Source organism: Paramormyrops kingsleyae, chromosome 12 (assembly GCF_048594095.1).
Source record: "Paramormyrops kingsleyae isolate MSU_618 chromosome 12, PKINGS_0.4, whole genome shotgun sequence".
NCBI lineage: Eukaryota > Metazoa > Chordata > Actinopteri > Osteoglossiformes > Mormyridae > Paramormyrops > Paramormyrops kingsleyae.
Window position 1 is genome coordinate 17,064,697 of NC_132808.1, and position 144,179 is coordinate 17,208,875.

The window sequence follows — 144,179 nt, forward strand, 5'->3', positions numbered from 1 at the left end:
ACTAAATGCTAATACGGGCAGCAAATGCCCTCGCTGTCCTGCTAGTGAGCAGCTGATATTTGGACGTGCATCTTTTTCAAAAGCCTTGCATGTCTCACATATAGAGGCACTGGACTCGAAGAACACTTGCATTTTGAAGGAACTATTAAAGGATAATATACTGGGCTTATTCACACAGGGATCTTCCATTTCCCAGCATGCTCTACTAAAGAACAGACGGCAGAGGCAGTGGACCAGGGATTGCAGCTCGTCGTGAATTAATCATTCACATCAGCTTCACCTCCAGCTTTAGAATGTGTGCAGCCCTTCCATCCCAAGGAGAGAAGCAGGCACTTAATCCAATTAATCGTTACCACAGTGGTATAAAAACACGAGTTATAAAAAGACCCTCCAAACAACAAAGGAAAAAAAAACAAACTATTGTCCATTTGCCCCAACAATGGTCATTATTAAATTAATAGGTTTTAAGCTCCATATCAACATCTTTATAAAGGATTTAGGAACAAAAGAAATATATTTCAAGCATTTACAGTACAATCACAAATTTCTAAGACGGCAAGTAATGGAGAAGAAAATGAAGGAGAAGCACAAATTACTGGCAGTTACAGAAAACCAAATGTGCAACAGTAGCTTCTGCCAAGGCATCTTTGACACGCTCGCCTTAAACATGTCAGGAATAGCTATTTGCCTGTCATTACAACAAAAAATGAAAAGTAATGCAGTGGGCTTCAGTTCGGGCCTCTGTTAGTGCAGCCAGTGATGTTCCACGGGTCAGTCTGTGGCAGAGCTGAAGCGAGCTTGATTCTGCAGTTTGATGCTCACGAACAGTCGATATTTGCCCCAGGGACAAAAACACAAGGATAAGGTAGGAGAAAATAACAGAAATGCAGTGGGTGTAGGAAGAATTGGGCTTTTATTTCTATTTTGAAGAAATATTTCATGAAATAGAAGAAGCAAAAATACAGCTATTTTAGTGTTTAATATTTAGTTTGCTTGCCCAGTTTACATTCATTAGCATAATGTATTTCGCAGTTTTTAGTAGCTAGCTTTTTGCATATTTAGGGTTTAATTTACAGTCAGTCTTCCTTGCAAAATCCCTCCAGCTACTGAATTCCATGCCAATGCAGTGGGGAACAACCCTCAGTTTCTGCCTTGTATTGGACTTTAAATTAGCCACTCCAGGGCTTCTACTTTTTTAAGACATTCTTTTTAAGAATTACTTTGGCTTTATGTTTGCGATCAATGTCCTGTTGAAAGATGAACTGCAATACAGTCTCAGGTCTATTACAGAGGGTCTGTCCTCTAACATAAGTCCACAAACACCCACGTGTGCCATGATTCTGCAGCACCTGAGCTATTTTTTGACTCTTTCTTGAAGATTCTGTGTAGTGTGATGTGCCATCAACTTGATCATCGATTTAACAGTGAAATGCTCTGTGTTATTGATAACTTTTTACATCATCTCCTGTCTTGTGTCTATCTACAGCTCTTTTCATGTTAATGGGAGTTTTTCTTACAAAAAAAATTTCTGAGGGCAGAATGAAAAATGATTGGTTCAGAGAGACGACTAATAAGATTGTAAAGGAGGTGCACCCAAGCAACTGGAGGAGGCAGGACTGAGACATCTGATTGATTGGTCCCTCCTCCTCTGGTTGCTTGGACCCACCTCCTCCACAAGCTGATTGGTTATCTCTCTGAACCAATCATTTTTCCTTCTGCCCTCGTAACATTTTTGTGTAATACTCCCACAAGCTCTTTTCATGAGTTGTTCTCCTTTACCTTAATGATACTTTGTATTCAGCCCCTTGACAGATAGGTGTATAATCTATACAGATGTGCTCAGTCTGAATAGTTAATCATTTTAATTGAACACAGGTGGATTCCAATCAACATATTGCACAAATTATAAAGGCAGCTGTTTGCAGCAAAGTTGGTTTAGGCTTTCAGGTTAAAACAGAATAAAAACATTTGCTTTGGAGCCAGAGCATCAGCTATCACAAAGGTAGGCTGTACTAAAATAATGTTACTTTAGTCTGGATTTAAATACGAAGTGTGAGGGAATATCTATTACACTGGTTCAATTCACTGAATTTCTTGCAGACATTGAACGATAAGAAATCACACTATCTAGCCTCCCATCCTTTTTCCATACCACTTAACCAATACAGGTTCACGGTGAGTCAGGGGGCCGCCCAGAAAACACAAGGTGCTGGCAGGATGCCAGTTGAAATCACATTAGTTTAAAAAAGATCTATGCACTGAGGGTCACAGATGAGCCGAAATGGACATAAACTGATTTGTGTGGCATCAGCATTGGAATGAAACTGGATGTTATGGCTTTCTTTGAACTTTCTTAGCTGTACCGTGCCGATGATGAATGAGACTAATAATTTCCTTTGGAATATTTAACCATTAACAATGATTACAAGACTGCTATAACCGCAGGACCATAGAAGCAGACTGAAGATTTAGAAATATCAAATAAAGGTATTTTGTATGTTCAATCATCATAGCAAGACAGAAGACCGAACACTGGCAGGAATTTTGACAATGTCACAGCATCATTGTCTAAGTATGAATGTCAAATTACGTATTAGCTGTTTAATCATTTTCCAGAGTTTGGTTTGGTACAGCTATATGGCTCTTAACATCTGGATTTAGAAGTAATAATCAGATTAAGTTTTAAAAATATGGGTGGAGTACCGCCAGGAAGTCTTTAAGCTGGATAAAGTTAAAATAAAGTTATAACAAGTTCTTCTAGAAATCATATGTTTAATTTTCATTAATTATGTGGGAGTACCTGAGCTAGTCAATGGTTTCATGCAAAACATATCACTACTCCCATCGCATGTAGTAGCTGTCGGCTAAATCTGAAGTCAGATGTTATCCGTTTTATTAATAAAGAAGCTGGAAATTGACTTTTCCATTAATATTATATGGCATATTAACTGGAAAGTCAAAATCTTTTTTTTTTAGATTTAGTGATATTAGAAGGGACTCCCTTCTATGAGAGGAAAATATGTGAAGCTTGAGGTACGTAGGGCTTGCGGAAAATCCGCTGATGAGCCATCAGTCTTTGGTGCAAAAAGATATATCTTCAGGAGTATTCCTCTGAAAGTTCTGCTCTGGAAGAAGATGACAGTACTGCCGAGATAGCCTAGCACATGATTATATAAGGCCTTAGTCTTTACAGAATGAGTTTCTCCATGGGTCTGAAGAAATGTGCATAAATCATAGAGTTATCATCCTGTCTCCACCTGGAGCTTTTCTATCCACACTGGAGTGGTGTTGCTAAGCGACTTAAAGGAACAAACAGAGTATAATTCCTTGGCGGAAAGCCGATTCGAACCATGTACAATTACATTGCGGACCCATACTGTGAGATTCACTGAATATCTGTCAGTTTCCAATGCAGCGAAAGCATTGTAATTACTGTATAATATACTGAGATACCATATCAATGAAAATGTGCCGTTGATTCCATACTGAAAAATATGGTGTTCCGGATGTAAACAGTCAGTTGCAGACGGCCTTTTATTTTAGACTTTTAAATGCAGACACTAATAAATAGCTGTAATTTATTAAAATATGACATTTATATGCTACTGGATTACTTCTAATAATGTGAAGTGCCTGCCGCATTAATTCTGTCAGCCTCCATTCTAATAATGTGAATCTAATAATCGGAATTGAATAATCTACTTTCAGTAAATTTGGGTAATGCTTAGGACCTAGTCGACCTTCAAAAATACCTTTAGGAACTGACCTTGAATTTTTATATTTCCTTTGAATGCACCATCTTCGCAGCAGCCTTGTTAGTTTAAAGGGATTGCACTGGTACTTGTGCAGAATATTAATGTTAGTCAGCACTTAACTGTTGCAACAGAGCATAGTGTGGTATGTTGATAAATGCCCCCACTGGAATCATTATTTCTCTTTACAGAGAGAAAAGCAAAAACCCAAGCAATGCACATAGTCGAAACCACTTAAGAAGCAGACCAGTAACACAAGTAAATGGCTCGTAGATTAACTGGGCAGAAAAACAAGTCCCATTCTCATCTTTTGTTCGTCTCATTTCATTTTTCGGTTTATGTATGGTGGGAGACGTGAATGAACGTCATCAAAATCTTGAATAGCATGGAAATAATCACTATTTAAGACAACGCAATCCAAATCATTACTCGGAAGTCATGTAAGCATGGCGGTAAACAGTCTGCATATCCATGCTCTCACTTTCTATTCAGGCAGACACCTCTGAGTATTGATTCATCAGCCCATAGAGGCTATAAGGATTAGCGTTATTATTGACCTGCATAACAAATTACAGATAAAGTATATAAAGTTACAGTATATTTGTTTATCTTGGGTGCTGGTTTATTGCTGTCCGATCTATGTAAAGCTTACACAATATGTGGACTTCAACCTGCCTGAAATGAATACTCACCTACACTGCAAGTCAAAAGTTTGCTTGTAGTTCCTTATGTTTGATGACGTTAAATCAGTGCCAATACAAAAAGAATGTTAAAAAAAATCTATGGCAAAATAAATTATTAAATTAAACAATTTTTGTTATGTAAAAATATGCTAACTCTTTAATTAAAATTGCTTTTAAAGTGATTACAGCTGAAAAAAACTCTAGGCATTCTATTTTGTAATGTGTTGCAGTTGCCATATACTTCAGACGAAGTTGACGTTGTTTTGACACGACATCGCATATGGCAGTGATAACCGTTTCAGTGAACTGTCTGCGCAGGTTCCTCAATGCAAACCTTTTCATTTGTTCTTATCCCACCCACTTTCCATGACATAAATATGATGCCGGTGGATTGGTCAGCAAGATTAATTATGCAGTTAACGCACGGCACCTCACTTTAAATAGTGTACATTTAATATACGTATTCGTGTATTTCTGTTAGTAGAAAATATTGTAACTGTGTAATATGTCATAGAATGCGTTAGAGTGAAACTGTTAGTATTGTCAAATCGATATATTCCCTGTCAGTGCCGCTGCTAGTATTAAACCAGAAGTGGTTGGTAATAAAAGATCAGTCGTCTTCTTTACGAAAATAACTCGCATGCTCACCACATTACATTTATTTGCGCTGCGCATGCGGGTCTGCTGCATCAAAAACATTCTGCGCCCTCTAGGGTTGTGACATGACACAGGACTAACAAGGTGGCAGTGCTGTTTAAGTATGCAACAGGTTGTTCTGGCCAGCAGGTTCGATTTTGGCCAGAAGTCTTTTGAAGTGTGCAATCACATTTAAGGTATTTTTTTGACCTACAAATGATCTGATTGGCTGTGTAGCCAATTTGTCTTTGTGTCAACGAATTGCTTCATCTTCCTTCCATCCATCCATCCACCCATCCATCCATCCATTTTCTATACCCGCTTGTCCTGTGCAGGGTCATGGGGTCCGAAGTCTCCTTCATAGGGAAGTTTCTAACTGTTGAAAAGATCTGGGGCTAAGTCAAGTTTAACTGGGATTTGACTTTTTTAGAAGGAAGGAAGATTAGCGTCGTGACTAAAATAGTAAGGGTTAGGCTTAAAATACTTGGGGCTGTAGCCCCGGGTGATCAGACCTAACGACGCCCTTGTTCCTTCATCTTCCTTCTTCGTGAAATGCTTCTGTTAGCTTATTTTCAATTGACATTTCTCTTTAAGCAAAAACGTTACAATATGGAGTGCTCAAAAATTTCAGATCCGGCAGTGCATGTAACTGACAATTTCTTCAGTTCCAAGAGCTGGTCCTGTCGCTTCTTGTCATTCCTGCTGCTGCATATTAGGTATACGCACATTTTTGGGAAGGCAAAGTCCTTGAATAATGTACATGTTATCTAGGCGACATTTTCAGTGCCATATTTTTAAGTCCTAAAGGAGTACTTAATTATCCAGCCATATCCAGATGCCGTTATGAATTAGCCCCTATTTTTGTTCATATTCCAGGATAAAGAAAATGCAGGTCATTGGTTGGACTTCAATCAGAGAACGTCCTAGTTGCTGGATGTGAACAAAGCTCTGCTTTCTGGGGACATTTAGAGAGAAATACCTTGTCTGTTGAGGCCTGAAAAGAGCTTGAATCTCTTTTCAGATTATCTCATTATCTAATGGCACTATCTGATTGTTTTGCCATTCTGTTATGTAAGAATAAATAAGACTTTGAAATACTTCAGGACAAATGCTCACTTTGCTTTTTGCTTGGGCTGACAGTAGAATTTTTTATTTATGTCTTTTTAGTTGACAGACAAAGGTGACATTAAGAAAACAAGAAGCTCCTAGAAGAAGATTAAGTGTTTCAAGCACTTTTGTACTTATCAATATTATTAGGCTAATTAAGAGTGATAGCTCAGTTCACCTGCCGCTCTATAAATCTCAGTCAACAACATGTGTATAGTTTTCCTGCTTCTTCTTTTGTTCCTAAACAAAATGTATGTATAATGTCATATATAAATAAGGGTGACTTAATGGGCTGTTGGTCATTTATCTGAAACTTCTCATTTGGTCATAGTAGTAGAATTTTTAATATTAATCAAACGATGCTTGCACAGATAGGTATATGCATGGGGGTAAATTAAATAAATAATAATAAATCAAAATCAGATAATACAACCGCCAATAATCATGTCTCCTCCTAAAGCGGTGGAGACCTCAACCACTCCAATGTTCTAACCAAAGTTATGGCCTTGATTATATGTGAGAATTTTTGTGTTTTCCTTTTACGGCGATCACAGGTTTCAGGTGAGTTTGACTGAGAGGACTGAGTAGATGTTAAGTTTTATCTACCAGTCAATCTGCGAGTTCGGACCCAGCTCATTGATACATCTGGCCACATATGACGTGGCTGCCAATCAAACTAAGGTTTCCTACCTCATTCAATGAGTCTATTAATCAGGCATGTAATAGACTGAATGTTCTGTTATGGTCTGTGGGTGTTCCAGATGACACAAATGAAGAGGAGAACTCCATCATAACAAGGAAATAGAGTTCTCTTGAGGTAATTATATAGACCTCTATAGCTCTTTTTTAATGTCATACAACAGTCAGGCACTAGTATAGAAGAGCATTACGCACAACAGAATTGAGTTTGAAGGGTTCTATCTTACGCCAATTTTTACTTTCTTGTGCCCTCTGGGATTGTCTTCCATGTTTTCTTGTGCACATGTTCTGAACACAGGACTGGATAATGAGGTTAACATGAAACAAAAGAGTATATAGGGTCTAAAAACAATATCCAAAGTGCAAAGGGGAAATGATTATGTTTAATATCTTCCAGTTAAAAAGTAACAAAGCTGATTTGACTTTTAAGAACTTTGTGTTTGGAGACTACTTTATTTCAATTTTATTTCAATACTGCATGTGCAATTTTTAAAATAAAAGTCTTTCTAAAGGTTAAAGATTGCAGTTAAGAATGTGATCCCTCTTGTATTTGCAGAGGCATATTTTTGTTAAAGAACAATCATCACTGCAGATACATGTATAAGCATTTTTAGTGTTTGTGGTTTTTTGTGGGCTTGGTATGAAGCCCAAAAATAGCGAATGCACTTCTGTGTTGCCTAAACAGGGTGGACCTCTGAGAGCAGGTGTACGTAGCACATCGTATTGTAATTCATCAGCGAAACATCATCTGCTCCCAGGTCAACCTTAGCTTCCAGCTTTAGTGAAAGGCCTTGAAGTGGATTTCATCTGAAGAATATGTAAGTGCAATTTTTCAGATAACTCAAAATAAACGTTCTTCAGAAACAAAGTAATTAGTCTTTCATTTTTGACAAACCCAATGTACTGATTCAACTCAAAATGCTTGCTCTTATTTCTATAATATTGCACTTGGCTGACAAAGTAGCAAGGTCTGTTTTAATAAGTTTGTGCTTTTAAATATCTACTTGCAGTCTTGCACGTCAGTCTGTCATTTTTTGAAGTGTAGATTTTATAGAGATTATATATTTTTCATTACTTTTTTTTTAATCAGCAAAACTCAAGTTGAAATGCACTCTTTTGCAAGCTAGGCACCTTTATAATAATAAGAAAATGCTGATACACTGAATTCACTGCCATTTAAACCCTTCCAAACTTATTACATAAACTTTTCATCCCATACATCACAGAGCTTTGCCGTCTGAATAAGGGAGACATCAATACGTTACATTTTCTATTTGCTTTGATCAGGATTTAAACATTCTGTGGCAGGAGGAAGCTGGGAATTCTTCGTGAGGTACATTTTTAACAATTTTCACAATTCGCAGCATAATCCTCAGTCCTCATAGTCTCTTCTTCTCACCTTAGCTCCCCTGAATAGTGACACATGGAAGGATGGGCTTGCAGCTCATGTCTGTTCTGCAGTTTATGTGGAGATTAGGGAAACTTGTGCTAAATTTTGTGAGGATTTAAGTAGGACAGTACGAAAAGATGGAGACGGAGAGCTTGGCGATTAGCGCGAGGCATATGGGACATTGTTCTAAGACACTGTGTGCATGTGCATCCAGGTGCATGCTGGGTATAAACTGCAGGCTGAGCTTGTGGCTCAATTAGAAGGCAGCTCTGACACGAAGGCCACCACTGTCTTCAGCTGCTTATTCGGAGCATTCACCCACACCGTGCATATGGATATACATGTCATGTACAATATCTGCTGTAGGTTTGATTTCATTTACCAGCTTGGGACCTGGGAAACGCAGAGACACATGGACCTGTGAGGAATTGGAGGCCTTGTTTAAGCATTCAACCAGTACATACTGGATTCCGAGACAAGTGTAAAATGCACATTTCAATATTCGCTCTACAAGTATTTCAAGACTTTTTCCCCTCTTCAGTATTTCTTGTTATTTTCAAAAAGCATTAATTCATTATCAGACACGCTTCATGAGTGGTTTGGTATGGTGTGCCTGCTTTTGAGTCATATTTAATTATTGTGTAAGATATCAAGTAGCAATGCAAATAATATAAATAAGAAAATATATTTGTAAGCTAACGATGTGTCGTGACCAGTAGGAGGAAGCATGTGGGAGCAGACTTATGAACAAGCAAAAAGCACTTTATTAAGCTAAAAAGGGGAAAATGGCAAATCAACAGAATGACAAGGGATCCAAATAGGGAGAACAGGGAAAGGCAGGACACTGGGAACATGGGAGTACAACATTAATGGCAGATCCACAGGACTGGGAAGGACTTAAATACTAGACTAACGAGGGAACAAACAGGAGGCAGCTGGGATTGCTTAACAAAAGGGCTGGAACAAGTGGTAAGACAAACAAGCTCCAGGTGTGTTTTGTTAGAGCCACGCCAGGGAGGAGACAGGAGGGGCAGATAGGCAGAGTGTGACACAATGGCTATAAATATTGTAGTTGCAAAATAGCTATGAGAGAAATCTGGAGTTACAGGATATGGACGGCTATGAGAGGAAGCTGAAGGTTGACAGTGGCTATGAAAGATTAAGGTAAAGCAGTGTTTCCCAATAATCCGGTCCTCGGGGACCCACGTTGGTCCATGTTTTTGCTCCCACCAAGCTCCCTACCATTTTTGCTCCTTCCCAGCTCCCAGAAAAATGTGGACTGTCTGTGGGTGACCAAGGACTGGACTGGGAAACACTGACCTAAAGGAGCTGGATGGCTAGAAGGAGGAGACTGAAGCCACATGGTCAGAATAGTTATGGAAAAAGTGAAGCTGAAGCTGCAGGTCGGAATGGCTATGAGAGATGTTTCTGGGTTGGGGGGTCTGCAAGAGGATGATTACCAATAAACACTTGATGAACTGTAGTGAGATCATCCCAACAGACTGTTCATGCAAAATTTTTACCTGTACCTGAAATCATATGAACAGTACAAGAAGCATAAGTGACTAAACTATTAAACACAGTACTGAACATATGTGGAGCCTTATTACACTGCATTAATGCACATCGGTAATCATGACTAGAAATGATTTCTTAGTTGAGTATTTTAGTCATTTTGCGGCTAAAACCACAAAACCATCCTGAGCTCCAGCAGCTGGTTAGGAACCTTGGTTTAATATGCGTTGCATAATTTTCAAGCTCAAAATCACTTCTTTTTGAAAGATTTCTCCAATTTTTGATTTATAGATTGTGCTAATAAAAGGAAAAAGTGGAAAATTGCTTGTAATTTCAATTGAGTGGAAGAGTCATAAATGCATCAATGAGATGGATGTTAAGACTTGTGGAATATTTCATTGACTGTACATACATTATGCTCTGAAAAAGTGTGGGCTAGCTATGTAATGCAGTTTGAGTTATTTCTGTTGAAACAGTTTCTTAATTCCAACAAGTATATTTTTGTGATTTGATTAATTGACATCAGTCACTGTATAGTGATGGCAGATAATAATGATTCTCACTACCCTTGGAAAATTACAGCAATTTATCCTACTGTTCATACAGACGCTAATTTCGCTGGTATAAATTATTCCATGAATTATACAGTTGCTTGTTTGTGTTTACTTCTTAGGACTGACCCATAGCCACAGACAAATAATTCTCCATCATCAGTGAATTTTTCATCCTGTCTCAAATTTAGGTTTCATTTATAGCTTTGGCCTCTCTTGAGAACACAGATTTGTACCAACTTTTATAATTATGTACGATATACAGTTTGCTTCAAGTTAATATATAAAAAACCATAATGAAAGACTCATGTGAATTAATACTGACATACATCTGCATTCTTTGGTGGGAACAGGTTTTAAACAATGGCACCATTTCTTTCATGAGCTTTACTCTCCATAAAGGCTGACATAATTCTTATAAACCCATTGGTTTAATGGGCATCCTGATTGAATTTCTGCCAGCATTTCCATTACTCTCAGCGGTTTTATGTTAAAGGTATGGTTATCATGGTAGGATTATCACACACTATAGAGCTATGAATTGTTTAAGCCCAGTACCATTAAAATATGACACAAGTGTCCTTAAAAACTGTATGATATAGATGACTGGGGAAAAAATGTTAATCTTATTTTTCTAAGCAGGTTTTCTTTTATTGTTATTTTTTAATGTTTTAATACTGGATGGTATTTCCTGCAGCCTCATGAATTGCTGTTTAACTAAGCTTGGTTCTCTTTTGCAAAAAGTGTGATCCCCTGTGTGTGTGTGGGGGGGGGGGGGGGGGTGGTCATGTATATGTTATATTGTGGAGACCAAATAAAAACCTGTCATTTTGGCATTGTGGGTACCATTGTTTTGGTCCCCATGAGGGAAACTCAATTTTATAAACATCAAAAAAACTAAAAAGTCTTTTAATTTGTTTGGTAATTCATGGTTAAGGTTACGGCTGGGTAGGGGTTAAGGTTATCATTGTTGTGGTTAGGGTTTTGCCCAAAGAAATGAATGGATCGTCCCCAGAAAGATATGAATACAAATATGTGTGTGTGAGAGAGAGAGAGAGAGAGAGAGAGAGAGAGAGTTTGTCCATTTGGATCTCTTTGAGAGACTCTGTCTCTGTGGCTTGCTTGCAACATCCCAGTGGTGTTGGCATTGCCAGCTCAATTATGCCACACTGGTATCACTCTGCTCACTGAGGCTGGTTTGGTATCATTTGGCTCTTTAATGCTGTGTCCAGCTGCACAGTGAATTACTGTTGACTTCCCCAGCTCACTGAGGCTGCATTGGTATCATCAGCTCTCCAAATCAATGTTAAAGTTGTGCTGATTTACATGCTCACTGGAGATATGTTGACACCCCCCAATTGGATGTTAAAAAACAGATGTTAAAGCCGTGCTGATTCCCCAGTTCGATGAAGCTACATTGGAGTCACCTGCTCTCCAAACCAGTAATGAGGTTGTGTTGATTCCCCAACTCTCTGAAGCTGCGTTGGAATCGCCAGTTACCAACCCTGGGGTGAACATTCAGAGGGGGACACGTGTACCGCTCACAGTGCCGGGTGCATGGCAGCCTGACATTTCTATTATAACACCCAGCAGATTATTTATTTTCTCCTGCATTGTCTTCCATTTCTGTCTGTTCTTATCTGCTTTTATATTCCCACTCATTTGCCTTGACCTTGCGTACTTTCTGGAGTTGTTTTTCAACCATGCAGAATAAAATCTTGGATAAAAAAAGAAAAAAACACTGCAGTGTTTTTGCTCTTCATCTGCTGAATTGAGCAGATTTCATGGCAAGAGGTTAAAGACCATTTTATGTAAATAAGCTGACAAACAGATTTTGCATAACATATAAAACACTGCATGTGCATATTTATATTTGCATGAAGCAGAGAAAATGTCATGTAGTCGTCGGAGAATCAGCATTACTAGCATATAAGGTGCATCCTGTTTGTTATAACAAATTTGCCTTTATAATAATTGTGCCCAGTTGTGATGGCTTTGTATTGTAACTATATGTTCATAGACGTCACATGACCTTCACATTTCACTATGGGATTGTGGCACCATGGAAAGATTAACCGATGTCACCAGCAATGACATCATTTTCTTTACCACTGTATGTGTGTGTGTGTGTGCGTGTGCATGGTTATATATATATATATGTGTGTGTGTGTGTGTGTGTGTGTGCATACGGTTGCTAGAAAATCTTTTTTTCTGTCAACTTTTCAGTTAGTCCGATACCATCTCGGATAGAAGCTGAAAACCTCCATGTCATTTTGCTGACATGACAACTGCCAGTCTTTATGTTCTCCTTTGGATTTCAGAGATAATGTTTTTCATCAGTGGAGGTCTGCTTCACTGAAAGTCAAGACTTGATTACAATTTGCAGTTAGGTGCCTAGAATATTGGCTAGTCAATAAGAATGCAGGACCAGGACTGAGGTGCTTTATAATAAAAGCTTAATTGTGCCTTCAGGCATTAAACTGAAGGAGATGCTCAGCTAATGAGCGTTTACGACATGTCGCAGTTATCGACTTGCGGGTATTTCGGAAGTGTACAGCCGGAAATACCATTAGATATTTAGTAAAGTTTCTGAACTCGCATAGAAGTTAAGTTTAAAACGACAAATGTGAAAACTCAGGAATGTAATTACAACAGCCCCAAACAAGAGAATTAAAATTCAGCTTCTGTGTGTCAGGGGACCCATGATCTAGTTACACAGTGCTATAGAGCTGTGTTTACACTAAATTACAACATTTATAATTTTACCAGATGTATTAAAGGGCCCTGGATTTAACAGTCGGATTTCATTCATCCTTCTCAGGCCTAATATTTGCAAAAACTCATTTAAAAAGGTCCTCAGTGTTTTCTATAAAACGTCAGTTTTAATACACTTTGAATAGAAGATTAAATCACCATTTAAGCTCGCTGCTCCATCTCTAACCACATTCAATAAAATTTAATCTTCTCAATTATTTTATCCAAACTATATTATGTTCAGGAATTAGTGTGTACCCACATCATCTATAAAATAATAGCAAAAATGATGGTTAGCTTCTCTTCACCATACAGAGGAGACGAGGAGTGCCTTAAAAGTGTCACGCTCGCACTCGGGTGAGTACACAAGTGGCAGGTGCCTTCCGGGGTGCACGATGTAAATGCGTGTGACAGACGAGTGAAATGCAATGAAGCTTGCAGACAGTGTGTAATCGACCATCCCAAATCCAATGTGAATGTTTGTTAACCGTACAAACAAAATAAAACACCTTCTCCTGAATGAACAGGCGTATTTGTATTTAGTTAGCGACTATATTTAGTTTATTATTTAGTTTGTGCCGATTTTTTTAAAAATAGGCCAAGCCACAAAATGTGAATTATTCTTACCTACTCTGTCCTAATCTAAATGTCACCCTATTTCCATTATCCAAGCTTTTATACTGTGTGTGTGTGTGTGTGTGTGCGTGTGTGCAAGCGGGTTTACCTAACCTTATGGGGACACAATGTCCCCATAACGTGATAAATATGCATTTTTTTTCCCTTATGGGGACCGGTTTCCTGGTCCCCATAAGGGAAAACTCTATTTTATAAAAAACGGTGACTGCTATGAAAAAACTAAAAATGCAAAAACTCTTGTATTTTGTTAGGTTACTTATGGTTATGGTTAGGGCAGGGTAGGGGTTAAGGTTGTCATAGTTAGCGTTAGCATTTTTCCCATTGAAATGTCCCCATAAGGATATGTTTACCGTACATGTGCGTGCGTGTGTGTGTGTGTGTGGCTTCGGTTTATATTACTTTGTGGGGACCAAATGTCCCCCACAATTTAATAAAAACCTGTTTTTTTATGTTGTGGGGACCATTTTCAGGTCCCCACAAAGATCTGTGAATGCAATCAAAAAAGTAAAAATGCGTACATGTATACTGTATGTAAGTCTGTAATTCCCCACTTTATTTAAAAGCATAGTAATGGTTTAATTCATTTGCACTCCCTGATTCTCCTTCCTGAAACCATTGCTTCCCAGGGTTCAGTACAATAAGCAGAGAACCTCACTGTGGAACCAGGATGCTGATGGTATACCATCATCCTAAAATTAATTGTGTAAATGCCCGTTTGCACGTGCTTGTGTTTATGTGCGAGGCCAACAGGTCAAGGAAAATGACAAGGATACGCTGTCCCTCGCACTTAAACTTTAACCCAGCTATTAGACAGAAACACTGACCTGCTCAGTGTCAGATAATGGATCCCTTTCATTAAAAGAATGAAATTAACATAACTCAAACCTACTGTGTAGGGTAGCTATCAGAATAAGGCGTAACACCTTCTGTCTTCACTATTCATTTAAATTAAGCATTTGTTGGGGTTCAAGTTTCCTGCCCATAATAAATCCACAATGGCAGTGGGGTCACTAGTTCCTAAACGACTACAAGATCCAAATTAATTTAAGGCATAACATTAAATCTGAATAAAGAAGAAGCAGGGAAATCAAAGTTTTTACAGGATGCCCTTAGGATACAGCTAAAGGTAAAAATCCTCTGCTCTAATACAAGAGAGCAGGAAGATTAAGCAAAGGAAGAAAAAAAAGATTAAAGAAATTGTCTTCTGACTGATAATAATCTCGAAAGACAAGAAATTGAAGATGAAAAGACAGACGGGGTGTGAGGACTGTGAAGACGAAAAGAATGGTGAGCAGGGTCTGCCAGGACCAGCCTTTCAGAGGCCGTGCATTATCAGGAGGTCAAGAGGTGGATCTGTAGAAAGCATGGGATGGTGGGGCAGGGATGTGAGGGGCAGGGATGGAGGGGCAGGGATGTGAGGGGCAGGGATGGAGGGGCAGGGATGTGAGGGGCAGGGATGTGAGGGGCAGGGATGGAGGGGCAGGGATGTGAGGGGCAGGGATGGAGGGGCAGGGATGTGAGGGGCAGGGATGTGGCTGAGCCACGGAAACCCAGCATGTATTGAAAAAATACGGAGTGATGTGAGTGGGGTTCACATCCCATGTGTGTCCGTCCATCCCTCCGTCTGTCCATCTTCCATAACCGCTTCCCGTTGAATACAAGGTGGCATTGAGCCTGCAGCCCTACCCCAGGCAGTGCAAGGTTCCTGGCTGCGGACTTCCTGGATGGGATGTGCGACGTCCATCTAATCCCTTGAAACTCTTTGTTTCGTTTACAGAATCATATTTCACTGTTCAAAGCTGAAACTATTAGTCATCAATCACCCTGGAACATTTTTTCTCCCCTGTGTTAGAGATATTGAGATATGCCCGTCAAACCTACAGCCCGTTTCATTCTCACAAATCAACCATCAGTGATGTCATCTGATTTGTAGGCCGTCAGCGAGGAAAGTCAAAACGACAGACAGCGCACCTCTTGGACTTTCTCCTCCCCAAGTGTGCTCTCTCATGCTGCTTCATACAGACACGATTCTCCAAATATGTTCGTACGTCTAACCCTAATGTAGACCTGCAGTCAAATGATGGATTGTTACATCTTTAGCTGTTTACTACTGAGTCCCAGTCAAATGAAAGTAAAGGTTATTGATATGTTTAGTCTCAATTACCACACTTAGTTTCCTACTTGTGCAGAACAAAATATATGTGCAAATAAAATTTGCATCCAGAACTTTATCTAATGTTACATAGGGTCACCAGACCACCTCTTTTTCACATACTTGTCCTCCTTTTTGGGACCTAAAATGCCTGAAATGTCCTGGATTTCATTTTGTTTCATGTTGACATTTGCTCTTTACAGTCAATATACTTTCTGTATGCATATCTGCGTTGCTTTGACGCCTCTTTGCGTCCTACTCATGGTGTCCTCGTTTTTGCAAAGCAAAATATGGTCAGTCTAATGTTACAAATCCCTAAAGTCATTGGCATGCAGCACCCAAAGCTATTCCACACTCAGGAGATTGCGTCCATTACTGCAGTCTTGTCATATTCGTGCTGCCCCCTGCTGGTTGTTTTTACAAATAAAACACAAGAAATGTGTCACCTCTTGTACTACCACTAAAACTTTTCTAATGTCTTTTATTTTACCACAGTTAAAAATATTCAGTGTAAAATATAGTGATTTAATTTAGCCATCTTCTATAGACAAGTAGAGATGAAGGCTTTACACTGTGGAAATTGCATGCTTCCTGTATTGACGCTATGCACCATTAACTGAACTACAGAAACAGGAAATAGATTACAGAAGTGTTGACTTATCATGTATGTGTCATTATTGATTGCAGGTTGAATTGGCAATGCTATAAACCTTTCACTTTTAAAAGGCAGTTTTACAGCCTGACCACAAGATTATTCGTTTTTATATATCTTTTTTTCCATCTTATTTTACTACCGATAGTAATTTAATCTTCTCTTTGTGGGATTTTTTTTTTGTTTCTTTGCATTTTTGCTTATATCAAAAGAAGGAACAATTTTAAGAAACGGAAGCATGATATCCCAGCTATATAAATGCAATCCCCAGCCTCGGTGTACACCAGGCACAATTCTGCCGAAAGCCCTAATGAAAACAAGAACAGATTTATTGCTTTTTACTCAGGAAGCTCAGGAAGCAGAGTAATGTGTGCTTCAGGGTGTCATCCACAAATAAACAGCGCTGCAATTTTCCTAAGTGGCTGTACTAGTGGATCGGGATAAATCCGGGGCTTTTGGGAAAACCATTCCAAACGGCTATTTTAAGACCTGTCTCAGCAAATTGAAAATAATATATGAACTGATCTTTTTGTTAGTCCGTGTGTGCTTTCAAATGAAGGCAAACAAAATGGTAATCTCTCTCTGTGTATAGCAGATTTATCCTGACTGAAAAGGCCTATCATTCACAATATCTGCTTTTCAAGGATTGTATGGCTTTCAGGGGGATGATGTCATGCCACACAGCAGATGAAGTCGCAGTGCCATAGCTCAATCATTGCATAAATCATTCTCATAAAGGCTATGCACTCTTCTCTAATATGTGTGAGCTTCTGCTCTGGGTTTTCCCAAACTCTCCATGGAAAATTCACTAAGAAAAGAACCTTGAAACAGAATGTTTCATTTTCTGGATTATTATGGGATGGTCACATTGGTGTTTGAAAAAGAAATCCTAGCTATCAGTTTATTTGATGTTGACATTTAAAGTAGAAATCAAATCAAATCGAACATCATAAATGTATTCCTGCAATAGAACTCAAACAAGCTATCAAAAGAAATTCACAATAGCTGTTTATTCCGTGCCAATAAATATGTCAGACCAATCCCATTAAATAGGTTTTCCTGTCATTAGAATTAAAGATTAGCGTGTGAAAAGGCTATTTAGAAGGTCGTCTGTGGCCTCTCAGTGTCAAGTTCACTCTGTCGGGCTCTCGTGATGTTTGCCGTTAAATTGACGCTTCTGGCACATGACTTTTGATATCACTCCAGAATGCCAATAGATCACACCGGACACAAGATGTCCAGCATTGTTGCAGTCTACTGCCTCTGGAGGCTTTGAACAGCACTGGAGCTAATCACTTTATTGAACACAGAGACTGAAAAAGTATCCGCAAAGGACCCTGGAGCGCAGATAGGACACATAAATTAATTAGAATCAACTACAGGGCCATATTACAGTAATTTAATCTCTGTTTTTGTGTTCTTGTTGCTCATTCTAAGCCTTGTCTCAGGCATTTTTCAGTTTGCAAATAGTCCCTGAAGCTAAAGAGTGGCAGTTCATTTGGAATGAATTTGATGTTGCATTGTTTGAGATGTTTTTTTTTTTTTTTCCTGAAGGAGCATTCAAAGTAATACATGTAGAGTGTATGGAAGTGATATTACTGAGATGGGGCCTCTGTGTGTGTGTGTGTGTGTGGGGGGGGGGGGGGGGATGTATATCTTACATTGTGGGGACTAAGTGTCCCCATAATATGATAAAAACCTGTTATTTTGATGTTGTGGAGACCATTTTTTCAATCCCCACAAGGGGAAACTCAATTTTATTGAAAAGAAACTAAAATTGGAAATGCCAAAAGTCTCATATTTTGTTTGGTTGTCTATGGTTAAGGTTAGGGCTGGGTAGGGTTTAAGATTGTTATTGTTGGGATTAGGGATTTACCCACAGAAATGAATGGAGAGTCCCCACCAAGATGCAATTACAAACCTGTGTATGTGTGTGTGTGTGTGTGTGTGCGTGTGCGCGTGCTTGCATGACACTTGTACAGATGCTCTTCTACTTACATAATTTTTTTTTTCTGCGCGCCAATTCCTCCTAGTACGACTTCTGGCCGCTACTCCCGCCGCGCAGCAGCGTAGCGTGCATACTCCCAGCATCCTAGCTCTTTGTACTTGCGTATACCCTTAAAATGATGTTGAATAACGACTTACAAACATTTCAAGTTACGAACGGCTTTTCGGAACGTATCTTGTTCGTACGTAGAGGATCATCTGTATGTTTCCCCTGTGTGATGTGGGTTTTTCTCTTTGCCTAATGTAGTCCAGCGATGCGAACTCATTCGAGTTGGCGTCTCCTGCCTATAGTGTGTGCATGTGGCGTCCTGTCTACGGTGTTCTCATGCCTTGTGCCTTATGCTAGCTGGGAAGGATCAAAGTCCGTCTCTCTGACCCTATAGTGGGTACGTACATGGAGATGAATGGATTGTAGGATGGAGAAAGACAACTGGTCATTTTTTTGTTTGGAGAACCTTTGTACTGTTGGGATAGTTTTAACTAAGCACTTAATAAGCCAATCGTAACTATTTTCTGCCTTTTTAATTTGCTGTTTTTCAGGGTTTTTATTATAATTATAATTATAATTATTATTATTAATAATAATAAGAAGAAGAAGAAGAAGAAGAAGAATGTATATTAAGATGAGTATTTTTCATAGTAAACGATTAATTAGATTATATTATTATTCAACTTTGGTTTTCAGTAACAAAGTTAGGACAGATTAATTAGCTTGAATTGCTTAAACCTAATCAAATTAGTCTTTAGATCTTACTCTTATTTGGAAATACTGCCCCTTTCCTGCAGTTAATGGAACATTTGGTTCTGGACTTCAATGTGTGTGAAGGATAGGGCAGCAGGGATCTGAAGTAATTTATTCAGCTCTATCATGAGATGGCTGAGATCTTCTCTAATAGCATAAAAGCTCAGCAAAATGTAGGAGAAGGAGAAGGCTGGTGAATGATAAGCAGCCAAAAGGAATGGTTTGTATTTTTGCTCTGAACTCTGTAGAACACTCAAGTGTATATTTCCAGAACTTTAATGTGGCATTACAGAGGTCATTCTCTAGTATAATGCCATGAAAAGTTTTACTATTGATGATCCTTTTTTATTGTATATTTGAGGCCATGACAACAGAAGAACACGTGGATGACCTTATAATAGAATTTAAAAACAGTGTTAAAAATCAATTGTGTTACTGTTTAGTGGTTCAGTCTTAATAAAATAACAGTATAATTCAGTATAATTAGATTTGTCATTGATATCTGAGAATTAATTTTTCACTGAATAATCATAATTTAATAAATGTACAGCACTTAGCTGGCTGTTGCATACCTATAATTATGAATGTCATATGAAACACACCTGAATGCCTTTTGTTAGTGCTAGGCACTTGAACACTATGATTATATACCATAAATAAAGTAATCTGAAACAATGGCGAAGCTTGTCTGAGATCCTGATTTAAGTGGATTTTCTGGGTTTAGCCTCTTTTCTATCGACTGCAGTAATTACTAAATGAGGAGGAGCATTAACTGGCCAACATTTGGGTTTCTATTTGTCTTTAATGAACTCGGCTTCAACGTTTCTTCAATCTCAGCGCGATTGCGTGTCATTTATCTCTCAGGTAGTGTGTGCGGACTGTGATTTCAAACCCAGAAAGTCAAAACCAGCCATATAAACACCTCATGTCTCCTGGCTTTTTGTGTATTGGGCAGGAAGGAGAACCTCTGAGAGTTTCAGAGACACCTGAGGCTTTACATCTGAATGTGTCCTCCACAGACCGGGCCGACCTCAGCCCTGCTTCTGAATCAGAGCCACTCGTCTCCGCAAACTGCTGTCTCTGGAATTCAGGGAAATAATAAAATAAAGGCTGACACATTACCCTGGGGGGGCAGGTTGCATTTGAAAGAGGAGAGCTCTGTTTGTCATGATGAAATCACTGAGATAAATTGTCTGCTTCTACCTCTGATACAACACGTCTGTCTCTCAGATGGGGCCCTGCTCTTGTCCTCAGTGGTGACTTTGTTTCAATGAATTTATCAGATAACTGGAGGTCCTTCAGAGCATTTTGAGACCATGACAACAGAAGAGCACGTGAATGAGCAGAGAGGCAGCGTTAAGGAAGAGAGGGTCAGTGCTGAGGTGGAAGGTTCGTCTGCAATTCTTTATCCCTCCTTTACTGCATTTATGGCTAACTGTAAGTTTTCATTCAGTATATCACTGCTTCTGTGTTTTGTGAAACATTCTGGAACCTTTCTATCAAACAGATATACATGGCAAAACTGGCTTATAGGCCAATGGAACAGATTTGTAATGGTTATTCTGGTGTTCTGTAATTGTAATTTTTGTCTTGTTTAACTTCATATTATTAAGCATTTTCACTGCAATTTTGTATTAAGATTATTTTTAGTATTGTCCATGTTGGAAGAAAAAAAAAATACTATAGACCACACACATAATCATTCTATAGTCTCAAAGGTTCCTGGTGATAGGTTAAAACAAACAAAAATAATAATAATTATGTATACTTCAGAACTAGTCACTTATAGCTGGTTAGTTATTGGTTAAACTGGTTTATTGATGCAAGATGGTCATTGTGAATTTAAATAGTAATTTTTTTATTCAAATAGCATATCCTACATTATTTAATGGCATGCTTAACTGTAAAGTAGGCATAATTTAATGGTCATGAAAATCTGTGATAAACACATCACACATTCTGACTACAGCCTTGCCAGTAATAGTTTAGGTGAACTTTAAACCCAACTTGTGTGCTTCTGAGCATGAAAGGTAAAGCCAGACCTGACCCATAATGCCAGCCGTTGCTGTGGAAGCATGTTGTTTGTTAGTGTGAGCAACAGAATAAGCATTTGGACTGGCTGTTTCCAGGATGTTTTCTGCCACAGGGATACAGCACTGCAAATCCCCGATGGAGTTCTGTGGGGAATGTTGCTACACTCCAGCTGCAACAGCTTGGACTGGGATTCGGAAGCTGAACAGGGACTAATGTGTGTTCTTCTGGCTGAGCCTGAAAGTTTTCAGAACTTTGTTGCTGATGTCAGTCCACAGACCTGTCCAAGTATTCCTTACGAAGCAAGAATTACAGACAGGTTCTGTTACAGAACATGTTTTTTTAATTCAAGTCTGCATTTGCTGATGAATCGGCCTGTTAAGCATAACCCATAAATCAAGGTTTTAATTATATTCTCTCTGAGAATACCAGGAATGGTTTCCCACTTAGAATATGATGCGCAGTTATTGTATGCCTCAACTGACATCGTCAATACACAAGTGTATAATTAAGGCCAATATAGGAAACAGCTTTTATGAAGAAGAGTTTATGAGAAGTAGTTCAGTCTATTGTCTTTTATTAAGTATAAATGTCCCCATATCTACCATACTTGTGTGGTGAGCAAATTGTGTGTGTACTTATTTATATATAGATATACAACTACATAAATAATTAAAAAGTCCACTAGAATAAGCTCCTCAAGCTCCAAGCAGACAGGAAAACCATACATATTGCAAGACGTTACATCAGCACAGCCCTTACTGTGACATTATTTGTGAGCTTCCATAGAGGGAGACCGGAGAAAATGTCTCAAAATCTGTTTGAGAGAAAGACATCGGTGTCCGTATAAGCAAATCTAAATCTCACGGTCCTCCACCGTAAAGTGACTGGCATACATTAAGACCACTGGGCAGGCAAAGTGTGTCTGCTGTGAAAGGAGCTAAAATCCTAGCATGGTGTCACATGCAGGAAGGATCTGGAGACAGAGGAATCCGTTTAGTCCCCAGAGGGGGGTGTTTATTCACAGTGTGGCAGAGGTGGGCGGGGGGGGGGGGGGTGAAGTCTATGCAGGCCAGGGCTGCAACTGGTTTTGGCGAGAAGGTCCGTGCAGTCAGTCAAAGCAGAGCTTCTCTCTCATGTTGCCTTAGTTTGGGAAGATTCTATACCAGCGTTCCTCGGGGACCCCTAGACGGTCCACGTCTTTGCAGAAATGTAGACTGCCTGGCAGGGAGTAGGAAGGGGAGCGAAAACGTGGACCATCTGTGGGTGCCCAAGGAATGAGTAGAGAAACACTGCTCTGTACAGCTCCGCAGAGAGCCAGCTCGATCGTCTTCAGCGGGCTGTAATAATTGACTACCAGCTGAGTGTTGCCTGGGTGCTGTCTGGCCTCGTTCCTGCCCCCGTCCCAGAACGGTGAAGGACCTCCTGAGGTCATCATGCTGGCACTTAGCACTCTCCTGACGGACATACACCACTGCGCATGACCCAGCTGAGGCCTCAGTCTATGTTGGGTCCACGAAGAACCAGACAAAAAGACATTGTGCAATGCCACGTGTACGACAGACATAAAACAATGCAAATACATCTTCACCAGATCCACGGGGGAATGTTGTTTTGATGGACCAGCGAACACCCACAGTTGGCCCCAGACGGGAATATTTTTACCTTAGATTAATAGAAGGCTGATTGAATGCTAGGATTAATAATTAAAGTGACCTGAAATTTATGGTGTTGCTTATCTTACCTACTGGTATGCAAGACGGGTGTAGAAATTTCAGTTCCTCTTTTTTTTACCTAATAATTTCCTCCTATTTTGCTGCATGATTTTCTTTGCATTGAACTATATTTCTGATTAAATTAACGTTTTAATTTCTCTGTGCCTTCCTGACCAGTTAGATTTCTAAAATTCAACAGTGCCTCAGTATAAGCATGTACTGATCACACAGTGTTTCATTCAGAACTCTTTGCAATCACATCTCATACATCATCCATCCATGTTCCAGCTGCTTATTCTGGACAGGGTCACGGTGGAAATTACACCCTATATCGTATAAATCATTATTTTAATCAATGGCATTCATCTGTTCAATCTCTGATGTTTTTTTTTCTCTTTATAAATTCTTAATGATGGTTAAAGATCCTGTAAACATACAACACAGCAAAGCGTTTGAATGTGATGTCATGTGACTTGGTTTGATTCTAAATAATAGTACTGCAAAATATAAATGCTACTGGTTTTTCCGTTTTTGAATCTTCGTAAGTCACCCAAACTTGGCTGGGGGGGGTTACTCCTCCCTTGTGTATTTCCTTTTTTGCCCTCCCCTAATTCACACGAGCTCCTGGCTGAAATGATAAAGTGGGAAACAATGCCAAAGGAACTCAGTATTCAGGGTGACAAGGATGACAAGGAGTGAAATTAGGAGATAGAGAAAGGCATAATTCATTTTGTTAATTGTTGAGATTATCGCCAGTTTCACTCTGGTTGTTGGAGATGGTGGACGGCCTGTCCTTTTAGGCGGCACAATGCGGCCCCTCTTAAGCTTTCATTGCTCTCTTTAAAGGGCACTTTATGGTGATAAGGATCTGCAGCTTTTGTTCTTCGATGAAAATATGAAAATGGAAGAAAAAAAAAGGCTTTCACTTTTCTAGCTTTTCATCGTTTGTTTGGACACTGACAAGCAGAACAGCATGTTTATCAGCCTTGCAGGGAGACATGAGAACCATATTAAAAAGTTAAGCTGCATGCATTTCTTTTCATAATGCATTGGATGCTTTTCTACTGCATTATTTGCAGTATTTATATTGCACATATGTGTCTTAGGAAGACAAATTGAATGATGTTTAAATTGTCTTCACATTGGTGTAAAAGTAGGATTATGTCAGTGAAAGCGCATTAGCTAACCATTTCAAAACCTCTGCTAAAGTCACCCCAGGATTTGCAGCAAAAATATAATATACCCATGCGTTTCTTTCACTTGACCACTAGTACACCTCATATGGTTAATCAATACCTCATTGACTTTTTTTTAACTAATTAAATGAATTAATTGAACTGGCGGTGAAATGTAATGAATACATGGAAGGGCTGAGGCTTCCCTGAGGAGATGAAATACAGGAGTAGATTGGATGGTTACTGGAAAATGCTGGGGTGACGTTAGGGGAGGTTTTAAAATGGCCAAGCTAACACATTTTGACAAACATAAAATCATAGTTTACACCGACATAAAGATAATTTAAACAATTTTCTTTGGCAGCTTAAGACTTCTGCACAGTACTGTGTATATATAGTAAACCAATGCTAAAAATAGCAATAAGCTTATCCTACTTGTGTGTGGTACTTAAGGCTAATGCTAAGCTAAGGCGTCGCATAATTGAATCCAAACCAAATAATAATCAATCTGTTCTCACACGTGAGCCCAGCTATCGAACCTGAAAAAAACTCGACTCTGTCACGGTGCTTTCTGTAAGGATGAAGTGGTGAACTAGCGTTTCATGGGGCTATAAATTGTGAGTGTGCAGCATACAGTCCTCCTGGAAAAATTTCACTTGCATCCGAGGTATTTCCATATGGGGCAAAATATGGAGGGGACATATGGTTTGAATCTGTATTCTTTAGCCACTGGCAAAACAGAGCTTTGTCCTGAAAGCCCCAAATAAGCGTTATCATAACATCAAGATCCTTTGATTAACTGCCGTGGCAATGGGGGTTAATTGCAGCCTTATAGATGACCTACGCCTGGCAAATCTTTTCTAATTTAGCAGTTATTTATGATCCTTATAATAACCAATCTAGTGGTTATTTACGACCTTTACAATATCTAATCTAGTACTTCTTTAGTATAATGAACTTTAGGAGTTTCTGCACAGAGGACAGAGAGAAATCTATATTATGGGCATTAGAGACTATATCACTTAATGTAGTTTACTTAATGTAATTTTGTTTGTTCTGTTATAAATGTGAATTAATTTTTTGGGTCGATATGTTATTGCCAACCTTTTTATTGGTTTAAGCTGCATAGACAAAATAGCAAAAATTATGGCTGCAGCCCAGTAATAAGGCTAAAGAAACTACCGCTACGAAGAAAAGATGGCAAGTGATTTCTTCCTGTTCTGTGCTTTCAAAATATGCTTTCCAAAGATGTTGCAAAATGTTTGTAAATTTAATGTTGACCCCCAATTTTTAAGCATGTTTGTGCAAGACATTTTTTGAGATCCTAGTAGGATTAACATATACTCACTTGTTAAAATGTCATGCCCCATTCAGATCTATTTTCTTCAACATCACGTTGATCCATTTCAGCCGCATGACTTCCTGTTCCCACGACTGCCTCTCGCCATTGCTGTGGACTGTTGACTGTAACCTTGTGACCATGACTGTTTACATAGTTATTTGTGCTTGCTGTCAGCAGGACATGGGAGCTATCAGATACATGTGACTATTCAAAGGTCTCATGTGTCCGCTATTTACAGTGCATGTTCTGAAAAGGCCCAGCTTATTCCCATACTCCATGTTCAGTGCTCTGTAGTCATGACGATATGAACACTAGGGCAGCAAAGGGGTCACATAGGGTGATCTATGGCTGTAATGGAAAATAAAGCAAATGCCATGCTTTACACTTTTCTCATTTTGAACTGAACTGCATCTGGTCTGAGTCTTGAGTCTTCAGTGTCCAAGCAGTGACATATAAGGCTTGGTATGATACCCCAGAACATCCTGATTCCGGCATCATGTGGAAGAGCTAAGAATCAGCAGTTGAATTACATTTAACCTTTCGGTTTAGTCCATGACTGTACCATTGAGTTTGATAATGTTGTACAGTGTGCTGTGATAATTCAACGCTCATGGACTTGTTAGGGCAGCAAACTGATTCGTTTCATTCTGTTCATTTCCACCCATAGACCATTGTGACACTGCTTTCCGCTCGTCGCAGTTACCCTGTGCTGTAATTCATGGAAATTCATCCCATGAAACCGTAACAGTCCAAAAAGGACCGCTTTGCCAAAAGTGGACTCAAAATAAAAGTTTTATTCAGGAACCAACAGCATCCACCAAAGTTTCCTATGGGGGCAAGATATCATATCATTTCTCTTCACAATTCAGTCTGGAATTTTCCAATAATAAACTGTATCAGAGAGGAATCTGGGACCACTTCCTCTGAGCAGTCCCACTGCGACTCACAGACGCTAGGCCTAGAAAATCTAACAGAAGCAGCTTCTGAACACCCAGTGAATGGCTTATTCTTCACCAGCTCCGCCCCGCAGACTTCGGGGGGCGCCATTGCACATCAGGGGGCTATTTCGGTTTAGCGACCAATGAATCACTTGGATCTTCAAGAGATCCGTGGCCTTTCACTCTCATTCACCAGGTCACAGCCTTGTTCATATGCAATGTGTTTTTTTTTTTCTCACCTTCACATCAACAGCCGTTTACTCATGTTCATGTCAGCAAGTATGTGGTCTTGCCATAACGTCATAGTCAAGTCAGGACGGGACCACCTTCAGGTTGATATCTGATCGGGCCTGACCGTGAAAGGCAATCTCACTACACCAAAAGTTCCAAAAGCCAATAACAAACACAAAAACAACACAGGAAATATTTCCTGTGTCATTACTAACACTGTCCAGCGCTCAGAGTCGAAGGATTTAGTAGCAACTCACACATGTGACTCCCAAGCTGCAGGGGTCAAAGGTCACTGTCCTCCCAGGGCAGATCTTGCAGTTCCTAATCCTCAGTGCTTTTGGAGGCAATTCAAAGGGAATAACTAATAAGTGACTAATGAACCCATGAAACAGCTTTTTTTTTGTTTGTTTGTTTATGGAAAACATTTTACTGTCTTGCCAGAGGGTCTCGTCAACACAAAAAATGCATGACACATGCTTACTGGGCGTGTAATAAGATGCAGGAGGTAACCAGCTGGACAGCCCTGCATTGCATGTGTGGGGTCAGAGGCCTGGATTCAGTACTTGGAGTGTCAGAGACATGCCCTTACTCTGCCTTGTGATGGTGTGCTCTTGTGGACTTTGGATGTTCTTCCACACCTAACAGAAACAGGGGTCATGACATGATCCATCATCCACACACAAAAGTACTCTTAGCAATACTGATGTTAGGAATCAAAATACAAAACAAAAAGAAATTCCTTTATGCATTACTGTGAAAAAGTCTTAGGCAGTCCAAAGAATTGTTGAAAGCTATTTATCTGGGTAATAAGTGCATATTTGCTCAGAAAAAAAACACCAACATTAGAATAATAACAGTAAGAATTTCTTCTGTTCTCCAAAAAGTTACTGATATGTGGAAGAATAGTGCATTGTTCCCAAACCTCTCCTCAGGGGCACCTCAGCCATTCCATGTATTTGTTACATTTCACCACCAGCTAAATGAATTAAACAAAGCAGAAGTCAATGAGGTATTGATTAGCCATAGAAGGTGTGCTACTGGTCCAGTCGAAAAACACATAGATGTCTTGGATGGATGATGCAAATACCGGAGAGAGGTTTTGAAATGGCTAAGCTGATAAAATTGACAGACACAGTATCATAGTTTAGCATCAACAGGAAGATCTTTAAAATATCCTTTTCTTTGACTGCCCATGTCTCCATATTACTGTAGGCGATATTTCAACCAAGTAGTAAAAAAAACTTATAATCCTTATATACAAATAAAAAAAACTTATGATACTTGGAGTTAAGCTAATTTAATGCAGTTAATGTGATAATTAAAATAGCAAATAAGCTAAAACATTCAGTTATTTAATTAATTGTATGTTATTTCATATAAGATGACATTTTAGAAACAAGTACATTTATAAAAATAATTACAAAATTGTTAAATTGATTTTCTTAGCTGTCATTTCCATTTCATATTCGCAACATCAATATGGTAGACAAGTATTTAACTGAATCTTAAACTCAGCTAACTGAAGGGGGCTGAGTATGTTTCAGCACACGGCACATTCTTCCAGAAATGTCCATAAATGTGCCTCGATGTATTTTCTCTCACTCTGTTTATGCAAGGATGCTTGTACAGTTACAAGCGACCGTTAAACAGCTCGGAAAGTCACTGCCAAAACACTGCAATCTCTCTTGGATAGCATCCCGAGGATTACTAAGCTGCATGTCTGCTTTTAATCAAAACTAAACAGCCAGGCCGTTTCCCAAGCCCGAGAGATACTCTGTGCAATTTACAGGAAGTCGCGATGCAAGGGAAGAAAGCTAGGGAGATAAACAGATGAGACGGAGGAGCGGCAGCACAGCGGTGCTGAGCGTCGGGAGCGAGAGGTGGGCTGGGAGGCGGGGGGAGGGTCCCACGGCCGGGATCTGGGCGTCTTGACAGGCTGGACCCAGCGCTGCTCCTCCGAGGGCTCAGTGTCAGCAAAATCCTAATGTGATCAAGATGGAGACTGACTGTCTTTGGGCTTCTGCCGCTCTGCATTTGTGCGGATCTGGAGGCTTGTCAGGAAAGGTAAGAACAAAGATTGCTATCAACCTTGGACATGGATATGAAGTCACTTCATGGGAAGGCTCTTGTTTCATTCAGGATTTTGTACACTGTGCAGCCCAGCTAACTCACATATTACTTTTATTTCTCACAAGAGTCTGTGTCTGCTGCTGCACTGCTGTCTTGCCTATTTCATGCTGGCTATTCATCAGTTTTTCAGATCTCAGCTGATGAGCACTCAGGTCATAGTTTATAGGTGTAGAAGTTGACATGTACATGACATGTTTTGCTTAAACCTTTCGGTTAAAGTAGCTGTTTACTGCAGTTCTCATTCATTGGTTCAATATATAGAATTTACTGTAGTGTCAGTCCATAATATTTATTTAATCAGGTGCAGCTGTACCTTTCTGTCTGGTTTAGCTTTATGATCCTTTTATATGATGCTTAAGAATCTCTGTGGCTTGTCTCTCAGATTCAGCTCTCGGATGCAGCTGTGCAGTTGATCTTTCTGGCTTAATTTCTAGTGTATTACATATTCCCAAGACATGCCTTGCTCAGAAATGAGAGCAGCATGTCTCAGCTCTCCACTGTCCTCCCAACATCGAGTCTGTTGTCACCGCAGGCTGTCCCTTCTAGCGGTCAAGTCAGGGCCAGTCCAGCTAGGTAACCCATCATGGGCAGAGCAGAGTCCTGACAGCCTCTCCCCCTGTTCGTTCCCCGGAGCTCTAAGCCAGGATGCCCACCCCAAATTATTAAGGGCTATTAAGAGCTATAACTGCTCATCTTCATCCAAAGCTAGATCTGCTCCGGACTGCCGGCTTGAGCTGTCAGGGCGGACAGGATCATTGACTGCCCAGCTGAAAAAAAAGAGAGAGGACTTCCCCAACCTCATGTTTCGTTCTGTTTTCAGCTTTAATTTTAAATAGCCTAAAAGTGCTTGAAATCACTTGCACTGAGAAGAAACTAATTCCAAAGATCAGGAACACATCAAAAAAGAGAAAAATACTATTACTGTGTAAATGAACAATATAATATATTTTGTATGTTTATTATTTATCTCAGTTTTGACAGTAAATTTGCTCTTTCGTGGCAGTTTAATCCTAGATGCATTGTATTCATTTTTGAATTACTTCTATGACATTTGTAAAGTGCAGTGACCTGTTCAGTTATGCTGTATTTACCCATAATAAATATTGTTAATTAGATTTCTTTAAATCTTATTACATTCCCAGGTAGTAACTCAGTCCTGTCATCTCTTTTCCTGGGTACGAATGCATCAGTGCTATGCTCTCGCTCCTTCTTATTTAAGGACTTTGCTAAAATTATACTGTCAAACTCATTTTACAGGCTTCAGTGTCCCCCCCCCCCCCCCCCAACAAATCACTAATTGCTTTTAGAAGTATATTACTTAAGTGAACAAAATATTTTCTTGTGGAAAACATTTTTTTTTCTTGTCTTTATGATGGAATGACTAACTGAACTATTTTTTGAATGCATTTCTGAGGTTTTGATAATTTGCTTTTCATTTTATGACAGTCCATCTGTATTATCTAACATAGTAATTCCTGATTATTCTGTTACAGTCAGTTCCAGAGATAAAAGGCCAGTTTGACCAGTGTTGAGTTTGAACTGGACCTCATGAAGATTATATGACCTACCAGACAATGCCAGTCATTTGACCAAAGAAGTCAGCTGATCAGTACTGGATCCGAACTGGACCTCATGAAGTTTGTATGAAGTGCCGTTGGACGTCAGGTCAGACATGTCAGTTACCACAAGGAAGAGGAGCTGGGGAGAGCACGTGGCTGGGAGGGCTGGGCTGCAGTACAGCTTCGATGATCTGGATATCATTTGCTGCTATGGAATCACACATCAGGACATAAAGTCTGGCCGTGCCTTGTCCCACTCTGGCCACAGGGAGAGATGCGTCTCAATGCCGGAGTGCCGGAATGGAGTACGGGATCTGGCCCCAACTCTGGGTACAGATGAAAATGCCAACTACCCCGAAGAGGGCTGCTGCGCATCCGTGGAAAGCAGAGGGGAGATACCGGCCTGTGTTTTACACAACTTTTCCAGTGACCCCCACAAGGGCACTCAGCGGGGGGGCCTAGATAAAGATAAAGACAAGCCTCCCATAGTGAACCAGCATGAAGCTACAGGCCAAGACCACATTAGCGGCTCCCAGAGCGATGAGCAGAAAGGGAAAGAAAAGCTGAAGCAATCTGATAAAGGGGGTCTTATCCTGCTCCGGTTCTCCGTGGAGGCGTCTGGCCTGCAGGAGAAGGAAGAGGCGCGGAGCCACGTTGACGTGTCTTCAGAATGCGATGTCGGTCTTCTGGACCGTGTCGGTCTTCCAGGTCCTGGTAATTCTCCAGCTGATGCTGGTGTTCAGGGTGATGCAGGTCATCATAATGTGTGTCAAGACAATGTGTGTCCTTCTCAGAGTAACGGAGACACAGAGTCGCCTAATAAGCTCAAGGAAATTTCCACAGACGGGCCAAGTGAATTTCAGAATGGGGATTCTTCAGAGCGTGTGCTTCTTACCCAGAACACAGAGCTAGAGTCTAACAGGAATATATTGCAAGAATCCAGTATAAGTGAGGAAATCACAGATGCAGACTCAGCAGATGATATGATCAGTGATGTGATATGTTCTGCAAAGGAGTGTGGCCAAAGGCTAGAGGAATGTGACGCTGCAGGTTCCGGCAGTGAGACTGAGGAGTTCTCTGCTTCTCAGGAGGTAGATGGGAAAATCGCAAGCAGTCATAGTGAGGCATCGGGGATGGAGTTGATCAGACAGGCTCCGTCTTTTGGTGATGTGGACTTTCCGTGTATCCTGGGAGATGGCGTCATTACCCATGCCGTCATGGATGTGGATGGGGATACTGCCTGTGTTGAGGAATGTGAGAAAATTCAAATTCCAGATGTGAACAATGAGTCGGGCGCTCTTATGGCTGAAGATGTAAAACTACGTCAAAGGCAGGTAAGTTGTTCCCCGGTCTTACTAAAATAAGTCACTCTGTCAATGAACTTGCCCACCTTCTGTGTGTTTTAGCTTCGTACTGGATGTCGTCTGGAATTAAAATGTCATCCTTGAGAAATGTATTCCACAAAACTGACCACAATGCACAATTACTATCATGAGAGTCACTCAAAATACAGACATTTTTTTGGCACAGAAGAGATGTAATGGATGTGTTTAAATTAGTTTCTGTGAGACCTTTGGTGGTAATGTGTGATCTTTGGTGGCAAGTGAGACCTTTGGTGGTAATGATTCAGTGCTTTATCTGCCATCACTGATCCTGTCAGAATCATATGCTTAAAGGGTCTTATTAAGGAAGCAAAGATTACTCAGTCATATTTACACAAGTCCATATGGATTTCACAACAGCCAGGAATTTTAGGGCAATTCCTAAGATTTATTCACTATTGTCTACCCTAGCAGTCATGATGTTAGTAAAAGATAGGGTGGGGTTTCAGAATTTGGGACATTTAAAGTATTTAAAGCATTTAAAGCACTTAAGGCATACTTGTGGCATTTATGATAATGAATGTTCAGTTAAGAGATTAAGAGTTTGTTTTGTATACAGAGAGACAATGTCCACAAATGTGGTTTGTCGATGCAATTTATAAAATCAGATTTCCCCAGAAAAATTAAAGGCATCTGTTGTTTTCAAAATATATGGCAATAGCAACAAACCACAGTTGTCTAGGCGGAATCATTAAAACTGAGGAAATTATTTTGCTAAAGTAATTCTCATTAGAGATTTTTGGTTAAGGAAACGGGGAACCGCAGATTACAGGCAATCAGCAGGAAACCAGCAAGTATCTGAACAATAGTTCAATTGTACTTAATAAGGGTGTTTATTATTTTTTATTGCAGACAAGCGAGATGCTAGTTTTCTTGTGGACAAAAGAATAAGTAGTTACTAATTTCACATCTGTATTAAGAAACGTTCAAAGACAATAATTCCAGTTTCATTGTTGAAAGCATAAAGAAACAGGATTTTATGCTTGGCGGGAAGAGCATCTCACTCTAGATAAGATAATAAGCTGAAAGAAAACAGAATAAAGGCTGGCGTTGGCTCCCACAGGAAGCTACTGTTTTTAATGGCTTATGAGTGACTGTAATGATATAAGATATCTGCTTGTATTTGTGAATAAATTCCCCTTAGTCATCTTATTTGCTTCTGATTGCCCTTGTCCTGAATACCCTTTAACTTTAAGATCTTATTTTAAGAAATGTGAGTTAAGAAATTGTGAACAACATCAACAACAACAACAACAACAACAACAACAGCAATAATAATAATAATAATAATAATAATAATAATTCTGCGCAATTTTTGTGAGGAAAAACCACCCAGGGTGATTTTAAAGCTTTTTTTCTTGAGTACTGTACACATGGTACAGAACATGGTATGTAAATGTCTGCCATATGTGCTTTTGCAAATTGCAAACAGGTGAGCGTCCACCAGGGTAAAACACAACCCCCTTCCTCTGCATCAGTGATGCTACATTCAGGAAGTCTCTCTTGGCTGTGTTTATGGTTGCTCTCTGTGTCAGGAAAACAAGAGCTTAAAGAGAGAAAAATAAACTTAAGTTGTTTAACATAATTCTATTAGCAGACAGCTGACTGTTTAAATGACCACATGCAATGTCTCATAACATAGATGGGATCAGATAACATGTATGCTGTATGCAAAAGAGTTTCCCCCTGGGATCAATAAAGTGCATCTTACCGTATCTTAAACTTACACTTGAAGGTTAAGCTTGCCATGTAATTGCTAATAGCAGATAGTCAATAATGGTGAAACTACTATGATTTTTTGACATCTGTAGAATAAAATGCTGGTTTGAATAAGAATGTTTGTTATGTCGGGAAGATATGTGCATGTTTACAGTCATAACAGTTGCTAAGGCAACACAAATCCGGAACCTAATGAAGATGCATCTTGATGTTGTGTTTGCATTGCCAAAAGCTGTAGAAGACCAGCACACACAATAACAATCGACTAGGACACGCGGATGTCTGCCTGATTTTGGTCCTCATAGGCCGCTGTTGTTTTCTAACAAAATAATATGGGGACAGAGTGGGAGATTGAAGGGAAAAAAACGAGTCAATCCTTTCCATTACACCAAGTGGCATAAATGCATGATTCATTGGCTGGGGGAAACCTTAAAGGGGCTCCATTGATGGGATAAATTACTGCTAACTAGAAAGTAAGTGTAAGCAAAGTCACAAGAGTCACTCATTGTGGGAAATGAAGGCAAACAGAGTCCTGTTTCAGTGCTCCTTGTTTATAGAATTATAATGTTTGTTATTAATATATAATGTTTGTTATTAATGTATATTACAGCTGTTAAGGGATGTTAGGATGTAAAGGTATACATACATGATGTTTATGAATGCTTTATGAATACTTAATGAATACATTATGAAGGTGCACTGAACGTTTTATGAATGCAATATAAAAGCATTATGAAGGTGCTGTTAATGTAAAGCATTACCCTTAATTCATACACAGAGGGCTTAGACTGGGTGACATAGTGGCTCAGTGGTAAATGCTGTTGCTTCACACCTCCCGGGTTTGGGATTTGAGTCTTGTCTGTACTTTGTGTGTGTAGCTCCTTGGGTCCAAAGAAATCCAGTTAAATTCACTGGCCCCTAGTACATGTGCCCTATAATGGACATGCATCCCGCCCAGGGTCTCCAGCAGCCTTGTGCCCTGTGCTGCATGCCATAGGCTCCAGGCAAGCCTGCCCCAGATAAGCATTTGGAGGTTGGGTGGGCATGCATTCATTTCTGTTTTTGCTTTTTGAGGCAATCTGAAGGCAGATTTATATGCTACAAATATTTCATGAACTCAGTAGTAAAATTTTTCCAGTGCTCCAAGAGTTTTGGGAACTGTAGAAATTCATTTCATGAGTGCTCTTCAATTTCTTAGTTGAGTTCATGAGCCAGTGCAGTGAAAAGCCTCTGATACGCCACCAAAACAGTGCCAAAACAGCACTTCGATGCCTGTTAAACGGTGTTTGCCTCTATAAACACTTCTATTATGTTTTCAGCCAGTCCTTTACTTTGAACTGTTGATCAGAACCCTGTTAACTTGCCAGAAACCTTGACTAATACAATTTAGCAAAACCAGTTTTCTGTGATTGTAGCGTGACTGTCCAGCCGCTGTGCACTGGCCCAGAATGGCCTCAGTTATCAGCCTCAGTTATCAGCCGGTGCCTGTCAGCTAAAAGTACGTCAGTCAGGACTCCGCAGGGAGCCAGTGTCTGCTTTACTTTTTGCTGCTGTCCTTTGATCACCTCACCAGAGTGTTATGATGGCAAAGAGGGTCCAAAGTATGTATGCGGAGTGTACTTTAGAGAGGGAGGAGTTACAGATAAGGTACTAGACACTCTGGAGCATTCTGTAGGAGATATGCAAAGCATGATGTGGGGGGAGTCATAGAGCATGCTGTAGGGGAGTCATAGAGCATGCTGTGGGGGAGTCATAGAGCATGCTGTAAGGGAGTCATAGAGCATGCTCTAGGGGCGACAGAGCATGCTGTAGGGGAGTCATAGAACATGCTGTAGGAGAGACAGAGCATGCTGTAGGGGAGTCATAGAGCATGCTGTAGGAGAAACAGAGCATGCTGTAGGGGAGTCATAGAACATGCTGTAGGAGAGACAAAGCATGCTGTAGGGGAGTCATAGAGCATGCTGTAGGAGAAACAGAGCATGCTGTAGGGCAGTCATAGAGCATGCTCTAGGGGAGTCATAGAACATGCTGTAGGAGAGGCATAGAGCATGCTCTAGGGGAGCCATAGAGCATGCTGTAGGGGAGTCATAGAGCATGCTGTTGGGGAGTCATAGAGCATGCTCTAGGGGAGTCAGAACATGCTGTAGGAGAGGCATAGAGCATGCTCTAGGGGAGCCATAGAGCATGCTGTAGGGGAGTCATAGAGCATGCTATAGGGGAGTCAAAGAGCATGCTGTAGGGGAGTCATAGAGCATGCTGTTGGGGAGTCATAGAGAACAATGCCATCTGTAAAATGAGTGACAACTCATTTGACAACTCAGCAACATCCTGTTTTTGTCTGTGTGGGTTGATTTCACTGATGCTCATTGATGCATCACTGAACAAAAATGCAGCACCATGTAAACAGTCATTATGAAATGCAATTGTTTACTTTTTGTTAGCAGTAAGTATAGTCTGTTATAACTAAGCACTGGTTACATTTTTGACTGAAAGTCTGCTATGAAATCCAAACAATAAGTAAGCTTTCCTGCAGTGTGGAATAGGCTTTCCTCTTCAGTAAGAGGAGAGCATAGGTTCCATTGTAACCGCAGAAGAAACACCTGTCTTTATGCAGACAGACCACCTGAGGTCAGTGTAGACCTTGAAAAATCAGAAGGCCAGTCCAGTGAAGTTCAAAAAGAGCAGACCGTTGTTTTTCTGCAGGGACCTGAGAGCCGATGTGCATCATAAACAGAGTGAAAAAGGAGATGTCCACTGTGTCCACTCAGAAACCTGATAAAATGGATGTTTCACACACAAAACAGGGATGGGAAATGTACACGGGGAAGCGTGGTGAAATCAGTGGAAAAACAGGCCTAAATCTTTCCCCATCACATACATTTTTCACTAACGGTTTCAATTCAACATTAAGCTGCAGTACAAACCTTAAAGACTGGAAATTAGCAGTAACTTCTGATCAAGGGGCTTTTTAATAATATAATCAACTTGGTAACCGGTTATATCATGAATTAGACCAATAAAATAATATATAAAATTTATATGAATGTCAACATACAGTTGCTCACATGTCCCGATATTTAGCAACAGCTAATAGTGATATCCAACAACACAGTGGAAATACGTAAAAAGTTACTGCTTGGGCAACTCTGTAGTTAACTGGCAAGATATTGGGCGTGTCAGTGAATTTAAAATGGAATGACCATGACTTAGTACCACAGATGCAGTCTAAGGTAAGTATTGTATGTGAGATTAGAAACAGCTTAGATGTGAAGGGTTAACGACTAAACGGCATCCCATTCAGTGTGTGCCCTGCTTTGTGCTCTGCACTTCCTAGGGTACACTCCAAATTCACCATAAATAAGCATTAGTGCAAGATGAACAGATATGTACATATTTCATTTGAATATCAGAGAACATGTATTCCATATTTTACTCGGGTAATATTTTTACATCATTTACTCTATTTGTGATTCAAATGGGAATATTACAGTACAGCAGGAGGGAGCTGACAGTATTTTTCTTTTCTTTTTTTTCTTTTTGCCCTGGGCAAATGCTAGAACATTCTTTTCTTCTGATTTGCTTCTTTGACGCGATTAAGGTCCTTGTTTTACATAGGAATGTGTGTCTTGTCAGATTTCAGTGAATAATAACACCATGCAGTGGACAGGTATGTATTATATGAAATGCTCGTATTCCTCATTCCTCACACTAATCTTATATACCCCCCTCGCTCCCCCAGGGATCGAAAAGAGAGCGTGAGCGGTCCCGATTGGATTCTATGGTGCTGCTGATCATGAAACTGGACCAACTTGACCAAGATATTGACCGCGCCTTGAATACCACACCCATCCCCTCAAGAAGGACTGTCCCTGTAGGTATACGTCTGATCATCAGTATCACTGCCTTAACATTAACCTCAAATACCGCCTTCATACTTTTCATAGTTAAGTTCATCACGATATTCTGTTCACTGTGCAGGAGTTTGGTATGGAAGCAACAAGTGGAGAGGACTCTTTGCACTCCCCAGAGCTGTTACTTACCTCCCAGAACGCTGCTTATCCCACCGTACCAACACTAGCATCCATATCTGCTGGCAGAGCGAAACACAAGGCTGAGGTAGGTACCATTACTGGGTCGTTTGTTGTTCAACAGAGAAGTTCCTTCATCGACCTTGGCCTCAAGAGTGGTGCTTTTGTTTGTTATGTCTAATATTTTTTTAGCTATACATGACTAGTAATTCATTTTCAGCATAAGTACACGACCAAATGACCAAATACAATACATTTGTAGTAATTACTGAAATACTTTTGACCAAGAGCTGCTGTGTGATAACTAAGGCCATGCATTTGCAGACCAGCTGGACAGGGCAAACACTCCCATCCTGCCCCATGTCACGTCTCATCCTCTGTCCACCCAGAAATCCGGAATCTGAGTTCTCTGGGGCAGTGGAGTGGAACGTCAGCTCGGCACTTCGGCTGCAGCTGTAATTAGCACAGTTTTCCTTAGAAGCTCAACGTGCGTCAATGAGACGGTCTGGGTTTTACACGGCCATTCATGTTAAGCTCTGTTTACGCCTGAAAGTTAATGACTGCTACCTTCCTGACCTTTTTAAACAGGGCAGTGACTGAGTGTTTTAGTGGAGAAAGTAAACAGCCTGGTTCTGTGTACCATCCTCTCTAGTTATACTATGGATAATATATATACTACCTGTGTTATGTGTTTGGCCATTGACTGATTGCTTGTGTAATGTTAAGAAGAAATGTGCAGTAGTATGTTCCATAGAGATGTGAGATGCAGTGAAGGTGGGTATGAGAGAGGTGATGTGCATGCAGTTAAGAGCCTGGATAGCTCAGTCAGTAGAGCATCAGACTCCAGGGTCCAGGGTTCAAGTCCCTGTTCGTTCGCACCCTTTTGGAACCCCACGTGTGGCTGACGGGTGTTGGACTTGAAATCCAGGGCGGTTTCCCCAAGTGGGTTTGAACACAGCACACAGTGGCATGTGGCAGTTTGTGGGCAGTGCTGGCTTAATGGTTAGGGAAGCACACTTGTAATTGAAAGGTTGCTGGTTTGAATCATTCACCAGCAAGGTATCACCCCCAAGCACTGCTCCCCGGACACTGAATTAGCTGTCCCCTGCTATGTTATGGTGTGATGTATGGGTTGAATGCAGAGGACATGTTTTGTTGTTGTGTGCTGTGGTGTGTCAACAATGACCAAATTCTAATTAATGTGACACTGGATTGGGATCTTCTGAAAGGCCAAGAGGATATTTTACTGTGTGTCTGTATCTATCAGTCTCTCTGTGTTCCCCTTTATCTGTGTCTCACTCTATCCCCCTGCGTTACTGTGTCTCTCTATATAAACCTTTATCTGTGTGTCACTCTGTCCCCTGTGTTATTGTGTCTCTCAGTCTCCCTACATAAACCTTTATCTGTGTCTCACTCTGTCCCCTGCATTACTGTGTCTCTCTGTGTCTCAGTCCCTCTATGTGCCCCTTTATCTGTGTCTCACTCTGTCCCCCGATGTTACTGTGTCTCTCTGTGTCTCTCAGTCTCTCTATGTGCCCCTTTATCTGTGTCTCACTCTGTCCTCTGCATTACTGTGTCTCTCTGTGTCTCAGTCCCTCTATGTGCCCCTTTATCTGTGTCTCACTCTGTCCCCCGATGTTACTGTGTCTCTCTGTGTCTCTCAGTCTCTCTATGTGCCCCTTTATCTGTGTCTCACTCTGTCCTCTGAATTACTGTGTCTCTCTGTGTCTCAGTCCCTCTATGTGCCCCTTTATCTGTGTCTCACTCTGTCCCCCGATGTTACTGTGTCTCTCTGTGTCTCTCAGTCTCTCTATGTGCCCCTTTATCTGTGTCTCACTCTGTCCTCTGCATTACTGTGTCTCTCTGTGTCTCAGTCCCTCTATGTGCCCCTTTATCTGTGTCTCACTCTGTCCCCCGGTGTTAATGTGCTCCAGCAAGCTTCTCTCAGTCTGCGTGTCTCTGTGTTACTGCACCTCTCTCCATCCCTCTGACAGTAGCACAGTGGGACAGAGTAACACCTTTACCACATGTGCAAAGTTTGCGAATAGAGTGAATATGGTTCGCATATGGCCTGTGCATGTCTTCCAAATGGTTTGTGTTGCAACATCTGCACGTTGTTTTGTCTATGATCTCCACATGTTCCTCACATGATGTCTGAACACGATCTGCGCTTGTTTTGCACACAGCCCATCCACGAGAGCTCTTTATTCCATTGGCTGTGTTCTGAGCCTTATCTATGTCTCGCTGAGGGCTTCCCCTTCTGTGGAGTGAAAGTGGTCTAAGTCGTCTATGCTGGACATGTTCCCAGCACAGACCCTATCCAGAGCCATTTCCCATATGGCTGAGAATACCAGCGATGGATAAACAGTATTAGCTCATCCTTCTGGCACTGACATTCAGCTCAGGTCCAAGGCATCATTGTCTCAGCACAGAGCACCAATTTCACAAGGCCATGATTTAACAACAGAGAGAGCATTGTTGTAAAAAAAAAAAAAAAAAAAAAGGTCCGTTTTCATAACAAAACCGTCACATTTCGTGAATTATGTATAGCTGACATTTGTGCCAGTTGGACTGATAAGCTGTGTGGCAACACAAAAAAGAGATGCAAAAAAATTCACTTATTTGTTCCGATCCATGATCCAACAGATAGTCACAGTTTCACATGGGTTGTCCACAAAGCTGGAAAACTGTAGGCCTGCTAGATTTATGCAAGAAGGATTGTGAAAGGATGTGGAGAAATATTTAAGCCTCGGTAGGTATTTGTAAAACAAGTTTTGGGGATATTTCACAACCTCAATCCAGTTTTTTTTTTTTTTTGTAAGAGTCTTATTAAGATTCTCTCCTGCAGACAAATGTCGTATTTACACATCTAACCTCATAGCAATTCAGATGGCGTGATCCGGGCTGGGGTTGGCTTTCATTCCCTGCTCGTTCCTGTTTGGCTACGGTCACTGTTTGAGCCATAGGGACATCCTGAAGCCACACCTTTCCACTCCTTTGTGTTTGACAGGTTTCAGGCACCTCTTTCCTCAGGATGTCACACAGATCCTTGTTTTGGGTTCCTCTCCACGTGCTTCGTGGGGGAGCTGGTATCTGAGCCCTATCTCATTTCACCACTGCTTCTACTTCACTGTCGACTTCCTGTCCTTTTTAAATGTGTCGTCATAGTGACATTTCACTGTTAGTGAAGAACATGTATAGGGAAAACTTCCATCTAAAGCTTTGGTAACACTTTACTCGAGGGGAAACAAATAAAGTAGTAGTATACTCCTACTTAATGTATTAATTAACCAGAAAATAAGTGCTAGTTGCACATTGATCCCATGTTCATTCATCATAAATCATTCATAACAGTGCATGTAGGAGTTGCTACATTTGTTCATGATTTGTACTTGAGTTACTTGTGCCTCCTCACATGAAGTATTACCAAAGCTTTTAACAAATGTGAGGAGATCACTTTTTTTAAATGTATGTGTGATGTGAACATTACCTTACCTCACCTCTTCCCTGTGTAACCCAAGTAATGGATAAATCATTAGCTGTTCTAGGCCAGAAATCTGTCCTTTCAACTAAAAGGGAGAAAACAGGGTTGACTCATTTGAACTTCATCTCAGCTTAATCCATTCCTTACTTTTGCTTGTATAATAGAAAAGGCAAACTAAAATATTCACTTACTTGCTAAATTATATTTTTATACAAGTTCACATTGATATAAACATCTAGCCGTTGAGTAAAAGGTTTTCATGTCCTTCAAGATGTCTAAAATACTGAACTGTGTGTTACTACTGATGATCTCAATAGAACCAAAACGGCTAATTTAGTGCACAGTAATCGTTCTATTTTTTCCCAGTTTCCTGCAGATGTCTTTTCACTTTCCCTCCAAATGAGTTTTCCCTATCAGCTAATGTGAAAAGGCCATGGAGTTTACTGGGCTGTGCCTGAAAAGACTTTAGAAATGCTTTTTATAAGCAACACTTCTGCGTTCCTTCCAACAAACCTCCAACAAGTAAAAAACTGAAAAACAAGAACTTGCATCAATCCAATGTCTGTTTCTTAAATGTTCTTGCTGTGGAAAGATTAGAGTGGAAACGACATTCGTTGCAGTCAGCGATCTGCTGTTCTGGATCAAGGCTCCTCAGCTGGCTTCTCCATTCACTTTGGACCCTGTAGGTCCGTGGCGAAAATCCAATTTGATGCCGTCATTTCACAAACGGTACACCTTTGGCTGCGGCCTCGCTGCAGATGGAAGGCATTAAAGGTGGGCGGACTTGACCAGGTCTCAAGCTATAACAATACTTTCCCACATATTTCAGAAACTTTAGCACGGTGCCAACTTTGGTCACAGGGGAAGAAGCACTATATTCACATGGGCGACACTTATTCCCTTGCTTTTTCTCACTAGGAAGGACAGAGGAATCCTAGTTTTCAGACACGTCCTACTCACTCAAAACCAAAACTGCTGTTACTAGACTGATAGGGGAGCATGAGGCCTCATAATCTTATCCTCGTTATGTATATGTAGCTTGAAAGAAGATGTCGCATGTGGGAGGGAAGGTGGGGATTTGGTCATCTCAGGCAGGGGGGTTCAGGTGACGATATCTGTTTACTGTTTTGATGTCACATTCACTTTTATCCTCAGTTCTTCACTGATGATGATGATGATGATGAAAACCTTTATTGCTGTTGCAATACACCATGTCACTAGTCACAAGTACCAGCGAAAAACTGGCCATCAACCCGACTATACATGTACAAACATCACATTATAGGGGGTAGACAGGTCAGGAAGACGGGGATATAGGAAGAACAGAGAAAACAGAATTACATGAGGAGAGAGGAGGAGAATAAAGAAACAGCCCCCAGACTGTACTCCAGTACACGCTGGGGGTATGAAGCGGTGAATGCATGGGATGGGGGGAGGGTGCGGTGAGTGCGTATCTGTACGTATGTATATGTGTGTGTGTATCCAGGTGTCCTTGGGATTGGGGGAGAGGAATGCAAGAGAGTCTCACTGCCTTGTTCTTCCGGGGGAGTTGTTAATTCAGCAGCGGCCTTGTCACTGTGCTCAGTATTATTTTACTGCCCCGTAAGTAGCAGAAAACCCTCTTTCATTATTGACAGAATAGCTGCGTGCACATATTATTATTATTATTATTATTATTATTATTATTATTATTATTAAAATTATTATCAGTAGGAGTAGTAGTTGGAGGAGTAGTAGTAGTATTAGGAGTAGTTGTAGGAGTAGGAGTAGTAGTAGGAGTATTAGTGTAATTGCTATTAAATTCATTGTCTCAGATCTTTAAGTCCAGACTGAGACCTGACTTCAGGCCATTCCTTCTCTCTGAACATGTGTCTATGGAGGCTTATAGGGTTGAGATAAACCAGCAGAGGAATGTGGTCTCTGCCACGGAGTTGAGAAACAAAAGCGATGACCAGGCTGAGACAAAGACTGCATTTTATCATTCCATCACCCACAAATGGGATCAGGACATAGTCTGGAGCCTGTGTCACAACCACAGAGGTAGCTTTCAAACCCTCACCATCATAATTAAATGGACCCTTAATACATCGCAGCTGGGAAATCTTCGGTTTTCCTCCATTGTTGTAGTATTGTTATATTATAATAGATGGAATAGTCATTAAGGACATGCGAGTTCCTGGAGGTCGGGGGTGGGGGGGGGGGGGGTCATGCCGTAAGGGGTGGGGCCTATGCCAAGAAATATGGGTCACAAAGCTAGGATCCTGCACAATATGGGGAGGACATGCAAACTCCACAAACACAGAGAGATAAGGGAGGCGACACCCAAACCCTGGACATGTGAAACAAGGCGGCTACCGACTGAGTCACTGCGCCACTGTATAGCTTCAGCCAAAAAATAAAATGTGCTTTACAGTAAATAAATGCATTATATATGAATCTCAGTGAAGGTCAGCTTTATTTCTGGAGTCATGCATGTTAAAAGGCAAATTCTACTGACACTTTGCGGTGAGCTAAAATATCAATATGGTTCAAGAAATTATATATAAGAAATATATGCAATGTATTTGCATGTCACAAAATCATACCTTTGTCTCGTTTTCAGAATTCTCCTACATTATCTAAAATAAGATTTGTGTGTGTGTGTGTGTGCGTGTGTGAGAGAGAGAGAAAATATTGTCAGACTCTAAATCTTGATGTGGGTGAAGGAATGAAGGAACAAAGGTTGTTACTGGTCAAAAATGACAAAAATGTTAAAAAAAAAATGTAAATGCAAAAATGAAAAAAAAGAATGAAAATCATATTGAAAAGGACTTAAGGATGTTAAAACACTACTTAAAGTATGTGAAAAATCTAGTGAGCTATTTTCTTATCAGTGATGCAGAATGTGTTAGAGGTTCAGGAGTGGATACGTGTGTTTGTGCCTCCGTGAGACAGTTACTGCTTCCCTGTGAATGCCTCTGTTCTGCTCTTATGAAACACTCAGTTCAGAGATTATTTTTGTTCTGGCTTGTCTATGAGGACATGTGGTACCTGACTGTTAACACACGCTACTCTGCGGACAAATATTACCATTAATATCCGGATGCTACATGAACGAGGGTTGTGGGTGTCATCAGTAACAGTTAATTCTCTGCCTTTTCTTGTAGATGATGCCAGCTATTTCAGAAAAAGATAAAGCTGGTAAGTTTACATCAGTTTCTTCCTTGTGCACACTTACGTCTAATCAAAATAATCAGCAGTTTTGTGCTTAAGTTTGACGTGCTGTAATATGCTTGCACAGTTCATTGTGACCACACTGGGACCATACAATTGACTGTTTTTTCTTTTTTGGTTGTTTACCTATAAAATATTTCCTTGCTGGTATTCCAGTGGGTAAAATGTCGTTCGATCTGTTATCTGAGATGAATGAAGCCGCTGTATAGCTTTGATATGTCAGACAGCCGCTTCTGTGTATCCTTATCCTGAGACCTCATGAAGCGGAATTGCATAACATGCACAGCTAATCTTTGTCCACCTTACGTAATACCTATCGCCTGTTTATCAATCCGAAACAATGTAGCAATGTATTTATCCAGTCAGAATAGAATAGGCAAGGCAAAAAATGGGTGTAACTTAGGCTTGGTTTAAGGACACATCAGTATGACTACACCTTCCCTTCACAAGAATTGAATTGTAAGTATTCATAGGATCCCATTATACTGTTTATTGTGTGTGGGTCCAAATAGTGATGGTGATAAATTTGTTACATTGCTCGCATAAATAGCCCATTCCCTAGCCTCACCATTCTGAGGGAGCACGTCTTGGCATGGTAATATTTGCTGGAAATGTGTACGCCAAGGGGCAGCCTTGGATAGGGCTGATAAGCAGGTTGGATTGTGGTCCGGGTTCTTCTATACCGGTGCAGAAAGCCGTCATTCACATTTCCATCACAGAAGCTTTTCCCCGGAGCAGCTGATTGGTCATGTGACAGATTAACCCCTGTGACACCAGCCAGCACAGAGCAACGTTTAAACAAGGTACCATGGGAAGGCAGCACTGCTTGCTCAGCCTGACACTGCAGTATGTACTGTAGGACAATGCAGTAACACTGCCTGTGTTACAGTACATAGAAGTGTCTAACGATTCACAGAATCATTTATAAAACAAAGAGAAGCACCAAAATAAACTCCTGAATTTAGGGGTCCCCTTACGCCACCCAGATCATAAAAACTATTAAGAATTAATTTGATGCTATTTTATTCAAAAATATTACACAGAATCTCTTTCGTACAGAAGGAGATTCAAATGCACAAAATATTTTGGGTTGTTAGCACTTGACTTGTGACTTGGAATGGCTAGGAGCCGTAGTATTTGAGTTGTACTTCTAGTGATTTGCATTTTGTTTGACTTTAACGTTTATTCTTGGAAGTGGTAGAGCATTTCAAAAGTCCAGTCTGAGTATAGATCCGGCATGAGGTTCATTTGTGGAACATCTGCCCAATCTAAAAATACCACAGTGGGAATACATAAACATAGAAGAATGAGAGAATCTTTCCACTGGCTGACAGCGTGACCCTTTGCATGCTGGGAGGTCTCAAATAACATTAACTGCTGATGGATGAAAAGGAATATTACATGCTAGTTTTGTCTGCAAGCCAGGCGAAAACTCAAAAAGGAAAAGCTTCATTGTTCATTTGAAGCAAAACAAATCAATCGTTTGGAAGCATGTGCAAGTTGGAATCTTTGGTGCACTTAATCTGCTGACCTCTCATTTTTTTTCCCCTACAAAAAGTTTCGATCTAAACTTTTTTTAAACAAATTGTGTCAGCATTTTTTTCCCTCTAGATTTTAAGTTTGTGACCCTTTAAGTTATGCTGGTGGATGAAATCTCTCCCAGGTTTGATGTTTAGTCTGGGTTCGTTATTAATGCATTTAGTGCTCTGTTAAAGCTCGCTGTCCCCACAGACGGGAGGAATTTCATTTCCTTTCCATGTGATTTTTTTAGAAAACAATGGGAAATGTCATTTTTATATATTCAATTTATTCATAATTATTATTCTCTTATTTACCAAAAATAAACAGTGAAACTTTAATCAGAATTATTGCAGAGAAGCTTTTAGTGGTTCTCCTTTAGTAGAAAAGATGGAGCATCTTCTAGCAGCTCAGTACTGACCGGTTGATCCCGTTGTCTTGTGAGAGACAGTCGGGGCTCCAGCTTTCCATCCAGTCTGTTTACTTATCTAAGTCCCACTGACTTGTGTAGGACAGCTGGAGCAGCCAACGGCATAGTCTACAATGACTTGTCTCCTTGGCATCTGAGGGACAACATGGCTAATTCCTCAGTAATGCTTCAAACAAATACCCAGTTATTATTCATCTGAGAGCCTTTATTGCCATATTTCATTAAAAAAAATAAAAAAAACCACTTTCAATCAATGGGCTATTTTCAAGGCATCTGTGGAATTTGGGATGTCCGTGGTATTTAGTGAATTCACTGTGTTCAGGGCATTCTTAGAATTCAGGTTGTCCAGGGTTTTTACTATGTCCCGGCATTTTAGTACATTCAGTGTATATCCTGTGTTCAGGGTTTCAATATTCAGTGTGTATGCAGTGTTCAGGAGGTTCCAGTTGTGGTATTCATAGGTCATTCCAGGGGCAGTTCTAGTGTTAGAGGTTATCGGGGGCTTAGAACTGAAATTGTTGCACATCATAACAGTAAATATATTCATAGCCTGTGCTGTGTGTGGGCACCCCTGGTGCTGATCACGATTCATGCCATGGGCCTAAAACAGATATGCAAGCAAAAACTGCGCAAATCAAGCTAAATGCTCCATCCTAAGTGTCACCCTATTTGTGTTGCAAAGTGTAGTGCAAGACATAATAGTGAAGACTATAATAGAATAGTATTGTGTAAGCTATAGTATTTAAGTAAAACAGCTTTACTAAAGCTTCTCGATTGGGAATTCCTGCGATACAAATTGCATCAAAAGAATTCACGTACAGGGGATTCTTTTATCCTATGATGCTTCTTGTCCTCTCATTCATTCCGCAGCCCTCTGGAATATAAAAAATACCCGGCCTTAGATCATTAGTTCATTGTGTGACCAGAATATAAAACCACAGGCCGAATGTTTGACGCACAGCACTGGCAATGACATCACGGCCATCCAGTTATCGGCCCACTGGCGTTATTTCACTTTCACTTATCAGGGGGTGGGGATGATAAACAGCCATCCTACTGTCTTGCATTATAACACCTTGCCTGTCCTGTTAAGTCGATCATTATAGCATAAGCATGCAAGGAGGTGCATTGCTATAGATAGGAGGCTCAGGATTTCTGCATACCTGCATGTGTGTAGTGTTACCATTCTGTCATCCCTGTCAGAAACCACACTTTGACATATTGTACAGCATCACTGAACCCCAATACATACATTGTTCCCCAAGCTAAAAACTCCTCTATATCAAGTCAAATGTCACAGCAATGGAGCTGAAGTGTTGCGGCTGTAAATATTCAGCCCGGGTGTGCTGACGAACGTGAAGTCGCCGAGGGTATAGGCGACCTCCACCTAGGGAGTGTCCTCTCAGCCTGCACTGCTCAAAGGACGGCTCTCACACTGGCTGCATCATTTCAATGCACCCCCCCCCCCCACCACCACCCCACACTCACATACACACACGCACACCGGCACACACACAGACAGCTGTGAGTCAGAAGAGAGGATTCTGCAGAGGGATGGGCTGCATGTGTCGCATGTAGACCAATAGGGTACCTACACAGACACACAGACATACGGACGCGCGCAGACGCACGCGCGCAGACGCACGCGCTCCCCGCCCGGCTGCTCCCTGACATGGCTCAGTCTGCCCGGCTGCTGTTGCTAAGGCGATCCCTCAGCGAACATCTCCACCGCTCCACCAAGACCCTGCAGCTTCTTCACAAAAGCAGCAGGGAGGCGCGTCATGCAGGTGAGCGAAGTCAGAGGTGAGGGCACGGCCGCCCCTGCCCTGTCGGCATGGTAACGGGGCTGCTTCGTCGCCTTCTTGGGCGGGCTCAGCTTTACGGATATCTCGCAGTCTGGCCGTCCGCCTGATCTGCTGCGGCGTATGGAATGTTCTGCTGGTGTATTTGGAGTGACGTGAAACGCCGTGACTTAGGAGCACAGGAGAGTGCGAGACAAAGGCTTGCATGCTGAGAGACAGGGAGCAGTGCAGGAGCTGCTGAGTCATGTTGCAGGAGGCGACAGGGCTGCAGAACACATGCCATCTGTGCTGTAATTGCAGTGTTACTGTCTCTATTGTAAAGGCACTGTTACTGTATGTGAACAGGTAATACTACAGTAATGGCACATTTATTGTAATGGTCTTGTTAATATCTGTGGTATAATAGTAGTGTTACTATCTGTAATGTATGAGTAATGTTACTGCTTTCGATATAATGGTTGTGTTACTCTCTGTGGTATAATGGCAAGTTACTATCTGTGATCTTACAGTAGTACTACTATCTGAGATGTAATCGTAGGGCTACTATCAGTGATATAATAGTAGTGCTACTGAATGTGTTGTAATGGTAGTGTAACGTGTGACGTAGGACTTTCGTGGTCGTGTAATAGCAGGGTTATTCTCTGTGGGATAATGGCAATGTGTGTATCTGTAATGTTATGGTAGTGTTGCTCTCTGCAAAATAATTGTAGTGTTACGATATGTATTACACTTCCAGTGTTACTATCTGTCATGTAATAGTAGTGTTACTGTCTGTTATGTAATTGTAGTGCTATGTATCGTAATGGTAGTGTTATTATCATGAAGTAAGTGTATTGTTACAGTCTGACAGGTTGATGACAGGTTTGCTACAGGTTTTACTGTTTGTGATGTTATGTTACTGTTTGTCATGTAAGGAAAAATTACCATTCTGTGATATTTTAAGAAGCAACATAATGAATACAATTTTTTCACCAGAATTTATTTTTACATTATATACATTATATACATTATATGAATCCCTCTGCATGTGGCTGATATTTGTTAGCACTGGGAGAATCCATTTGGCTTTAATCCTAGCTAATCATGGTAAGGTTATCTTCTGAACACAAGAGTGCACACAGACTCATCCTGGTACAAGCCTCTGGTATGGGCAAGTTGCTTTTTTTAAAAAAAAAATGTTTATTAATTCTGTGACAAGAAAGTGTATTTCCTCTGCCATGACAATGGGTCTCAGGAGTTACTCAGTGTCACAGGAAAGAAACAGTGTTTCACTCAGACAAGGAAAGTACAAGAAAGGCTTTGCAGATAAAATTCCCCCAGTGTGGCACCACTCATGGATTTATGGCATTTATAAATATGGTCTAACATCTTGTTTTCTTCAGATAAGAATCAGTTTGTTATATAACTCATTGAGTCACAGGAGATAGGAAAGGGACACCTCAAAGTAAACTTACAGTAGCTTTAACAGGCTTCTGTTAATTCTGAGGGGCATCTAGCCTCCCAAATTTGTGAAATAGACAGTACAGATAGCCAGTGAAACAATAGCAAGATGCTCCAGTGATTATATGTAATATAGATAATACATTGTAACACATAGTAATACATTGTAAGCTATTAGAATGCAAGTCCAGCTTGACAGTAGAACACACAAACTCATGCATGTCACTATAGCAATTCTTTGATTATGGTAATTCGTTTTACGTTTTTTTCACAGTAAAAGGTTTCGAGTTTTCATACCAGAATCTTGATTTATGGACTGGTGTTCATGAAAAAGCACCATAAATTGGAAAAAGCATTGAAAACCAAATTATTATTTTAAATGTGAAAAATTATAATGTGATTCCAGCCCAACCAAAAACCCCAGTTTTCCAAAATATCACCATAACAATGGAAAAATAATGCTATTTAGTATAATGAACCTTTATTGTAGTCACTTATTGTGCCAAAGAAATTGAGGCATGATACATTGTTTTTCCCTTTTTGTTACACATTTGGCTATAATGATACTTTTGAAAAATCAATGCATTTAATGTTGTTTAGCATAGTCTATGGTTGGAAAACGTCACATGGAGGATACATTAGTAACAGAAATCGAGGGATGGCTGTAAATGTATAAATATGTATCTATGTGTGCATTACATGCCTCCAGAAAAAGGGCAGCATCTCCCAATCCTGTCAGTGTCAGACCATTTTTGGGATAATTTGTTAGTTTCCATCCATCCATCAATTAATCCATCCACCCACTTATATCCAGTACGGGGTCGTAGAGATTCTTAGCATGTCTAAGGAAGCACGGGATACAAAGCAGAGGACACACTGCACAGGATGCTGACCCAGGGCACACTGCACAGGATGCTGACCCAGGGCACAATGCACAGGATACTGATCCAGGGCGCACTGCACAGGATGCTGACCCAGGGCGCACTGCACAGGATACTGATCCAGGGCGCACTGCACAGGATGCTGACCCAGGGCGCACTGCACAGGATGCTGACCCAAGGCACACTGCACAGGATGCTGACCCAGGGCGCACTGCACAGGATGCTGACCCAGGGCACACACAATCACACCCTATCAGCGTTTTTTATAACGCCCAGTTAACCTAACTGCATATCCCCGGACTATGATAATCAGCCGGAATAATGATAATCGACTGGAATACCCAAAGGAAACCCGTCCAGCACAAAGAGGACATGAAACTCTAAGAATAGCTTAAGTATTGTGTAAGAATGCAATTGATGATTTACTGAAACTGCAAGCGCCTGTTATTCATTGCAAATATCAGTTTCAGCATCACAATCTGATAGAGTGGAATATAACTTTATTATAAAAAACATGCGTATGCATAGTTTATGTTTAATGAGAATCTCTCAAAATTCATTACAGCTGGAAATATTTCTAATTGAGGATTGTACTGCATTGCATGAACCAGATCATTGCAATATGGAAAGAGGATAATTGCCTGTGTTTTATATTTGTTCCTTATGGGCTGACATGAATGCCTGTGGCCAGTTTGTGATTGTGGTTTTAATGAATGCTGGTGATAATGGATACAGTTAACATTCCATTTAGCCTGTAATATGTTCCGCAGACCCCTCAAAGCCAGCTAACATGCATTTTCGTGAAATGCAGAGTGTTTTATTCTGTGAGTAATATATTTCAGCTTCTGTGTCTGGATCAAAGCAGATCTTATTGGACCCGCGGGTCACTGTTTGTTATTGTTCAGTTTCCCATCTCTCCCATGCTACTGGGCTCAAGTCTGTCTTCTTCAAGGCCACAGTGGGCTGAATCGCAGAGACAGGAACAAGCTGTTTCCCTGACATTTTGCAAATTATGAAAATACATGTTATATGTCACTTGTTTGATACTGTTCTGCTTTTGATCACAGACCACATGAAAGACCTTATTTATAAATATGTGACCCTCAATTTCAGTCTCACGTTTTCAGTCTCCTGGCCTTGAAAATCCCTGCTCCTCTCTTACAATCCCCGGCTTCAGTAATCAAATGGTATTTTCTTATGTATTGTTTCATTCTTTTTTCTATAGCATCATTTGGTTGTTCCCCTGTAAAACATTAACAAAATATTGAATAGGCTTACTATGTAAATTTGCTGCATGTTAAAGCATGTCTTTTTATGATCATTGAACACACAATTGTTTGTTGATTGAATACTATAGATATTTGTAGGATACCTGTAGGGGAAACATTCAGATAGTGAGATTGGGCATTTGCTTCTAATCCTAATAGGGAGTCATGAAATCAGCAGGATATGGATCTGCACTCATGTTTGCAAGATTGAAAGTGCAGTCCTATTACTGGTAGAGCTATCATATCACCATTGGGCCCTTGTGCAATGCACTTTGGACAAAACTGGCTGCTAAATAAATGTAATAAATATACAGTACCAATCTAAACTTTGGATACACCAAGTCACCTACAAAGGACAGTGATAGTGTCGCATCACATGACCTGACCACCTGACCTAAACATGGTTTTGGAGGAGTCTGACCAGAGCGTGAAGAAAAAGCAGCCAATGAGTGCTTATCATATATGTGGGACGTCCTACAGGACGCTGGAAAAGCATCCCAGGAGGCCACCTCATGGAACTGGCATAAAGGAGAAAGTAGGGTCAGATAGTCCCTGCAGCCATTGGAGTTAGGGGCCTCGCTCAAGGTCCCATTGGTGAGATCACTCTGCCGTCCAAGGGATTTGAACCAACAACCTTCTGAGTCCCAACCCGCAGATATTTTTGTTTTGTTTAATACTTTGTTGGTCAGTGAATAATCCATATGTGTTATTTTATAGTTTTTGTGTGTTCATATGTATTTTAAAATGTAGAAAATAGTACAGTATACCTTTTATAGGTAGATGTGTCCAAACTTTTGACTGATACTGTACATTTTGTACATCCCGTTGCTTTTGCAGATGTCACACCTTCAGAGCTCTAGATAGCCAATTAGCAATGAGTGCAGACATGATTTAAATGTAATAGCTGTTACTGCCTTAATGTCAGCTGTAAGCCTGAATTTCAGTCTGACAAACAGATGTGTGGAATCTCACCCAAAACTAACCACTCCATTTGTCAAAGGAAGGGCGAGCAGATTTACTAATACTTAATAACGTGTCACATACATATCAAAGGCTGTCAAGAATTTCCCATCTGCTCAGTATTCAAATGCCCTTCTCAGTTTTCGATGTGTGAAAATATAACAGCATTCATAAATATTCATTTTTTTGCCTAAAAGTACAGCAGTCTAATACTTTGATCTCAGGTTTTATGGAAACGAATTTCTGATCTGTTTCTCATCTAGGATTCAGTTTGATATTCTGGTGTATTCAGTTGTATTTTCAGTAGGTGTAAAGGTACAGTTGTGTCATCATAAGGCACCTTCAGGTAGGTCACATGCTTTTCAGCAAAAATACATAGAGCAAAGTTTGAAAGCAAAGTATAGCATTAGTCTACATCATCTGCTCTGTGATAGCCTCATTGTTTTGGTTTGTATCTCTGGAGAGAAAAATTTTGCACATGTAAATCATGCATAGTGATGACAGATGAGTACCAAATACGACAGAGGGTACCAAAGTTTATCTCAACATGTTGGGTCAGGCAGTGTGTTTTTGGTTCATATACAGAAGACTGTGGGTGAAGACATATTGCCTGCAAATACTTGCATGTATCTAGCTTGAATGGGCTTTTAAACTGCAGAGCAGTCGCAAAAAGTGCTGCTGAGTGGGAATAATTGGCGGCCGTTATGAACCTTATTTAAACATGGTCGGTGTCAATGTTTAGCAAGGATACTCAGATTTTCAATTACAGGACAACCATCAAGAGCAAAAGGTCAATGAAGTATAATTCTTTGTCACATTTAAGTTGATTTTAACTTGTGGTACTCAGCATGAACCTAATTTAACACACTACTGCCATTAGAATAATCTCAGGGCAATCCAGTCTACGTGAGATGCATTCCTCGGTGTTTATTTCAAACCCTGGCGACTTCTTGTGGCAATCGTGTTTGCAGAAACAAATCCCTCCGTGTCAGGTTTTGACAGCTGGAATGTATCTTCATAAGGTGTCTTCCCATGTACTGTAAACAGTCACCTGATTATGGTGTCCAGCGTCAAGTAACTGTGTGGGTCCCAAGCCTAATTAGTACCCACCCACTCTAAAACCATGTATCCTGTGCTCTTACAATGAAGATCTGAGTCATAATTGCAAAGGACTGCATGCTCTGGCTGGGATCTTTGTTTCTGTGTCTGTAGCAACGTAATGATGAGAAGCTGTTTTTCCTAACATTGACTAACAAAAAGGACCATGCGCTTAACAGGAGGAATGTGTGTTGAACAACAGGACTGTATGATGGACACAAGGAATGAAAAACAGGACCAGCAACTCGTGGAGAAGACAATGACATGTATTGAGTATGAGAACCAGGACAATGTGGTAAAAAGGAGAACCGTATAATGAACATGCAGTGTTACAGTATGTGAGCCAGGAACTTGCTGTTGCAGGGATTAAAAGAAATCATGTGTCTTAACTAGGGGAGATCAGGGACAATAGTTGAATCGAATCTGGTATATATTTACTCATTTATCTGTGTACTTTTAGCAGGATATGTTTACTAAGCACCAGAACTGTTGCTAGGAGCCTTAGGCTAGCAAAAGTGGAGGGACGTATAGGCGTTGAACAACTGACCCTATTGAACAAATGTCTCTGGTGTTCCTTAAATACCTATGGGGTCCACATATCCAGGACCTTATGTAACTCTGCTTTGCTCTATTTGCAAACGTTTTCCACTCTTGGGTGTCCAGCTTAGCTGTGGGTTGACATGTTTGTCTGCACAGTCGAACCACGAGCAGTTGTGATGCCCTGGCAAACCCAATGCTTTCTCTAAAATCAAATGCTGTTTCCAGAAAACACTGATGTGATTTTGTGACAAAACAGTACATAATGTCATAGTCGCACTGAGCCTTTTACCTGAAAGTGAATCTACTCTGTGACAAAGGGCAGGACAACGTGTGAGCGAGGGGCTCTTCTATACGTAACTTTTGGCCTGCTTCCTAAATTAAAATCCCATTTTCTGCAACAAAGTGACATTGTCTTGTCCTCTGAAGTGTCATATATAGCACTCAATAATCTCACAATGCCCATGGAAAAACTATTCTTGAATTATGGGGATTTACAACATTTTGAACATGGCTGTATCAAGTGTCATTTGGACATGGTGTTCAGTTGTTAACCTTTGCTTTTCATTCATTCATTTCATTATAATGATTAATGAATGATTGATGTGGCTTCTTACAAATGTCATTCCTTTTAGATCCATCAAACTTCTTGCCACATTTGATTGAGAACCTTGAGTGTAGATCCAATTGCTGAGTTTATTTCCAAGGACAATCAATCACTTACAGAGTTACAAGGGAGATCTGGGGGCTGTACTATGAAGTGGGGTTACTGGTTTATCGGGGTAACTTGTAGGATTTAAGGTAGTTTGGGCAAAATGTAAGTGAACGAATAAGAAGTCCATTTCAACTGTGGTACCCCGCTTCATAGTACAGGCCACTGGTCAGCATATAAAAGATAGATTTAAGTCCCGTTTCTGTTTTCCCTCAATAACATTCTTTTAAAAAAATACAAGCAAGAGTCATACATAGAGAAACCACGAACTGTACCTAGTTTTCAGATCGCACCTCACAGACAAGACTTCGCAACTTGGCTAATTTAGTAACGCAGCACAGGAAAAACAATCAGGTGCATGGAATAGACCATTCAGCATTTCGGGGGTGATTGCTGGTGATTCCATGTTGGTGAAACCAAAGTTTGGGGGGTGGGGGGTGTCACAGATCTTTTGTGTCTCAAACCCAGATCTCTAAAAACTAAAAGTACTCCACAAAATGATATTTTTTTCTAATAAGGTTTAAAGTTAGGACTGGAAAGCAAACATGACTGAATCTTTGATAGAGGGTATTTTTCAGCATCATACATTTAACTGGATTCCCTTTGATTAGCTCCTTAACAGCTTCTGCTAACATCCCTAGAAAACCATTTTTTTCCCGTCACTGCTTTTCATAATGACTAATAAATTATTCACAGCTGGTTTTAAGCTCTGATGAAAATGCACATAACGTTTTTGCAGTTCTGTTCTGCCAGTGCATCGGATTTCTCACACCCGGTTTGAATGTCACAGCACGCAAGTAGATCACATCCTCCACTAATCTTTTTGTCAGCTGATACGGCAGTTTTCTCCATTACTTATATCAGCCAATAGTAATTATTAATTATTGAGACTTTTTGACCTCCTGGTGTCAGAAGGACCTCTTTCTTCCACAAAAGGGGGGTTATTGTTTTCCTAGTATCTTGCCCACCCAGGCTGCTCAAAGGAAAGCTAGCATGAGTCAGAGGCTCATTGTGAATGTAACCTCTGTAAAACAGAAGATAACCGAAGCTTTTTAATTGGACGTGGATGTGGTTGAAAGAATCTGGGCAACCTTGTGTTAATCCTCAGAAAGAATATGAAAGACTATTGGCTGTCCGGCTCCTTACTGCTCTCAGTCGCTCTCATGGGCTTGTTTAAGAAGGTCAGTATTCGAAAAAATTATATATCGCTGCCGTTCACTGTCTTGAGAGTGTGCTCTTCCGCCACACTGCGGAAGCCTTGTTTCAAAAATCTAAGAAGAAATATGTTATAATTATATAATACCTCAAAGCTGTGGCAGTGTGATCAGTGACATTATCCAACATCAAAGACAATTCCACTCATATTTATTCATATGTTTGCTTTTCATTCATTATTGGAAACACAATTATTAATGACAATTACTCACTTTGATAGGCCGCTGTTATACCAAAAGCTAATAATGTGACTTTCCCACATTGCAAATACCTACCTTTGTTTTACTGCTGCTCTGCCCTGACACATTTCTCACCTGTGCTATATATATTTTATATATTTTGCCTTTGAACACGAGATGCCGGTCAGTCTTACCTTGTCAAGCAGCAGCCTTGTCTGTGAGGATGCGTATACAAAATATTTAATGTCAATGGGAATTCATGGTCAGAATTCAGCGATACAAGGATGCTCTTGTCCTATGCAACAAACATCTCTTTGGGCAAAACAAAAAGCTATTGTATAATAAATATAAAGATGCTCTAAAAATACATTAAAAAACTCCTTTTAATGCATTCCTTCCAGTTACTGAGAAGAAGGTGATCATGTTAATTCATTATGTCCATCTCCATAATATCCATTACTTATTTTCTGTATTACGTTCATATTTATCACCTAACGCCTCTCCTTCAGCCAAGAATTTCTGTGCGACCCCAGACGCCCAGTTAGTCCTGACCATTAAAACCCTGTTGTATCCAGTGTTCTCCCAGCCAGCGCTCCATTAAGAACCACAGTGTGTCTGTTTCTCTCACCTAGCGCTGTGTTTAAAAACCACAATGTGTCTGCTGTTGTCACCTAAGGCTCTGTTTTAATGTGTTTCTCAGCTTCACATGCATTCTGGGAATGCCTCCACATTCCTTGCACATCTCTATGGCTTGGAGTCCCTGGTGGGATTGTGCCAATTGTCGTTAGGCTCATGGTCAACCCCCTATGGGACATCAAAGGTCCCCAGAGTCTTTATACTTCTTAATACTCACAGCCCAGGCTCCAGTCGGACTGAACCTCAAAGCTGATCTTCGCTATAAATACTGAACTTTGTTTTGGGAATGTCTTGTGTTTTTTGTTACCTTTCCAAGGACAGAGAGATGTGACCATGGGTATAGGGCTTAGAGGGAAGACCTTTTCTGTCCCTGAGTGCTGAGTCCTCGACTAGCTGTGTCATCCTCTGCAGGGTGATGTGTTCTGATATTATATGTAATACTAACACTGAGGCTGTAAGTGCGATTTTTGTACAGGAAGTTGCATCAGCGTGACATGGTGTCATGATGCCTGTTTCATATCATTGTTTCTGTTAGATGGATTTGGGTATGAATACCAATATGCATTTTGCTTTTCTCATCTTTCTATTTTAATGGGATGTGGTGCATTAGTCGTTACTGTTGAAGAAAGAGCAGCAATTACCTGATATTCATTTAAAAATTACACCATATATATATGCGCAAGTGGAAGCAATGCATTGACGAATGTGCAGCATAATCAAAGCTAATGGCGGTCCAACGAAATATTAAAGTGTGTGCTTGTTTTTGGCCAGACAATGTATATCAGAGATATCCATGAAATTCCTGTATATTGAAGCCACCTTAGGCTTATAAAAAGGCTTTGTATTCAATAGCATTAGCTCCTCTCTAGCCAACATGAGCATATTTTGAAACTGTAGCCCCCTGGTCCACTCAGATTTCCCCTGTGGGTGGCACTAAACCTTGTGTCTTTGGCGGTAAAACTGCCATGTAGCTACTGCGTCCTAGCGACAGTATAAGTAAACAAATCAGAATAACAACATAACCTGTGACTCTTGTGAGCCCCCCCCCCCCCCCCAGGCAGCTAATTGGCAAACAAGACTGTAAGAATGCATGGGTATGAATCACTAGATGCCCACAGAGGCGCCAAGAGAACCAGACCCATAATCATTCATAGTCAGGTCATCATTAAAGTGATGCTTTTTAAGACTGGTGGAAAGATCAGAACGTTACTCTATTTAATTTTATTTGTTTAGCAGGCACTTCTATCCAAAGTAACATAGCAGAGTCAGACGGTCCCTGGAGTAATGGAGGTTAAGTTCCTAGTTCAGGGGCCCAATGTCAAAATCGCTCTGCTGACCCAGGGATTCGAACCTGCAATCTTCCTATTACAGGCAGACCATCCGAACTTGCTAAGCCATACACCATCATCCAAAAGCGACTCCGGTGGGACTCGAACCCACAACCTTTGAATCACCCCTCAGGCACTTGACTAGAAGTCCAATGCGCTATCCATTGCGCCACAGAGCCTCCTGTTTTTGTGTTTAATAATGCCTATCTATCCATTTGTCTTCCATAACTGCTTCTCCGTTCCTGAGCCTACACCCCCCCCCCCCCACCCCACCCCCCACACACAGGCAGCGCAAACCAAAGCACAAGGGGACACTATGGGTAGGATGCCAGTCCACTACAGGGCAATGGAATAATATGAGTAGTCTAATTGTCTAATTGCCTGTCTGCATGAATCCTTATACCCAGATCTGAAAATATACTTCAGGCAAACAGAAGTGAAGAAGATCCCATTAAGGTTTCCACTGGCCCATATGCTCAGGTGTTTAAAGTTCTTGCTCCAAATCTTAGATTACTGTCTTACTCTCTCCTTACTCCCTTGCCATCTTTCACTCTCTTTTCTTTTCATCCTCAAATCAATTTACCACATTTCTCCTCATCCATGCAGAACAAATTAAAAAAACATGACTTGGATGTTGGCCAGCGCTCTCTGTGGTTTATATTTCAAGTTTTTTTTGTCTTGCTCTTTTTATGCCAAAGAAAAGCTGCTTGGCTTCGCCTCTTACCGTTTCATGCCATGTCATAAATCCAATATCAAAAATCCGATTCTACGCTCCATTCATATGAAACATGAATCTAGTGGAGTTATTGCATGAAGATGCTGAAATACAAAGATTGACCTATTTCACTGTTCTCAACATACTATTTTTTTTACTGTTTTTACTGAACACAGATTTTTATTATATTGTTTTGTGTTTTCATATTGGATAGGTTACTTCACAAGTTCACTGAAATTTCAGGGAAAATACAGCTTTTAATGTCCGTAATATTCCTGAGGATTTATTTCTCATAGGCTTTGTGTTTGTCATGTACCTGATATGAGAGATAGCGTACCATTTTCAAAGGGGTGATTTTTTTCACCTGGTTTTCCATAGTTTGGTGCCATTGCCACAGCTTATCAGTGGAGCTCCTGAAAGATCCCTGACTGGTCTGTCAGGCTGTCATTAGCTCTGTTGTGCTGTATACTGAAGCAGACACATTAATTGGTGGGACTATTATCTGACCTGAAGAGAAAGTATCATGGCTACAGTGTCTATTCCTCCTTAATATACAGTGTCCACCCTTCAATTTTAAATCACATGTGATCCGAACTTTCACCCATGACCATCCAAATAGTTTTCAGTTCAAGAATTTTTTTTCCCTTCGTTTTCTGTTGTTTTTTTTTTTTTAAATTTGCCAGGAAAATCTGATAATAATCAGCATCTGAAACGCCACAAAAAAGCATCACGCCAAAGAGCAGTATAATGAGCTGCTAGCGTATAAATTAAAGTCCTTTATTAAAACGGGAACCCCCCGATCCCCCGGTTCCACAACGCTGATAGCGTGAGTCTCCACCACAGTCAGCGAGCAAGTGACAGGTCTCAGATGAAGCTCAGGAGATGCACACTGTCTCTGACCCCAACTCATTCATGCCAGTGCGATGAATTATGTAAAACTCATGCAGTCATGCTGTTGACTAGCAAAGTCATTATACTTCAGGAAACGAACTACAGCATAGATGCAGACAGAGGTAAAAAAATAAAAGTTAAAACCACACTGCATTTCGCAATGCACACCAGTATAAAGAGTATCAAGATTCAGGCAGAGAACATGGTCAGAACTATTAACTGATTTGATACAGAGCAGTTTTCAAATGTGCAAACTGCATTTAGCTACTCATTAGCTACGATAATTATTATTATACAATTTATCACAACATAAATGCGACTGGTAAGGAGGGAAGATCTAGCTAGTCATTATTTCCAGGAGAAAGGTGACGGAGCTTGCGTGCAGTGCTTACAAATCCATCAGGAAGGAGATCGTCCCAGCGTCCACGCTCTCACCCAACCCTTGACAGGAACAATGGAAATAGCATCGCTTTGTTTGGCTCTGCAGAAGATATTAAGGCCACGCCCAGGTCCCGTAGGATGCGTCCCTACAATAAGGCAGAGGAAACGGGGGCTGGAGCCCGCAAGGCCGCGGCCTGGGCTTTAATTAGCGTCAGCGTGAACACAGAGCCGTCCTGTCTGTGTCCTGTCTGTGTCCTGTCTCTGTCCTGCTGCATGGCCGCATGCAAACAAGTCTTCAGTGGCAGTGAAAACATCCCCCATCCTTTGGATGGGATGGCCCCTCATGTTAACCCCAAGTAAAGGTCATACTCCAGCTTGAACAGAGATATTTAGCCTCATGATTATAATTAGACAGGAGCTGAACTGGAGCTAGAGTAATTCCGTGATTATGACCTGCACCAAGCTGACTCCAGGGATGAACTCTGGATTTCTTATTTCCGCGGTGTCATGAGCATTATTGCCACCGCATTAGTGGAAAGGGGGGGGGGGGCTTAGGAGCTGCTAGCCTTTTAGTACCTCAACTAGTACACAGAGATACGCTAAAGCTAGACTAACCTGGTGCTGCTCCAGTGCACAGCTGGAATGCATGCACGACAATGGATGCAAAAACGGCACAGGGATGGATGCTGTCAAGGTGTATCATTCGTATCATACTATGTATGTCCAGTCTAGTGAAATAAAGACAATCTGCAGACATGTTTTATCTGGATCAGGATGGATTTCGTCACCTCAGATTTTGGTCACTGCATTTCACACGAGCCTGGAAGCCGTTTGAGTCTTGTGGTCGTCTGAAATGACTAGCCCTGTTGCTGTCTTTGCTGGCTTTTTTTGTAGGCATATGAAGCATCTAATGGGGCTAGGAAGTGGGGGGGCTGGGTGGATACGTCTCTGAGGGTCTCTTCCCTGGAGCTATGGGGGCCGCAGATTGCCCTTGTGCCCCTCGTTCCCCCATTCACCCACTGTCCCGTGTGGCTCCTCCGTTCTGACTACAACAGACGTCTTTTGTTCTCAGTGTCTCAGTACCGGGGGCCTGAAATATCACCACAGGCCACTCAATGCAGCTTGTTCATGCCAGGCTTTCATAAAATTAAAATAACATGACTATGCAGTGCATTGTGGGTAATGTTCTATGTTGTAGTAAGGGCAAAGTCAAACAAAAAGGCTAATGAGAAACTACATTCAATAAATAATTCAATAAAAATATGATAACATAACACAACCAATTAAGCTGCTCAAGAAGCCTGTCTCTTTGTTATCTTAAACTGTTTTTTTGACCTAAATTGCAGACACATTGGCTATTTTGTCTTTTTGGATGATATTCTGGGCTGAATTAATAGTGAAGGGATTTTGCTCTCGGCTACTGGGGTCAAAGCAGGGATGAAGCCAGCCATGGGTATAAATGACCAGTGCAATCTTCTCTTCAGGCCCCACTCAGCCAAAGGGTTTGGCAATAAGAGGCAGAACAGGATACCAGTGTTTTTACAGTAGGGACAATGTTGGGCCTTAAACAATGTACTCAAACCAAACAAGCAAAGTGTAACTTGTAACTTACTTGCATAATCAATGAGGTTGCATAAAAAAGGAAAGGAAACTGTTTCACAATATCTTCGGGTCTAAACGCCTCAGTACCAATGTCTTACTGCCACGGAGATGTTTCCCAGAAGCTCCTGTTTGCAACTTGCATTGTCAGATACAGTCAGTTGTATGATTCCAACTATGTAAATTGCTAACAGTTAGCAACAATGCTTTGGGAAACATACCATAGTGTAGTTAGGAGTGGAGAACAGGTAGGATGACCAGATTATCCATGTCAAGGAGGACACTTTGAGCTAGGACAGGATTTGTAAACTACCATTTCAATCAAAAGGACATGGATTTCACTTATGTACTGTGTTCTTGTTGTGTGCTGACTGGTCAGTATCCTATATTCATGCATGTTTCTCTAATGTTAATGTGAAACAGCTGGATGAGTCTTTCAGTCACAGAAACAGACCAGTCAAAGCACAAGAAGAACTGAACTATTTAGCCAAAGCACAAGAGCCTTTCAGTTTTAAAGTAGTTTGTAAAGCCTGAAGCAGCTCTTAGTGTCCTCCCTGACACGGATTATCTGGTCACCTTAAGAAAAAGGGACAGAGCAGCACAAGACAGTCACAATTAAGGGCACAAAAGGCTAATTTAGGAACGTAACACTGTCAGTACCAAGCTTTACCCCTAATTGCCCTGTGGCTTGTACTACGAAGCGGGGTTACTGGCTTACCGGGTAACTTGTCCGATTTAAGGTATTCTGGCCAAAATGTAAGTGAACGAATACGAAGTCCATTTAAACTGTGGTACCTTAAATCCGACAAATTACTCCGCTTCGTAGTACAGGCCACTGGTCAGCATATAAGATAGATTTAAGTCCCGTTTCTGTTTTCCCTCCATAACATTCTTTTAAAAAAATGTATTAACATTACCAGTGATATATACGTGTACAGAAACGTACAGAAACTTAGTTTTGCTAAAGCCGCATTTTCATTTTAGTTCGTCTTTATTAACAGCCTTATTTGCCTGATCGAGTTCAAAGCAACGATTTGTGATTTGGTTCAATTACGCTCAAGGTTTTGATATAAGCTTCGGAAAATTATATCACTCTTGGGGCCGCCACTTAATGTGAAATCGCATAAAATGCTGTTGCTAATTCGCATCCAGCAGGACTTCGCAATTACAGAGATTGTAATTTCATATGAATCTGATTAATACGGTGCATGTGGCTGGGTGTCGCCGCTATCAGGTGTGTGTAAGGGAAGGAGGTGGAGCCCCGCGATGCTTCTCCCTTCCCCACCCGTGTCATTCACATTCCACATTGGGGCAACTGCGCCAAATGGTCACCGGGATCGTGTCCCAAAAAGCGTCACGTCCGCGGGGAGAAATACCGGGGCTTCAATAGAATGACGTGACGGTGGAAGGACTTCGCTTGCAGTCTGATCTCTTTTCAGCCTTGCTCCCGCTAAATGTCTCATTTTATGATGGATGAAATGATTGTCTGCCTTGACGTTGGAATAAACCGCTTTTAGTACGCCTGGGATTACTTTATGCACGGAACAAATATTGTATCGCAGCAATGATCTTAACAAGTGAGTATATTCTAAAAAGCAGTTTTTGTTTGTTACAAATATTTAAGTTATATGTTTTTAATTAGTAGAAATCTGCATTGCCAGTGTACGCGCAGATCTGTGAGTACTGGCGATCTCCCATCACTAATGGGAGAGGTTCAGCACCCTCCGAACCTGCCTGAGGGTGGATCGGGACCGTGGAAAGCGAGGGTACATTAAGAAATGCAAACCAATACAGTAAAGCGTGACTGCTGGGTTAGAAGAACTTTACAGTGAAGATACTATATTAAATAATGTGTTCTGGTGGCATTAATGATTAACATTATTCCATAAACAATTTGAAACCTCATATTGCAAAACATTTTTCGTATCTACAGTTAATTAGTGAAGATCAATCATGACTTATTGCTTGTTCTATTCACAAATCTTCTATGAATTGCATCTTGCATTGTTGCATTTGCTGAATCTTGTTTGCGGACATGCTTTGCATGCTTTGTGCTTGTCTGCCCTTTGGTGATGTACTCTCTATTTAGTGTTGAGTGTTTTTTATCTGCAGCTAAACTAGTAGTGTTGTCTCTGTATAACCGTGTGTTTAACTGGCTGGAGATCACAGTCATGGGAGTAACTTGTGCAGCTTGTGGTTGTGGATCTGGGGCCGAGTGGAGCAGTCATAAGTGCTGGTTTTAACATGCCTCACAATCACCTGAGAGATTCAGTCACTGCTCAGCAATGGTGTATCAAGGGTCAGTAACCCCCCCCCCCCCACACACACACACACACACACCGTGACCTTTGTGTTCAAAGACATAGATTGTTAATATGTCAGAATTCCTGGGCTCTTCAGTATGATGAGATGGTCTTTAAAATTTATCTCCATGGCTGGTTTATCTCTGCTGCTGTGTGATTGTTTTCATTCACTGAGATGTGAAGAAGGACCTGATACACATTAAGCACGGTATCTGCTTAGGATGGTACTGCGGTGAAAATGTTCTTCTAACAGCCACCAGCTGAAACACCATGAGCGCAGACCTTTAAGAGGATCTTTACAAAATGCTACGTGACAATGTTCAGGGCACGGTGTTCGTAGATACCTCCTTAATGTAACATAATAGCATAATAAACCATTAAGTTTGGATCATTTGCAAGGAATTATACCTAGGGGTATACACACACTTTTCTGGCGAATATGAGAGAACCTTTATATGAACATAACGTTCCCTTACAAAGGAAAATACTGAATCTAAATCCTTCTGTGGTTCACTGAACTCTTTGAAGGCACCACCCTTAGCAATCGTTTACACGCATAAGCTATAAGCTGTCGGGATTCAAAAACATTTCATTGGGCTGCGATGTGCGCTTGTCCCCATGCAAGTCAGCCTGGCCGAGCCTGGCGTAGGTCTTAGTGTGGCTTCAAGTAAATATTGGCCCCCAGCGGGGAGAGTTTCCTGCGACAGGAAGGAGTCGGGGGCTGTTGGGGGACACAGGGGGTGCAGAGTAATTTTAGGTGCTGATCATGGGAATATTCCCTGGGAGCTGAATTTTGTCATGGATGCAGTGGGACCCACAAAATTTTATGACAGCAGTACTGGTATGAAAATGTTCATATTTCAAACTTGCAGTATGAATATGGCATTGTCTTTAGTGTGTGCGTTTGTATTTTTATTTTATTTTTTACGTATAATTGTTATTTTGCTTTAGCAAAATGCCGATCCATTGTGGTAACTTGTTTGGAGAATGGCTTTGAGTGGGACACCATTAACAGCAGCGGAACCTTCTGGAGTTCTGCTCCCCTGAACACTTGTAGCCTCGCAGGCATTTTTTGTCAATCAAGGCTTGAGCATGACGTATCTCCAGCATCCTATGCAGAGCCCAGGAAGGCGTCAGGAACTTGACTGATTCTCTTACACAATTCCTGTTCCCTCTTATCTGTCACGGCTTTTACTATGCATTCCTGATAAAGTTTTCTTTATTTTTTTTTTTTACTGTCATCATGTTGAATGGGTTTTTCAGCAGCTAAGTATTATTGCAAGGTCTCTTTCCTAAGTGCCCTCTTAAATTCTATAAAGGACTATGTGCTTTTAGAGATGATTAGTCTTTTTCCTGCTTTAAAAGTCTCCAGGAGTCCACAGTATTTGGCTGACTGCCCTCCACTTATTTTAGCCAAAGAATTATAGTATATTTCAAACCTTCACAATTGCCGGACGATTTTTTTTTTTTTTTGAGTTGGCAGGTCTGCTATCTGGCCTTGAGAGAAATGGGCGGGGTTGCAGTACAGAACAGTCTCGTACAGTAAACAACTTCACACGTTTCCTACCAATAGCAGAAGGGAAATGAGGTCACTTGACGTCCCTGGAAGTCTGTAGACAATACAGAGCCCCCCCCGATTCTGCATTCGAGCACTGAGGGGTGCTCATTCGTTCATGCAGCCACGTTAGCGTCCTTTCTGTGCTGCCGTAAGATTTCGCCCACAGCGGTACAACTGATACTTTCTCTAGAGGGAAAAACCTGGCAGAAATGTGATAAACTGCACCCTTGTTTAGTCTAACATGGCTTAAATAAAGATCTCCCTTGAAAATAAGGCTGACTACTGCAGTTCTTAAACCTTGTTGTGTTGATCAATGATGCAGTGCAGTCATCTGACTTATAGCTGATTTTATCCTCCTTCTGCTCAGTGGATTTCTGGATTTCTTACTACTGTGACTCATCTTATATTTATTGTGCTGTGGATAAGACCCATCTGCATCTGCCAAGGAATCATTATCCTTACTAATGGCATAACAGAAGGCCCAGATATGTTATCGTTTTATTTTTCATGGGTGTAAAAGGCTATGTCTCCAAGAAAATGTTGTCTACTTCCAGGTTGTGCCCTCTTGGTGCCTGTCTGTGATGAGCATTATTGGGGGCTAATAGATGGCGGTGAATTCGGCTGTCTTAAATGCACATCCGCTTTTCTGTACTTTTCAAGACTTGAGATCCTGTCCATGTATTGTACAGGACAGATTCTTTGGGTGTCATGTAGCTTAGAGGACTTTTCAGTAATAAAGACATGGATATATGACGTAATAAAAGTTCTTACAAAATAAATAGGGAAACCTGTATATGACGTAAAGTTTAATCATCATTTACTCATTAGAGCAATTAATATCATTTTACTAAGAACTCGTTTTCGCTTTTGGTCTGTTTCTGTATATTTTTCCATTTGACTTAACCGGAAATTAACTGACCACACAGTTCATTGCTCTGCTCCCTTTGTTTACACCATCATGTTTTTATTTTGGTACTAGCATGTGATCATCACAAGTGGCCGTTTCATTGGGCCATCTGGCAAGTGCTTGCAAAGTGCACCATGTTGACTCATTCCAGGCAGGTTCAAGGGTGGCTATTCTCCCTTATAGGGATGGTCTGTGTACAGGGACAGATGTAAATGCGTCCAAAGCACACAGATCCATCCAGCCTCATTGTTTGCTCTCCTCTCCATCACACCCTGACCTCAGTGGTCAAAATAAGCCTTTCTTCAAGTCCATCCATCCATAATCCAACCACTTATCCTAATCAGGGTTGAGGGGCTTTTCTGCATATTTGCTGGTGAACTGAGGAAGGTTTCCACATGAAATAGAATGGAATGAATTGTGTTTTTTTTTCTTCAATTTTCATTAAGTGAAATTGTTGAAAAAGGCTTTTCCTGACAGGAAAGAGTCATTTAGCTAGATTTTTTTGAAACAAACATTATTGATGTACAGTGAAGCACCAAACTGGACCCTAGTGAAGCACAGTGAAGCACAATGTCCATTGAATCAAACTGAAACATGGTAAGACTTGGCAAGGCGTAATGGGCCTTCATGTCAGGGGTCCACTGCTCCCACAGCCTTGATCCTGCTTTCACTGGAGGCCTCCTCCAGCTCCCATGACTCTCATGTGAACTTTTTCACCCACATGACAACAGGGCAGTGCCTGAAAAAGGAGCCTTTCATAATCCCTAGATTCTGTGCAAATTCAGTGCCCTGCAAGGAGGACATAAAGGGCTTCAGTATTAGCTGGGTGTTTTTTGTTGTGTTTTATCCATTGATGAGATCTTTCAAGGCAGGGTTCTTTTTAATACAAGTCACGTAGAGGAAATCGGTCACAAGTGGCCAGCGATAACATCGATTCCACCACGCTGCTAATCCTGAAGCAGGAAGTACTCCTCATGCTGGAACTGTGGGTTGAACACTGAGGAAGTCAAATGAAAAGGAGCTTTTCTGTCCTTGATCGGCTAGTAGGTGTTCAGGGTAATTAGGTTGCTATGGTGCCAACAGACTGTTTGTTGGAATTTCCTTCTTCGGAGATGTCTAACAGCAGGTTACCTTATTTTTCTCTCTCGCAGAGATAGAAGCCAAGGAGGTGTGTGATTGGCTGAGAGCGGCAGGGTTTCCACAGTATGCGCAGCTCTACGAAGGTAACGCCCACCCCCCCATCCATTGACCTCAGCTGCACTTAAACCATTTGTGGGTGGTCAGATTGGTGGCCATGGTGATTTATAACCGGCATCTTTGCATCTTTACAAAGCGGGCTTGATCCTGTATTGCTGGATTCCCCCCCCCCCCCCCCCCCAAAAAAAAATCATCATATCCTTCATCCTGAGCAATTAAAATTTTCCCTCAATGCTGTCATATTTTAAAAACACGCATAACAGTGAGTTATGGAGTGAGGACTGTATGAATGAGGAGAGAGAGCAGGGTAACTTGGCCTGTGGCCCAGGGCCCCGAGTTGCAGGGGCCCAAAATATTTTTTATGGTTGTTACAGGCACATTATATGCTGCAGGTAGGGCCCCAAGAATGACATCAACCCCAACCCCCTAAATTCGGCCCTGGGGGTGAATCTGTGCACTGCAGCCACCCTTCCAGCAGGAGGCGCTCTCCGTGTCTAGCCCCTGCTGAGATCCGGTTTGTCTCCATGCTACATTCCATATTAAGCGAAGACGAGCCCCAGAAATGAACTGTCATCTGTTATTGCGCGGCCTGTTTGTCAGTGCTAAGGTGAACTGGTGGGAAGGTTGGGTGTCACCCTTGGGGGGGGGATCTGCCAACATCATCGCATTGCTCTCATGACCCCTTATGCCTTTTCCTGTGAGCAGGGCCGTGTAGCACTTGACTCTCCCCCCCACATGGAAGGCCTCTGTCTGGCAGCTGTGTTTGCTTAGCAGAGATGCGTTTCCTCTGTAGTTCCAAAGGGCAGCGGTGGGGGGGGGGGTTCCCTAAGATCTGATGACAGAGCTGCTGTGGCCGGGGAAGCCGGTGCATTCTTCTAACCTCTCCCACCCCCCTCCATCCCACCCAAAAATGCCCCATGTCTAAGAAGTGCTTCTGGGATTCATCACTAACCTTCTAACCCCTCCCCCATCCCCCTGCACCCTCCCCTGCATCCACCCCAGATGCTCAGTTTCCCATTGACATCTCCTCCGTGACCCGAGATCATGACTTCCTGGACCGGGATGCCATCGCCGCACTGTGCAGGTAAGATCGCGAAGCCTCGTCAGGCCACTCCCCCCCTGTGCGCGATTGGCCGACGGCTCCGGCTGGCAGCCGCAGTTCCTCCCCACCTGTGCAGCTGGGAGGGGGTTCGGTCTGATAAGAGAAGATCACAGGCTTCAGACATGTTGCTGAGAGCAGAAGGTGATAAGCTAATCAAAATGTCCCCATCTCCCTGGTACGAGTCAATGGGCTTCAGTCTCTGCTGTGTCTCAGACGTCCTGTTTGCTCTTTTCTTCACCTGTATCAAACGGAAGCATCACATTTATCTAAGAATGTTTTCTCCCCAGTGATAAGGTCGTCATGTTAGGATTAGAGTTTTCGCCAAAGAAAAGAATGGAGAGTCCCCACAAAGACATAATTACAAACTTGTGTGTGTGTGTGTTTGTGAATGAACACGAGAGACCAACGGAAAACAGCCTCTGGATGGTGCGGACCAGTTTGATGAGAAATACACAGGCAGGAAAAGCAGACGGCAGTTTAAGGTGCATAAGTGGTGGACATCTGGAAAACATTACTCAGGGTCAGCCGGAGCCTGGCTCTCACGTCAGAAGGCAGGCTGGGTGGACACCATTCCATGGGGGATATGCTCTCTGTTTGTTACATTTGTTTCCGTGGCAACGTTTTTCCCGCTCGCTAATGAACCACCAGGTCTGCGTTTGTAAGGCCGATTTTAGGGGTGTTACTCAGTATAAATGCAATCCCTTTGTTCTGTTCATATCCCCTTCTGTTTGTGTGTGTCACAGACGCTTGGCCACCCTTAACAAGTGCGCCATGATGAGGCTGGAGATCACGCCCCCAAGGAAGCGGGTAAGCCCTTCACCTGCAGCCCCTTTTACAGCACCTACCCCCCTCCTATTACAGTACTGCACTCAGAGGTGGACAGTTCAGGTCCAGAAAGTACAAATCCAGACCAATATTTTGTTTCAACCAACCAGTTGAGCATACAGAGTCACATTCACAGAATACGCAGTTGGTTGGTTGACATAAAATGTTGGTCTGGATTTTTACTTGCTGGACCTGGAATTTCCATCTCTGACTGCTTTTCTTGCATATAAAAATAGTGTTGTATGAAGGTCATATTTATTCTCATGCTTCTCCAGGTGTTCTGGTCCTCAGGTTGATTACTGGATGAGCTTCTTGCTCTGTTGATCTTTGTCGTGAGTCTTTGTTGGCTAAGATGGTTGGGAGGAATGTGCCCATTGTTCTGCACCTAGACATTGTTTACCTAATATTTAATAAAGGGGGGTTTCCATCCTGGGCCATCTTTGCAGGACCTTTTGCATCAACTTGAGGTTTGGGGAGATGTGATCTAGTTGTTTAGAATGACCTACCAGTTAAGGTGTCTGGAGGACCAGCGATGTGCGCTGACCTTTAGGGTTAGCTTGGGCCGCCGCATAGCCCAGGGAGTTTATCTGCACACTTAATAAACGTGCAGTTCTAAACGTTGCTGGAATGTGATTACCCACATCATGTGACGGCCTGGCTCCTCCCACTGGAATGTGATTACCCACATCATGTGACGGCCTGGCTCCTCCCACTGGAATGTGATTACCCACATCATGCGGCGGCCTGGTCCCTCCCACTGGAATGAATGGCATTTCAACCACAGGGCACTATCTGCTAGATCATTAAGATATGCTTTACCCGCATACTGGTGTACGTGTTAAACAGGCAGTGTACCTGTGTGCCCAAAGCTCAAGGTCCCAGGCCGTAAATAAAAACGTGAGTGCCGCTACCAGGCCGTCGTGGGTTCCTGGAGAAAGGTTTGGTTTCCTTTCTTCGGTCTCCATGGAGGCCTTATCTCAATGTCACTATGGGCAGTGAGCTGACCCTGTGGCCTCTGCCCCCAACCCCCGCCCCTGCGCCTCACTGACTCTTATAGGTTATGCAGAGAGGATGGAATTTCTTCTTGCCCTTGGGGCAGTTGTTGATTAACTAGAACCACATGAGATTCTTGTGATGTTGACAAAGATAAGTGAAGCGTAGTTCCCTCTTCACTAATCATTTTCTCCTCAATTGGTAAATTAGCCAGATTATACTTGTTACATAATGTAGTGCACCAATAAAACTTATCTCACATCACATAGATGTTTGGCATACTGAAAATCTGGGAAAAAAGACTCAGAAAAAAAAAAATCTGTGTTAAAAATTGGGACTTCGGAATGTGTAGTCTCAGGTTTATCTTAAAGTATTTGTAAGTTTAGTCTTGGATTTGTGATAATTAGGTCAGGCAGAAATCCCAGGGTTCTTTGATCAGCCCACGATCAATAGGATTCTTCGATTAGGGACAGCTGATAGGTTGGTGAGGATTCCCAGATCGGTTACCACTCTCTCAGTCGCTAATCGTCTCCCTACTCCCTACATTTCTCATGCTGACACAGAACGAAGATTCAGATGAGGATGAGCCGTGCGCCATCAGCGGCCGCTGGGCCTTCGAGAGGGGTAGCAGACGCTGGTCCAGGATCGCCGAGTCGGACGGCTGCAGCCAGCCTGCTGAGGTCAGCGTTGAGAGCGAGCTGTCCGAGGTGGTTTCCCTCCACAGTATGGGCAGCAGCTCGGGCAGCACCGACCCTGGGCATCCCAGTCTAGGCACCAGCTCCTCCAGCCGCTCTTCTGAAGGCCTTTCCTTGCCAGGAGATGTTCCTCCACCAGCTGTACCTAGCTCTAGGCCGATGGGGCGGAGCGCACGGTCCCGGGCCAAGAGCTTCCTACGTAGGATGGAAACCCTACGTCTGCGAAGTTCCTCTACCAAGTCACGGAAGACGCCATTGAGGCCGGTAATCAGTGCCCCTGTGCCGCAGGAGGGTCTGCATGAGGACGCCCTGCGCCGGCTGCGCTGCGTGGACGTCTCCAGCCTCCAGGGCCGCCCCCCGGCCCGGAACCACAGCGCCCCCTACTGTACCCAGACGAGCAGCAGCAGTAGCCAGTCAGAAGCCAGCAGCGCCGTGAGCACGCCCAGCCCCATCACTCGCTCGCGTAACCGCAGCAGCTCTGGTCACAACGCCAGCAAGCGAGGCGGGCTCTACCTAGAGGGTTTGGACCCTGCTGTTCTGCTGGATGGAGTAGACTTGCTCGGCCTGCCCCAATTCCTGCCCATTACTCGAGATGAGAAGCAGAAGTACAAAGGCACAGGAACGTTGGATGAGGACCGTGAAGAGGAGGAGGCAGAGATCATCTTCTTCATCCCAGAAGGCCACAAGCCAGGTACCTTCCCCAAGGCACTACGCCGCAGCATCGCCCCCTACAGGAGCCACTCAGAGGGCGAACGGGGTGGTAGCTGGGGGTCACGCAAGCGCAGCGGCTCAGCAGGCTCCATCGACAGTCGGCTCAGCCTGTACGATAACGTGCCCCCCGAACCCCCCGGAATGGATCCCCCTGAACCGCAGTTGGATGACATCCTGCGGCAGGTGGACGGCCTGCAGCGGCTGGTCAGCGAGTGGGCCGAGGAGGAGGCCGACTCAGACTCCGCCCTAGACTCGCCGCTGCAGCACCAGCTGGAGGAGGCGGAGAGCAGCAGTGACCTGGACAGCGCGGCCCACGTCAGCGAGCAGGAGGAGGGCCTGACAGGTCGAGACCGGAGGGACTCCGGCGTGGGAGCCTCCCTGACCAGGCCAAGCAGGCGAGTCCCATTTTTTAAAATCTGACGTTGGCGATTGTGTCTGTGTAACCGAACCATTATGTGGTGCTGTTCCCATTCTACATGGCTCTTGTAACTCAACAAGTAGAGAAATGAGTTTCTAAGGTAAAGGTTGTGGGTTCAAATCCCACAGAGCACCCATAGGTAACCCCTCCCTTAATCGATGCTTTCTTTGGGTAAAAACATCAGATCGATTAATTAAATTTAAATGTTCTTTGGACTGCAGGGAGATCGCACAGTATACCAGGAACCATGTTGTTGTGACCAGCAAACTACTTGATTCCTACCCTAGATCCCACACTTTAAAGCAAAATAAGAGCAAATACTAAGTTTTTATTTATAGTAAAGAGGAAGTGACCTTTGGAAATGTTTCCTTGATAAGTACATCTACCCTATGATTGTTTGTAGAATATAGTAGGTTGGTATTTTTTATAGGTGCAGATTAAATGTACTCAATACAGAAAGTTTTCAGGCTAATACAATGCTGCACATGCCCTATTTCTGGGCCTGAGTCTTTTGGAAGAGTTTTGGTGACCCACACAATGAATCTAGTCCATATTAATGACATCGAAGCCGTCCATTCTGTCCCTAGCAGTCGTACCCCAATGCTCATGCCCCCCCCCCCCCCCCCCTTCCTTTACAGGCCCCCCAAGCTGCGCTGGCCAAGCTTCCAGGACTCGCACCGTGCCAGCCTCCCCTCTGCTCCCCTGCAGCTCAGCTCCCAGTCTGTGCTTCAGATGAACCTGCTGCAGAAGCTGGCTCTGCTCAAGCTCACCGCCCTGCTAGAGAAGCACACACCGGGACATAAGCACAGCCTTAGCTGGTCAGTGTCACTGTGAGATGGAGTCGGGGTCATGGGTAGAATGGGTGAGGCATAGCTGGTGGGTGGAGTCAAGACTAAGTGGGTGGGGCTATGGTGGGGGTGGAGTCTAGGGTGGGATGGGGCATGGCTAATGAGTCGTTCGGGGCCGGGGCCAGCGGTAGGAGTGAGAACAAGTAATGGGAGATACTGCTGATCAGCAGGGTTGGGGTCACTCTGGAATGCATTCTGCAATTCCAATCCAGATCAGGAAATGGAACTGGAGTTGGGATTGGATTAAAAAACTATGGGTAACAGAATTGGAATTGAATTCGAATTTCATGGAGATTTAAATTCCAACTCCAGTTCCCTTTCCTGATTTGGATTGGAATTGATGAATGCATTCCGGAAGGGCCCCAACCCTGCTGATGAGGTTTACTTCTCTGATCGGAGTAGTGAATTTCCTCACTGACCTACTTCAGGTTTACTTCAGGAAGTAAAACCTTTTGAATTGAAGAGCAAATTTCCAAAACTCACTCCATGGGATACATTTTTTGAGATTTTTTAATTAAATGAAAATCCATCATTGGACTACATGACTGAATAAGTTTTGATTCCCAGTACTATAACATGTGATGAGGAAACCTGACTTTATATTATTGTTCCACGAAGCAGGATTTCTTGTTTAGCCGGATAACTTGTTGGACTTAAGAAAGTCTGGGCTGAAAATAAAGTCCATTTAGCCCAGACTACCTTAAATCTAAGAAGTTATCTGGCTAAGCAAGAAATCCTCCTTCCTGGAATACCCCCTAGGTCTCATCTTAAAATCAACAAAAATGTTAGTTTTGGAAATTATGCATTTCGATTTTGCTTTGCACTTCTGTATGAGAATGTTATATCCCCTCGCTTTGAGTTTCTTGTATACTGCACCACTGCACCGGACCAGTCTCTGAGACCTTTAATCTCAGTGTGATTTCCCACCGAAGAGTGACAGCAGCCCCGCTCACACTAATCAAAGCTAAAGACCCTTTTCATCTTACCAGCTGTGTCATTGCCTAGACCTTCTAACTGTCCTCCACATATATAAACTCATAAGCTTCCCAAAAGTAAGAAGATTAGTCAAGCAGCCCCATGGGAAATACACTGTAATGGGAGGTGGACAATAGAATGATTCATCTGGCTTTTTCTTAATTTGGAACTTTAACCCCCCCCCCACCCTTGGTCCTGAGGTTCTAAGATTACAGCCCCAGATGTGCATCTGGCCCAATTAGTTAATGCAGGTGTGGGTCGCTCTCGGTTACGGGCAGCGGTCCCGCTGGGTCCTGACCTATGTGCTCGGCGTGCAGCACATCCTCGCTTGCCGGGGGCCCCCAAAGGCACTGAAGAGCAGCAGAGGCAGAGGACTCTCTGCCTGTCCACACAGAGCTTGGCTGGAGGTTTATCACAGCCACGCTGCATGGGAGGATGCCAGAGTGATGGGAAGGCAGTAACGGATACTCACAGAGATGGAGGGACTAATAGGACCGGCGGATGAGGGGAATAGCATGCAGAGATAGGAGGGCGATAGCGAAGGAGGTGACCTCATGGCATTCCCTTGGCGTTGCCCCAGCAGGGTGATGCCCCGGTTCATGAAGAGACCCAAACTGCGGGATTACCGGGATAGGAGTGTCTTCGGCGTGTCTCTGCAGCTGAACATGCAGCACAGCGGACAGCCCCTCCCCCTGGGCATCCAGCAAGCTATGCGCTATCTGCGGAGCCAATGCCTGGACCAGGTGAGAGTCCCATCCATCGACAAGTCCCCGTCCCCCAGCTCCCTGGTTCCACACAACAGCTGGTGCGCCTTAAGTTTACGTAAATTCATCTCACAGGTGCTAGCTGACCAAATAATGATGTAATCCCTGTTCCGGCAGTCCGTTGTGTCTCCGTTATGTCATGTGAAGCAGAGTGGAAATGGTAAAAGAGAGACTGCAACAGGATATCACTGCCTGGGCCCCAGTGCGGCCATCAGCAGGGGCCTGGGGGAGAGCTCCCCAGCAGCTGTGAAGGATAGGCTAACGGCCCGTGAATCCACAGCAACGCGGACACCCCCGAGCGCTTAACGACAATTCCCATGCATTCTGTAACTGCTTCTCCCGCAGGTGGGCCTGTTCAGGAAGTCGGGGGTCAAGTCGCGCATTCAGGCGCTGAGGCAGATGAACGAGGCCTGCCCCGATGGTGTCGGCTACGATGGCCAGTCGGCCTACGACGTGGCGGATATGCTGAAGCAGTACTTCAGAGATCTTCCCGAGCCTCTGCTGACCAGCAAGCTAGGAGAGACCTTCCTACAGATCTACCAGTGTGAGTAGCATGGCTGCCTTTGTTATTATTATTACTTATTATTCTCTTACTCTCTTATTTTCGACTTTGGCCCGCAGCCACTGGGTAGTCCGTGTCCCAGCCAGGGACCTAAGACGTTTAGTCAGATACTTTGTGGAGGATAGGAGCAGTTCTCATCAGTGTGATCTTTTGCACTTCTTGTACTGTGTGGTGACCAGGTAGCTCTTGAAGGTTCTTGGTGAATCCTTTCTAGAGCTCTGATCATTACCAACATTGCCGTCTTGGTGCCCCACGTCCTGCTGATCTCGATATCTAGATCTTTGCATTTGCCCAGTTTCTCATCTTCTTTGAGCATGATAACGTAGTCATCTGGGAGCAGTAAGCATTGTTTCTCCTTTTTGAAGTGGACCACTACATCTGATTTATGCTGAAATCGTTTAGTTGGTCTGTACTGTTATGTCCAACATGATGGTTGTGTCACCAATGTTGACCGTTTCAGGCACATTTCTGAAACACTTGTCCACCCACCTAGCCTGCTGCAGATCGACCAATGCAGATAGCTGGCCATCTTGTTGTGTCGCTTCATTTATTATTATTATTATTTTTATTATTATTATTATTTTTATTATTATTATTATTATTATTATTATTATTACAGACACTCCTCTACTTATGAACTTTCAACTTACGAACTTTCAGATATATAAACGAAGAGGAATATAAGTCCAAATTGTGATCATTAGGCTCCCGTTTCCTGTCCGCCCTTTTTTTTTTTCTGCACGCCAATTCCTCCTAGTACGACTTCTGCCCGCTACTCCCGCCGCACAGCAGCGTAGCGTGCGTACTCCCAGCATCCTAGTTCTTTCTACCTGCATATACCCTTAAAATGAAACCCTTAAAACTTACGAACATTTCAAGTTACGAACAGTCGTTCGGAACATATCTCATTTGTAATTAGAGCGTCTGTATTATTACTGTTGTGGAGTCTTTAAGCTGTTACTTAAGCACATTCCTGTGTGCTGTGTTCAGAAAGACTCCATGTGTTTGAGTAGAATATCTCTCCGCTTGCTGTAATGGGAAGCCTTGCTGTGCTGGATGTTAAAATTTACCACTACGCGCAAAATATGCTTATTTTTCAATGCCTTTCTTCTCTCTCCCTTCCACACATAAAACATATATTTTGAGGACCATTATCATAAACCGCATCTTATAATAGATCTCGCGTAATAGTAATTATGATTTTTAATGAGGAAACTTCTCTACCATTACATCACCTGGCTGCTGTAAATGCCCAAATGTGGTGTTAGGCCTCAGAAGATCTTTAAGGCGGGGTTGTCTATAACTAATATTACACTTATATTAAAGGGGAAAATATTGGAAGGGAAAAACAAGCATTAAAAATGTTTCATGTGTTCCAAATAAGTAGGACTGTAGCAGATTTAGTGTGATGCAACACAAAAGCCAAATTCTTCCTGGAGCCCAATTAAACAGCTTCTAAGTGTGACTGTCTGGATTAAAGAAAGACTCTGTAGTCTAGTACTAAACTCTGCGGGGTTCTTAAACTTGAATCCAGACCCAGTTGTTACATTGTTGTAGTTACATATAATTGCTTGTCCCTCGTAATTATTCACATGATGGTTCTGTTGATATTTTAAGGATCCTGTTTTATGGTTTTATGTTTGTCTGCAAAGCCCCTAAGTGACCCCCTCCACCACCTTCTCCCCCCCACCACAGATATCCCCAAAGAGCAGCGCTTGCAGGCCGTCCGTGCGGCCGTGCTGCTGTTGCCTGACCACCACAGGGAGGCGCTGCAGACGCTGCTTTACTTCCTGAGTGATGTTGCCGCCGCCGCCGCCGATAACCAGATGACCTGCACCAACCTGGCTGTGTGCTTGGCTCCCTCTCTCTTCCACCTGAACACACTGCGGCGGGACGGCTCCTCCACCAGGTAACTTTCCTAGTGATGAGCAAATGAAGCTTCATGAACCATTTATTTTTAGTATTTTTTGACCCCACTAGATGGTGCTCTTGGCTTGCTTTGGGGCATGCTTTGAGCCCTTTTTTGAACAGACAGCACCATCTAGTGGAGTCAAAATATATATCAAATGGTTCATAAGTATCATTTTGCCCATCACTAAACTCTTCCCCAAATCCCTAGACTGGACTCAAAAAACACTCTTTAAGAATTTATTCAATGTGTAGGTACGGCTGTTGGACCAGTGTTATTGTCATTAAGGAAAACTAAATCTGTAACTCATTTTTGTAAACTAAAATAAAGATATATGAAAAAACTACAACTAACAATAATTACAAATATTGCTTCAGAAACTGAAATAAAATTTAAAAAAATGAAATATCAGTTTTTAATGCTATTTAGGTAAAGTCATGATTTGTTCATTTTTTAATTGCCATTTAATTAATAAGACCTGGGATATGTTTTGCCCATTTTGGGTACATTAGCATGTAATGTGCACTGTATATTCACGCAGGATTCTCTAAAGATTGCAGACAACTTTCAATCTGTTCCTAGAAATCAAAATACCAATACTTAAACTGAAAATAAAATACAGATTCCTTGAAGAGTCCGTTATATCCAAAGTCGTTATGTCCAGAGTTGCTGTTTGCCCAGAACTACAGGACACCATTTACTCAAGCCACACCCCAGCAAACACACTTGTGGTATAGATTATTATATTGTACATGTAGTAAGCCAACTTTACCTGACTAGATGCGTGACTATTAATAATCCCGACTACGTATCTGCGCAGGATATTACCGGCATGCCAAGCGCCTTGTAGGCAGAGCTGCATGTCCGTATAGCCAAACAAAACTACAGCTAAAAGCGGCCCTGGGGACCAAATTGTTTGTCCATTATAAGCGAAATTCCATTATATGCGAGTCTGTTATATTCTATGCTTTTTCTGCATGTTCTTTAAGGCGTACAGCCAGGACTAGTGGACCTCGTCCGTTATAGACGATATTCTATTATAAGCAAATCCACTACAACGGGATTTTAGCTGTATAACATGGGTAGGACTGAGTGAATGAGATCGCAGCCTATTGAATTTAAGTTAAAGTAACGGGTCTCTATGAGCAGCTACAATGCAGCAGTAGAGGTGTTTAAATAAATGCTGAATGACGTCAGGCAGCAGCATCAGTTCTGTGTCAGTCGCAGGAAATGTCTGATTGGGTCGTTGCCTGCACAGGGTGATGCAGCGGAAGCAGAGCCTGGGAAAACCGGACCAGAAGGACCTGAATGAGAACCTGGCAGCCACCCAAGGCCTGGCCCACATGATCGCAGAGTGCAGGAAGATCTTCCTGGTGAGGCTTTGCCATCCCTTCCCCTCCCCCCCACCCCCACACGGATCTCTTTCTCAAAGGCCTGGCTTAGGAATGCTAGGAAAGTCTCCAGACCGGCATCGTACAGGCTTTAGGCACCGTGTCACAGTACCGGATTTGACCGGTTTATTTGTTTAAACGCAAGTTGAGGCTGAAAGAATCTGAATCGTTTAACCAGCAACAACCCATGACCTTGTGACCCTGTGACCTCCATGATGTGATACAGGACCATAGCCAGAAATGAAATTTGAGGGAGGGTCTGGAAATTTTAGAGGGGTTCAAACATACTTTATTACCTATCTACATGCCTGGGTCAGGAGCAAACATATTTGGGGTGGGGGGGGGACTCGTAATTTTACTACGTGGCTAAATGCCTGACGCGACACACAGAGTACCCTGGAAACCAATCAGAGTGTAAATACTATAAATGTTTTCAGTTTTGTGAAAATTTCCAAAAATGCTGAATATGTTCAGTGAGTTATTCTCTTTGAGTAGCGATAAGTATGTGGTGAATAAGTGAAAAGCTTGAAGAGTTTTCAAAGAAACTGAATGAAAAGGAGAGCAGCACTGTGACTTAGTGGGTAGCGCCGTCGTCTCGCACCCCCAGCACACAGGGTCTGGCTTCTCCTCCAGCGGTCTTGGGGTTCCTCCCTGTGTGCCGAGGTTCTCCTCCAGGTGCCCCAGTCTCCTCCCACCAGTTAAAATTTAAAAAATAACATTTAGGTGAATTAATGCTTTCTGGTGAATTATTTAAAGTATGTGCCTTCAAGTTTATCTCTTTTGATGGACTGGAATCCCATCGTTGTCAAGTCAAATAAAGTGGGCTTTATGGCCGTACCATCCGTAGGCCGTTAAACTGTGGCAAGAAATAACATATCCCCAGGACCACGGCGTGACATGCAAGCAGTGCTTGGTGAGGGAGGGATTGCACAGGACCTAAAATGCAAAATAGAGGACACTGGAAAATGCTGGGCTGGACACAAGGGTTTTTATATATGCATTTGTATTTGTTGACAATAAATTCATGCCGCATGCCTCTGGTTATAGGCTCCAGCCCCCCTGCAAACCCTGCATTGATTAGACAGAAGACTTGCTTTGTGTACAGTTTTGTTCATAAGTTTGCAGACTTCATCCTCTGCAGATTCCAGCTGGGGCATTCTGCGCCTTGAGTGCCGCTTTTAGATGAGCTTAATTAATTAGCTTTCTTGGAGCTATTGGCTAAATCAAATAAAATTGTAAGAAGCTTAGAACTTAGTGGTATATAAACAAATAAAGATTTTTAAAATGTTATATTAACTTATACAATTTCCTCTTTTATGGATAATATGGGTTGTTTAAAAGAATCTCTGATTAATTCGTTGTTCATTGCTCCTAAATGATTAAATATTTCATGATATATTTTGATTTGTTTAGATTTCAGTAAGAATAAAATAAACAGAAGTATTTTTACTAGGACAAACACAGCTGAGGCAGGTGCTTGGTTTATTTTAAGTTGCGCAAATTCAGGTTGCCAACAAATAACGCCGACTAATTAATTATGGGCTCAGTGGGATCCAAAACCTCTGCCATACCCAGTCTCCTTCAGGCCGGGAAACGTTCCTACTGCATCAGCCAAACTTCCGTCTGAACCCCTTGCTTTCACTCTTCATCCTAGATTCCGGAAGAAATGAGTCGATGCAGGAATTCGTACACGGATCAGGGCTTGAAGCCCCCGGGACAGGGGAAGCTGACCACTCACGGGGGCATCCTGAAGGAAAGCCTGGATGGCCTCTTGAAGGAGGCCAAAGACCGTTTCCGGGGCTACGACAGCCGATCGACGATGGAGCCTGCAGAGCTGGCGAGCAAGAAGGTATCTGGGCTATAGCGAACTCACCGAACATACACACACACCCATAGTGCACTCACCGAACATACACACACACCCATAGTGCACTCACCGAACATACACACACACCCATAGTGCACTCACCGAACATACACACACGCCCATAGTGCACTCACCGAACATACACACACGCCCATAGTGCACTCACCGAACATACACACACGCCCATAGTGCACTCACCGAACATACACACACGCCCATAGTGCACTCACCGAACATACACACACGCCCATAGTGCACTCACCGAACATACACACACGCCCATAGTGCACTCACCGAACATACACACACGCCCATAGTGCACTCACCGAACATACACACACGCCCATAGTGCACTCACCGAACATACACACACGTCCACAGTGCACTCACCGAACATACACACACATCCACAGTGCACTCACCGAACATACACACACGCCCACAGTGCACTCACCGAACATACACACACACCCACAGTGCACTCACCGAACATACACACACACCCACAGTGCACTCACCGAACATACACACACACCCACAGTGCACTCACCGAACATACACACACACCCACAGTGCACTCACCGAACATACACACACGGCCACAGTGCACTCACCGAACATACACACACACAGAACCCTAACCCCCATACACAAACCCACGTACAGCAGCTAAGCTGGTCATTTGTTCGAACAAACGGTAACTTTGAGTCATACCGTACCGTGTACGGGTGCATCCTGCCACACGCTGAACTGTTAGTGGCATCTTTAAGGATCCAGCCCAGTCAGCTCTTCTGTACGGTTCATTAAGGCCGGCGCCTCAGTTTTTATAAGCAGCAGGAAATCCCCCAGGACAGTAGCTGCACGGTGATTTATCTGCTTCGGGGACGGTGTTGGCTGTAGCAGTTCCTCACCGCTGTTCAGATCTGCCCCGATCATGGCTTCTCAGCGCGGTGCCCCCCCCCCCCACTTTGGCCGTGTGACACCTGGGTGGTCAGACAGTTCATGGCTGGCACAGAGGGCAGCCAGATCCTGTTATCCTCCCCCCGCAAGATACGCCAAAGCCTTTCACATGAGAACACATCCTCCAGTTTGTCACTATTGGATGGTTCAAGCCATCACCAACTCCTCCAGCTGCTTACAAGCTTTTCTTTCAGCACAATCAGGTCCCTGTTCCTTCCTCTGTTTACGAGATAGGAGCCCATTGTTAAGTGGGAAAGCAGTCGGTGTTGGGGAGTAACCAGCTACATGTGACATCATTACATAACTAAATTACAAAATGAAGGCTGTAAAATGTAGTCTGCTCCATTGACTATTACTAATTTGTTGGTGATTACAAAGGGGTAACACCTGAATATATTCTTTTTAGTAAAAAGCTTATATATACAATGTAACATTCATTTTGTTGCTTTGTATCTTTTCTCCATGCAGAAATGCCTTTTTTCAGCATGTTTCCAAACAATCCAGGTCAGCAAAGCCATTGGGACAAATTTAACATTTCATATTTATTGCCCAGGTTAAAAATATGTTAGAAATGTAATCAAATGTAATACGTTATGCTACTTTGATTACTTATTACATTATTAGCAGGGTTGCATTTTTACATTATTATTACATTATTAAAGCATTACATTTCAAAAATAACCTTCCCAACGTGGGATGTGGCACATTGTTAGGCTGAGCTGTAGCTTTGTACCGGAGTTTGCTTATTAAATGAAGAGAAAGTACCCGTATTTTGTAAGCAAGAGAAAAACCACAATGAACAGCAAGGGAGCTATCTCCTCCACGCAGATAAGCTGGTGGGCTTAGAATCTACTTATCAGAGTCGCTAAATACAATGCACACTTGTATGCACGGTTTCTCATCCTTGTCTTTTTCAGTTTTCATCACATCCCTTTATGGCTCAGTCTTTTGTCAAGTTTTTGTGATTGTCTAGCCTGTAAGGACAAATGATCAGCAAGGCTCTCGGCGGCCACACACAGCTTTCATCATGCTTGAGGAGCCGAGATCCACTCCCAAGTCTGAGCTTGGTTCAGTTCTGTTCGCTGAGAAATAGTGCATAAGGTTGATGATGGCCAAATGGAGCTTCGTGAACCATTTGCTGTATTTTTTTACCCCACTAGATGGCGTACTTGGTTTGCTTTGTTTTGAGCCCTATCTTGAGCGGAGAGCTCCATCTAGTGGGGTCAGAAAATACAGCAAACGGTTCATGAAGCTTCATTTAGTCATCACTGCACGGTGCACATAGTTCATGACTTTCTATTTGCTTATATATTATTCTTTGTTCCATCCCTTTACACAAAAGGTGCAGGATGGAGTTCCGCTGAGGTTCTGGAAGGCAGCTCTAGAGGTGCCAGCGACCCCTGAGGAAGTCCTGACCCGGCTGCTGCGAGAGCAGCACCGCTGGGACGATGACCTTCTGGAGGCCCAGGTTCTGGAAACGTTGGACCCACAGACTGAAGTGTATCAGTATGTGCGGGACAGCATGGCACCGCATCCTCCACGTGACCATGTCCTTCTCAGGTATACAAGCTGACTCTTTGCTCAGAAAGGTTTCCATGCTCAAATTCTTATCCGATACATTCATCAAGCCAAATACACTTACCGTGCACATGTTCTGCTTGGATACAATCACTTTGCCTACGTTCAGCTGACTCGCACCATAATGTTCTTAATCTATTATTGCTTCTTTTCTCCTGCTAGGACATGGGTGACAGACCTGCCAAAAGGTGCATGTGCCTTGGTCTGTACCTCCGTGGACCATGAGGGGGCGCCAGTGTTGGGCGTGCGGGTTAATGTCCTGACAGCCCGCTACTTCATTGAACCTAGCCGTCCTGGACGGTCTCGTCTTACGTATATCTCAAGGTTGGACTGCAGGTAAGCTTCAAGTCCAGGACCACACACACCTTCCTGAAAGCAGGGTTTGTTGGAGCCTCTGGTGATGTTTAGCTGTTTAGCTGATGTTCCTGCCTGTGTTAAAGTAAAGCCTGGATTTACTCATAGATCTGGGAGATATAGCTGGTCATGTGAGTCTGTCTGGATGGGTATAGTTGATAAGGGCATAGGTAAGTGTCTCAGACATCAGATTGAAGTCTGAGGTACCAAGAATCCTGTTCAGTAGGACACACTTTGAAAAAAATACTACTTCTCAGCATTAGGGGGTGCTGTTAACTCACAGTTCGCTCCTTCTCTTGGTCACAGGGGCCGTCTCCCGGAGTATAACAGTAAGATCTTCGGAAACCTGTGTGCAGCTGAAGTGGTGCGGATACGAGATTCTTTCACGGCTCACACAGAGAAATGAACCACCACCCAGTGGCAGTCCTTATGGGGAATGTCTCTTCTGCGTACAGCAGACATGGTGCAGAAAAGCGTAACCTGCTCTTCCACAGGGGGACCCTTTTGCACACAGAGAAAAAACAGCCAGCCCCAGACTCTGATCACGTCTGCACACATTCAGCTGCTTCGCTGGAATAACAGGCTACAGGGCAAGCCACATGCAGGCCAATGTGATCCTGAGCTCTCCAGCAGGGGGCGATATTGCTTCTGAGAAGCAAGAGAATACACTTACTTGTTTGTATTTATATATGCATGGGCGAATAGATATGTGTTCTACTCTGCACTCAACCCTGTATGTAATTATGCATTACAGGGAAGGCTTTACATGTTATTGTACTGTAAAAGGCTATGCAGGAAATGCGCTGGTATGCAATACTTTTGATGGAATTAATGCAAGATGGAATGATGGACAGACCAAAAGTGGTAGAGAAATGTGTGTATAATCTCGCAGGGTAATCATGAGCAAGACAACTTGTTCATGTTGAGAAGAGGTCCAAAGAAACCTATATGACATGAGTAAAACAAAATCTGGGCTAAGTTCGAACTTATTGAGCTTTTTGTAAGATTTCTCCCAAATACTTTACCTGTTAGAAGTGAAGCTCTGTGCATGTTATTCTAATTGTTTGCTGGGAAAGTGCTTCACAAGCAATAGTAGATATGCATTACATCTGAACGCAGTTTACATAAACAACTGCAATGAACATTTATCAATATAGAATCATTCTTTAAGGATCATTCATCAAAATGTCTTACAGAAATGGAATTCAGAGTAGGTCCGACTTAATGTGTTGAGAAAGAGCCACCGTATCTTGATATATATGTATATATAAAGAAAATATAAATTATGGATTTTTTAAATTAAAATGTATCTGTCCTTTTATAAAGGGGCTACTATACAGGTTTTACTGTAAAGACAATAATGGCCAATACACGAAGACCCATAACTGCATCCTATTCTGTGGGAAGCAGTGAAAAGTGTAGGTTTATATCAGAGAAGGACAACACTATATGTACGTTTTCTGCATCATTTTATCAGTATTAAGCAACATGAAGTTAATGCTAAACGTTAAATTTACAGATCTGCAAAAATATTTACTTCACTTCCTGTACATGATGCATAACTTGTATACATTAATGGGATTCAGACAAAATAAAAGTAATGCATGACTATAAAAATTTGTTTAAAGTATTCTGGTATTTATATATCAGATATTCATTTTCAATAGGAACAGCATTTGATTGTAAATGTTATTCTTTAAGTTAAGGTAAATATACGTTATATCATTTTATATGCATTTTTCTGTACAGTTCACCAACATTAAGTGCCCTATTAAATGAGTTAAAGAAAATTGTCTGTGTTATTTTTAGGGCTGAAACGATTCCTCGAGTAACTCGAGTAACTCGATTACAAAAAATCATCGAGGCAAAATCCTCTGCCTCGAAGCCTCTATTAATTCATTTTAAAGTTCATGTCACGTTTTTTCGCAATGATTTTTGCATTACTGTGACAATGCACTTACGCTTACGTCACCCACGAAGCGGAAGGAGACGGCGGTGTTTTGATTTGAGGGCGCGAGCGCGGACTACTGTGGGCTGCGTAATGGAAGGGAGCAATGGCGATGAGCAAAGAGAAAACAGAAGAAAACGACAAAAAATGTCAAAAGTTTGGAATCATTTTAAATTAAAAAATAAAGAGAACGCTGTAGTATGTGTCCACTGTAAGGTCGAGCTAACTTACCACAATAGCACGTCGTCCATGCTACAGCATCTCAACAGGAAACATCCGCTCTACTCAGAGACCGGAGGAGGACGCTCACCCGAGACCAGGTAAATAAATTCAATGTAGCGTTAAATCAATGCGATTGTTAATCGAGATAGGGGCTGTTAAATAATGTACGTTAATTATGTAAGGGATAAACCACAACGGTCAGTGCAATACTGCACGACAGATGTAGAGCTAGGATACTAGTAGCCTTGATAGCTAGCTAGCGATGCAAACTTGGGCTAACCTAGGTTACTTAAAACACAAAACACAAATCCGATTACTCGATGGAATTTTCAGTAGAATACTCGATTACCAAAATATTCGATAGCTACAGCCCTAGTTATTTTATGTTGCTTTGCTGATTTATAATTGTTTATATGGTGGCTTTATTAACATCTGTATTTAATTCATGTTGGGAAAATCATGCCATTTCATCTTCCTGGAATGAGACCTGGTTATTCACAGCTCTTATTTACACCAGTGGGGATGTGTTTGCACTCACAGCCATGCATTTACACACAAGTGGGGTGTTTATTCTCACATACATATGTTTACACTCACAGAGAGGTATACACTGACATCTGCATACGATACTACAATGCAAAGCGTACTGGGCTTTTAGCCAAACCTCTGTCAGGCTGAAATAGATGGAAATGTGTTTTCTGAGTTGTTAATAGTATGTTTTAAATATCATCTTTTGATATGTGTTTCATGCAATAGTTTAAATGCTATATATTGGATGCGCTTATTCAATGAAACCTACCCTAGATTTATTGACATCATCATTATTCAGCTCTGGAAAGAATTGAGACCACATGACAATTTTTTTGTTTCACTCATTTCTCAATTTATGGGTGCGCATCTATATATTTAAATATATATATATATATATTTTTTTTTTTCAAACTGCAACCTGGTTCTTCTCCATTTCTCATTAATGAAGGGCTTCTTCGCTGCTTTATGGGCCTTCAGTCCTGCTTCTAGGAGCCTGATATGAACCGTCCTAGCAGTGAACTTCACACCTGCACTTAATGCTTCTCATTCCTTCTGAAGGTCACTTGATGTCACCCTCTGATTCCCGAGAAGCTGCAGAATAAACTTGACAGTCATCTCTGCCATTAGAAATTCACTTCTGCCCTTTACCTGGCTGGTTTCTGGTCATTCCCAGTGTCTCCTGCTTCACCATGTGCTTCTGTACTGCTGTCTTAGAAACTTTGAGCCAGGAAGCAGCCTGCATCACAGAGTGTAGCCTTCTGCTAAAAAAATACATTGAGTGGCCTCTTGATTTTTTTCCAGAGCTGTATGTACTGGTTTGTATTGAAACAGTGGCGATGCTAGTGGCTCGTGTATAGGCGATAAGCTGCTGGACTAATGTCTCGTTTGCATAGCACACCAATGGTACACCGTGACGAAGTCTTCCAAATAAAAGCCGCCCAACACCGCCATCTGGTGGTCAACTCTCTTATAATGCTGAATTACAAGGCATGTTCCTACTGCAGGGTCTGGCGTGTTCACCTTTAACTCACCTTCCCTCACATCACATGGGGTTATGCTGCACTCACACAGCCTCCCACAGCAGTAGGTTCTAACAACATTCTATAGCGGATATCTTAGATACTCCGGCAAAATGACAATTCGACGGATACAGGAAACGCGTGAAAGCAGAAGAGATTTAAAACTCACCACATACTGCAGGAAATTCATTCACAGCTATAGACAGACAGGCAATCTAAAAATTGTCAGTTATAAGTGGAGCCTTGAGAAATACAATTAAAATCTTTCATTTAATTAAACATTCTGTTGCTATGGATAAAAGCATCAAATAATAATGTGCTTGTGAGCTGTTTTTCTTGTCATACACCAAATGCTGTGCTCACCACTGGAGCTCCGGACAATGATGTCAGACACCTCCCCTTGCCCGAAAACGTGACAGTGTCACATCAGCACCTCATTAGTTGGCCCCTCCCCCTCCAGCCAGCTACAGGTGGAGGAGGAGCCCCAGGAGTTTGGGGGTGTGGCTTTGTTTGCACTGCCAATCGTCTTGCTTTGCCCTCTCATGCTGCTCATCTTCGTTGCTTTTTCTTGCTTCATGACCTTCACAAACACCTGGCTCTGGGCTGTGTCCACACTCCCGCGCCTATGGGAGTGGAATGACCCCACACCCAAGGATTGTACCTCCTCCAAGGACCATGAGGAGACCCAGGAGCAGACTGAGGCCACTAGGCAGTGCTCAAGGGCCCCATGGTGCTGAGAATCTGAAGGTCTGATACTCCCTGATAGCCCTGTCACTCAGAAGGTAGAATTGGGTACCAAGCTACAAGAACTAGAAGCACAACACTGTTGTTCTTGTGTCCAGACATAGATCCTGAACTGTCTTCCTGAGAACATGTCTCTGCTATGGCACCATCCCTTCTCTCAAGAGTGGCGAACCACTGAGAAACACAGCACATGATTACAATCTAAGAAACACAGCAAGGGTCATAGGATCATACCTCAGAAAATAAGTGTTCTATGACGGTCTATTGCAAGGATCCCCGAGGACCAAACTACATCAGCAACATAAAGCCAAGGTCCACTCAAACCCAGCAGGGGGTCCCAACGACAGAACGTGCCGAACCGAGTGGGAGGTCCAAATGAAGGCCGGAGTCCGCAGTTATAGCAGGATTGCATCATGATTCTTTTCAGCATGATGATGGATTTCTTACTGTCTTAAAGCTACAACTGATACATATAATTATATTTTAGGCATAAACAGAGGTATTACGCAATTTGCCAGCGTTCTACAGCCTGAAGCCAGAATGTTTCCATTTCTTTTGCCTCCTGTAACACTTTTAAGGCAACGCTTATTTAAGTCGGCTGTTACTTGATAAACTGTATGGGCCAGAGAATCATCTGGACTGTTTGAGGAAGATAAACGGCTTGCTCTGGGACCCCAGCAGAGCATAGCGGAAGAATCTGTTCACCACCAATGGAGACGACAGCGTAGAAAACTGTGTCCTATGAATGGCACATGCAGGTTATTGGCTACCTGGAGCTTGTTACCCTGTTTCTCAGCTTCGTCCACCAGGGGGAACCAAATCCCAGCCTACTTCATACACCTCCAGCTTGACACACATGTATATCCCTGTACCACAACTTGGAATTATGACAGGGAATTTATCAAACTGGGACATTGTGATGATTACCAGATTCACTGCCACAGTCATGCTGCAGAGTTCACATATGATTGCATAATGGAATAGATTTGAATATATGTGATTATATAAATGTATGTCAAGCACGAATGCATTAAGTTTGCATAAAGTCAATATGCTATCAGCTTCATCTTCATAATTATATACAGAGTCATGTTGGATGGACATTCTATTTTAGCGATGAGTCATCGAACTACTAACAACATCTGCCACTGGACTCACTGGCTGCAGATGGAGAAAGAATTATCGAACCCAGAGCCGGAATTTACCATGGATGATGAGGGAGGATGCCATTTTTGTATACACATCACGAACAACCTTTTTCTCTAGTCTGATGGCCTCTGCTACCATTCTAAACAGGTGATTACTTTTCATTAATTTACTCTATATGATTCAGTAGAAAAATAAGGCACAGTTTAACATAAAACCCAAAATGCATGGAGCATATCTCAGGTGCTATAGTCACATGGCAGGGAACAACCCAGTATGGGGCACCAACCAATCACAGGACACACTCACACAGCATTCATACACACATGCATACCTATGGGCAATATGGTCACTCGACTCACTCCAATTAACCTCAGCATGTTTTGGAACTGTGTGGGGACACCAGAGTACATAGAGGAAACCCCACGATAACACGGGGAAAACATGCAAACTCCACACACATGGAGCCACAGCAGATACTTGTACCCAGACTTGTACCCAGGGGTGTGAGTTAGCAGTGCTAAACACTCCACCCTCTGAAGTTTATTATGTTCTTTTAACCAACATTTATATAAAAATAATTACTTTGGAAATTGAAAATGTTTTAAAATTATATTTACAGGAAAGGCAAAATTAATGAATGCCCTGCGTGTCACTCTTTCCAGTCCACTGGTCTTACATATTTCTGTGACAGATTGCGTTTGCCAGGAGATATCACGCTCTGCAGTTCTCAGAAACTCCGGCTGCAGCAGTTGTTCATCTTACCTGCATCTGTCGTCCTTGTTCTGACTCACACCTGCATTTGGGTGATGTCATTTGACAGATCCAGTGGAAAAACAGTAAATCAGAACAGAAATAATCAATCAAGACATTAGCAGGCCAATCCAACAGGACTCTTTCATCTCTGCCAAGGTCGGTTGAGGGAGCTAATCTCCATTAGAAACAGAGGTGGCCAATCGCCAATAGAATCTGCATGATGGAACAAGGCTTCCTGTTTGCAGTCCTTTCATTCCAACCCATACAATGCCCACCTTACAGCCACTCACATTTGAAGTCTTCATAAAAAGGTCCTTACAATTCAAGTTTCAAGGTTTTTTTTATTTTCATTTGCACATGGTACAACAGGGTGGGCCAGTTTCTGTCCTGAAGGGCCAGAATCCAACGCAGTTTGCAGATTTCCCTGCTCAACACACATCTTAATTAGCTAATTACCAAGGGAGTCTTCCACAAAGTAAGATTTCTCAGTTAAGCTAGAAGTCATGATTGTTAAATAAGGTTTTGCGTAAGTAGCATTCCCATTGGACAATCATGACTTCTAGCTTAAGCTAACCCAGCTGACTGAGAAATCTTCCTTTGTGGAACACCCTGCAGGTTTAATAGGTGTGTTTGAGCAGAATTCTGGGCCTCCAGGACCAGAATTGGGGAGCCCTGTGGTACCATGAAAGTCTAAGTTATCTGCCTCCTGAAAAATACAAAGCAATAAATACAAAATGCAATAAAATATCTATGTTTCAAAATAAGAGCGTAATGTCTTTATTTCTCTTACCTGCCGATAAAATCAACACTTGCATGACTCCATTTTGCATTCCGTAACTGAAAAACCTTTTTAGTGACACAATTACGTGGGGGCCGTCAAGCTGCAAGAGACTTCTGCGGTTTATTAAATGCAAAACAGGTGTTACACAATCAATAAGCTATTTTTGGCTGCTCACGGTATTGGAAATGAACTGGTTTCTACAGCGTTATGTGGTAACTTCAATGCTTTTTTGATCAGCAGCATCTCAGAGAGGGAGACGACCGGCAGTATGGGGAACGGAAGAGAACAGAGAGAACGACATAAAACACAGACACTGCTTGGGCCCAGGGAAACTCAAAGTATGCCCCTGTCAACAGAACAACATGGTACATTTAAGCCACATTCAAACAAGAGATTTGTTTGTGTCAAAAGCCTGAATGTTTTCCTAAGAGAGTCATAAGCTGATTTTAATATTAAAGCTGAGAGTGTTGATATCCAGCAAGTAAACCACTAAGATCCAAGTCCTTATATATTTTTTTTCAAAGAAGGAGATGCAGCTATAATCATTTCCGAATGGGAGAGCCGACCTTTTTCAAAAATGTAATGCCCTCGTCATACAATGCACCCAGTCAAAAATGGATGTGCAATTTCTTCTTTCTGCAGACTTCGTACGTGTCTGCCCCAACATGGTGTCATCATCAAGGTCGAAAGAAAAATACATCTTTTAAATTAACAATGTAACGGGTTCATACTCATACTTACAGGTGGGTTTTTGGTTGTGCATATTACAAACAATATATATGCACAGAAAATACAGGTCTTTTTACAAAAGCCCCAGCCGATAAGGCTACTATTATTTAATGATTTTTTTAAAGTTACGATGGGGAAAAGACGCTTCCCAGTCCAAGCATATCTTAGCAGCTTCACAATGAAATCTGAATAAATAACACTGATACAATAAGTTATAGATGGTCACAATGGCTACTTGGTTTCCTGTCTCTTTTTCTGAAAATCTTCTGAATGTTGAGATTTTCCAAAAATTAGGTTAATCCCCATCCTCCCTACAGTTCTTAGGCAATCAGGAAAACATGCAGACCAAGAATATGGTTAATTGTGATAATCGAGTTACTCTTGTTTTTTTGTTTCAATTATGGCAGAAATGGCATGGTTTCACTGTGCTGAGCAATTTTATCACTATCTTCTGTAAAACGAGGGCATCTAATGGAGATATTCAGTATTACAACTGGCTATTACAACTGACAGCTTTCTCGTGTGATACAATACATGGACAAAAGTATTGGGACAAACCCCTTAATCATTGAATTCAGCTGTTTAATTCAGGCCCTGTACCACAGGTCTATAAAACCAAGCACCTATCTATGCAGTCAGGATTACAAACATATGTGAAAGAATGGGTCATTCTGAAGAGCTAAAATATATATATATATATATATTATGCGTGGTCACGATATAATTGAGTGGTGGACACGAATTAATAACGCATGGCCACGAGATTTCCGAATGCCTGGAATCACATGGACAACTTCGAGAGTGGATAAAAGTAAGTATAATTTTATAAAGAAATTATAATTTTTTTAATTGATAACATAATTGTGAGAAGACACGTTAACTTCCTAACTTCCTTAATGACAAGTGCATCAGACTTGCTGATATCCCGGAAATCTAACTCATTCCCGCGGTTTAAGAAAGACATGGCCACCACTTAATTATCTCGTAGTCACGCAATACATATATTTTTCCCCTATGTCACCAGAGGGGCTCCGTACCATGGTCAACTGTATGTGATATTATTGCAAAGCGGAAGTGTTTAGGAACAACAGAAACTCAGCCACAAAGTGGCAGACCATGTAATGTAACGGAGTGAGGATCCTGAGTAGAAGTCGCCAAAGCTCTGTTGACTCAATAACTCTGGCATTAACCGCAGCACAAAAACTGTTGCGCCAGGAGCATCATGACATGGGCTTCCATGGCTGAGCTGCTGCACGCAAGCCTCACGTCAGCAAGATAATGCCAAGCATCTGTTGGAGTGGTGTAAAGCACACTGCCACTGGACTCAGGAGCAGTGGAAACATGTTCTGTGGAGTGACGAATCATGCTTCCTCTGTCTGGCAGTCTGATGGATGAGTCTGGGTTTGGTAGATGACAGGAGAACATTACCTGCCTGACTGCATTGTGCAACTATAAAGTTTGGTGGAGGAGGGATAATGGTATGGGGTTGTTTTTCAGGGGCTGGGCGAGGCTCCTTAGATCCAGTGAAAGAAACTCTTAATGCTTCAGCATACCAAGACATTTTGGACAATTCCATGCTTCCAACTTTGTGATAACAGTTTGGGGAAGGCCCTTTTCACACACCTTTGAGATGAACTAGAATTGAGACTGTGAGCCAGGCCTTCACATCCAATATCAGTGCCTGACCTCACAAATGCTCTTCTGGATGAATGGACAAAAATTCCCACAGACACTCTCCAAAATCTTATGGAAAGCCTTCCCAGAAGAGTGGCAGCTGTTACAGCTGCAAAGGGGGGACCAACTACATACTGATGCCTATGGATTTAGAACGGGATGCCATAAAAGTTCCTTTATGTGTAATGGCCAAATGTCCCAATGCTTTTGTCCATATAGAGTATGTCTGTGTTGGTACGGGGGGCAACAGGATGGCCTAGCCCCCTAAATGGCCACCTGTACATATACATGTCACACTGGGTCCAGACCCAAAATCAAAGTACAGACGCTCCTCTACTTACGAACTTTCAACTTAAGAACTTTCAGACATATGAACAAAGAGGACTGCAAGTCAAAATTGTCTTCATTGAACTCCCGTTTCTTTTCCGCAACATAATTATCGGCATAATTTTTCTGTGCGCCAATTCCACCTAGTACGACTTCTGGCCGCTACTCCCACCACAGCGTAGCGTGCGTACTCCCAGGATCCTAGTTCTCTGTACTTGCACATACGCCAAAATAATGTGGAATAACGACTTACGAACAATTCAAGTTACAAACGGCCGTTCGGAACGTAACTCATTCGTAAGTAGAGGAGCATCTGTATCTGCAAATAGACTTGTTCACACATATATTTAAAATTAATTGACGTAGCCTCAAAGGCAAATAACACTGTGTAAATTGTTAAATCAAAGCATTCAAATAGGCTTATCTAGGCCTGCTGATTTCCCGCAGCTTTGCAGGCAGAGCATAATTAACTGTGAAACACATTTTTCAGGACTTTATACAGATGTTATACAATACTCACCGTGGATTTACACCTAAGTCGGCCCTTCTGAAGATTAACCTGCAGAGGTTTGGGTTCTGCTGGCAGGTACAGAGGTAATGACTCTTTTATCGTGTGTAGCAACAGCACATTCCATGATACTAGCTTGGGAGGCCTATGTATTCCAAACAACTCTGTGTGAAGTTTCGCAAAAGACAACATCCATCCATCCAGCTATCCATTCTCTGCCGCTTATCGGGGGTCAGGTCACGGGGGCAGCAGTCTAAGCAGGGATACCCAGACCTCTCTTTCATCAGCCACCGCCTCCAGCTCCACCGGGGGGTTACCAAGGCATTCCCAGGACAGCCCAGAGATATAATCTCTCCAGTGTGTCCTGGGTCTGCCCCAGGGCCTCCTCCCAGTTGGACATACCTGAAACACCTCTCCAGGGAGCCATCCCCGAGGCATCCTGGACAGATGCCTGAACCACTTCAACTGGGTCTTTCTGATGAGGAGGAGCAGCGACTCTACTTTGAGCTCCTCACGCTATCTCTACGGCTGAGCCCAGACACCCTGCAAAGGAAGCTCATTTCTGCCGCTTGTATCTGCGATCTCATTCTTTTGGTCATTCCCCAAACCTTGTCACCATAGTTGAGGGTAGGAATATAGATCAACTAGTAAGTCAATAGCTTTGCCTTCCAGCTCAGCTCTCGCTTTAGCAAGTCAAAACAATACAGCGTCTGCATAACTTCTGAAGCTGCACCGATCTCTCTGTCGATCTCCCTCACTTCTTCCCTCAAATAAAGACCCCTGACATACTTGAACTTGTCCGCTTGAGGCAGAACCTCCCACTAGGAGAGCATAATTCACCCTTTTCTGGTTGAGAACCATGACCTCAGACTTGGAGGTGCTGATCCACATCCAGGCCACTTCACACTCAGATGCAAACCTCCTGCAGGTCACAGCCCCTCCAAGAATCGCCACCTTATTAAGGTGGAGGCCATTGTTCCCATCTGTGATCCTATGAGATATGCTGTGGGGAGCCACTACCCTTGCTAGGGTCATCCAAGGCAAACTGGTGCTAGATAAGTGAGAAGATCAGAGAAGATGGTCCATATATAACCACCTGGACTACGGAGACCGAGGCCCCGCCCATGGGTCCCAGTCAGGCATAGCCAGAAAACAGAACATGGGCCCGCCTTCCTGTGTGCCCACCACTTGTAAAGTGGCTGTGGGGGTCAGGTGCAACGTAGACAGGGTGGCAGTCGAAGGCAGGTGTCTCTGCGGACCAATCATTGGGTACCTAATCTGGCAAAGCAGAAAACTGGTGAACCTAAAATATATTTAGTTGGTTCAGCTCAAAAATATGTTAAAAATGGGTTACCTACGTTGACGTTAAATTTTAAGAAAACATTGCTGACAAATATAGCCTACATTTTGGTAATGTATGTTTAGTACTGCAATTTATTCTTTGTTGAATGTATTTAAAAAGCTGAATGCATAATGCTGCCTTAAGGTAAGAGTACACTTGGATGGTGTGAGCCGATCGCAGGCCAGGACGCCTTAAGCTACCGTGCTGTATTTTTATAATTCGTCCCAATATATCAAATGCAGGAAAATCCATTCAGAGACTATACTCAAACAATATAAATAATAATAATAAACAATATAAAATCATAACCTGACTGTTGCCAACCACAATTATGAAAACGTGATTTTATTTACATTTGACTGAACACATTTCAATCGTAATGTCGCTGTTTGCTAAGCTAAACAACTTTGGGTGATTGTCAGAATAACGCCAGGAAAAGACACATCAAACATGTTATTTTCGGGGATAAAAGAACAGCATTCAAACTGATGCTTGACAGCCAGCACAACATGTTCTATTTAGAACATTTTGAGCAAAGTTTCTATTTAAAAACTTAAATGTTTTACAATGACGCATAATTTAACCTGAATATAAATAATAAAAACATTAGCTTAAGTGTTGCATAATGATGTCAGTCACACATTAATTAATTCATTCAATATTTCTGGGTATCCGGCGATTGTCTTAAAAACAACTGGTGCAATAGTAGCTTTTTTGGTATGAAATCACTTCTAACATGTTTAAATAGAACAAATGATCAAATTAGCTTGTTAAATGATTTTTAACATTAACATATTGCACTCACTGGCCACTATTTTAGGTACACCTGTTCAGCTGTTCTTTGAAGCAAATATCCAATCAGCCAATCATATGTCAGCAGCACAATGTATAAAAGCATGCAGATACAGGTCAGGACCTTCAATTAATGTTCACATCAAACACTAGAATGGGGAAGAAAGGTGATTTAAGTGACTTTGAACGTGGATGGTTAGCTGGCGCCAGATGGGCTGGTGTGAGTTTTTCAGAAACTGCTGATCTACTGGGATTTTCACACAAAACCATCGCTATGGTTTTCAGAGAATGGTCTGCAATAGAAAAAAAACATCCAATTGGTGGAAGTTCTTTGGTCAAAAATGCCATGTTGATGGCAGAAGTCAGAGAAGAATGGCCAGACTGCTTCAAGCTGATAGAAAAAGGCAACAGTACCTTTTTCCTGGTCAGATGAGTCTTGATTTATGCTGTGACATTCAGATGGTAGGATGTAAACATGAAAGCATGGAAACATCCCACCTTGTCTCGACATGTAATCGTATGGAGGATATTTTCTTGGCACACTTTGTGCCCCTTAGTACCTATTGACTGTAGTTTAAATGCCACAGCCTACCTGAGTATTGTTGTTGACCATGTTCATCCCTTTATGACCACAGTGTACAGGCAGTCCCTGGGTTACGAATGTCTGACTTGTGGAAAACTCATACTTATGAACAGACTGCCATGAAGCCTGTTATATTAAAAATTTGTGTTAAATGGTGTGTGATAATGAATGCAGGCAGTACTTTGACCCTTGTGAAAACATTGCATGGTTTTAGAGGTTTGTCAGCTTGACGTACAGTACAGTATCCTATGTACTTAATTTCACTATCACTGATATGTACTGTTTTTTTCGGACTTACCGACAAATTCAACTTAAAGACAGACTTAGGGAAAGGATCTTGTTCGTAACCTGGGGACTGCTGTACCCAGCTTCTAATGGATACTTCCAGCAGAATAACAAGCCATGTCACAAAGGTCATATCATCTCAGACTGGTTTCTTGAACATGACAATGAGTTTAGTGTACTCAAATGGGCTCGATCACCAGATCTCAATCCAATAGAGCACCTATGGGCTGTGGTAGATTTGCATCATGAAGGTGTAGCTGACAAATCTGTAGCAACTGTGTGATGCTATCATGCCAACATGGAACAAAAGTCTCAGAGAAATGTTTCAAGCACCTTGTTGAATCTATACCACAAAGAATTAAGGCAGTTATAAAGGTAAAAGGGGGTCCAGCCTGGTACTAACAAGGTGTGCCTAATAAAGTGGCTAGGGCGTGTGTACTACAATGATTTAGTATATCATAGTTTTCGAAGAGAACAAATGCATTCAGCAGCAGACATGCATAAATCGTGGCTCCAATTTTTAAGTCACTGCCAATGCCTGTGATTGGTTATGATGTATAATTGCATTGCAAAATGAGCACAGCACAAACTGTACCACGCCATGCTGATGGTGTGTCTTTGGCATTCATTCTCAGAAGGCTACACTGACGAAAGTTTGCCCGTAACATAGCAACCTACAATACACTAGTGATGCATATGCAGGGCTGCTAATTATCATGATTACATGACCTAGAAGGATATTAGTGCACAGCTTATCATTTAAACCTACATCGATATACAGATTACAGGTTATACAAAATATTACATAAAAGTAAAGCAGTCTATTTTTTCCACACAAAAGCTAGGCTTGTTTGTGGCTCAACATGTTAGGACACTGAACCTCTGAGTGAAAGGTTGCCTAGTTCAAATCCCAGCACCAGCAAAATGATTTCACTAATATGCCTTTAAGTAAAGCCCTTAACCCCTGATTCCTGTATGGACCCGGATTTCGTAATTGTACACCGCTTTGAATAAAAGTGTAACCAAAATAAATGTAATAAGCCCCAGGCAGTAGCTGTGTTACTACAATTTAGTGAATAATATTTTCAAACAGGCCTATTAAAAAGTGTAATATATGTTTTTCTTTTACTAAACGAGATCATTTCTAATTGCTGTCCTAGTTGCAAATACAGTGTCAGTGATGAGTGTACATGTACACTCCTCTGCATACGTTTTTCTCTAACATCCTGTCAAATTTAAGAGTTCTGACGTCTTTCGGCATAAGATAAATTCGCAGTCAGGTTCGCAGGTTTGTCATTGATGTTGACATTATCCACACCAGTTCCCCTTTTCACCGGCCGCAACTCCCAAAAAGACGCGAATACGAATCGGCGTCGAGCTGCGTAGTTTCACTTCTGCAAAGCTGACATTTATTCAAAGTCGGGTCACAGTACAAGGTGACCGCTGTAGGAAAAGAACTGGATGTTATATGCCTGTAATTTCCCTTTCTCGGTACTTTAGCGGAGTTGTTACGAAACGTAAAAACAAAGGTTTTATAATCGAATCCTTTCGTCCAATCAGAGAACGGAGCGCAGCCCACGTGATTTTTTTTATGTAACGAAGCGGAGTAGAATGATAATTTTACTGTATCTGTAGTGTGCGGTGAATAACTAAACTACATAGCAGTCAGAGGGCATCGCGCTTTAATGTATTGAGATGTTTTGTCCATATTTATGATATCTGACACTTTGTCTCCTTAATCCGCGATGTCTGTTCTACATTCCGACAGTAGGATCTTCAGAGATCCCAGTTTATGTAGAGAAACTACGTGGGACGAGGGGGGTTGTGTAGATCAGATATTCATTTTACAGAAAGCTTTCATGCTGGCATCAGAAAACCGCGTTAAAGAAGCACTAGATTCTTTCTCCGTGGCCTTACAGTATGGTCCTGTCAGACCACAACAACTAAGTGCTTTAGTTGACAGTATCTTGCGAAACTCCAGCGGTAATACGCCGTCAGACAGCTGCTCTGGAGACTCCAGTGCCGTGTTTACTTGTCCGAGCTGTCGTGGATTTCTCTGCGAGCCCGTAACTGTTGCTTGTGGACATTCTTACTGCAAAAGGTGTTTGCGACGGCACCTGATCTCCAAATGTACGCTGTGCCAGGAGACCACCGACGCGGCGATCGGGACTGAGAAGGTGGGGACACTGAAACCAAACGTGATTCTCAACTACCTTTTGGAAAAGTGGTTCCCTGCAGAGACAAAACGGTGTAAAGTCATCGGAGAAATTGAAGATCTGTCCAGAAGAAGACTTTTTGACAAAGCTTTGGCTCTTGCCAATGAGGTGATTGAATCAGGTAAGCCATGTAGGTTTCACATGATGTGATATGGTAGCAATTATTCTTTTAACATGTTTAGTTACTTAACTTATAACTCTAATACAAGCCTTATACAATTGATTACCAAAAATGAAGCTCGTCGTAAGCATGTTCATTACATCAGGCGAACTATGGAAACCAGTGTCCTTGTTTTGCTATACTGAACAAAATTTTCTTCTCTAAAGAAGGTTATTTATTTACTTATCCACCTACAGCTGGCAGGCGCGCATGCGCGCTATGAGGCACGGTCTTCCGATGCACGTATAAATAAGTGATCCAAGCGTTATTTAAGCACTCAGTAGCGTACAAAAGTTTTATTTACTCTTGGAATAATTAAATCATGTCGGTTTTGTGTATTTATACAATGACTGACCTTAATACACCAGGATAGTCCTTACCGTTACTTGTAGGCTTAAAATAAAACCGTTTTTGTAGGGCACAATGCTGGGTTATACCCTGGATTGGATGCCAGTCAATTGCTGGGTACATGCACTCACACACACAATCACTATAGGCAAGTAAGAATCACTTATTATCCTATCTGCAATTCCAGTAGTATATTATGGTATTTTTTTATATATAGCTCGTAATTTTAGTAATGAGGTGAAGCCAACCTAGCAGACCTTAATATCATAGAAGAGTTAACAGTCTGCACTGGATTTCTTGTAAAAATGAACCTACTTACTGACAGCTCAAATGGCAGCAGGTTTTTCAAATTCTTCACTGATCACAGTCGCGTGACGGGCAGAGTTCATGTTAGCATCACTGTCAAGTGTCCTCTGTCATATCGTTTCATTCTGTCTTTTGTATACATTACTGTGATGTACTTTGTTGTACTGTATACAGGAAAAGTAAAAGTTACAGGCAACTATGATTACTCCACCCCGCACAGACTCACACACATAGATTACTGTTTTACACTGCGAGTTTTTTTTCTGTCCTCCCTTCATAAGACAATGAATAAAGAAGGACTGCAGTGTATTCACAGTGCGTCAGTTTCATAGAGGTGTTTACAGTATGTCGTGAGCTCATTCAGCAAACAGGATGGCCGAGTGGACGCGCTCCAGGTTTTACTCGGAAGTCACAAGGCTGTATTGAATGTTTGCTTGGTTTCTGAGCACCTGTCAGACCTGATCCCGCCCTCTCCCACAGGTCCCGGTGATATGCTTGCTCTAGCGTATCGAGCAGAGGCGTATGCTGGGCTTGGGAGCTACGAGTCAGCCCTGAATGATCTGGAGGTTCTGTGTGAGAGCTCCCCCCACTGGCCAGAGGTAACTGATACAAGGGTTACCTTCTGTGTTACATGAAAGCAGTATTAGTACTAAGTGATCTTTGGCATTTATCTTTAATTAAAATACATTGCTGTCCTTAGATGACGGGTCGAGCAAGGGCACTGCATAAAAGCTGCTCAGCTCAAGAGTTGCATTGGATAAGCTTAAATTGCAGTGAGAGCCATGTGTTATGTGTTAGGGGTCATGTGGCATCTCGCAGTGCCAGAGCCAGTGTATTTTTTCCGTTACGTTGTTATACTGGTTAGGATGTAACCCACTGTTGCCAAGTGGGTCAGTTCACAAAAAGCATTGTGTTGGCCACAGGGCTATTTTCGGAAAGGCAATGTACTGCGGAAAATGGGCCACGTGGACGACGCTCTGCAGGTGTTCCTCCACTGCCTGGCTCTGGATGCAGATTTTATTCTCGCAAGGAAGGAAGTGGAAAAGGTAATGAACGGCCAGCTTATTGAACTCCATGACCTTGGGGTAACTATAAATAACCATAGTTCTGCAACTTTGGACTTTCTTCTTGTTTTGCAGTAGAGACCGGTTGTCTGCACAATAAAATACTTTGAGACGGAAATAAAGAACATTTCTGAATGTTTTAACGTATTGTTGCAGCCTGTTTATGGTTTTACGCTTGAATATACCAAACAGAAGCAAGAATTCAGTGGCTTGTCGAAAGCTAGAATGAAATGCATGGTCTCTGAAAGTGCAACTTAAAAGAACAGATGCAATAAAACAGGAAAACATTTTAGGGTTAGGTGGCACATCAAATTCAGAAATGTATCAGAACAGTTATTTGTGGGCACTGGATGTATCTGTTTTCTACATCTGGGTCTGATCCCAGATAGCACTGCTAACTTCACAGTCACAAATACGGTCTAGAATAAACACAGATTATGTAAATGTTTGCTAAGTGTTGTCTTGCTGAGTCTTTCATAACACTGACCCAGACCAAAGAACTTGTATTTCTGAAGCTCTTGCAGATACAGTAGTAATACAGTTTTGCTACAATGTAGCAATTAAACTGTTGAGTAATGTATGCTCATTGCTACTGCTAAACATTGTATTGTGTTCAGTGGGATAAATTAATAAATTGTTGATAGATGAGCTTCATTTTTATGTACATCTTAACTAGATATAAATAAAAAGTCATGCACATACTGAGGCTCCAGATTGTTGTAATAATTTGGGAGAAGACTTTTTTATTTTGATAAACAAGAACATTAGTCGACACAGGAGTCACGCACAGACAATAGTCCTTGGAGCATTTTAAAAACAGATGAGTGCATTACTCATTAGTAAGACAATCAGTGGTTACCTAACCATCTCTAAACATTTATTTTCAAGGCAGATGTATTTCATATTGCATTTTCAACTTAGCCCCGGTTTTTTTGCTGATGTGCAGATCCTTTATGACCTGCTGTTGCCTGCTTCTGCGGATGCCAGACTGGCCCAGCAGGTGGCAGACTTGAGCTCGTCCTCCTGCCTGCCCAGGAAGATGGCACTGGTGAATACCCAAGTGCAAGCATCCCCCCCGTCACTCCTAGACCAAAAGGAGGTAAATCCTTTTTGGGGAGTGTCTTTCTCATGATGCAATCATTCGTTTCATGAGGCTCTGTTTTTAATGATTGAGACTGATTCTCGCCTACCTTCCATGCCCAGGACTGTGACGTACCCCCTCCTCCACCAGCTTTGGGGGAACTGAGACTGAGGAGCTCCACCTTACTGTTAACTCCCCAAGACCAAGACCTGCCGAAGAGGAAACTACCTGTCTCTGCTGAAGGGAGGAGCAAACTCCTGAGACAAGAAGGTAAGTGTCCCTCATGGGTAGCGACCGGTATGCTTATGCTGCATTCCATTTACCTCAGAGGTCAGAGGTTGGAGCTGGGAATGACGTCATACCCTAGTTAATCGCGTTCCAGTACAACAAGTCGGAAAGCCATTTAGCAATACCAATTCTAGCCAAGTTCATTGTTAGCTATTGTTGGCAAGAGTCATCCCGTGTGAGTTAAATCCCACGCACCTTGGTTATTTTAATGTAAGATCAATACTCTCCGAGATGCAGCGAATTATCTCGGGAGAGGGGTATCAAAATTGACACAACTTTATTTTTTCGTCAGTTTCACAAGACCGTATCTCAAGAACGAAACCATCTAGCAGACCATCTAGCAAACCATCTATACCTCTGTAGGTATAGTGTGTAGCAAAATCAAAATGTTTGGTCCAGATGACACCACTTGGTAAGAGCAGACTTTCAAAAATGGAAAAAGAAATATTTTGCATGTTTAGCTTTGCCATGTTTACGCTTTCAGAAAGCATACTTATAACTGATATGGCCTGCTGAATTTTTTTCCATGTTTAGAAACCTGCACAGGGCTTTTCAAACGGTTATAAACAAACAAGAAACTGCATCAGGGTTTGACCAGCAGACCACTCATATTTGAAAAAATCATTTTGGGTCTGTTTTCAGACCAGCTTAATGCACTGGGGGAATTTTTTTAATTATTTTTCCTATACTCTACATGGTTCCTTCTTTCATTTTTATTTTCCATTCTAAACATGGGTTAAATTTTCCATTTGTTAATAATGGTAATCATCAAGTTCTTCATCGCTAACTTGGTTATCTGGTTAATGGGAAAAAAAATAATCACCGAAGGTATAGGCACAACACATGAACAGCAGCTGCTTGACTGATCATTAAATACAACACTAGTTATAATGAAATGTTAACATCTTGGTATTACAGCTGCAGGAACGTGATCCATTTCATTTCTGCTTCAGCCGAAGTGCAGAGTGTAAGGCATCTTTGTCGTTGAGATCCAGATGGTGCTGCCCCCCACTGACCGTTGTAAGCAGTGCAATGACACAGTGTGATGGCACTCTGCCTGTTCCTTTTTGTACTGTTATTCCTGGTCTTGTCCGGTTTCTTAGACAGTCAATCAGAAGGTCCATATCCTTGCATTTGAAGCATGAAGGAGCTATATCTTGTTCTAAAGTGGATGGTGGGAGACCACAAGCAGAGGCAATCTTCTGAACAAGGACCTTATTGACTTCCCTTGATTTTCGTTTGCCGTACTGTTACATGTTACGCTTATTGACTCTTACTGGCCCTGCTGGAGATACTCCAAGCTCTGTCAGACTGGTGTTCAGCCTTGACACTTCTGAGGGTTGGATAAAGTCCATATCATTGTTCATTTCTCCTAACTCCATTGGATCACTATCCAGTTGCTCAGTGGCAGACTTAAGTTTTGACCAACTGTTTTTAGCACATTTTCTGACCTGGAATAAGGCAGGTTGAAATGTCACTAAGCCGGTTTAATTTGTCAGCATCTTCCTTACTGAATGTTTTGAGGTTTTTGGTCGCTACTTTAAAATGCAGTCCCAGGGCGTCAATACATTTCTTTTGCAGGAATTTGTTGCATTTGGGCCAGCTGCATTTTGTGATCTGAGAATTAGCCTCTGAAAGACCATACAGCATCAGTAAGGTTGTGCTTCCGTGACAATATGTTTTTAACACATTAATATAATGTTCGATCATTGTCAAAAAAATGAAGTCAAAGGAAGACTACTAATCTAGTGTAATGAGACAGATGGTTCAGGATACCAACTATTCAGTGCAAACACAGGTGCTGCCATCATTGAAATTTCAGAGGACAGTTCCACGCCTACTCAGGAACCATCAGCTGATCTCATCAGAGAGCAACAGGTGGCAGGAACAAATAAACCATACAGTGATTTATTCTTTCCATCAACATTTACTACTTGAAAACTCAATGATTACCATTATTGACACGTTATGCATTCAGCCTATGTTTAGGATGGAAAATAAACATGAAAGATTTTCTTAAGAAAAGTAAGGTTTGTGTTCTGAGACAGAAGGGACAATGTAGAATAAATGAAAAATATGCTTTAAATTCTCTGCACATTCCCACATGCCATGAGGGTGCTCTGAAAATGAGATCAAAAATATTTTTTTGGAATTGAGAGGTCTGCTGTTCAAACCCTGATACAGTTCCTGATACTGATGCAGTTCCTGATACTGATGCAGTTCCTGATACTGATGCAGTTCCTGATACTGATACAGTTCCTTTTCTGTGTATTGCTTTTTCAGAAAGTCTATATAATTATAAGGAAGAAAAATCTAAGGGCTGTTTTGGTTACACATATAGCTAAATATAGCTAAAGCAAAAACTCAGATAATTTTTTGTGAAATTCAAGGGGCTGCTTTGGCCATGCATGGTCATCTGGACCAAATAGTTTAATTTCAGCACCTACTATACCAAATAATGTACCAGCATGCAAAGTCTGAGCCTGCTCGGTGGTTTAGTTCTTGAGCTATGGACTTGTGAAATTTAATGGAAAAATGAGGCTGGATAAAATTGACACCCCCCTCCCCTCAGGATATGGGCTGTATCTTGGAATATATTGATCTTACACCCTGTAACTTGATGTATCTTGACTAACATGGGGAGACCTGGTAATTTTAAAGTCCGAAGTGCGTGGGCCATTGGTTGATTTGACATGGAATGACCCAATACCAGTTGATAACAATGCATTATGCTGTTTTTTTTCCGCATGCAAACTCCATAGCAACATGCCCACAGATAGCAGCGTGTGTACATGCGCCCATATATACTGTGTCTACAACTGATTGAATGACACAAATAAGATATAAGTGCAAATAAGTAGTATATAACTGCAGCATTCACTTCTGTTTGATGAAGAAAGTAGCAGTCTTGAATTATGAGGCTGGGGTTCCAAAGGTTCCTCCGTCTTTCAGAGTCAGAATTCCGACTTCAGGGGGCGTCCCAGTTGAAATTTCCGACTTGGATTTGGAACTCGACTTCCGAGTTCAAATGGAATTCACCATAAAGCACTCCCTTTCAACCGTGTTTCAATCATCGGCTCTCTCCTGTTCTGTCTAGATGCCACAGTGCCCTCTAGAGGGGTTCCCAGGGAGCTGCTGGAGGCCAGTGACTTTGAGTGTTCTCTCTGTATCAGGTGAGGGGCATGAAGATTAAATGCAGCAGCACTGTGACACTCAATCATGACAAGAGGGTCAGAAAAGACCAAATGCACCAGCTTTCTGCTTGTGGGATACCTGTCTAACAGACTGTTCCCATTTCACATTCATCATATTCACTCCATAATAGCTTGTACCCTCAGGCAGTGAGGCTACTCTATAGCTGATCAGGCTATTACTATGGATAATTTGCACGTTTTATTTATTTATTTAGTTTTCCCATGGGAACTCATTTCATTGCTCATTTCATTGCTTACACGTACTGCTGCATGCTATATTGTGCACAGTAGTGTTGGAAGGTGAGGTGCTGAGGATGTTTCAGCACCTCCCCTTGTCAGTTTCATGTAGGAATAACCTAGTGTTATGTCACTTATCTCACAATGGCTCCGAGGCAACTTCATGGTTATTTCTCCAAAAACACTACTGTTGTTAGCTGTTGATAACTTGCAATGATACTGTGACGTCTACTGGTCGTTCGACTTTCAGCACCCTGAGTTAAAAACCTTGTCCCATGCCAGTGATTGTGCAATTGATAAATAAACTTTGATTTGATTAAATTGATTTTATGTGGTTTGGTTTAACTGGTATTTAGCTGGGCGTGTTTTGGTCTGTTATAGACTGTTCTACGAACCGGTGACCACGCCCTGTGGACACACGTTCTGCCGAAGCTGCCTGGAACGGTGCCTGGATCACGCCCCTCAGTGTCCACTCTGCAAGAATAGCCTACGGGAGGTGAGCCACTCTCCCACCCAATATGGTCTCAAAATGATGGTGTCTTTCTCTGTCTGCTGTCTCCTCACGCTGTGATGGGTGGCTCTCTGCCTGCAGTTCCTAGCGAGCAAGAAGTTCAGCGTGACGCCGGTGCTTGAGACACTGATGAAGACGCTTCTCCCTGAGGAGTATCTGGAACGCCTGAGGAGCCACTCTGAGGAGATGGAGGAGCTCTCAAAGTGAGTAATCCCCACCCCCCACCTGCACCCTAGCGCGATCTGACTGCATGGACTTGTACCTAGTCCTGCACTGTTATCCCTTCAGAAGTAACTCTAATTAGCAACCAAGGCTTATTTCTTAGCTATACGCTAATTTTTAAAATGATACAGTGGTACCTCAGTTCTCAAACTCATTGGAACTCGAATTTCTTAAAAGTTGAACCAACCAGTTCGAAAAAAAATTACCTAGAACTCGATCTGAATCTCAGAAGTCAAACCGTGTACGCCAACCTCAGATAACTTGTACGCGCGGAAATGAGTCACGCGGCACGTCTCTCAGTGGAAACAAAGGGTAACGCTTCAGTCTAAGCCTCGCATTCGCTGTGATAGCATCGTGCATGTTTACACTATCTGAATACATATATTTCGACAGTAAAAATACATTTGGACAAAGAAAGACAGTAACAGTAATTATTATTATATAATAAAATAAATTTTAAAATAAAGATTTCTTATTAATTATTTTAATATTAATAATAAACCATTCATACATTTAATTATAATAATATTGTCGTGCGGAGCGGGGACGAAACGGAGACAAAGGCGCAGACGTCAGGGTATCGGGGAATACGGGGTTTAATTACAGGTAAGGCAGGCAAAACGCAGATGGACAATACAATGACCGGACTGGGGAAACAAACTAAAACGCGGACTAAATACAGAGGACTGATGACAACAACCAGAAACAGCTGATCACACAGGGATTCCACACGGGGTTAACGAGGGGGCGTGGCACACGGAAGGAGCGGACGATCGGGGCAGGACACATTGTTTTTTTTAACTTTACACATTGTTGGGATACATTTATTTTCTTACTTTACAAATTACTGTTTTGATAAACATGCTTACAGTAGATATGTTTAGTACAGTATATGATCTTCTTGTTTTATCCGGTTCATTTTGTGTTTAAGTGCTAAAAAAACATATTTAGGTGTAATTTTTTGGGGCCGGGAACCAATTAATTGGTTTTCCATTATTTCTTATGGGGAAAATTCGATCACAACTCCAATTTTTTAGGATTCGATCCGGAGTTCTGAACGGATTAAATTCGAGTTCTGAGGTACCACTGTACTCAGCTTTCATCGCTTTTACAGTAATCCCCCCATACACGTGATTTCAGTTATCTGCGGTTTTAGTTATTTGCAGTTTACCGCAGCTTGGAAAAAAAAAAAAGTCAAATGTGTAACAGTATGTTTTTTCATCCTTTGAGGGAAGCATAATTTTCATTGCTTCGTCATCCCATGATGCATGAATTTTTTTCATTGCTCTATCGTCTCTTGAGAATTAGGCTGAAACATACATAATCCCTTTCATTCAAGTATTATACTGTACAATAATATACAATGTACTGTATTATTACTGTGTTTAATATTGGTAATGTCTTACTGTGCACAATTTATCAATTACCATATATAAGTGCACAAAAATCTGATGAGATATGATATGATTCCCCCCTATTGGGCGATGCAGTGCCAGTTGATGTGATAGGATTCAACATAATGTGATTGGACACAATACGGTGCAATGCAAAAGAAATAGGATCAATGGATGGTTCTCTATTATCCTCGGTTTCGGCTCTCCACAGTAGGTCTTCCATATCATCCGTGGATACAGGAGAACTGCTGTATTGCTATAAAATGGAGAAGACGATAACTAAGGACTTGGTTGTTAATGTGAAGAGTGTTTGCTAGTGTAACATTTTACATGCAGGTACATTATCTAACCTCCAATAAAAATCTCCAGCTATAAAACCATCAAACAGAATAACACTAAAGGGCCCCTGTTTGATTCGTTTTGTTGCTGTTTTTTCTCCGCTTGGTCTGCCTTTGCCCTAGTAGCTTGAGGAGGGGTGTGCCCATGTTCATCTGCACCATGGCCTACCCCACCGTGCCCTGCCCGCTGCACGTGTTTGAGCCCCGCTACCGCCTCATGGTCCGCCGCTGCCTGGAGACGGGCACCAGGTGCTTCGGCATGTGCATCAGTGACCCGCAGAAGGGGTAAGGCCGCGGCACAGTGTCCAGCCGCAGGGGTGTCTTCTAGGGCAGCTCGAATAATGGAAAAATCATAATCACGATTATATAACATGATTATTCATCGACTTTTTTAATATCCTGCATTTACTGAATTTAAAAAAAAAATGTTTAACAGTAGGATTTCCTTGAACTCTAAATATAATTCAGCTGAGAAACAAATAAAAAGGGACTGAAAGGGTTGCGTTGGATTTTGTTGCAAAATGAAATGTGGCTCAATAATCATTTTATCTCGATTATTTTATTTTTTTAATCATTGGAACCAAAATTGTACTTGAAATTAAAATTCCATTAATTGCCCAGCCCTTGTGTGCACTCAGAGGGGGATGATCTGTCTACTTCATCAGAGCTTTCCATTACACTTAAGGTGGCTTCCATAACAACATGGAACGCAATACGTACATTTCCATGTGTTTAACAAACATACATTACATATTACAGCCACTCCTCATTTAGTGACTGAACTCTGACGTTAAGCGAAATTGTCGCTAAGTGAAAATCTCGGTAGCCTAGGCATGACCGCAACTGTGCTTACGACTTTACTTCAGCCATCCACACTCAGTTTCTTTTACCCTTCATGAAGTGGACATTTTTCATGTTTTTGACATTCTACTTTTGTCAGGCGTACGAAATTTGGTCTTAAATGCATCCAAAACTAATCTTTTATTACCGTCTTATTTGTGAATGGTTGTTAACTGAGGTAGTCCTTCAATGAGGAGTGGTCATTATCATGGCCGCATGTTTACCCATCTAATTTTTTACATTACAATATCTGCAAATATTTAACAGGACAGTGTATTGCAGTGTTTACAGCTACGTTTTGTCTAAGGGTCAGTAATCGCAAGTGTTCGTGAATGTGTACTGATTTCATCAGGTGTGTCCCCCCGTAACTCTGTGTGTGTGTGTGTGTGTGTGTTGCTGCTCTGTTTTACCAGGTTATAATACTCTGCATCTCCCTCTGTTTCCATGCCACAGGTTTGTGGACTATGGCTGCATGCTGCAGATCCGCTGCGTCCACTTCCTGCCGGATGGTCGCTCGGTGGTGGACACGGTGGGCGGTGAGCGCTTCCGCGTTCTGGCCCGGGGGATGAGGGATGGCTACCACATCGCCGACATCGAGTACCTGGAAGACGTGAAGGTACCCCAGCGGCCGCCCCCTCCCCGCCTCGGCACACGGGAAGTGCCCGCGCGTCTCACCTCCCCCTTTTTCGTCGCCCCAGGTGACGGATGCGGAGGAGATGCTGAAACTCCAGGAGCTGCATGACCAGGTGTACAGACAAGCACACACCTGGTTTGGGAGCCTTGAGCCGCGTTTCCGCGACCAAATACTGCAGCATTTTGGCCCCATGCCAGCAAGAGAGATAGACATACAGGTAAGGAGTCCGGCCACCACGGTCATATGTACCATCTATCTACAGTATGTCATTCGTTTCACTGTGTCTGAAGACTTGAGAGTTCTTTATTTTCAACAAATGTACCAGTAGTGCCTTGAAATGCCGTTTCCTTTGGGCATATAATGCTACACATAAATACAAATACTATATATATATATATATATATATATATATATATATATATATATATATATATAAATAAAATGTGTGTGTGTGTGTGTAAAACATCGGCAACACAATAAATACACTATACATATCAATATAAATAGTGTACAAAACTAGGACATGCAGTCCCCAGGTTATGAATAAGATCCATTCCTAAGTGCGTCTTTAACTCAAATTTTTCGGTAAGTCAGAACAGGTACATACATTTCATATTTAGCGTCAGTCAAATGTTTGTAGTTTTACCTTTCAATGCATATGAAACACTTAAGAAAAGCTTCCAAATACACTAAAACATTTTAAATAAAAATAATAATATAGAAATATTGTATTTAACTATTTTTATATTTATAAAAATATTTATATTTTTATGGCAGGCCATCCGTTAGTACAAGATGTATGTAAGTTGGATGTTCTTAAGCCGGGGACTTGCAGTGTATTGCTAATGAAGAATGTGCAAATGCAGTTTAAAAAAAGGTCTTTATATGAGTGTGACTGAGTATGTTTGTGTCTTGGTGGGTCTCCAGGCCACAGCAAACGGACCGGCCTGCTGCTGGTGGCTCCTAGCAGTGCTGCCCGTAGACCCGCGGTACCAGCTGTCAGTGCTGTCCCTGCTGTCACTGCGCGAAAGGCTGCTGAAGATCCAACAGATCCTCACCTACCTGCAAAATGTTCCCGACCCCTGACCCCAGTGACCCTTCATATTTCTGGCGGGAAAATGTCTCGTGGGGTGTTTTAGCAATTTCCGTGAAATTCCGAGTACAAGCAACGTCAAGTTCTGCTTTGTGACACTTTGCATTTGATGACTCTGCACTACTTTCGTGTGGCGTCCTTGTGGAACGTGAGGCAACGTGCTTCTGCCTTTTAGCTGACAGAGGTGCACAGCCTCCTAAATCTAAGACCCACATCAGTCATCCATGGTGTTGAAAGTAACCTGTAATGGCTAGTCTGCATTTTTTGTTCTGTTCTGTTCAATATTCATTAATTCACTACCTTCACTATTTCACCAAATTAGATTATTTTTTTTTAAATCAAACTTAATTTTGCACTTTATATAATAATATCAGGAGCAATTATTGTGGGAATATTTGCAGCATTTAAATTAAGTAAATTATGTGTTTATTGCATTTAGATTATCTCTGTTTTGTTGGCGGGTGTGACGGTTTGATGTATCCGTCGTGCATGGAGAGTCGTACTGTGGCTCTCGAAGTGAGGCGTTTGCATGTTTAAATTGGAGGAGGAGATGTGAAAGGATCTTCAAGTCCAACTTTGCACAGTTTATGGTGTAGATACCAGCTGAATGGTTCTGGACATTCAGCCTGTTAAGGGGACCGTCACAACCACAGAGGAGCAGGATAACTGTGCCTTAACGTTGCGTTGTGTTGCACCTGAGATGTTTCGACAAACTTACTGCTTCTGTGTCAGATTCAGGCTTTGAAGTTTGTAAATCATTCATGAAGATTTTTTATAGTTTTTTTGTCTGTATTGTTTAAGTTATCAAATTTAAGTAAATAAATTTATACCTTGCTTGGAGATGCGTCTGTGTTGAACTATTTTTGATGAAAATGGGAACGGGCAGGGTAGCAAAAACAAAATATAGTAAATTCAGATTAATTACATTTCTGCTTGACTGGGACAGTGATAGAAGGATCTGATTACCTGTTTTAGCAACTGTACAGACAGCATCTCTTCATCCAGTTAAAAAGAAAATCGCAGAGCCCCCTCCACCATTAAATCACTGTCTTTAATAATCAACTTTCTATAATACTGTCTATAATATACAACAGTACACTATAACACAATGATACACTATATCACAACAATTTAACTATGGCTTGGTGTAATGGGTAGCATGCTACGCTTCATGGGTTGCAGGTTCCATCTCTGTCCCCAGCTCTGCATGTTTCCCAGTATGTGCACTGTGACGGGCCGGCCTCCTTTCCTGGGCTTTCCCCTGCCCTGCGCTTCCATGGTCAGGTTCCAATCTCTCCATATCTAATCTAGGAGTGTAACAATTGTAATTTCCAGCCAAAAATGCCAATATCTTTGGTGCCTCATTTCATAATGCTTTTTAAAAACCGTCTCTAATGGGTTCCTAAGAGAACCGTACACAGTAACAGGTGTATCATATGGATCTTACAAGCTTCATTACCAGTCACGTACGGAAAGACAGAAACACTTCTCAGAACTGCAGAACAGCCATATAGTCACAAAAATCACAAATACAGAATTCTGTTAGAGTGCTTGCGCAGGTGTGGGGCCCAGCTGCAAGTAACAGCCGCAGTTACCGGGACAGCATCATTACAAACTCTGAAAGGCAAAAAAAAAAACACAAATAATGTTTGCTATACATTTCTGACTGCTGTACACTTGGTGTTAGCAAATATTAATCTCTGTATATAAAATGCTGTGCCATTTTCTATAAAATGTGAGGCTAATGTAAGAACATTAGGTAGATCTGTACTAGTCTCCCATGCATGTGACACCAAAGCACATGGAATGGAGAGAACTTTAATGGAGAGAAAGTCTGAGAGGTCAAAGGAAAGTCAAGAGCTACCACTGAGACCGTCTCCAAAACACAATCATCTGACATTCTGAAAATGAAAGTTTTAAAACCATTTCATATCACCTCCTGGGAAATAATCTTTATGTAAAGAAAGAACATTTTCGATTTTATAGCTGAGAACATGTATCTTAATAAAAGTAACAGTTTCATTTGATGTAAAATTTGTCACGGTGGAATGTGGGACCTATTATGAAACATGACTGCAAGTTTTTGTTGATCTTGACTAATTCTGCATCAATATCCTGTATCAAAACATTTTAGTCAAACTACTCTCTAAAGCAGGGGTCACCAACTCCGGTCACGGAGGGCTACTATCCAGTAAGTTTTCTATCATACCTGGCTTCTGATGAGCCACACCTGCTCCTGGTATTTACCTGAGAACTAGTGTGGCTCATCAGAAGCCAGGTAAGATAGAAAACTTACTGGATAGTAGCCCTCCAGGACCAGAGTTGGTGAACCCTGCTCTAAAGGTCCTATACACATCACCAAAATTTGGATTGTGAAAAGTGATTCTCAAATTGACACAAAAAGACTTGTGAGATGTGGGAAAATGACCCATTGAGGAAAGAACAAAGGTTCTTCTTAAATCTTGCAGAAGATTTCTTGCTGCTGGGACCATTTCCAAAAGGTCAATACTAGCATTACTATGCAAAAGTGAGAAATGCAGGCGCTCGCTTGTACATTTGCGTATGACATACCATTAAAGTCTACGTTCCCATCTCCGTTCAGGTCTATTTCCTTGAGCATCTCATCCAGCTCTCCTTTTTTTAGCTTCTCTCCAAGGAGGGACTTCATAGCGTCCTTCAGCTCATCATAGGTGATCAGTCCATCACCATCAGAATCAAACTGCACCAGGGAGAAGGAAACGAGTCATGAGCTCCAGAGGCAATTGCATCACCAATTTGCATCAGTGCACCAACATAAAAACTGATGATGCGATTGTCCTAATTAAAAATGTATACAATAGATACAATTTGGAATGAATTCAGGATGCATCGTTTGTAACATCTGTGCATAGTCCAATTGATTAATATATAATTATTAATAGAGGCCCTATGCCATTATTATTTTGAATTGTGACCAATAATTTTATATTTAGTACAATGCAGCAAGATCCATATTGCATTGGCCTGCGTGATGGAGATGCACAGCCGTAGTCTGTTCAGACCCGTGTCATTGTAAATTCTGTAGGACTGCCTGTGATCTGTATTCCATATGATGACGATTGTTTTATATTGTATAGAATGGTTTCCTGTTCCCCTTGTGTTTTCCCCTCACCTGTCTGAAAGCACACTGGAGCTCCTTAATCCCCATCATGTGAGCGGTCTCCTCCATCATCCTTGGCCCCATAAGCTCACAAAAGTCATCAAAGTCAATCAGACCTCCCACTGCAAGGCAACCACCAATCAAGGGTTAGTACTGTGATAAATCAACCAATCAACAACTGACACTGCAGCACCACCGCAATCTATGATTCAGAATTTTGATAACCACTAATAAATGAGCAAACTCTAGGATACAAGGCCAGTGATCAACAGACCTACACCGTAATAATCTAATGAGAAACTAAACTGAGTGCAACATTACAGTCCAGTTTGCAACACTTACGTCTCATCTTGATCTGCTGGATGATTTCAATGAGTTCCATCTCCGTGGGCATGTAGCCCATGGTCCTCATACAGTCAGCCACGTCTTTATAGTTCAGGTAGCCATCCTGGTCATAGTCGAACTCTTTAAAGGCCTCACTTAACTCTGGGAATCAGGAAAAGAAATTTGCTAGTTTCACTGGAACCCAGTGTAGGACAAAAGCCTTCAGAATGATTCTGAGATATTGAGTGACATACAGAGCATTCTGCCCAGCTTGGCCCGGGTATGTCAGAGTCACGCTGGCAGAAAAGAGGAGAGCTGGACACCGTGGTGGGGGTCTCAATTACCCACAGCTGGTGGCTAAAAAAAGCCCCCCAGCAGTGACCCCTTTCTGGCCCACCAGCCTTTCCATAAAAGCAGGGCAGCAAGGAGGGGCAGGGGGATGAGGGAGGGGACCGCCAGCAGCCAGCGGTGCTCAGATCTTCTTATGCGGACTCCCCCCGAAGAATGCTGCCTACGAAGGGCCTGCTGTCCACATCGTCTTGACAACCATCCCATCAGGATTCCAGGGTTTTACCCAGAACCACGCACTGCCTGCAAGTATTCTGACCTAATTCTGGGCATTATCCCCACCCCGGATGCATGTCCCCCCAACCAATGTTGAGGTTTTTTGTTAATAAAGTACACTGCATGTGGGCTATTTTCCCTTACTGTGTCTCCTACCAGTCTCATATCCCATCACGTCACTTAGAGTTCCACAGAACATATAGATACAATCACTAGTCACACCTTCATTCTGTAACTGCCTGTCCTATGCAGGATTGGCGAGGGGGGCCGTCCAGAGCCTATCCCAGAGGCTACAGGCCAAGGCAGGGAACAACCCAGGCAATTTTGTAACTCCAATTAACCTGGAGTACAGAGAGGAAACCCCACGACGACAGAGGGAGAGCATGCAAACTCCACACACATGGAGCCATGGAGGAGACTCGAACCCAGGTCCCAGATTTGTGGGCTAGCAGTGCTAAACATATCAGTTCACTTTCCTCATAATTAATAAAAATAAGATGTTTTTAAATTAATGTTTTAAATTGTGGTACAATACAGTGAATTCCTGTGCAAAAAATATACATTCTAGATACACCCAAAATAAACATGCATTTTTTCTATGTTCTCTATTTTTCTATGTATCCACCGAAAACACTACAAAACATGTGGACATGTTAAGATGGGCAAACCAGGCAGATGAAGAATGCAAACACTCCCCATACAGAAAAGTAAACCCGACTGTGAGGCCCCGACTGTGAGGCCCCCACCATGCTACACACAGAGGTATGTGCTTTAATGTCCTTGCTGCACAAGTAATGAGAATCCAAAGCCCCAATGACTGAAACAAGAAGTGAGTTGAATGAATCTGTGCTCATTTTAAGGGGTTTGGCTGTTCTGCCAGTTTGTACTACTGTTTTTGACCAGCAAATGCAAAGGATACTCTTGCAATAATTATTAGTCAAACTCACCATCCAATTCCTCAGGTACCAATTGCCGTTCCTGGGAGGAAAAAAATTAAAGCACAAGGTAAAGCACTGAGAGAATCACCAAAACGGTGGATTACCATCTATCTGTCTTCCATAATGAACATTCGGTGGAGTCTCAGTTTTAAAAATGCAACCCTACCGTTTAATATATACCACTTACCACATTAGTAGTATGCAAAACAAACTGGCAATACTTTTTGCATTAAAGGGGATTGTGTTAAAGTGTCTGCAAGTGATGGACATAAACATGAGTAGATGGTGTGACTAGGAATATGGTGGAAATTAGAATAAGTATTGAGGACGAGCAATTCTGGTGTTTATTGGATTAAGCACAGAGCCTGCACTCATAAAACTGCACATGGGCACACGCTCCAGGATGCTGGAACACATTAGTAGGTGACCAAACGAGCCAAGGTCACTCACTATCCCAACCATGCCCTCATCTGTCATCTAATAGGCACATCAGAAGCAGCCAAAGCCCTGACTGACAAGGGAAAAAAACATAGCAGCCCGACACACAGAGCTGGCACCACCAAACAACACTGAATCAGTCAACCGCTCATGCATTCACACACACAAAGATATATCCACGACCCTCCAACCTCATCAAACAAGCACTCAGACACAGACTGACAACAGAAAAGATAATCCTCACTTTCCCCGCTATGCGTCTCTCACCTTACTGTGGATTCGGGTCAACATCAATTAGTGGAGACACTAATCCATATTAATGAGCTATTAATACAGCTTTTCTGCTTGTGGCGGATCGTTCCTGGGGTCTAACCTCTCTTTAGTGGATTGAATCTTGTTGCATATGGACACAATACAGTGTGTTTTAAGTGACACCCTTAGCTTCTGTGTTCCAAATTGAGAAATTACTGGTTTGTTGTTGCTGTTCATATTGACGACCAAACAAAATGCAGCTGTAGGATGCATCGCATGCCCTTGACACTGCATTCAAAGGATCAAGCTTTCATATGTCATATGCTGATTTTAGGTGTATGTACACACAGGGCAGGTGTTTGTCATATGCTGATTTTAGGTGTATGTACACACAGGGCAGGTGTTTGTCATATGCTGATTTTAGGTGTATGTACACACAGGGCAGGTGTTTGTCATATGCTGATTTTAGGTGGATGTACACACAGGGCAGGTGTTTGTCATATGCTGATTTTAGGTGTATGTACACACAGGGCAGGTGTTTGTCATACGCTGATTTTAGGTGTATGTACACACAGGGCAGATGTTTGTCATATGCTGATTTTAGGTGTATGTATACACAGGGCAGGTGTTTGTCATATGCTGATTTTAGGTGTATGTATACACAGGGCAGGTGTTTGTCATATGCTGATTTTAGGTGTATGTACACACAGGGCAGGTGTTTGGAACAAGCGTGCATATGCCGGTTTTTATGCTGACGATGGTTTTTAGTAAAAGTTTTGAGGAAGCAGTACTATACAAAAGATTTAGGCAGCCAAAAAAAATGATGTTTAAATGATCTTTATGTTGATGTGAAGCATGTCAAAGTATGTTAACTTAGCCCAGGGCTGGACTGGAATTTAAAAATGGCCCTGGATTATAAGGTTTCCCACGATTAATTTTTCTGAGAGGGGAAGAAGGGTTTCCATGAGAACTGTTGCTGAGCGATATATTCTTTGGGGTCCCTCACAAATTTTGTTGACCCACCGGTACACCAGATGATCAGTGCAGCCCTGACTTGGCCATTTACAGTAGCCATCCAATATATCCATGGATTTGTTGACATAACCACTAGCATAGTATGTTTGATGCATCAATACCTCATCAAATTATTTTACTAAGCTAATTAAGTGTTCATCAAATTTAAAGACTACACGGAATGGCTGAGGTGCCTCTGAGAAGAGGTTTGGGAGCAAAACCTGGTTTCTTATATCCAAGAACATATCAGGGATTTCTCAAGGCACAGAAGAAATTCCTGTTGATTTTAATTGTGTTCCTGTTCGTTTGCATATGTTCTGTAATGTTCTGTAGAACTGGGGAGACTGGGAAAGGCTGACCTGACCAAAGAGTGAGTTCAGCAGGGGAGAGTACATCTTAGCTATGGCGCTTTCACTGGTCTTCTTCGTCTTCTTGGTCTTCTTGGGCTGAGATGTGGAAGCTTCCCCAGATGTTCCAGCCCCAGCAGCAGCAGCAGCAGCTCCTGCCTTCTTCTCAGACATGCTTCTCCACAAAAGCCGTTACGTGAACAAGTGCGTGAATATACTGCTTGTTTTATATTTGTGCAGAAATTCACATATTACATATTCTACATACACAGGGATGGGCAGTATTTCTGATACATGTCTTCAAAATATGTATTTCAATACAAAATAGCATTTTGTAATATGTATTTGACTTGATGACAATGAAGTTTGTATCAACATACTTTGATGTTCAGTATTTTTGTCTTTTGAAAATACAAAAAATACTTTCTTCATAATGCATGCGTGATGACGTGTAACAAATGTTCGTGCAAACACAAGTAGTAGTTTTCAGGCATTGCAATGGTCAGGGAACTTGTGGAGGAACAAGCTGATATAGAATAGAAGGATGTGAAACATAGTTTTGTATTTTTAAAATACAACATACTGTAGTTTATTTTGATGCACTTACAAATGGGGTATTTTGTTTTTTGTATCAGAATACATTCGATGTATTTTTGCCCATCTCTCTACATACTCTTCTATGTACAAAAAATATATGTTTTACATTTTACAGCTCATACAAGGCAAGACACAGTCCAAAAAATCCAGTCACCTACAGATAAATGCCCAGATCTGAATCCACTGAAGTGGTCTTGAACTTTCAATCTACTTACACTACTTTTGCACTTTTCACTTTTAATAATGTGTTTTCAATGGAGGAGTCGTAGGGGCAAAACAAACATTTTGAGATTAATTTTTTTGCCCCAATACTCTTTTTTGTGATTTGAAATATCTCCAATTCATCAACGATGAAACTTAGTCAGATACACGTTTGATATGAGCAGTATAACTAATCAGACACTCACACACCATGACAAGGAAGGCAAAAGCGAAAACAGACACATACCCCTACATACCAGTAGTTTCTTACTAATTTCTTTTTGCAACATTCCACAGAAAAAGCTGCATGTCTTGTTAACCTACAAAGCAACTTAACTCAAGGCTGTATATTTTCACTGCAGTACAGTTTCTCCCTCATGCGCGCTTGGTTAGTTCCAATAAGGCTTGAACAGGCAACATTCATGGTTACCAGTTCATTTTCAACCACTACCCACTGGCCAGCACTAGAACACAAGTCATGCCTAGAAAAGTTCCAGTACCACTGTACAATAAGGCTCCCTTGTGCCACTGGGAAAAGAAAACTGTGTTATAACTTGTATCAAATTGTCTATTAATAATTTACAAAGTGTTACAACCTAATTAATAACCAGATTATAAACCATTCATAAACTCTTCATATGGGTAGCCTTATTGTGAAGCGGCACCAAAGTTCCATTTATTATGTTAGGCATAAGCTACTGTAGACACTGCTGGGGAATTTTCCGCAGAAAATGGCAGCTGTCTGTGAAGACCTGAAAGAAAGAAAGGAAGTAAAGCGTGTTCGTCTTACCTTGATCACAGCTGGCTGGGGGATACTGGGGAAACAAATCCTGCTTTTTCGCTGGGGAAGTTCTACCTTTCTGCTCTACACCGGGGAGATGTGACCAACTGCAGCTTGTCCCACCCTTGGGGATGTGTCAGTAAGACTGCGAGAGCTGATTACCTGGATAAATGTGTCCAGATTAGAAACTCCACCGTGTCTGTGCGTGACTTCAGGAGGAAAAGTGTGTGTGTTTGTGGGGTGGGGGGTCACTGAATGCACTATTTACCATTAATCCTTTTTCATGAAGGATGAACTCATAACTTGCATCACAAATCATACATGCAGTCAGCCTTTACCCCTTTCTGCCGCATACATGATTTTCACCAGGATTCATACCTTGTGTCTAAACAAACAAAGTTCTCAGTACAGTTCCAGCCTATTCTGCTGTCTATGGCTTTTAGAGCTGCAGCTGGAGACCTTCCAGGCTACGATTATCCAGGCATTATCCTCCCTGTAAAGACGGACAGCTTCACACTGCAGAGCCTGACAACACAACTGCTGTGTGCCTTCTCTGATGGGATCTCGTGCCATTAATCTTTAAAATAATCACACTGCGTCAGCAGTGCAAAAGACTGAAATAATGCTAAAAATTAAATGTTTATTATTGTTTGAGTAAGAAATCTTAAATTTATAACACACATTGCAATATATTACTGGGACTTGAAATACCATTAGCTTATACTAATGGGCAAAATTGTAGAAACACCCAGCATTTTTGGCATTACGCTTTATTTAATCTCAGTTTACCACACCTATTCCATAGTACACTACAATATTTTGACTATTTATCACACCATTGCTTCTTCTGTCTTTCCACTTTCCATTCTGCCGTCCACTGAGCTACACAAATTACCAAGTTAAGGGGATGGATTTACATGTCACCACAATGCACAAATGGTGTGGTGGGTCTCCATGAGGGTGAACCCCAGACCATGATTTCTGACCCAGAGATGCTGTCATTTACAATAAAGTCATTCTGGCTTCAGGACCCAGGATGATTCAGGATTCGCTCCAGCTGCCAGAACTGGTGATTTTTATCATGTTGAGTTTTTGGGTCAGGTACCAAACTACACAGTATCCTACTCAAGGTCTCAAATGTCCTTCCCCCGTTCCTCTGTCTGCAGCATGTACTGCATCTCTCCCGTCCACAAACACCCACAAAGGCGGGAAAAAAATCCTTCAGGTCTCCAGCATTTTAATTCCCGTTAATTTATAGCAAAACTGTTAATGTCAATCAAACATAAAAGTGAATGGCACCTGCTTATCATCTCGTACACAGTACTCGCACAAAAAGGGTATATTTTTGGTGAGTATTCCAGTGGCAAGGAAGTCCATGTGAGCAGAACTGAGAGTCACTCTGACCTCCGATTCCTTGTGCCTGCCAGCAAGCACACACAACTGGACATTTACTCAAGGGTCAAAGGTTAAGCCTATAACTAACGCTGCTTAATATGGAGTAAAGAGGCTTCACCTCATTTCCATCCATCCACAACCTCACCTGCAGAGGATTATTCTCTATGTGGGCCTGTCAGAACAACATGGGGCCCGGTGTGACTGGTTTGCTCATTACCTGGGGTTATCCGGGTGACTTTGCTGTGGCTCTGTTACAGGGAACAGGATGAGGAACACCCTGAAAGGGATACTAGTCCATTTAAGGGCACACACACACAGACACACGCACACAGACACAAGCACACAGCATTAGTCATTAGAATTAAAACAATAACTGCAACGCAGGCTGATACTCGGGTGAAGTCCAAAAAATATTATCTAAATAGCACACGTCTCACTATACTTTCTCTTTTTCAAAGCATAAATTCTCAGAAACGCATAAATTCAGGGGGAGGTTTCTCACTGCCCTAACATATCAGCAAACACTAGAGGGTGCCAAAGCACAGCAATCGCCTGTAACATTGAAGATCGAATTAATTAAGAAAGCGGTGTGATCGTGGAATTGATGGATACAATTAAATTATGAATTAAATTTATATGCATTCGATATATTAAATGTAACAATGATTAACAGCTGAATACAGCTGTACAAGTCCTGGGAGTTTCTGACTACAAAAATTAACATTTATAATTCTCCCCGCTACATACGCACTATACTTTTAAAATCAGAATCCGAAATCTTTGAAGAACTACCTTAAGTGCTGATTTTTACACTGCTTGAATGCTAGAGCATCAGAAATGATTATACAAACAACACATACAAACAATTGACTCTTACAGCCATTCTTTCTCAATCATGCCAGGTATTTTGTAGTAACACCCTTCGAATGAGATATTAGGATAGAAAAAATGAGATGTAAACAAGAGCAGAGTGAACAGAGATAACATAAATCTCAGCAATGCAAAAGCCATTGTGTGCAGAAGACATTGTTTGCAGTGTCTGGCTTAAGAGTTTCATTACACTGCCTTCAGGCACCAAGACTGTGAATGTCTCAATAGGAGCTTTAGAGTCACTTTAGTCAGGACTTCCACAATTCTTTTACTGACTCTATTATTTTACACTAATACTCCATGGAAGCAGCAGCATGAGGCAGCTGAGGAATAACCATTCATCAGATGCAGAAGTATGGCAAGTAGGAAGCCTATTCTAGGAGGATGCAAAAATAGAGAGGGAGCATAAAATGCTCCATGCCGGAACTGCAATGTCCATGAGCTTTGTGAAGAGGGTATGATGGTGTGTAATCACACCCTTGCCTCCGGATTTGGCTGATTTGCAATCATTGAAGGACTAATGATTATTTTACAAAGTAGTTCTACAGTACAGTGTTGGGGTGTCTGTCTGTGATCTGATACCTCTGAGGAAACTGGGAGTAAATGTGCAGCAGACTGGTTCCAACAGAAGAAAAATGGCCTGATCTCAGTTTCACTGAAATGCTGTCCCATGAGCTGAAGCAGGACATACAAGCAAAATATCCTACAAAAATGTGCAACCTGAAAGAAATTAGTATAGGGAAATTGGCTGAAATACCTCATAAATGCTGTCCAGGTTTAATCAGCAGCTACAAAAAGTCTTTGCTTAAGGTTGTTGCAAATAAACAAGGTTCCAGTTGTATTTTCTTCAAATGACCTAGAAAGGTCATATTGAAGATATTGAAATTTAAGTTGTTGAGTGTGTCTTAAATAAGATTATATATTCAGTGTTTCCCCTACCATTATATTAGGGGGACACCCCACACCCCCCCAACAGCACCTCCCACCCCCCCTTGAAGGTCAAGTTAATTTTATTTTCTATATAGCGCCCAATCACAACAGAAATCATTTAAGGTTACCTTTCCTATAGAACAAGTCTATACATTGTCCTTTTACTAAACTAAATATTTACACAACAGCTTGTCATTTTTGTCTCTACAGTCATGCATTTACAATTCTCCTCTGCTCTCTGTATCGCGCATGGCGGAGTTCCGCCCCGATGTGCACACACAAACAGGTGAGCACACACGTGAGCACGCTTCCACCAGCGCACGTCGGAAAATGTGTGTCACGTCAACCACCTGAAAAGCAAACAAAAATATCTGCCTTTTTTTAAACGCTCCCAGGGTGGTGAAGATGCACACTTTGTGGATAACTGTCATAAAAAGAAATGTTCTGATGTTTAGTTCAGTTGTTATATTGACTGCTGTCATTAAAAGAAACACATGAACACCATGAATCCTGTCGGTGTCCGTCTGCCCCCCCCCCCCCCCCGAACTGGGGGGGGGGGGGGGCAATCACCGGCATGAAATTTCTTCTTGGCAAAAAGTTCATTTGCACAGCAGCAAAGCACAACTAAACCCGGCAACACAAAGTACATTCACTCCAGACAGGCACACAGTATATACAAGGACTGAGTGAAAAACAATTTATTTATATCAACCAACTGTAAAAAAAGGTTTATAAAAACAGCCACACTAACAGCATTGATTTGTATGGAGCAGAGAGAATGACGAATCAGAGAAGACGTGTGATAATGTGGTGTGTTATGAGCGAGCATTTCTTTCCGTCTCTGCCAAACACTCCCTGACAAGCGCCCGAGCGTGGATAATACCTGAGGGGAAGAGAAGAGTACCCCATTAACGCAAGTCGACTTCAACACAGGGATATAGATAAAAGAACGCAGTGTCAGAGAAACAGCACATTCAAAGGCATAACTATGAGGTCCTACAGTGACAGTGGGTTTCACCCAGCTAATAGACACTGACAAGGCAGAGCAAAGGCTGGGTGTATACTTCAAACGAAACTGACAGAATCAGCATCATGTTAACAATACCTCATTTATAAGTGGTGATCACTGGTGATCAGTGTTTCAACACACTGCCTGTGCAGGGTCCTCAAGGCAAACGTTTGGTTTTTTTTGTTTGTTTGTTCTGACCCACCACATACTGTCCATGATTGGCTGACATAACGGGGTTGGTCAGCAGGATAATTATGCAGTTACCAGCAGGCTTGAAAATTAATGTGCATTCGTGTAGTTCTGTTAATAGTAAATGTCGCAACCATATAATGTTTGTTGTGGAATGTATGGAACTGTGTCAGATTGTAAATTGTTAGCTTTCCGGTCTGGGCCACTACTAGTATTAAATTGTCAGTGGCTGTTAATAAACAAAGCAAGCTCCATTTCAAAAGAACTGCAGTACATAATGCAAAGCTTAACACACCCAAGAAGCACAAGCAGATAATCAGAGCTGGCATGAAAAAACAGGCAACTTTAAATCTGGAGTCAACGCACCATGCTGACTGGGAGACTGAGCGTGCAAACCTTATCGTAGCACAGCACATATGGCACTGGAGTGGTTTCCAGTCCACAAGAATGGGTCAGACTGGTTGATGTAGGCGACACACAAACACAAATAATGATTTTGTGCATGATTAGTGCACACGGGTTTCATGGTTCCTAACTGCAATACCTCTTTTCAACCTCTCCATGGCGCTCTTGCTACCAGCATAGGTGGGCCGGATCTCACGACTCATCTCCTCAATGACTGCCAGCAGCTCACTGTAAGTGGACCCCTGAGAAACTTTCACTGGCTGAGAGAGAGAGATGGCAGAGGGATGTTAACAACAGATGAGAACAGTACACTTAACCCTCATCCCACACAGTGAGAAGAATATTTTTACACAAAATTCCAGTTCCTATATATATATATATATATATATATATATATATATATATATATATATATATATATATATATATATATATATAAATAAACGCAAAGATGTTCACAACACACACAAACACACACACAGCTCTGCACAAAGGCCTAAAGCAAAGAAAATGATGTTTAGACTAATCTTTAAGTTAGATCATAATTCTCCTCTATCAAAGTGTGTCAGCTTAGCCATTTCTAAACCTCCCCTAAACTCGCTTGGCTAATCGATGTCTCATTGACTTATTTAGCTAATTAAATTAAAATTTATCACCAGCTCATTTAATTAACTAATACAGAGAAAACCGGAGAGGTTTGGTAACTAAAGCGTTGGATCCAACAAGATATCACTAACTTTTTGGAGAAGAGAAGTCAGTCTTATTTATATTGTGTTACTGTTAATTTGCATATGTTGTGTTGTTAAATTGCTTATTTGTGCAAATATATACTTACTACCGAAATAAATAGTTTTAAACATTTTCTTATACTGTGCATGTATTTCATTCATTCATACATACATATATTTTCCAACAATTGTTACCTGGACAAAGCCCATTGAAGGGGGACCAAAGTCATTAAACACCTGTCTGTAGGTGGAAGAGGAAGGGAGAGAGGGAGACAGGGAAGAAACACTAGAACCTGCAAAGAAAGGTTACAGGTTTTAAACCGTTCAGAACCACACACTCAAGCATCATCATTGTAATATAAAGCCAGCCCACATTCGACATGCTAGCCAGGTGGTACACAAGTTAACAGCTGAAACCGTATACAACCAACCTGCGGTACGTTTCCCAAAAGCATAGTTGTTAACAAAACACCATACAACGTTAGCAATTTACATGGTTCGAACTATGCAACCGAGTAGTACCAATTCTATAAATTGCCTTGGAAAATATACTTATTGCTTTTATCCTTCAGTGTTAAATCCCTCGCCTACTAAATTAGAGCTGGAAAACAGAATATGGCAACACAGAAACATGAAGGCATCACTAAAATAGATCTACCGCGGTCACCGCTCAGATGTTGACTGGCTTCACCCTTTCATTCATGCGGTTTTCAGGTCATCTCCACAACAAAGAACAAACTGCCCATAATTAATTTACTGTGCCACCATGAAATGTGGCATATGATATAATTTAACTTAGGAGAATCCGGACACCTATTCTCGTCCGAGGGCGCTGACCTGGCGGGGTGTGGTTGGGGCCGGACGGGGCTGGCGCAATAGGCTTGTAGCTCATTCTGCGTTTAGTCCCCTCTTTTCTTTGCGTCCCCCGTATCCGGAGTCCTCTCAGTGCCGACTGTGCCTCCAGTTACCCAAATTAAGCTCCCGCCGATAAGAGTAAATATCACTCTGTAGCCTCAGTTCCTTCTCAAAGAAAACATGCCAGTTTCTTTTTTCTATTGGTTTTTTAACCAAATGGCAGCAGATTCGCTGTCCTCGATTATAGATTCAAGACTGAAGCTCTAAACCGCAACAATCGTGTTTAAGTATGTGGTGAAACAGTAGGTAAGAAACTGAGTAAATAAGTTTCCAGGCTTGAAAGTGCTGAAATTAACACAGAATAGAGATCAATTGCTTGCTATAACTATACGTTATCTAGATATACAATTTCAGCAGGCAGAAAATACAAAAAAAATAAAATAAATAAACATTAAGAACCTTCCACCGGGCAGTTTGTAGTTACCAAAGATAGGCTCGTGTATGAAAAGCTTTTTCCGCTCTCCCACAATGCAATACAGTGTCCGGTGTCTGTTGACGTAGTCTGCATCAGCTTCCGTTTCGTGAGTGTTTATCTGTATAAAGAAATGCGTGCAAAATATACATATAGAAACAACTTTAGAATTTTTAGGTTAAAATCGAATCAAAGTAGATTAATTTTTCAAATTATTTTTATATGTCAGAAACAGCAGTTTGAGTTTGACTATTTACATTTGTGAGTAAAAAATAATGAATTCAAAAATATCAGACCAAAACACATGCAAAGCAATTTATGGAATACTTTTACTATAAGATTAGCCAATGTAAAGTCCTATAGACTTTACATTGGCTAATTCAATTAAATTCAATATAATATTTTTGAAGGCCATACCTTCCTCTACTGAATAGTATCAATGACTGCATTCAATTATGAAATGGCAGAAGATACAGAAACAATTTCTCTTTGGAAACGAGTTCTAACATTTTTTTCTTTTCCAGCTGCTAGAACACAAGTATTGTTTACACTTAAATGATTTGCATAGGTCTAACGAAAGAACTAAAGAATGTGCAGAATATATATGCTCTTAAATATTAAACTCCTGACAAGATCGCATTAATCATTATAATAAAGTGTTTCTGTCACAAGGACAGCATATGTTTATAATAATTCCATCTAATTGATTGTTTTGGTTGAATGATATTGCTTTTCAAACAGTTTTGTATATATAAAAGGAACTTAATTTAAATGCAACCCAAGCTGAGAGGAGCATTTGTTTATAAAAACTAGATCATTTGATAGGGAACCTCAAAATGTTGTAGTTGCAAAGGAGCAAAAGCAAAAGAAGTAAATTATGGATTATATCCAAAATGGTATGTGTGGTATGTCTATCTAATTTAAGGTATTATGTAAACCTGTAAAATCAAGTAAAGTCAAATGTACACTTCCAATAACATTCATCATTTCAAAATTTAAAATGAAATGTGTAATTTTTCCATATGAAGTTAAGTAGTATATTACTTATAATCATTTTCCGGTTACATAACTGAGTTTGTTACTGTGGGATTATAAACATTAGAGGTGTTATAAGTGATACAAAATCATTATATATATATATATATATATATATATATATATATATAATATATGTGTGCATGTGTGTTTATATGTATATATGTGTGTATATAAATATATGCGTGTGTGTGTGTATTTATATATATATATATATATAAAGAATAAGCAATAATAATCAAACAAGCACAAACTACTGCATGTGAATCATGAACAATAGTCTGTCCAAAGAATACATAATAGTTATAAACCGTGATAAGTAATCCCAATAATCAAAAAGTGATACAAAATGATATTATATATATAATAACAAAAGAATACATAGTATTAGGTATATCGAAGACTGTGAAAAGTAATCCCAATAATCAATAAAATGCAGCAAGCTATTCACACTGGGACATGCCCTCATCACCCACCTTCAGTCTTAGACCGGGGAGCTCCTTTCAGTCCCGGCAGGAAACCAACACGTGATTCCCGAGAAATGCTGGGCGATACGCGCTCTACCCCACGGCTGAGCTCCGGTCAGTACTGGGATCTCCCCCTTCCTTTATAGTAATTTTAGCGCTGCATGCGGGCAGGGGATGAGCTGGCCAGGCTCACCCCTCCCCTCAGGCAATGCGTTCTCAATTTTCCAATTTTGTCCGGGTAATGCAGCTTAGGGTTTCGAAAGTTCTTAAAATCAATAAGTTCCCCTCTTCCTGAGGATGAGGTAAGTGTCCCACACACCAACCATTAGATGCAGTTTCAATCAGAAATAATAAGACAGGTGTCCTTGAGCAACGCTTTCCCTTCTTCCTGAGGGTGAGGTAAGCGTCCTGCACACCGATCAGTGGCGTGCAAAACATATTAGGCAACACTTTCTCTTGTCCTCAGGAAAACCCCTAAGAAAAACATGGTAAGCAAACAAATTAACAAACAAATTAACAAGATAAGTGTCTTTGAACAGGGTAAGCATCCCAAAACAAGGATTTTTAGGACAAGATAAGCATCTTGGCTCCTTTCATGAGAAACAAGGTATTTTGTGAAAAACAAGTATACAAGTAATCAGTACAAAAAATAACACATTTATGCAGTTCACCCTCAGCACAATAATATTATGGGTGAATCATGAATGATGTATCTGAATCTCAGGATGATTAGTCCATACATGATCAGAATTAATCAATACCTCAAACTCCTCATATGTACAACAGTAACAGGAGGACAGTGATTAATTCTAGGCGACATAATTGTCCACAAATTCGTCCTAATACAGTTGGGATCAAGCATGGAAAGATTCAAATTAGATTCAGCATCCCTGTCATATACCAAATATCAAAGATTTAAAGCAAAAAAACATGTGGCATATTTCACTTAATTGAATTACTACAATTGTTATGATGAATTATTTAGAGAAAAAAGCCAAGTCTTTGAAGGAATTTTAAAATAAAATTATGCCCGGCATGCTAAAAGGTTGGGGCTGTGCATTGGCACAGTGGTTAGCATTGTTGTCTCACACTTCTGGGACCAGGGTTCAAGTCTTCTGATTGTGCATGTTCTCCCTGTAAATACATTTATATGTACTAGGACAACATGTAAGGCTTAAACAGCATACATAGAAAGATTATGGAATATGTTTCCATACACGCAATATGTATATGTTGTAGCAGCTTCTTATCGATCAGAATTCTCAGGGCAGATGTGCTCTTATTCTGAAGGCTTGTTTGACTTCCAGTCAGAGTTTTTTAGTATCTTGGCAGCAACTCTCTCTTCCAGTTTACTAATCAATAAAGACATTTCATCCCTTTCACGGGCTAAGCAACTGCCTCCTTTCTCTTTCCTCTTGCCACAATGTCTGAATGAGAGGCCAGGTTTCCATGCCCATTTTAATACCATAAACCTCTCTGTTCCAGGCAAATATCAACTTCTCAGTACACATCAGGTACCCCACTATATAGAAAAGGTGACATTGTCCTGGTCCAGACTAATTTACTGCTTTAAAAATCAGATGGAAATAAGGCATGTCATACTATAGTGCACTAAGGTCTGAATGAGAGGCCAGGTTTCCATGCCCATTTTAATACCATAAACCTCTCTGTGCCAGGCAAATATCAACTTCTCAGTACAGATCAGGTACCCAACTATATAGAAAAAGTGACATTGTCCTGGTCCAGACTGATTTAATGCTTTAAAAATCAGATGGAAACAAGACATGTCATACTATAGCGCACTAAGGTGTGAATGAGAGGACAGGTTTCCTGATTTTATTTGAGTGTTCAATTGTACCATATACAGTGAGGTCAATAAGTATTTGATCACCCTATGATTTTGCAAGTTCTCTTACTTAGAAATCATGGAGGGGTCTACTATTTTCAGCATAGGTGCATTTCCACTGTGAGAGACAGAATCTAAAAATGTCAGGGATGCGGGTGGCTCGGGCACGGGAATGAGGCATAGTGCAGGCACCGAAAGGGCGGACGACCCACTTGCGGCTCCAGGAACAGAAAAGGGGTTTATTAAAGAAAACGGAAAACACTACAAACGACTAACCAAAAACAAAGGACCACGAGGGGTCAAAAAGTAAAAAGGGATTAATTAACAAAACTAAATAACAAAACCCAAATACACATTGACCACTAAAAATCTCAAAACCATTACAACACATACAGAACACATCACAGACACAACAATGAACCACTGGGGAACTGAACAGAAACAGGAACTAAAATACTAAAGGGGTAACGAGACTAACACAGGACAGGTGAGACTAATTAACAAAGACCAGGGAAACAGAGCACAGGTGAAACTAATAAACTCAAAGGAACTAACCAAGGAAACATAAACCAGCACTAGGGAACTAAACAGGTAAAGACACAAGCAGGGGCACAAGGAACAAAACCAAAACCAACTACAAAATCAGACACAAGGATTTACGAAACTCAAATGAAACACTAGGGAGCAAAACACAAAAACAGAGGAGGCGGGATTCAAACTCAGGACAGAAGGGTACACAGACAACCACATGCTCAACACATAGAGCCACATGACCAGACAGGTAACAGGGGAGAACAAAGACTAACATGAAGGACGGGATGACCAGCAACACCTGCTGGTCAAACGGGGAAGGGACACGGTAGGACCACAGCAGGGGCTGACCCTGACAAAAAAGAAAAATCCGGAAATCACATTGTATGATTTTTTAACAATTTATTTGTGAATTACTGTGTCAAATAAGTATTTGATCACTTGCATATCAGCCAGATTTCTGACCCTCAAAGACCTGTTATTTTGCTTTTAAATAGTCCAGCTACACTCTGCTCATGATTCTAAATTAGTAGCACCTGTTTGAGGTCGTTAGCTGTCATAAAAACACCTGTGCACCCCACAATCAGCCAAAGTCTAAGTAGCAACATGGGCAAAACCAAAGAGCTGTCAAAAGACACAAGAGACAAAATTGTAGACCTTTACAAAGTTGGAAAGGGCTACGGGGCGATTGTCAAGCAGCTTGGTGAAAAAAGAACAACTGTTGGAGCAATTGTCAAAAAATGGAAGAGGCTAATGATGACTGTCAATGTCCCTCGGACTGGGGCCCCAAGGAAGATCTCTCCTCGTGGGGTTTCAATGATGCTAAGAATGGTGAAGAATCAGCCCAGAGCTACATGGGAGGAGCTGGTCAATGCTGTGAAGAGAGCTGGGACCATCGTTTCCAAGGCTACTATCAGTAATACACTAAGACGTCATGGTTTAAAATCTTGCATCGCACGGAAGGTTCCCCTGCTTAAGTCAGCCCATGTCCAGGCCCGTCTGAAGTTTGCCAGGGACCATCTGGATGATCCAGAGGAGTCATGGGAGAAAGTCTTGTGGTCAGATGAGACCAAAGTAGAACTTTTTGGTCTTAACTCCATTCGCCGTGTTTGGAAGAAGAAGAATGATGAGTATCATTCCAATAATACCATACTTACAGTGAAGCATGGGGCTGGAAGCATCATGCTCTGGGGATGTTTTTCTGTACAGGGGACAGGACGACTGCACTGTATTTAGGAGAGGATGAACGGGGCCATGTATTTTGACATGGGCAAAAACCTCCTTCCCTCAGTCAGAGCATTAAAGATGGGTCGTGGCTGGGTCTTCCAACATGACAATGACCCAAAGCACACAGCCAGGAAAGCCAAGGAGTGGCTCCGTAAGAAGCATATGAAGGTTCTGGAGTGGCCTAGCCAGTCTCCAGACCTAAATCCAATAGAAAATCTTTGGAGGGAACTGAAACTCTGTGTTGCTCAGCGACAGCCCCAAAACCTGACAGATCTAGAGAAACCTGGTGTGCAAACCTGGTGAAGAACTCAAGGAACCGTTTGACCTCTGTAACTGTTAACAAAGGCTTCTGTACCAAATATTATTATTTTTTGACTCAAGTGATCAAATACTTATTTGACACAGTAATTCACAAATAAATTGTTTAAAAACCATACAATGTGATTTCTGGATTTTTCTTTTTAGATTCTGTCTCTCACAGTGGAAATGCACCTATGCTGAAAATTATAGACCCCTCCATGATTTCTAAGTAAGAGAACTTGCAAAATCACAGGGTGATCAAATACTTATTGACCTCACTGTATATATTTTTTTTTATAACATTACTATTTAAGACGGTGAAGTTAACTAAACTTTGAAGCAGATTACTTACATTACTCAAACAGGTTAAATTACAACTTAAAAATATACTTAAAATGCAAGTATCTGAAACACTTAATTCCAGTACTGTGAGTAGTTCTAATTCATTACATCCACTCCCTATACACAGAAAAAAATATTTGGGTCATTTTTTCAACTTATACAATTAAATTATAAGATTAAATTATTCGTTTCCATCAAACTAAACTGTATAAATACAAATAATAGTATGAGGTACAAAGAAAAATGTGCAATTCTTAGAGTGAATTACAAGCTTAGATGTATGATGTGCAAGAAACCAATTCAAATACAGGCAGATTGTACAGTATTTGTGGAAGGCATGGAGCATCGTGGTTTTAAGTTAGGTGGCTGCACAGCTTTTAAGGGAAGAAACTCTTTCTGCTACTGATTTGAGGTGCATCTTCCGGATCTCAGCCACCCAAATAAACAGTAAAAGAGGTGGACAAAACAAACATAATTTAAACTAAGACCACACTTATGGTCCCAGTCCTAGCTTCTGCAGTCTTTCCAGATCCCATTGTTCTCCAATTTCTTTGCATTGCCTGCCCCTTGGTGCTCACAGCCTATCAGGTCTAAATGAGCCTCCAACTTATCTTATTTACAAAACTCACTCCTTGTACAATGCCCCTCCGTCTTTCCGATAACTCCTGATGCCATTCCCTGGAACCATTACAATTCCGTGTGTACTTAGTGGTATATAATCAGAAGGAGTCACTGAATGTTTGCTGTTGTAAATGGTGCACCCTTTGCTTATGCCAAGGCAATCCTTCATCTACCACTGAGGATACAGAGGTCATGTCTTCCATATTTTTCTGCATTTTATCACTGAAATTATTTTTCAGAATGAAAATTGCTGCTCTCAAAAATAAGTTAAAATTCACAATCACTAAAAACTATCGTCTTTTAAAAAAATCATGCCTCCATTAGGAAGGGCTAACACTTTCGACCTCGGTATTTTAGAAGTCCTGGCTACGGCCCTATGTAAAAGCTACTGTAGTTATATCAACCCCCCGCCCCCACCCACACCCCCCGCCACCTTTTTGAAAGTGAAACCAAAACGTAGATACTGCAGGATTTCTACGCAAAACACGGTAGGCTACAATTTAGACTAAAACATATTAAACAGCCGAGTATTCGCTCTTATGACTTCCCTACCTAAATAGCGCAGTCTGTTTCTAAATATGAGCAAAATGTCTGCCCGTCTTATCGGTATATCATCTGCTTTTCATTACGCCTGGCTGTTCACATGGCGTACGGAATAGCCATGTTTAAAAATATTCGGACTGGAAGCAAATATTGAGAAATAAAATGCAGCAAGCTATTCACACTGGGACAGGGTCCGGACCCCCCCGAACCAGACGTATAAGCGGTTTGGAAAATGGATGGATTTTTATAAACTGAATCAGTGCTTAAGTGAACGTAAGAATGAAGGAAACGCGGTTGAAGTAGCTATAAATAAATTAATTCAACTTGGGATTCCCTGTTTATTACTGCTTTTTCTGACCCACAAAGGTGATGGCGTCGTATATGCTGGCAGTTCTCCTTTTCCAGCAGTTTATCGCCGTTTTCGGTGAGTGCGTCGCAGCAGATATGCCTATCAATGCCCGTCAAACGTCTGCCCAGTATGTGATATCATGTCTGTTGCGGTCTGTTACAATAACCGCTGTTCGCGTTTTTTGTTTATGATTTTTGTTATATGAGTGCTGATGTCCCTTCGTAAAGCAGAAAAGCTTTCTTTGTCTTTTTTTTCAGGGTGGCCAGCTTTGGCGCGCTTGCTGGCGCCAGTCTGCACACACATGCACACTTATTTATATACATGTAGCGCCGGCGGGGCGCATGCCCCGCGTGTAATTGTAAATAGCCCTTGTTGTGCTGTTGTTGTTTGTTGTCAATGTTAATGGTTGCATGTCCCTATTGTCGTGCGTGTGTTTGCCCGTGTCTGATCCTCGCGTGTATTTGGCTTGTGTAAATCTCCCAACGTGTGTGCATCGTACAGTTCGGTGTCTGACAACCTTGTATTTCCCATCTCTGTAATGGGTTCTGGGCTCGTTGGGTGCCTGTTGTAGTCCTTTTAAGGAGTACTAAAAGAGAGCGTGTTTTCCCCGACAAGCAAGTCTCTTTGTTCCTCTCTGCTTCCGTGATGACAAAGTCTGCCCGGCGCTACAATCATGTAACAGTTTTAATACCTTCTAAATTGCCCCTAGGGTTTCCTGCGTTATGCTACGTTCACACCGCGAGTGTCAAAGACGCCAGCCGTCGCTCCCGCCGCCCTGAAGGCGACGCTAGCCAGCGCCGGAGACGCTCTCTGACGTCATAGAGTGGGCGGGGACAAGGCCGCTCAGAATGCCAGGCTCTGAGAACTTTTTAAAGGGGTCGCAAAACAAACAAACGTGTAGCTTATATCTTTGCACCGACTGCTGATAGGACATAATTTGTCAAATAAATATTGTTGTGAGCCAGTTATTTGCATTCCCACTTAAAATCAAGCGTTCTGGTGGGAAAATGTTACCTATAAATAGTGTAGCGCTTCTTTTCAAATTTACCTTGGATCACAATGGATGATCGCCAAGTAGTTGCTTGTGCTTTATGTTTCTTTAGTTAACATAAATAGTACTTAAAATGTTTCACGACAGTTCTACTAAAACACATAATTATGTTTTGACAAACACTAATGCTATAAATAGGTTTAACATTACCGACAATTTGCACTGTTTTCTCTGCTATGGCGCCAAAATTACTACAAAAAAATATATTATGCACTTCACCATCTCACCTGGAACACCGATTGTTTCGGACACTCTGGTCCATGCCTCATTTTTTTTATTTATGTCCCTGTATGCAAACAGAGACACATCATATATAACTGGGTACCCGGCCACAGCAATAATAAGTCTCTCCTTCATTGTGCCTAGGAACGGTTGGGTCGGAACAAAAGTTTACACGCTTATGTTCTGCGGCGCTCTCTTTAGCGGAGCATCTCTACATTCCCATTGGTTGCCGCCCAACCGCGTCACAGCTCATTACCATAAAGTTGACTGGGATTCAACTTCTGTCTGACGCTCCCGCCGCCCAGATCGCGACGCGCCGCGCCGCGCTGCTCCTCGACGCCTCCCGACGCTCCCTCCCATAGAGAATGAATGACTTCCGGTCGCTTTGACGCTCTCGCCGCTCGCAGTGTGAACGTTGCATTAGAGTTTGAAAGCGTGACTGTCGCGCCAGATGCGTGAGAGCTGGCAAACCCTGCTTTTCCCCTCCTTTTTAATGTTCTCGATCAGTAACTATCACAAAAAATTGCCAAGACGCACTTACCCCATGGAAAAGTGCGTTAAAAAAATTCTAGTGATTTTGGGTTCTCTAACTACAGGTCTTAACTGACATGTATTTTTTCTATTCTTACAGGCAGCTTCTCAGTCACTGTGCCCCAACAGCCAATACTGGCCCCTGTTGGCAGCTCAGTTACTTTGCCTTGCTCAATATCCCCTTCAGGTAGTGCTTTGGATTTTGAAGTTCGCTGGTACCGACCCGACAACTTCACAAAACCAGTGCTGCTCTACCGAGACAAACAGGTCCAAAGTAATGATCAGGACTCGCAGTACAGTGGCCGGGTTTCTCTTGTCTTAGAGAGCCTACAGATGGGTGTTATGTCCCTACATCTGATGAATGTGACAGTAGAAGACATGAGCACCTACCAATGCTATGTCAGCAGTAATGTACATTATGACAGTGGGACCATCTCGCTCATAGTGTCTGGTGAGTTCCTTTGGGATGTTTGTGCTGGTGTAGTGTTAACTAGTGTCCTTTTTGTGATAGAAAAAAAAAATGTTTCTATCTCTGTCCCATGTCAGAACTGGGTGCCCCTCCAGTGATGTCAGTGAGCCCAGTAAATGGCAATGACTGGAATGTTAGCTGTGCGTCCGACGGTTGGCACCCAAAACCGGACCTGCAGTGGTCAGACTCTCGGGCATCCACCCTTCAGCACAACCATCTGCTGGTTAAAAAGGACAGCCATGGGATGGTGTCTGTCCAGAGTTGGATCCTAGTATCGCCTCCTTTCTCTGGTTTCCTGTCCTGCACCATCTCCCTCCAGGGTGGTGATAGCCGAGAAGGAAGGATAGCACTGAGAGATACTATGCTTCAATCTGGTAAGTAAAAAATAAAAGCGACTGTGGAAAAAATGATGTATGGATGATTTATGTTACAATGATTCATTATGTTTAAATAATTGTGCAAGACATAAACCATGGTGCTAATGCATCGCATAGCCAGCTGTCATATACTAAGGGCAGTGGAAACCTACCTGAATGCAGATTTATAATTCAGCTATTTACTGGTTTTAAAAAAAAAAATCCATCCATTTATTTTCCAGTCACCATTCAGTACATGTCTGTGAGGGGAAGGAGGAGCCTGAACCAGTCCCAGGTAGCTTAGGCCAAAAGTATGGGAATGGGATACCAAGTCCATTGCAGGGAACACACATGCACACACTCTGGAGTATGCCTAACTGCATGCCTTTGGACTGTGGTAGGATATCAGAGTACCAGTAGTGCATAATATGGAGATGACCCATAAACTCCAGGAATGCAGAGCCAGTGAGGCAACAGTGTTACTCAGTGAGTCAAGATGCCAGTCACTGTTTTTATCCAGCATAAATAATAAATGGATATTTTAGTCATGAAGGATTCTGCTTTTCTATTTTACCTTTTTTCCCAATTAATATCCAAGCCATCAAATCACCGTAGTCTGGGGTCTATATGCACATGGAATTTCATTTTTTTTCTTGCTCTGAAAAGCACAATTTCTTCATTGGGAACTCCTAGACTTTCACACATAATGGTCTGTATCCTCAATTAAAGGTGCACTCGTGCTCTGTTTTGCAGTGGCAGGACACTGGAAACCAGCCTTCATCGTTACAATTTTAGTTTTTCTCCTGTCGATCATCGCTGCTGTCCTATGGTTCGTCAAATATAGGAAAAGAGGTCAGTTTTTATTTCTGTGGGCCTTTTTAACTCTTCCATAGCTGCTGAAGTCTATTGTGGTGAAGCAGAAGTTAAGTCAGAAGATGAGTTTCTCAGTTTACTCGTCAATCTACATCTCAGTCCTCACTTATGGTCAGGAGCTGTAGGTTAGGACAAAAAGAACAAGGTTGCAAGTACAAACATCTAAAATGTGTTTTTTTTTTTAGGCCTGTCACGATAATTATGTTAATATCTTATCACATGATATACGGACATAACCGCGATAATTTTTACCGACCTCGACACTGGCAAATTGTGTTTGCATAAGAATGAATGTTCCTGACATTCTAGCCAGTTGCACTACTGCTGCTCTCTCGTCTGCTCTGTGTCGCAAGCGCGGCTCAAGGCTGATTCTTACTTCACGTGAAAGCATGCATGCTGAGTCGCATGCAACATGCCAGGCAGTCCACAGTCCTGAATGTTCATACTTCTAGTGCCAACACCCCAGACAAACCTGCTCTTAAAAGTCACATTTATGATGTGTGGTATGGTTGTTATAAAAACAAATAAGAATTTATTAAAGTTAACCATGCAGTATGTATTTAGAATAGGCAAGGCAGGCTTATAATCATTAACTACAAAACTACAACTAATCGGCAACTATGAATATTTAGTTGCGAAACCAACTACGATAAAAACAAAAGTAAAAAATGGGTGTAAACTGTAGGGGGGAGGGGGGGTTGTAACCCCCCTAATAATCATGTTTCCCCCTAAATGGGTAGAGACCTCACCCCCCCCAATATTCAGACCAAAGTTATGCCCTTGTGTCAAATACTTCCCATTACCAATTTAAATATTATTTAGCTACCGTAGTGATTTTTCTTTGGGCCTCTCAAGCAATGAACTTGAACCATAGCAAACGGCCCCACATCGCAACATTTTCTAGTAGCCAGCAAAGTCCTTTCTACCTTTCTGTCTATCCCTACAAATAAATTTACTAAAACCTTAAGCAAAATGTATGACAACTAAACAGATTTACAATCACGCCTAAAACTAAACCAAATTTCAAATGAAAATAAAAATTAATATAAAAACTAAATTAAAATCAAAACAATAACACTGATGCAAAAATATACACAGGTATATGGCGTTGCAGTACAAGCGTATTTTATTTTAGCTTGTAGCCATCTGGGAATCTTTATAATCATGTAGGGAGGAATCGTATAAATGCGGGTATTTCCAGACTTTCTCAGGCTGTGTTTGACGTGCCCATTTACCCCTTATATAGTGAGTGAGTGAGTGAGTGGATGAACAGACAGAGGGATGGATGGATATTTTGAACACATCCTCAGTGAACCATTCTTCAAATCTGACTTCCTGTTACTTTTCTCCTCGCCAATGCTCAGTCAAGGTTCGTTCACATTACTGAGCAGCAGAGTTGGGTAATTCAGGTCCAGAGAGTAAAAGTGCAGACCGGGATTTTGTTTCAACCAAGCAGTTCAGCATAAAGAGTCAGAGTCGCAGAGTATTCAACTGGTTGGTTGACACAAAATCCCGGTCTGGACTTTTACTCTCAGGACCTGAATTACCCGACTCTGCTGAGCAGAGCCTCCGCAGAACTGGGCTGACAGTATATCACCTGAAAAGTAACGATTGAGTCTCTATATCCCTGTGCCAAATGTTTAATCTATAATGCAATTTTTGAGCTTGAGAGCCCACTTTGTTTTTTTGGTTATGTGGTTATTTATGTTTTATATATTGTCATCATATCTGTGGCATAAAGTCATTTTAAAATAACAACATTATCGTTTATCGCAGTTATTTCTGGGACAATATATTGCCCAACATAAATAGTTATCATGACAGGCCTAGGTCTCACCACATAAACTTGCAGAGTGAGGAGTTCGGAGATCCTGAGGGACCCCAAATATAGTACCTTCTGCGCAAGCCCAGATCATGCTGAAGGGATTATATCTCCCAGCTGGCCTGGGGAAGTTTAGGGATCCCCTAGAATGAGCTGGAGTCTGTGGCCGTGGAAGCAAACATCTGATCTGACCAGCTCAGCATGCTGCAGTCCTCACCAGGGGGCGTGGTGGGATAATGGTGATGGTGATAATTATGATGATTCCTGCCAGATCTAAAACTTACAGGAATGGAATTTTCGATTGTTAAATAACCATGTTTCTAAAATGGTGTGCTTTTAAATGTGTTTAGTGGTTATTTATATCAGAGATTTCAATATATCATCATTTTATTTAGCAACTTATTTGTATTTCATGAAATTGTTTTTGATTGTGTTTTTTTCCTTTTGTCCAGAGTCAGCGACTTCGAAAACAAGAGAAGGTAACATTTATTTCACTTTGTTGTTGCTTTGAAATGTTGAGTATATAATTATGATGATTCCTGCCAGATCTAAAACTTACATGAATGGAATTTTCGATTGTTAAATAACCATGTTTCTAAGATGGTGTGCTTTTAAATGTGTTTAGTGGTTATTTATATCAGAGATTTCAATATATCATCATTTTATTTAGCAACTTATTTGTATTTCATGAAATTGTTTTTGATTGTGTTTTTTTTTCGTTTTGTCCAGAGTCAGCGACTTCGAAAACAAGAGAAGGTAACATTTATTTCACTTTGTTGTTGCTTTGAAATGTTGAGTATATTATCACTATCAGTGTTGCCATTGAGAGAATGTGAGATTGACAGGCGGATCAGTTCAGTTACTAAGATTTTGTCCCTGCTGTGGAGTTCTCTAGTGGTAAAGTAGATAAGTTGTACGCAGTTGTACTCAGTTTTCTGGTCAATATATGTCTCAGTCGTCACTTATGGTCATGAGCTGTGAGGTTAAAGATACTAGTGGCCGAAATGAGGTTTCCCCACATTGAAGCTAGACACACTTTCCATGATAGAGTGAGGAGTTCAGAGATCCTGAGGGACCTTGAAATGTAGTCACTGCTTCTTTGGAGTGTGAGCAGTCAGCTGAGGTGGTTCGGGTATCTTATGGGAATGTTCCCCTGATGGCGCTCAAGGGAGCTGATCTGGCCACATCCAACTGGCAGCACCCCCTGGGAAAACCCAGAACATACTGGAGGGATTATATCTCCCTGCTGGCTTTGGGGCATCTAGGGATCCCCCAGAAGGGGCTGGAGTCTGTGGCCATAGGAATAGATGCCTGGTATGATTAGCTTAGCATGCTGCCATGGTGACCCTCACCAGAAGCAATGGTGGGACAATGATGGAGATGCTAATGATGAATTAGCAACGAAGACCTAGAAGTCTACATGAATGAACCTGTCAGTGGTTTTATGACCTAATCTTTAAGTTGTTGTGAAACCTGAGAGTTTCGTGGTTATGACGTTGATTTGAATTCATCATAATGTTTTATCAGATAAAATATTTCCAAAAAGATTACTTGTAATATGCCACAATTCATTGCCGCATGTCAGATAGAATAAGTCTTTTTTTTCCGTGATACAGAATTGGAAAATGTTCATCATAAACATTAAGCTACTATACCTGTTTATCCAGCAGGGTGACTTTACATACATTTACTTGAAATCCCTCTGCTTGATAATCATTAACTGCCTATAGTTATCTAGACTTTATACAACTGCTTGTGATTTTAAAGTCTTTTTAAAAAATCTTTCGACCGGGCAATGAGGTTTTTTTTTCTACAAGTGCTTCAATTTTAGGGAATAAATAGGTTTGTAAATTGAGGAATGTGCTGTTAAGAAATGAATGCAGTGCTGGGACCTCGTGGGCGTTCAGAATTTCCTCTAACATTATGCAATAGAGTTTTGCAACTGTACTGATGCCAGTTTTACATGGAATTCTAAGCCACTTCTTAGTCATCTGTGGCATAATTACAGAAAAACATAATAACCTATAGTTTTAATGAACATAGTAAGAATGTCTATGTGCTTCTGTGAATATCTGTGGATAAAGCTTATTTGTATGTCATTTATTTGTTTTTAATAGAAAAAACAGAGCCAGATGGTATGGATTCACCAAAAGGTAATGTTCATGTCTTTGTGGTTGTTCTGATATATTGAGTATGTTGAAATGCACGTTCTTGGTGTTGCCATTAAGATAACGTGAGATTGACAGGAGGATGAGTTGGGTCACTGCAGTTTTGCTGCAAGGAACCCTGTAGAGCTAAAGTAGGAATAATGTAGGATGAGACCCACAGTTTACTGGTCAATGTATGTCTTAGTCCTCGGCTATGGTCATGAGGTGTAGGCTGCAAATACAAGCTGCCAAAATAAGGATTCTCTACTCAGATGCTAGACTCACTCTCTGTGACAGTGTGAGGAGATCAGAAATCACGAGGGACCTCTAAATATAGTCGCTGCTCCTTTGCATTGCGAGGAGCCACCCGATGCTTCATCATGTGTCCACCGTGACTGTCATCAGGAGAAGCTATGGGAAAATGGTTTTGAAGAGGGAATGAGGATGATGATGGCGCTGGTGATAGATGATGGTGATGATGATGATTTCTGCAAGATCTAAAACTTTAGGTGAATGTCATTGAGAGAACGTGACATTAGCAAGAGGACTTCATGCCACTACCTGCTTTTCTGCCAGTGAGGAGCTTGGTGATAGTAAAACAGGTGTTACGTTTACTACTCAATCCTCGCCTATGGTCACGTGGGTAATCACCAAAAGAAGGTGGCAAGAACAAGCACCCGAAATGTGGTTTCTCTGCAGGGTTGCTGGGCTCACTGTGTGTGACAGAATGAGGAATTCAAAGATCCTGAAGGACCTCAAAATGTAGTCGCTGCTCCTTTTGGACTGTCAGGCGTCAGCTGAGGTAGTTTGGGTATTTTATAGGGATGCTTCCCTTATGGCTCCCAAGTAGAGGTGTAAAGATGCATTGATGCATCATGATGAATTGATTATTAAGGGGGCAATTTACCCTAAAACTGAAAAATATGTTTTAGAGGGGGTTTAGTGGTATCTATCTAGGCTGTTCTGCGGGGTGATGCCTAGTTTTAGAGATATCAGCCGTAGAAATGTCAGTCTTCTCTCGAATATAATGGGAGTGAATGGCATTCTTTCTGTGGTGGTTAAAGCACCAAAAATACATATGAAACAGCAGTGTCTCTTGTCAGAAATCATGACCCGGTTATTGAATATAATCCACAGTTTAATGTACTAACTATTTCCTTCTACCAAACTCCACGCACCAGTCGTATCACTGCACACAATGAAATCGCCGGGGTGCTCATGCTCATATCTTTTGTGTGATACAATTGGATAGATACCAGTAAATCCCCTGTAAAAAAATACCTTTTTTCAGTTTTAAGGTGAACTGCCCCTTTAAGGTGGTAAGTCAATGCATCAACCTGTAAATTCACATGCTGCACGTAGGAATACAAAGTGCTGGCACATGAATTTCTAAGACGTAAAATGGCAGGATAAGGCTCCTTTATATTTATAAAAGAAGCGCTGCTTCACGATCTTTGAGCTATGTCACTTTTGGAAAACTCACCCCTGTTTTGTAGCACAGAACGCTCTCTCTAATGGTTAAGATGACCTTTTTGCTATGATGCTTTTGGGAAACATCGCTGTTTTGTAGCACAAAAAAAGTTATTCTTTTTGCAAGCTACAGCAGCAATGGTCAAGCCCTGGCCACATTTCACTGGGCAGAGGCCCCTGTGCAGACCCAAGACAGGCTGGAGGGATAATATCTGCTAGCTGGCTTGGGGACATATAGAGATCCCCAGAATGGGCTGGAGGCTGTGGCCGTAGGAAAACGAGGTCTGATCTGAGCAGCTCAGCATGCTTCCACTGCAACCCTCACCAGGAGAAGTGATGGAAAATTGGTTATGATGATGAGTTAAGTTGTGTTAAAGCAGTGTTTCATGATTTGAATTCATCATACCGATTTTTCAGAAATAATATTTCCAAAACAATTATCTGTGATGTCACAATTCATTCAAATCTGTCACATTCAATAAAAGTTTTGTGTTTTTTTTTTGTCTCCATGATAGAAACAGCACCACTTCTTGGTAAGACAGAGCTACCACTCCTCTTTAACCAGTATGGCTTCTTTGCACACATTTACTTGAAACCCCTTTGCTTAAAAATCATTAACTTCTTGTGGTTATTTAGCCTTCATGCAGCTACTTGTGATTTCAAAGTTGATTTGAAAAAATTCACTTTGATTTTAATTGTGTGAGGTAATATTCAACATCCAGTTTAATTTCTGAGTGATGGTTTCACGTATACAAACCTAAAATATGGATGCTGGTTTAGGGCTGGACAATAATTCGATATCAATATATATCGCGATATAATTTTTTTCAATAACGGTGATACGATTTTTAAACACATTTCCGATATTTCGATATACATATATACTGTATCATATAATATACAGTATATGAATAATCAGCCTGTTTTAGTTTAAATGGAAATATATTATTGTTAATAAGCTGAGTCTGAGAGTTTTATTTATTTGATAGTTTATTTCACATTTCTTGTTTGTAAAGGCTAAATACAAATAAAAAGTGAACCTTATTTTTTTTTGTACTGTTTTTATTAAAAAAAAAAATTATATAATTTTAATAGGAGGAGCCTGGAGGTATTATAGACTTTGCAAATTCAGTTTGCAGACATCCATTGTGTGTGTCCTCGGCAGTTTTTTCCTGAGGCTTTTTAATATTGTCCATATCGATATCGGAATTATATCGTATCGACCAAAATTAAGAAATATATCGTGATATAAATTTTTGCCATATCGTCCAGTCCTATGCTGGTTTTATATAGAACTGAACTAATTCTTCCCTACTGTAGGAGGCCTGAGAATATAATATTATAAGAATATAATAGCCAATACTTTTAAGGGAAATTATGAGACTGTATGTTTCTGAGAATATCTAAGTATCTGTGGACATGAGTTATTTGTATTTTATTAATTTGTTTTAATTGTTTTTTTGTGCAGTACCAGAGGATATGAAAT

The 144,179-nt window shown here is 41.6% G+C and overlaps 5 protein-coding genes, 1 long non-coding RNA gene and 1 other non-coding gene across 8 annotated transcripts in view; 4 read left to right on the forward strand and 3 right to left on the reverse strand.

The window, feature by feature from the left end:
• The first annotated feature begins 9,031 nt into the window (after positions 1-9,031).
• On the forward strand, positions 9,032-9,857 carry LOC111845339 (uncharacterized). Its single transcript, XR_002838595.2, has 2 exons — positions 9,032-9,431; positions 9,529-9,857. It is a non-coding gene; the product is annotated as an uncharacterized lncRNA (long non-coding RNA).
• An 18,360-nt stretch (positions 9,858-28,217) lies between these two features.
• Positions 28,218-85,520, forward strand: LOC111845340 (rho GTPase-activating protein 7-like). Its single transcript, XM_023814686.2, has 18 exons — positions 28,218-28,772; positions 30,332-31,731; positions 37,238-37,369; positions 37,477-37,614; positions 44,157-44,190; positions 67,733-67,804; positions 68,781-68,862; positions 69,624-69,687; positions 71,262-72,499; positions 73,161-73,340; positions 74,926-75,088; positions 75,455-75,653; positions 77,367-77,580; positions 78,839-78,953; positions 80,626-80,820; positions 83,141-83,358; positions 83,539-83,712; positions 84,037-85,520. Exons 2-18 carry the CDS (start codon positions 30,511-30,513, stop codon positions 84,134-84,136), a joined length of 4,539 nt encoding a protein of 1,512 aa, XP_023670454.2. The 5' UTR covers positions 28,218-28,772; positions 30,332-30,510; the 3' UTR covers positions 84,137-85,520.
• Positions 58,315-58,406, reverse strand: trnar-ucu (transfer RNA arginine (anticodon UCU)). The gene is given in 2 exon segments: positions 58,315-58,350; positions 58,370-58,406. It is a non-coding gene; the product is annotated as a tRNA-Arg (tRNA).
• A 13,042-nt stretch (positions 85,521-98,562) lies between the features above and the next one.
• Positions 98,563-111,883, forward strand: LOC111845374 (LON peptidase N-terminal domain and RING finger protein 1-like). Of its 2 annotated transcripts, none has more exons than XM_023814764.2 (12): positions 98,563-99,454; positions 100,628-100,746; positions 101,071-101,193; positions 102,158-102,310; positions 102,415-102,562; positions 105,678-105,753; positions 106,393-106,507; positions 106,604-106,725; positions 108,600-108,761; positions 109,770-109,932; positions 110,015-110,167; positions 110,878-111,883. In XM_023814764.2, exons 1-12 carry the CDS (start codon positions 98,863-98,865, stop codon positions 111,034-111,036), a joined length of 2,085 nt encoding a protein of 694 aa, XP_023670532.2. In that variant the 5' UTR covers positions 98,563-98,862; the 3' UTR covers positions 111,037-111,883. The 2 variants fall into 2 exon arrangements, with proteins under 2 accessions (XP_023670532.2, XP_023670533.2); XM_023814765.2 differs by having other exon boundaries at positions 98,567-99,454; positions 108,603-108,761.
• Positions 111,884-112,075: 192 nt separating this feature from the next.
• On the reverse strand, positions 112,076-122,890 carry LOC111845335 (calcium-binding protein 2-like). Its single transcript, XM_072697580.1, has 8 exons — positions 121,251-122,890; positions 119,648-119,800; positions 118,072-118,234; positions 116,018-116,048; positions 114,525-114,668; positions 114,195-114,304; positions 113,615-113,762; positions 112,076-112,660 (listed from the first exon to the last, which is right to left on the reverse strand). Exons 3-8 carry the CDS (start codon positions 118,231-118,233, stop codon positions 112,635-112,637), a joined length of 621 nt encoding a protein of 206 aa, XP_072553681.1. The 5' UTR covers position 118,234; positions 119,648-119,800; positions 121,251-122,890; the 3' UTR covers positions 112,076-112,634.
• A 626-nt stretch (positions 122,891-123,516) lies between these two features.
• LOC111845332 (cyclin-dependent kinase 2-associated protein 2-like) lies at positions 123,517-126,589 on the reverse strand. The gene is made up of 4 exons (XM_023814671.2): positions 126,002-126,589; positions 125,360-125,457; positions 124,576-124,696; positions 123,517-123,716 (listed from the first exon to the last, which is right to left on the reverse strand). The coding sequence occupies exons 1-4, from the start codon at positions 126,054-126,056 to the stop codon at positions 123,649-123,651; spliced, it is 342 nt and encodes a 113-aa protein (XP_023670439.1). The 5' UTR covers positions 126,057-126,589; the 3' UTR covers positions 123,517-123,648.
• Positions 126,590-133,278: 6,689 nt separating this feature from the next.
• The window catches only part of LOC111845371 (butyrophilin subfamily 2 member A1-like), a 14,200-nt gene continuing 3,299 nt past the window's right edge, over positions 133,279-144,179 (forward strand). Inside the window, exons 1-9 of the mRNA XM_072718466.1 lie at positions 133,279-133,348; positions 133,770-133,827; positions 135,657-136,007; positions 136,103-136,399; positions 137,135-137,233; positions 139,529-139,555; positions 139,806-139,832; positions 141,194-141,264; positions 141,521-141,695. Coding sequence (XP_072574567.1) covers positions 133,773-133,827; positions 135,657-136,007; positions 136,103-136,399; positions 137,135-137,233; positions 139,529-139,555; positions 139,806-139,832; positions 141,194-141,264; positions 141,521-141,695 — 1,102 coding nt within the window. The 5' untranslated portion in view covers positions 133,279-133,348; positions 133,770-133,772. The remainder of the gene's footprint in view (positions 133,349-133,769; positions 133,828-135,656; positions 136,008-136,102; positions 136,400-137,134; positions 137,234-139,528; positions 139,556-139,805; positions 139,833-141,193; positions 141,265-141,520; positions 141,696-144,179) is intronic.

Excerpts from the sequence above, each read along its gene's own strand:
- LOC111845340 (XM_023814686.2), top strand. The coding sequence starts at position 30,511 with ATGTCAGTTACCACAAGGAAGAGGAGCTGGGGAGAGCACGTGGCTGGG. Across the intron at positions 73,341-74,925 it reads CATAAGCACAGCCTTAGCTG|CAGGGTGATGCCCCGGTTCA; the intron begins GTCAGTGTCACT and ends GCGTTGCCCCAG. Across the intron at positions 83,713-84,036 it reads ATCTCAAGGTTGGACTGCAG|GGGCCGTCTCCCGGAGTATA; the intron begins GTAAGCTTCAAG and ends TCTTGGTCACAG.
- LOC111845374 (XM_023814764.2), top strand. The coding sequence starts at position 98,863 with ATGTCTGTTCTACATTCCGACAGTAGGATCTTCAGAGATCCCAGTTTA. Across the intron at positions 99,455-100,627 it reads CAATGAGGTGATTGAATCAG|GTCCCGGTGATATGCTTGCT; the intron begins GTAAGCCATGTA and ends CCTCTCCCACAG. Across the intron at positions 106,726-108,599 it reads GAGATGGAGGAGCTCTCAAA|TAGCTTGAGGAGGGGTGTGC; the intron begins GTGAGTAATCCC and ends CCTTTGCCCTAG.
- LOC111845335 (XM_072697580.1), bottom strand. The coding sequence starts at position 118,233 with ATGTCTGAGAAGAAGGCAGGAGCTGCTGCTGCTGCTGCTGGGGCTGGA. Across the intron at positions 116,049-118,071 it reads TGAACTCACTCTTTGGTCAG|GAACGGCAATTGGTACCTGA; the intron begins GTCAGCCTTTCC and ends TTTTCCTCCCAG. Across the intron at positions 114,305-114,524 it reads CCAGCAGATCAAGATGAGAC|TGGGAGGTCTGATTGACTTT; the intron begins GTAAGTGTTGCA and ends GTTGCCTTGCAG.
- LOC111845332 (XM_023814671.2), bottom strand. The coding sequence starts at position 126,056 with ATGAGCTACAAGCCTATTGCGCCAGCCCCGTCCGGCCCCAACCACACC. Across the intron at positions 125,458-126,001 it reads CCCCAACCACACCCCGCCAG|GTTCTAGTGTTTCTTCCCTG; the intron begins GTCAGCGCCCTC and ends CTTTCTTTGCAG. Across the intron at positions 123,717-124,575 it reads CATGGAGAGGTTGAAAAGAG|GTATTATCCACGCTCGGGCG; the intron begins GTATTGCAGTTA and ends TCTTCCCCTCAG.